General features: G+C 31.8%; 21 protein-coding genes across 31 annotated transcripts; 9 read left to right on the top strand and 12 right to left on the bottom strand.

Annotated features, from left to right (window-relative positions):
* The first annotated feature begins 2,189 nt into the window (after nucleotides 1-2,189).
* LOC101221536 (ethylene-responsive transcription factor ERF022) lies at nucleotides 2,190-2,681 on the top strand. Its single transcript, XM_004141563.1, has one exon. The coding sequence runs from the start codon at nucleotides 2,190-2,192 to the stop codon at nucleotides 2,679-2,681; it is 492 nt and encodes a 163-aa protein (XP_004141611.1).
* A 3,374-nt stretch (nucleotides 2,682-6,055) lies between these two features.
* On the top strand, nucleotides 6,056-9,800 carry LOC101218850 (probable beta-1,3-galactosyltransferase 8). Of its 2 annotated transcripts, XM_011657743.2 has the most exons (9): nucleotides 6,056-6,142; nucleotides 6,587-6,775; nucleotides 6,851-6,915; nucleotides 6,993-7,165; nucleotides 7,252-7,509; nucleotides 8,169-8,256; nucleotides 9,075-9,200; nucleotides 9,300-9,409; nucleotides 9,519-9,800. In XM_011657743.2, the coding sequence occupies exons 2-9, from the start codon at nucleotides 6,608-6,610 to the stop codon at nucleotides 9,665-9,667; spliced, it is 1,137 nt and encodes a 378-aa protein (XP_011656045.1). In that variant the 5' UTR covers nucleotides 6,056-6,142; nucleotides 6,587-6,607; the 3' UTR covers nucleotides 9,668-9,800. The 2 variants fall into 2 exon arrangements, with proteins under 2 accessions (XP_011656045.1, XP_004141519.1); XM_004141471.3 differs by lacking the exon at nucleotides 6,056-6,142 and having other exon boundaries at nucleotides 6,380-6,775.
* Nucleotides 9,801-15,711: 5,911 nt separating this feature from the next.
* On the top strand, nucleotides 15,712-19,367 carry LOC101221300 (protein BEARSKIN2). The gene is made up of 3 exons (XM_004141562.3): nucleotides 15,712-16,164; nucleotides 18,009-18,286; nucleotides 18,515-19,367. Exons 1-3 carry the CDS (start codon nucleotides 15,981-15,983, stop codon nucleotides 19,145-19,147), a joined length of 1,095 nt encoding a protein of 364 aa, XP_004141610.1. The 5' UTR covers nucleotides 15,712-15,980; the 3' UTR covers nucleotides 19,148-19,367.
* Nucleotides 19,368-19,495: 128 nt separating this feature from the next.
* Nucleotides 19,496-20,229, bottom strand: LOC101218610 (22.0 kDa class IV heat shock protein). Its single transcript, XM_004141470.3, has one exon. The coding sequence runs from the start codon at nucleotides 20,195-20,197 to the stop codon at nucleotides 19,628-19,630; it is 570 nt and encodes a 189-aa protein (XP_004141518.1). The 5' UTR covers nucleotides 20,198-20,229; the 3' UTR covers nucleotides 19,496-19,627.
* Nucleotides 20,230-21,133: 904 nt separating this feature from the next.
* Nucleotides 21,134-23,704, bottom strand: LOC101221062 (pentatricopeptide repeat-containing protein At1g33350). Its single transcript, XM_004141561.3, has one exon. The coding sequence runs from the start codon at nucleotides 23,559-23,561 to the stop codon at nucleotides 21,870-21,872; it is 1,692 nt and encodes a 563-aa protein (XP_004141609.3). The 5' UTR covers nucleotides 23,562-23,704; the 3' UTR covers nucleotides 21,134-21,869.
* A 119-nt stretch (nucleotides 23,705-23,823) lies between these two features.
* On the top strand, nucleotides 23,824-31,968 carry LOC101217900 (CLP protease regulatory subunit CLPX3, mitochondrial). Of its 3 annotated transcripts, XM_011657742.2 has the most exons (16): nucleotides 23,829-24,753; nucleotides 24,952-25,109; nucleotides 25,514-25,575; nucleotides 25,686-25,786; nucleotides 25,894-25,973; nucleotides 26,790-26,840; nucleotides 27,594-27,668; nucleotides 27,762-27,839; nucleotides 29,033-29,089; nucleotides 30,108-30,178; nucleotides 30,275-30,374; nucleotides 30,569-30,673; nucleotides 30,839-30,901; nucleotides 30,979-31,101; nucleotides 31,197-31,355; nucleotides 31,591-31,968. In XM_011657742.2, the coding sequence occupies exons 1-16, from the start codon at nucleotides 24,201-24,203 to the stop codon at nucleotides 31,657-31,659; spliced, it is 1,905 nt and encodes a 634-aa protein (XP_011656044.1). In that variant the 5' UTR covers nucleotides 23,829-24,200; the 3' UTR covers nucleotides 31,660-31,968. The 3 variants fall into 3 exon arrangements, with proteins under 3 accessions (XP_004141515.1, XP_011656043.1, XP_011656044.1); XM_004141467.3 differs by having other exon boundaries at nucleotides 23,824-25,109; nucleotides 25,689-25,786; XM_011657741.2 differs by having other exon boundaries at nucleotides 23,826-25,109.
* A 459-nt stretch (nucleotides 31,969-32,427) lies between these two features.
* On the bottom strand, nucleotides 32,428-34,233 carry LOC101218376. The gene is made up of 2 exons (XM_004141469.3): nucleotides 33,889-34,233; nucleotides 32,428-32,803 (listed from the first exon to the last, which is right to left on the bottom strand). The coding sequence occupies exons 1-2, from the start codon at nucleotides 34,098-34,100 to the stop codon at nucleotides 32,599-32,601; spliced, it is 417 nt and encodes a 138-aa protein (XP_004141517.1). The 5' UTR covers nucleotides 34,101-34,233; the 3' UTR covers nucleotides 32,428-32,598.
* A 917-nt stretch (nucleotides 34,234-35,150) lies between these two features.
* LOC101218137 (chlorophyll a-b binding protein CP26, chloroplastic) lies at nucleotides 35,151-37,145 on the bottom strand. Its single transcript, XM_004141468.3, has 6 exons — nucleotides 36,857-37,145; nucleotides 36,497-36,581; nucleotides 36,344-36,394; nucleotides 36,121-36,241; nucleotides 35,709-35,843; nucleotides 35,151-35,608 (listed from the first exon to the last, which is right to left on the bottom strand). The coding sequence occupies exons 1-6, from the start codon at nucleotides 37,068-37,070 to the stop codon at nucleotides 35,348-35,350; spliced, it is 867 nt and encodes a 288-aa protein (XP_004141516.1). The 5' UTR covers nucleotides 37,071-37,145; the 3' UTR covers nucleotides 35,151-35,347.
* A 1,182-nt stretch (nucleotides 37,146-38,327) lies between these two features.
* Nucleotides 38,328-41,470, bottom strand: LOC101217657 (glycine-rich cell wall structural protein 1). Its single transcript, XM_004141466.3, has 3 exons — nucleotides 41,259-41,470; nucleotides 39,630-39,804; nucleotides 38,328-38,728 (listed from the first exon to the last, which is right to left on the bottom strand). The coding sequence occupies exons 1-3, from the start codon at nucleotides 41,419-41,421 to the stop codon at nucleotides 38,632-38,634; spliced, it is 435 nt and encodes a 144-aa protein (XP_004141514.1). The 5' UTR covers nucleotides 41,422-41,470; the 3' UTR covers nucleotides 38,328-38,631.
* A 949-nt stretch (nucleotides 41,471-42,419) lies between these two features.
* On the bottom strand, nucleotides 42,420-45,284 carry LOC101217430. Of its 2 annotated transcripts, XM_031885090.1 has the most exons (7): nucleotides 45,176-45,273; nucleotides 44,917-45,094; nucleotides 44,748-44,823; nucleotides 44,527-44,657; nucleotides 44,087-44,157; nucleotides 43,109-43,190; nucleotides 42,420-42,961 (listed from the first exon to the last, which is right to left on the bottom strand). In XM_031885090.1, the coding sequence occupies exons 1-7, from the start codon at nucleotides 45,256-45,258 to the stop codon at nucleotides 42,941-42,943; spliced, it is 642 nt and encodes a 213-aa protein (XP_031740950.1). In that variant the 5' UTR covers nucleotides 45,259-45,273; the 3' UTR covers nucleotides 42,420-42,940. The 2 variants fall into 2 exon arrangements, with proteins under 2 accessions (XP_031740950.1, XP_004141513.1); XM_004141465.3 differs by having other exon boundaries at nucleotides 44,917-45,284.
* A 2,337-nt stretch (nucleotides 45,285-47,621) lies between these two features.
* LOC105435717 (exopolygalacturonase) lies at nucleotides 47,622-49,145 on the bottom strand. The gene is given in 6 exon segments (XM_031886153.1): nucleotides 47,622-47,928; nucleotides 47,930-48,064; nucleotides 48,066-48,098; nucleotides 48,205-48,639; nucleotides 48,641-48,724; nucleotides 48,897-49,145. Coding segments are annotated over 6 exon segments (966 nt in total). The 5' UTR covers nucleotides 49,074-49,145; the 3' UTR covers nucleotides 47,622-47,826.
* Nucleotides 49,146-53,915: 4,770 nt separating this feature from the next.
* On the top strand, nucleotides 53,916-55,873 carry LOC101220827 (exopolygalacturonase). Its single transcript, XM_031885357.1, is given in 5 exon segments — nucleotides 53,916-54,244; nucleotides 54,329-54,575; nucleotides 54,578-54,630; nucleotides 54,803-55,321; nucleotides 55,428-55,873. Coding segments are annotated over 5 exon segments (1,368 nt in total). The 5' UTR covers nucleotides 53,916-53,965; the 3' UTR covers nucleotides 55,698-55,873.
* A 9,071-nt stretch (nucleotides 55,874-64,944) lies between these two features.
* Nucleotides 64,945-68,121, bottom strand: LOC101220589 (protein NETWORKED 4A). The gene is made up of 3 exons (XM_031886019.1): nucleotides 67,940-68,121; nucleotides 67,147-67,301; nucleotides 64,945-66,695 (listed from the first exon to the last, which is right to left on the bottom strand). Exons 2-3 carry the CDS (start codon nucleotides 67,235-67,237, stop codon nucleotides 65,218-65,220), a joined length of 1,569 nt encoding a protein of 522 aa, XP_031741879.1. The 5' UTR covers nucleotides 67,238-67,301; nucleotides 67,940-68,121; the 3' UTR covers nucleotides 64,945-65,217.
* A 14,255-nt stretch (nucleotides 68,122-82,376) lies between these two features.
* Nucleotides 82,377-86,955, top strand: LOC101216725 (methylesterase 17). The gene is made up of 4 exons (XM_004141463.3): nucleotides 82,377-82,706; nucleotides 83,008-83,148; nucleotides 86,378-86,512; nucleotides 86,592-86,955. Exons 1-4 carry the CDS (start codon nucleotides 82,437-82,439, stop codon nucleotides 86,901-86,903), a joined length of 858 nt encoding a protein of 285 aa, XP_004141511.1. The 5' UTR covers nucleotides 82,377-82,436; the 3' UTR covers nucleotides 86,904-86,955.
* LOC101216956 (thioredoxin H-type) lies at nucleotides 84,275-91,603 on the bottom strand. Of its 2 annotated transcripts, XM_004141464.3 has the most exons (6): nucleotides 91,249-91,603; nucleotides 89,721-89,799; nucleotides 88,884-89,009; nucleotides 88,620-88,742; nucleotides 87,412-87,543; nucleotides 84,275-84,545 (listed from the first exon to the last, which is right to left on the bottom strand). In XM_004141464.3, the coding sequence occupies exons 2-6, from the start codon at nucleotides 89,739-89,741 to the stop codon at nucleotides 84,516-84,518; spliced, it is 432 nt and encodes a 143-aa protein (XP_004141512.2). In that variant the 5' UTR covers nucleotides 89,742-89,799; nucleotides 91,249-91,603; the 3' UTR covers nucleotides 84,275-84,515. The 2 variants fall into 2 exon arrangements, with proteins under 2 accessions (XP_004141512.2, XP_011656041.1); XM_011657739.2 differs by lacking the exons at nucleotides 89,721-89,799; nucleotides 91,249-91,603 and adding an exon at nucleotides 89,092-89,350.
* A 1,061-nt stretch (nucleotides 91,604-92,664) lies between these two features.
* LOC101215996 lies at nucleotides 92,665-96,505 on the bottom strand. The gene is made up of 3 exons (XM_004141460.3): nucleotides 95,781-96,505; nucleotides 94,263-94,535; nucleotides 92,665-93,157 (listed from the first exon to the last, which is right to left on the bottom strand). The coding sequence occupies exons 1-3, from the start codon at nucleotides 96,375-96,377 to the stop codon at nucleotides 92,894-92,896; spliced, it is 1,134 nt and encodes a 377-aa protein (XP_004141508.1). The 5' UTR covers nucleotides 96,378-96,505; the 3' UTR covers nucleotides 92,665-92,893.
* Nucleotides 96,506-97,208: 703 nt separating this feature from the next.
* On the bottom strand, nucleotides 97,209-99,809 carry LOC101216482 (60S ribosomal protein L10). The gene is made up of 4 exons (XM_004141462.3): nucleotides 99,668-99,809; nucleotides 98,120-98,621; nucleotides 97,878-97,959; nucleotides 97,209-97,452 (listed from the first exon to the last, which is right to left on the bottom strand). The coding sequence occupies exons 1-4, from the start codon at nucleotides 99,675-99,677 to the stop codon at nucleotides 97,387-97,389; spliced, it is 660 nt and encodes a 219-aa protein (XP_004141510.1). The 5' UTR covers nucleotides 99,678-99,809; the 3' UTR covers nucleotides 97,209-97,386.
* A 1,863-nt stretch (nucleotides 99,810-101,672) lies between these two features.
* Nucleotides 101,673-105,642, top strand: LOC101216233 (autophagy-related protein 18c). 3 transcript variants are annotated; one of them, XM_031885246.1, is made up of 6 exons: nucleotides 101,673-101,875; nucleotides 102,027-102,128; nucleotides 102,231-102,989; nucleotides 103,677-103,935; nucleotides 104,513-104,636; nucleotides 105,305-105,642. In XM_031885246.1, the coding sequence occupies exons 3-6, from the start codon at nucleotides 102,300-102,302 to the stop codon at nucleotides 105,408-105,410; spliced, it is 1,179 nt and encodes a 392-aa protein (XP_031741106.1). In that variant the 5' UTR covers nucleotides 101,673-101,875; nucleotides 102,027-102,128; nucleotides 102,231-102,299; the 3' UTR covers nucleotides 105,411-105,642. The 3 variants fall into 3 exon arrangements, with proteins under 3 accessions (XP_031741106.1, XP_031741105.1, XP_011656039.1); XM_031885245.1 differs by having other exon boundaries at nucleotides 102,027-102,989; XM_011657737.2 differs by having other exon boundaries at nucleotides 101,673-102,128.
* A 934-nt stretch (nucleotides 105,643-106,576) lies between these two features.
* LOC101215281 (quinone oxidoreductase-like protein 2 homolog) lies at nucleotides 106,577-110,173 on the bottom strand. The gene is made up of 6 exons (XM_004141457.3): nucleotides 109,755-110,173; nucleotides 109,532-109,640; nucleotides 108,183-108,274; nucleotides 107,431-107,689; nucleotides 107,191-107,334; nucleotides 106,577-106,914 (listed from the first exon to the last, which is right to left on the bottom strand). The coding sequence occupies exons 1-6, from the start codon at nucleotides 110,099-110,101 to the stop codon at nucleotides 106,822-106,824; spliced, it is 1,044 nt and encodes a 347-aa protein (XP_004141505.1). The 5' UTR covers nucleotides 110,102-110,173; the 3' UTR covers nucleotides 106,577-106,821.
* Nucleotides 110,174-110,237: 64 nt separating this feature from the next.
* Nucleotides 110,238-114,651, top strand: LOC101215521 (hypothetical protein). The gene is made up of 6 exons (XM_004141458.3): nucleotides 110,238-110,483; nucleotides 111,434-111,953; nucleotides 112,320-112,641; nucleotides 112,747-112,845; nucleotides 113,203-113,314; nucleotides 114,198-114,651. The coding sequence occupies exons 1-6, from the start codon at nucleotides 110,273-110,275 to the stop codon at nucleotides 114,392-114,394; spliced, it is 1,461 nt and encodes a 486-aa protein (XP_004141506.1). The 5' UTR covers nucleotides 110,238-110,272; the 3' UTR covers nucleotides 114,395-114,651.
* Nucleotides 114,652-116,599: 1,948 nt separating this feature from the next.
* Nucleotides 116,600-122,585, top strand: LOC101215754 (caffeoylshikimate esterase). Of its 4 annotated transcripts, none has more exons than XM_031886031.1 (10): nucleotides 116,600-116,705; nucleotides 116,786-116,892; nucleotides 116,995-117,191; nucleotides 117,360-117,389; nucleotides 118,313-118,439; nucleotides 118,534-118,680; nucleotides 119,071-119,201; nucleotides 119,278-119,415; nucleotides 119,834-119,932; nucleotides 122,110-122,585. In XM_031886031.1, the coding sequence occupies exons 3-10, from the start codon at nucleotides 117,048-117,050 to the stop codon at nucleotides 122,320-122,322; spliced, it is 1,029 nt and encodes a 342-aa protein (XP_031741891.1). In that variant the 5' UTR covers nucleotides 116,600-116,705; nucleotides 116,786-116,892; nucleotides 116,995-117,047; the 3' UTR covers nucleotides 122,323-122,585. The 4 variants fall into 4 exon arrangements, with proteins under 4 accessions (XP_031741891.1, XP_031741890.1, XP_011656037.1 ...); XM_031886030.1 differs by having other exon boundaries at nucleotides 116,974-117,191; XM_011657735.2 differs by having other exon boundaries at nucleotides 116,689-116,892; nucleotides 116,974-117,191.
* The last annotated feature ends 9,387 nt before the right edge of the window (nucleotides 122,586-131,972 follow it).

The following is a 131,972-nucleotide window of genomic DNA, read 5'->3' as shown; positions in this document are numbered from 1 at the left end:
GATTGTGTTTTGAGAGTGACTTCACAGCATATAGTGGAGTTTGGAAAGAGAAGGAACAGTTGAAGTACTTTTTAAATACAATTCTATAGTTTAGGTTGTAATTAAATTTAATCAACTCTATCAAATAATCTTTATAAAAAGATGAACTCAATCCAACCCAACCATGAAATATATGAGTTGAGTTGGTTCGAGTTACTCGAATCATTTAATTATAGTTTTATTCTAAAAATAAGTGAATTAAGATGATGAATTCAATCTCAAGTTATATAATGAAATTTTGCTCTCTAGAGTGGTAAAGTTGTTTTTAAGAATTTTTGGAGAATTATTATCTAGAAAAATGATGAAAATAAATAAGACTTAAAATAAATATCTTTACATATAATTACATCATTGATAAAAGACATACCTTATAAAAATAATAACAACCTCAAGTTTGTTCGGGTTGGATTTGGGTTATTTCGGGTGAACTCATGAAATTTGTTTATGATTGAGGTTGTTTATACTTTAGTATCAATATCCCTCGTAGTTCTCAAATGCAGTCAAATTAACCCTAAGATTTCCGCAATTGAATTATGTTTCCTTACCACATATTTAATCGTGAGTCCTACATTACATTGTGATAACATAACATAAGTAGACAAAAACAAATATAATCAAATCAAATGTGCCCACTTTTCATATTACCACTTATTAATTTTCAAGGAAATAAATCTTAATTTTCAGGAGGCTTGGGATCAGCCGTTTAAAGGATACAAATTTCGCTCTCCTCGGTAAATGGCTTTTTGGAGATTTGTAAATCAAAAATGACTTTTCAAAGCTGAGAATTAAGTTAGACAATGAGATGAACTTAAATCCTCCCTAACTGTTCCGAATCAAGGTTGTGGTCGGGATACTCCTTTATATTATAAAAAAAGGTGATCCACATCTATAAAAAAAAGGTGATCCACATCGGTTGAGGTATGAATATATACGAACCGGCCATTTACCAAAATTTATGGAGATCTTGCATTCCTAAAAAGTGTAAATTTTTTATATGGTCTCTTGTCCACGAAAGCATCAACACGGTTGAAAACTTACAAAAAAAGGCTCCCCAAATGATCTTAAATCCTAACTAGTGTGTGATGTGTAGAAGAAACAGAGAAGACAGAGAACATCTTTTTTTAACTTGTCCATTTGCCATATCTATACGGAAAAGATTGAAGCGGCTGCTAAACTGGAACAACCACCGTCAAAATGTCTCCTTATTATGTAAGCATGTGAGTAGGGCAAAACAAAAAAACAAAAAGGAGATCATATTATTCAACTCTCTTACTATCCCACTCTATGAAGCATTTGGCTTGAAAGAAACAATAAAACTTTCAGCGACAAATAGAAATCCCCTTCTGATATTTGGAAAGATATCAAAGCTCTTATCGCACAATAGCTTTAAATCTCAATGCTTTTGACTAGATTTGTATTTGTTGGGTTGTTTAGGCTTCTCTCTAGTCCTTTTTTGTTATTGCCCTTACTTCTTGTACTTTTTTCGATTATATTAATGAAATGGGGATGATGAGGGTGCTAAGTGAGTGTCCATCTAGTGGAGATGTCTGGATGCATCTTTTTCTATAAAAAAAAAAAACTTTCCTTCGACAAATTCAAAATCTAAACACAGTTTGATATTTTAACTAAAAAAATCATCATATACACAATTCGAATGAAGATAGAGAAAACATAACTTATAAACTAAAATTTATTTTTAAATATAGCAAAATATCATTGTTTATCTACATTGAATTATTTTATTAATTCATTTAAAACAATTTCCTTCCATATATATATAAATAATTGGTTCAAGTCTCTATAAGGAATGAAGAATGAGAGCAAAGTGAAGAAATTAAAGCAACCGTAATATAATCCTTAATTTGGCAACAAACTCACATAAAAGTTTTAATGTTTAATTAAAAAACGTTTCTCATTACCTAAGTTACCAAATAAGCAAATATATATCCTCAAAAATTAAATGTCAAAACATAAAATAACAAAAACAAACCCAAAATCTCATTCTCATTCCAAAAGTACTCACCATTTATATACATATTCTCACTCACTTCAAGTCACCATTTCTCAATATATTCAACTTTACAATGCAACAACTGATCCTAATTCACTTTCTTTGCTCCTTCTTCTTCCATCTCTAGTCATTACTCTCAATGACTCAAGCTCAACCGCGGCATCTCGGAGCTAGCGGTTCGATTACGAAGCCCTTTCGAGGGGTTCGCAAGCGGAGTTGGGGTCGCTATGTTTCCGAGATACGGCTACCGGGGAAGAAGACGCGAGTATGGCTTGGCTCCTTTGCCTCCCCCGAGATGGCGGCACGTGCCTATGACTCCGCAGCAGCATTCTTGAGAGGTACCTCTGCCATTCTCAACTTCCCTGACTCTGTGAGCTCGCTCCCACAACCGGAGTCGTGCTCGAGAGAACACATTCAATTGGCAGCAGCAAAGGCAGCGGCGCAAGTGAGGACGATGGAGACGATGGAGGGTGATGGAGATCAACAAGGGACGAGAAGCGGATGGAGTTCGACGATGTTCGAGCAAGTGAAGGAAGTACCATTGTTGAGTCCATTGAGGTTGGGTCTACTTGGCTTTGGACCAGCCTTGAATGAAGAAGACCCTTTGTTGTTGTTACCAACCTATTTCTAATTTTCTTTTAACTAAACATTTGAATCAATTGACAAAGATAGATTAATTGTGTATTTTCCTTTTGGGATATGAATGTGAAGAAAGAATTCGATTCATTCATAGAAAGGAAATAAATTGTTGACATATATTTTTTAACTCTCTCTGTTTTTGGCTTACCATATAGATGGTTGCTTGTTGCATTATTTTGATGATAATGATTGGATATATTGATGGTGACTACTTTTCCATAGATGGAAAAATCCATTATAATTTGCAAGTACAAATGTGCTTTTATCTTATTATATTATTTAATTAGGATTCAGGGTCACGAAGAACGGTCGGTATTAGACAACATGAAATGAAAACAACTTGACGACCCACGAGATTAAAAGCATAAAGACTCAAATATAATAAAACCTAAAACTTAAATAGTATTTATCATTGAACTAAAATTTATATATATATTAAATTACGAGATCGACATATATCAAAATTATAAAGTAAAGTAAAACTCGATTGCAAATTTCGACAATTAAAATTAGTAAGAAAGTTTCATTACGATTTTAACTCTCACAAGTGTCATTTTTATTCAAACGTAGAAGAATTGCTATAATGGAATGAAAACAACTAATGATTATTGTTCCATATCCTATAGAATGTTTCATAAATATACAAATTTGGAGCTCATAGAATTAATATCTATATGTATATAATGGTCCCAATTCTACCCTAATTAGGGTAGAGGATTAATTTTTCCTTTTTCATTTTGTTTATATATATAATTAACGTAGATAGTAATAAAGACTTAGGTACTATATAATTATATAATTATGGTTGTTTGTATTTACTCCAAAAGCCTTATTGTGATTAAAAAGGAGAAGAAGAGAGAAGACATGTTATGTATAAGAAAAAAAAAACTTTTGATCTGTATGAGTTTTGAGCTTCGTTTTAATTTAATCAGTTTTAAAATATCCTATTTTTAATCTTTAATCAAAGTTACAATTTTAATCTTGAGATTTAAATTTTGTTTCAATTTTCACTTATTTAGAGTAATCTATAAAATTAAATCAATTATAGTCAATCAAAATTAATTAAATTTAAAATTTATAGTTCGTACTTTATTTTGAAATACTTAAATTGATATTAATGAAAATGAGTATTGAAACTAAATATAAAAAATAAAAATATTAATTATTTTGAAACTAAAAGTAACAAGTTGGAACAAAACTCTATTATGTTAAGATAAAACGGTAACATTCTAAAACTTAAAAATACTTAATCAAAACATAACAAAAAGTAAAAGCATAGCGTTTTAAAGTTCGAGAGGTTCAACCGAACAACTAAGGGGAAAAAAAACAAAAGTAAATGGAGAAGCAAGCCAAGCATTTGCTACCCACTTTCTTGGCAAGTTTGTATGAGAAATTATTTTTATGTTATTTTTTAAATCTATTTTTCAAATTGTACCAAATATGAAAAAAAAACAAATATTTTTATATTTTTAGTATATATAAATTTTAAAATGTACATTTAAAAGCAAATCATTTTTATAGAAACGTTGCAAGAATAGAAGAAAAAAAATTAAGATATAAGACTCAATTAAATTAAAATGCATATTACATGATAAAAAAAACTATAGAATTTACAAAACAATAATCATGCATATTTTTTCAACAAAAAGATAGTAGTAGTCATTGTTGCTACCATCGCTCGTCGTTGTTGACTATAGTTGGCATTCAAATCTCGAACACATTGAGCTAATTCCTCGTGGGTGCTTTGGCCTAAAGTCTCTCTAGTCTAATTTGAGATGATCCGAATAAGAGATCCTTGCACCAATATGATAGCAAGTCTATTACTTCAAAAGGTGAGTAATTCAAGAAAAAACACAAAAAGAGTGTAGTTCGAGGATGCTCATCTTCCACTGCCCCTTGTTTCCTCATGGCTTTCTCCAACTTCTTGGAGTGGGGCTTCGGATCTACTCATCCTCGATAGTTGGGGGTAGTTAACCAGGCGATAGTGACGTGGGCATGCCATGAGGGCTCATCTCCCCTAACCAACCGTTGAGGGGTCATAGAGGGCTAAGCGACTCCCCAAGCTTGATAATCGGTTTAACATGTTCATTCATGAACGGTAGGAAATAACAAATAAAAAATTATTTTAATGTAGTTATAAGGGAGAAGAAAATAATTTTTTTACTAAAATAATTTGTACCCAAACACAAACTATTATAACAGACGAAATATAATAATCAACTCAGTGTCTCAAACATTCCTTTGATATTTGCTATTATTTTATCACCTAACCTAATAGTTATCCACCCAGTCCCGCTTGTCCCCAATGCAGGCCAAGGTACATATATTAGAGTCAAATAATTTCACTTTTAAACAATGTTTGTACATATAGGTCAAAATAGAATAATCCTAAAATTTTCATGTACCAAAATAAGATTTAAACCACGGCTAAGAATGTGTTCAATAATAGATTTGGAAAGGATAAGAATAGTTTTGGGCTCTAGCTATTAGATACATATCAAGTTAAAGCTCAACTATTTTTAAATAATGTATCAGCCTGTGTTTTTAGGCTATAAATTTTATTTGAGTAGTACTTTTTTTTATTTTCTTTTGGCAATTTTCTTTTGGCAATGCGTGATATGAGGGAATCAAGCCTATGACATCGACTTTGGTAGAACCAATTTAACTATGCTCGTATTTTTTAAAAAGAAATTATGATTATAATAAAATCAAATCCTATCAGTACCAACCTCCTGAAGGAGGATAAAGTTTCTCTTGTTAAACTTACAACTAGAAATCAACTAGAAACAGCAGAGAACGAGTGATTAAAAATGCTTGTGTTTGGCATATGAATTTTAATTTAGAAGGTCATATTATGTATACCATATTATATTATACATAATTTAATTTGACACGGATGAAATAGGTTTATAGTATGAAATATTGTATTCATCTAAGTTAACATCAAGATTTCAAATTCAAAATCCAGATATGAAAACGTTGTTTTCAAAATTTCTGCTATTTGGATCACTTAAACCAAAAACAAAAACAGTCTAAGAAACAAGTTTGTGAAATGAATAGTCATGGAATTCAATAATCTAAAGAGCATACAGCAAAATTCATATACCAAATCAAAGAACTCTAAAAGCTCTCCGAGTTTTCTTGACAGTCAAATAGTATAGGATTAGCGAAAATGTGAGCTAAGTTAGGAGAGAGTGTACATGTTGATGCTTCCCAAAAACAGAGCTTAAGAATTAGAATGTTAAGGTTTAGCAAACAGTTTGTTGGGCCACACACTACACATGAATTAACTACCTCTCTACACTTCATCCCTCTCTTCTTAGATCTTCCTTCCATCTTCTTCTCCTCTTATAATCTTCAATCATTCAATTCTAAAACTCAAAACTTCAAAATCCCTTCCTCTCTCTCTCTCTAATTAATTCCTCAATTCAATCCCCATCATTAATTTTCAAGGTACTTTACCTAACTACTTGTGTATTACACTTTTGATCATCTTTTTGGCCTATTTTCAACTCTTCAAAACTTTCCAAGCCTCCATTTGCCAACCTCTTCCTCCTCCTCTCCCTTTGCCTAATTGCATTTACTTCAACTTTAATTCAATTTTGAAGCATCCCCCCATTATTACCTAACAATAATTCATATAAAAACATCTCATCATTCCTATCTTAAAGATCCCCCATACGGTATGTTTAAGTCTCAAACGTCCCACTACAACCCAGAATTTATTTTTTATTACTTAATAAACCCATGAATCCACAAATGAAGACACAATCCCTAAACTCTACGATCTATATATCTGTCTATATGTATATGCATAAATGAATTATAAGTAACCATTTGCAGCAAAGCAATGAGAATGTTGTAGGTGAAGCTGAACAATTTTAGTTGCTAAAACAGGAAGCAGAAACGCAGAGAAAAATGAGGGGAAAGCCAATGAATGGTAAACTCACCTTGGTCCTATGCTTTGCAAGCTTTCTTGCAGGATCACTCTTCACTGGACGCAACAGAATTCAAACCAAAGATCCTCAGTTTCATAACCACTTTGAAAATCTTGAAGCAGCCACTCCAGATTGTGATCATAAACGAGTGAGTTTCACAAATTTTGAACTCCTGTTGATGTAAAACTGTAATGTTAACGTGATTCTTTTTATTTTTCTGCAGAAATTAGTGGAATCGAATGACCAGGATATTATGGTGGAAGTTACAAAAACACATCAAGCACTTCAGTAAGGAAAATCGATTATACCGAAACTTTTGTTGGATTCCGTTGTTGAATTCTCTTTTAAAAGCTTTGTTTGGTCAGATCTCTGGAGAAAACGTTCGGAAATTGGGAGATGGAAATGGCGTTATCTCGAACGAACGGGAGGAATTCGAGGCCGCTCCCGCCAGAGAAGGCGTTTGTGGTGATCGGAATCAATACGGCCTTCAGTAGCAAGAAACGCCGAGACTCGATTCGAGAAACGTGGATGCCTCGAGGTCCGTAAAACCGAAACCTTAACTCGTAAACAAAAAAAATACAGAAAGAAATGGGCGTGGAATTGAACAATTGATGATGGGCGCAGGAGAATCGTTGAAGAAAATGGAGAAAGAAAAGGGGATTGTAGTTCGATTCGTGATAGGAAAGAGTGGAAGGCCAGGTGGAGCATTAGATAGAGCGATAGATGAGGAGGAAGAGGAACATGGTGACTTTCTACGGCTGAGGCATGTGGAAGATTATCATCAATTGTCGACGAAGACACGGCTGTATTTCACAACGGCGGTGGCTCTTTGGGCGGCAGAGTTCTACGTGAAGGTTGACGACGATGTTCATGTCAATTTGGGTAAATTCAAACAAAGTTTTGAATTCCTTTGAATTTTATACGTTACGCATCAAAACATTCAATGTCACATTTCCCATTAAAAGCCTTTAACTTTCAAATTAAAAGCTAAGCCATCAAAGTAATGCAAAATTTAAAATTGGATTTTCAAATTGATTTTATAAGTTTTAAGATTCAATTTTTTTTTATTGTTTGTTGATTTAATTTTGTATTTTTTAAAAGTTTACAGATGTAATTGTTATTATTGAAAAGTTTATTTTTCTCAAAATATCTTTTTTTTTTAACTATGAAAATAACACTTTAAAAGTACATTTTAAAATAAATTGGTTTTATAAAGTTTTAATTTTTGGGTGACATTTTCAATTATTCAAATATAGTTTAATAAATCAAAATACTTATAAAATAAAGTAAAATTATCTATTTTAACGATTATAAATATTGATAGACTTTTATTAGTGTCTATTATCTATTGTTAAAAGAATATGATATTTTGCTATATTTACAACGGTTTTGGCATTTTCAATAATTTATCCTTTAAATTTTTGATTTTTTTTTAAAATTGAGTTTAAAAAAATTGTTAAACATAAAAATAACAAAATGTAAATATCTCTTTATAAAAATGGCAATTTTTGGAATATTAAAAATGAGAGGTTTGTGTGTAGGGGCGTTGGTGACAGCGCTAGAACGGCATCGGTCCAAGCCCAGGATTTACATGGGCTGCATGAAGTCAGGCCCAGTTCTCTCTCAAAAGTCAGTTCTCATTCCCCTTTCTCTCATATCATTTATATCAAATATTACTTATATTAATACTTTCAACACTAACATACATACATAAATACATATATATATATATATATATATATATATATATATATATGAATTAAAATCCACCTCATCCAAAAATTTTACTCTAGAAAAGAAAATTACCAATTTTTCACGATACACGTAAAATTTTCATATACATATATATTAGCATACATCGACCGATTTAGTATAGGTTCAAAGGAGCTCTAGTCCCCTTAATTTTATCGTCTTTATATAATATATATACATATATATATATATATATATATATATATATATATATATAAAACTATTTAATTTTTAATATATGTAGATAGTTTAGTCGTTACTTTGTTTGTCAGCTCCAGAAATAATAATTATACACTTCCTTACCTAATTTAAAGCTACTAGCTAGACTATTCAACTTCATTCATTTTACTATATTTTTATTTTTATAAAACTTCAACTTAATCATTTTAGCTTTTTAATTTCTTTTTACTTCTTCTTACCACTCACTTATAAATTATTTTGACTAAACTATAAAATCTTATCAACAAATTTTCTAGATCTGTCCTTGTTTGCATATGTAGATTTTTCATATATATATGCATGGGTGTATACATGCATGTTTAAAATAGTACTTAAGACGAAGACTTATTATAGAGTTAAAATTGTAACATAGCACTATAAATTTATAATAAATTTGATAAAATTGAAAGTTTAGAATCTAGAAGGATAGAATGGAACCTTTATTAATATGGAAAAAAATGGATGGATGGGGGCAGGGGATTAAAGTATCATGAGCCAGAGCATTGGAAATTTGGAGAAGAAGGGAATGAGTATTTTAGGCATGCCACTGGCCAAATCTATGCCATTTCTAAAGACCTTGCTGCCTACATTTCACTTAATTTGTAAGTAACATTCCAACTATTAACTAACCCTTTCCCTTTTCTTCTAATATTAACTAACTGCATCCAAACCTCATCCTTCTTTTCTTTCTCTTGGGTTAGTCCCATATTACATCGATATGCGAATGAAGACGTGTCGTTGGGAGCTTGGTTAATTGGCTTAGAAGTCGAACACGTCGATGATCGTTCCATGTGTTGTGGAACTCCTCCAGGTCGATCACTACTTTACTACTTTACATTAACCATCTATGCATGCGAACACAAAGATATATAAGTTTGTATCTAACGTTGATCTAATTGGTTTGATTTTGAAAATAATAGATTGTGAGGCAAAATCAAATGGAGGGAATGTGTGCGTGGCGACATTCGATTGGTCGTGCAGTGGGATTTGTGAATCTGTGGAGAGAATGAAGGAAGTTCATAAGTTATGTGGAGAGGACAATGGAGCTATTTGGAACGTCGCCGTTTAATGCCAAGAGATTGTTGAGTAAAAATAAAACAACGAACGAAGAATCCCCTGATTCATAAATGCAAAGGAAACTTACCTTCCGCTTTTCATCAATCATTTATATCAAATTATTTAAATCCAACTTTTGTTTCTTATTTCTTTCTCTCTTTTTTTCAAACAAAATCAAATTTAAATATATTTTTATATTGAAAAATGGTCAAAAATAGTAAATTTAACCAAATATTTACAACATAAAACAAAAAAAATTTAAATTTTTATTATCAATCAAAGTCTATATATTTCTATCACTCATAACATATAAAATTTTGTCATAATTGGTAGATATTTTAATTTATTTTGTTTAAAAAATTTACCTTTTATATCTATTAACTTATTAATTCAAATATATATATTTATATTAATTAACATCAATTACTTAGGAAATTTTATTTCTTTCATCTAAATTTTGGAGGTGATATCGTTTAAGTTTCAAGTTTAGTTTTAATTTAGTCCATCAATTTTAAAATATTATAATTTTACTTTTGAAATTTTATTTCAATAAGAACTTATACATTATCATTTCCATCAACTACTTGCTTATTCGACTTCAATATCTATTAATTAATTTTAAATAATTTTGAAGTGATAAAATTATTTAGTTTATTTAATTCTTTTAAATTGATTAAAGAAACATTAACACACTCCAAACAAATAGTAAATATTTAATAATAAAAAATTCATACTAAAAATCAAATTAAAATAAAACTCAAATCTAAATCTAATAAATAGAAAGAAAACTCTAAAACTTTGAAAATGTAACGTAATTGAAACCTAGAAATCCAAATATAAATGATACCGAGAGATTAGGTTAAAATATAATTGATGATAGTTAGGGAAGTAAAAGAAAGGAATTGGATGATACGTAGAAAATGGAGTATGGCTGACATTCTTTGCGTCAATTTTAATTTCATTACTCTCTCTATATCTTCCCTTTATTCTCTTCTTCTGTTCAACCTTTCATTTTTACGTAATTGATTTTTTCAACCTTTCTTCTCTCTTTTCCATTCAACTTATCATTCTCTAAAATTCCCAGAATTTAATTATGTGAAAACAAAGGAATTTATTCTCTTCTCTTTCAAGTTTTGTTTCTCATCATTACCATTGGAATACTTAATTCTCTCTTTCTTTTTATTGCAGAATAATACATTGTTACTGTTAACGACAACCTGTTTTGATAAGTATTTGAATAAGTCTCATTTCACAACCCACCTCCGTTTTTGTTCTTTCAATCTTCACAGAATAATAGATTCAAAATCCGAGAGAATATTTGAAAGTTAACATTTCAAAATTAGAGGGTTCAATTTTATGGTTTATTCACATAAAAGGGTTTCAACGAAGGAATACAATTACAGAGACAAATTTCATTAATTATATTTTATTTTAAATTAAATAACAACTTAGTTTAGTGAGGATTAGATTACTAATCTTTAGATATGGAGGTAATGTCAAAATTAATTATCGAGCCAAACACGCTCCAACAAATATGAAAGTTGGATCCAATGTGTGTGTGTATATATATCTTAATTTAAAGTTTTTTTTTAAAAATTATAAATAAACATCTAGGTAAAGACTAACTATAAATCATATTATAAACAAATTAAAACATTAATTGGCAAATTAAAACTCTAAAATTGCATTAATATACTAAAACAAATAGATATAAGCTAAGGTTAGAATGAGTATATATTTGGAATTACACATTGATAAGTTTAGGTTTAGTGTTTATTGGCAATTATAACTATAGGGAAAATTTAGTTTCAAATTTTAATTAATTTCATTAATCAAAACTTTAAAATAAAATATCAAAATTGAAACCAATTTTTTTTTAATGCAAACAGAGTGAATAATATATCTAGCAAATATATAGTATTTGAGTTTAATAAATTATATTTTTTTGAGTTTTTATAACATATTGACATAACCCTATAACCATAAGAAATAATTAAAAAAATTCGTTACCTTTGTGTGATCTATTTTAGATAGTCGGAGATAGGTTAAATACATTACTTAGAATTTTAACATTTATAGTTATATGATATGCTACATAACTCTTTTTCATTTCTAACATTTGTTACATGTGACCATTGTCGTTTTCTTCATCTAAGAATGACACATAATTTAGAAGAAAAAAAAAATTGTGCAACCTTAAGGTTAATGATTACAAAGAGATTAATTAATTAAACTCACAATTAGGGTTTATTTTTTACTCTTTCGTTTTAGTTGATGAGCACTACTTTTATATCTACAAATTTTTTGTTTCCTCGATAAATTGTTGGTTTTAATAATACTTATTGTTCTCAATCACACATAAAAAAAGTTCAAGAGAATGATGAGTTTCAAACACTACAAATTAAACGACGAAACCTACAAATTTTCTAATTTCAATCTCGTAAAAAGAAGAGAAGAACAAAGTGTGAATAGTACAACAAAATTAGCTTTTGAGAGAGTGATTCTCGAACGTTATAAAGATATCAAAGACAAAAGTGATTTCTCTTTGATTTTGGAGTTCAACAAGTAAATCATCATTTTCAATAGAATGGAAACATGAAAATCGTATAGTATAGTATTAAAAACAAAATCATTTTCAAACGAAGAAGGTTAAAGATATGGAGTCCAAATTCGTATGTAAACGCGTTATGTATGGAGAGTTGACAAAGGAAGAGAGGAAGAGGCAAAAGGAGAGAGAGAGGAGAGGACGGGGGAAGGACGGCCATGGAGATAAGGCGTAGAATTGAATCAACAAAAATGGCAAAATCGAGGTCATAAGATGATCAATATATGCTCTGTCACATGTGCAACCAATATATATACATACCATGCATCAGCCAATTGCCTAAATAACTAAACCCTAACCCAATTTATTATTTTTTTTAGTATAAACCGGGTCGAACATTTGAATCCGAGACTTTTCTTCCTATTTTTTTACTTTCCCTTCTCCATCGTAATATTAATAATTAAAATTTAAAATATCATTTTAGTCTCTATATTTTAGTTAGATTCAAAATAGTCTATGAGAATCATTTTAAACCCTTTGCTTTAATAAAAATGAGCTTTTTTAAAAACACTTTAAACTTTAATTAAACACTTTTGCTAATCAAAATATCATTTTAGTTTCTATACTTTCAATAAACCATAAATTTAATCTCTACTAATAGTTTATTGTTATCTATTGTACAACATCTTTTTCAATAATTTTTATTTTTTAAAATAATGTATTCACACATATTGTAATTTCCTTTCATGAAAATTATTATTATTATATAATCAATTTCGATAAAAATTAACTCTCAGATACGGAAATCAAAATGATATTTTGAAAAAAATGTAAACATTTTTTAGTTACTTCAAATTTTGAGAAAGTATATTCACCCATGGTATAATCTCACGAGAAATTATTATTAAACTAACTATAAGAAATTAAACTTAAGATGCATCAAAAGCAAAAGAATTAAAATAATGGAACAATACCAAAACGGTGCACGGAATAGTTGGTTGACACCATCTTAACACCTTCATCATCTTCCATCGTTCCGAACAATATCAAAATGATATTTTAACCATATGAAAATGGTAGTGAATATCCCAAGATCATATATTATATGTACGAATGATTAAATTAAAAAGTAAGATTGCTTTGGGAGCAAACTAATGCCTCTAATATCCCCTATTTTATTAGTCTCATTATTTTCCTCTCTCGGGATCGTTCATTGGTCTTTTTTATTATATTATTTCCATCTTCTTCGTTCTTCTTTCAAATTGCTAACCCTAATTAATATTATATCTAATAAACCCAATCAAACCCTAATTCCCATGCTGGCGCGTGTCTTTCACTCTCTCCCTCTTAGCCCTCACCTATTTTTACCCTATTTTGACTCTTATTTATTTATTAATTACTACTAATCCTCTTGTTAGTTTTGTTAATTATATGCTTAAATTTTCTCTTACTTTCGTCTTTTATGTGTTTTTTTTTAGTTTTTATTTAATTAATCTCTATGAATTAGGGTTTGGTTTTGTTGTTCAATCATTAGTTTTAATCTAGGTTGGATTTGGTAGTAATTTTGTTTGCGATTTTTTTTTTATTTTGGAAATTAAATCTATACACGACTCTCAACTTTCTTACTTTGTTATCTAGGAATGATTATGTATCGAAAAAAATGTTTTTCAATAATACATTTTTCTAGCACACTTTATATACATAATTTTGTTTGAAACCCATTTTCTCAAAATTTGGCTTTTAGCGTTTTCTTTAAAATGCATTATTTTTTCAATTTCATTTTTCTAAAATGCATTTTGAAACGTTACCAAACACCTCAATTTTATTTTAAATGATTTTTTTTTAAAATTTAAACATTTTAAAAGGTAATCTAAATTAAACCCACGTAATTTAAAAAGTTATTTTTGTTTTTGAAACTTTGTTAATTTTGCTTTTGAAACTTTGTTAAGAATCCAAACGTTTGTAATTGAGAAAGATACACTTAATTTTAAAATACAAAAACGAAATTGTCTAAGGACCGATTCAAAATGAAAAAGGATCAAATGGAAGCTATATATCCAAGGCTAAGTTGAATTTTCTTTTTTAATTTTAGTTTTTGCTAAAAAAAAGTTTTAATTTGATAATATAATTTTGTTTTATAGGAAAATTCAAATGTACCTTTTCTTTATAAATACTAATGTGAGAATGAAGTTATTGTAGAAATCATATATATAATGTTATTCGGCAAAAATCAGTTTTGAGATTCAAAATAATTTATGATCATCAACAAAATTTTACTAAAGGTGGTTTCTCACTTAATTTGAATAAATTAGGGATGTAAACAGGTCAGATCGGTCGAGTTTCTTTTCAAGTAATAATAAAAATCAAATCAAACTGACTCAACCGATCAAATTTATGTTCGGACTGTGCCATTGGTTGTGTTCGATTTTTTTACAACCCTAAATTGTAGATGGATTATTGATATTTAGTGAGGGAATTAATATGTTAATTAGGATATAATTGTTGGTGAGATTAAATTTACTAATGATTTCTTTGCTTCATATACTCTTCTCCATGATCAGTTTTCTTGTGTTACAGATTACGTAAGAATTTATGTCCCCCAACAAAATTAAAAGTAGTCCAATTGTAAATTTAAGGTTAAAGTCATGATTTTTAATTAATAATTTTTAAACCTCTTCTTCAATTTAATTACTATATGCTTTAACCAAAAGTTTCATTGTTATAATTCTCCTACTTGTTTTATCAAATTTACCAATCAGCTCTCTTTTCAAGGAAAATACACCATTGTTTCAAAAAGAAACTCCAAAATCCAAAATCCAAATATATATATGTGTATGTTTGTACTATGGTCAACCTCAAAATCGCTTTTAAACATGGTTAAATGAGGTAAATTTAATAATAGGTGTTTTTTTAATTAATCACCAACTAAAAATACATTTGTAACATTTTGATAGTACTAGCCTAAAAAGACGATAAAAATTAAATTTATTACTAAAAGAATTTATTTCTAGGTTCTCGAACTTTATAACGTTGTTTCTTCGTTCTCTAAATTCTTAAAGTTAAATTTAATCTATTACTTTTTAACGACATTTTTAAAAATCAAAATTTGGAACCTTAAAAGAAAAAACATGAAAATATTGTAAAAATGTGAGAGAAAATAAGTTTAATGTTAAAAATCCGAATAGATTAGATAAGTAACGCGTTTATATCGACGTTGAATCATCATCATGTAGATTATGTAGGAACACATTGAAATTCAAGTATTGTATCAATATTTATGCTCCAAAATTCAACTCTTTTATTTATCAGGAGTACTTCCATGCACACAGTCCGAAGAAGTATATAGTTACCAAATAGAGTCTTCTTCGATTAATCGATTTCATAAAAACTGCTTTGTGTTTTGATTGTATTGGAAGCACACGCTCCTAAAGCAGAGAGTCCATTTGTGTAGTAAACTACAGCTAGCAATTTGAGGAAAAACCATCCCCTCATTTTCCCTATTCCTTCTCTTTTACGATAGCTTTAACCATCTCCACCGCCGTAGTCTCCGCCGTCAACGCTTCCCCTTTTCAATTATAAACTCTCTCCTTTTCTCCTTTTGACTCTCATTTCATATTTATACCCCCTTCGTCTACAAAACTTAGGCTTCATTTTTCTTCATTACCCTAATATCTTTCCAGCTTTGGTGTGGATCAATATAATTCGACTTTGATCAGTCCAATTATTTGTTTTCTTACAGAGGATATATAATATAGTTGGGTGTTATCATTAGGGTATGTAAATGGGCTCCTCAGGTGGTGGTAGTGGCGGTGGCGGTGGCGGCGTTCCTCCTGGTTTTCGGTTCCATCCGACCGATGAAGAGCTCCTTCATTACTACTTGAAGAAGAAGGTATCGTTTCAAAAATTCGACATGGAAGTCGTTCGAGAGGTCGATTTGAACAAGATCGAACCTTGGGACTTGCAAGGTAAGCTCCCCTACTCCTTTTGAAAATTCTCATACTCTTACTACAAATCAAGTTAAATTAGGGTAAATTTCGTTCTTATGATGGAAAAAAAGTTAGTTCTTATACATTGGTAAAACCATATAAATTCATTCTCTATAATTGTGATTATTCATCAAAATTGTTTCATCAAACTATAATTTAACTTCTCAAATCCATACTACTACAATTGTAATTTAATTGTTTAATCAAATATTTGGTGAATATAAGTTGAAAAAAATTAGAATTAGTTCATATAATTTAGTTCATATGTTTAAATAATACCACAGAAATGCTTTCTATAGTTTCAATCCTTATCATAAAGATTCTTAAGAATAGGGTTTTATCAAATTATATATATGAACTAAATTCTAACATAAACTTTTAATTTGCTAACATAGTTGACTCTCTTCATTAAAATTTTACTACTAAATAATAATAAAATTGTCATTTCCTATAAAAATTATAATTATTTACATGTATGAAAAGGGTTAAGTTTTAGAAGAGAAAATTGTTAAATAAATAAAATAAAATGATTTTGGTGGTGAAGTGGAAACTCTTCTTCTTCTTCTTTTCTTAATTAACTAATATTTAATTTTTCTTCTTTTTGTAGTAAATTTATGATGAAATTAATTCTCAGCAGTAACGTAAAGAAACTGCTGCTTCTGCTGCTCATGAGAGTTTCATAATTTTTTTTGACTACTTGAGAATTAATATGAATAGTTTATATTTGGTTATATCCTAATACTTTTAATTTCTTGTAATTTGTGCAATCTCAAAATAAATCTTTCCCAATTATCCATGCATTATTATTATTATTATTTTTCATATTACTAGTTCTTGACTTTTTCCTAAAAAAACAAAAGAAAAAGAACTCTCCATGAAATTCGAGAATTGATGATTCACATTTAGCTAAAGTTTAATTTAGATATGATTAAGAATATATATTTTAAATTAACAATAGTTTTAAGTTGAAATTATTTGAATTGATTCAGTGGTCAAAGAGAAGTTGTGAATTCCAATGTGTTCTTTAATTTGTTGAGTTGAGAATGGAATTATATAAAATTTAATTTAATTTAATTCTCATGCATATCTCTTGTGTGTAAAATTTCAACTCCCTAATCTTTTATTCTAAAATATGATTATATTATTAATTAGATGAATCATGTGTTTAGAAGCTAACAAAAACATCTTTTGAGATGATTGCTTAATTAAACATTTACTCCTATTATAATTTCATATTATTAGGTTTGGATTTAGGTTAAAGAGTAAAAATTATTAATTTAATCTCTATAATTATTGATAGATTAATTTGATCTTTTAATCCATAAGTCAAAACTCAATTTATTTATAAGGGTAATTAATTTCAGGTAGTACTTTGTTTTTCTATACAGTAAAAATTAAACCTACCACACACATGACAAATTTTATGCAAACTACTGCTAATACTCTACATAAAAATTATTTCTCTAAGAAGGTGCACGTTGCCTTGCACCTATCTATGATGTAACCTTTGTTACTCGGACTTTAAAAATTGATACATTAAAATAAATATGAAATTTGATTAAATTATTTTTATATTATCTTAGTAGAAAATGGAAAGTATAAAACTAAATTGTTTTATTTATTATTATTATTTTTTGTATGGTTTAAAAAATAGAAGTATTATCAATTCATTAGTAATTCTTGTTATGCATTTCAATAAATTGTCTAATCATAACTTACCACGTGACATAGCCAGAACCATTTCTTGAATCCATCTGGTTGTATATATATATATCATGTGATTAACTTATGATTAATTAAACTCTTTGAATGAATAAAAACAGAGAAATGCAGAATAGGGTCGACACCACAAAACGAGTGGTACTTTTTCAGCCACAAGGATAGGAAGTACCCAACGGGGTCAAGAACCAACAGAGCCACCAACGCAGGGTTCTGGAAAGCCACCGGACGTGACAAATGCATTAGAAACTCATACAAGAAGATCGGAATGCGTAAGACATTGGTGTTCTACCGTGGGAGAGCTCCTCACGGCCAGAAAACTGATTGGATAATGCATGAATATCGCCTTGAGGATGCCGATGACCCTCTTTCCAATAATTCTGTGAGCACCCCGTCGTCACCATTTCTTTCAGTTATTTTTGCTGTCTCATCTCTCTTTTCAAATAATAATTAAATGGAACTTTCTTTGATAGCTTTATGTTTTTGAAGTAGTTGAAAATTCAGTCAAAAGCTAAATAAGTGCTTGTTGAACATTTGTTGTTTCTTAGCTTAATATTAATATTCACTTATTGACGACTGTTATACTAACTTATTCTTACATTTGTTACAGGAGGATGGGTGGGTTGTTTGTCGAGTTTTCAAGAAGAAGAATCTATTCAAAGTGACAAATGAAGGAATGGGAGGAGGAGGCGGTACATCAAGCGCGAACTCCGATCAACATCTTAACAATAATAACGCTCATTCCTCAGCCTCAATCGCCACACCACACACATTCCTGCATAGAGAATCTCAATACCAACTCCGCCAACCCCAACAAAACTACGCATCTCATCCTACATTTGAGCTCAACAAATCCGACCTAGCCCTCCACTACATCCCAACCCCACCTCAACCTTCACATTTCCCCCACCACCATCTCTTTCACCCTAACCTTTCCACCATCAAGCCCGGCCTCCCCACCTCGTCTTCCGCCTACGACTACCCAGCCCTCTCGTCCTTGCCACCCGACACCCCCCTCATGGCGAAACAACTCATGTCTAATAACCCTGAAACCAGCCAACCGACTGATGGTATAACTGAGCCCTGGGCCATGCTGGATCGACTGGTTACATCTCATCTTGGGAATGAAAATTCGAGTAAGGACGTGAGGTTCGACGATGAACATGGGTCGTCGTCGGTTAGCCAAATCAATCAGCTTTCGTTGAGGGGGGAGATAATGGACTTTTGGGGGTATGCTAAATAATTGAAGAAAGGAATAATAATGCTTGGTGTTAATTTTAAAATATGAACAGAAGATGGCTGATAAGAATTGGAGGCTGGATTCTGGATGTGTGACATTGCATGTGGATGTAGCTAAGGATGCATTTATTTGTTTTGCAATTTCATTTTGCTTCATTGGTTTGTGACACATTATTGTTGGTTCAATTCAACATTCATCTAAATAATATTTTCTTGCAGAGAAATAGAGTCATCTTGTGACACTATGAATTCTTTCTCATTTCTATATATTTATGACTTCTAATTTTGTTAAACAATTCTCAAACCCAATATCTTTTGAGTTCATCATTGCCAAAGATACTCTTGTTTTTCCTTTCACAAAAAGTAGTGTTATTCAATTCTTAGTCCGTCAACATAAACATAAACTACATTATTAATTCACATATAAAACTGCATTAAGATAACATTAACCATCACAACACATAACGACAAGAAAATTGATCTCTCACAACTCCTGCTTGGCCGCACCGGATTTGTTCATCTCTCCCGCCGGCGGTTGTTCATCCAAAATCCCCACCACTCTCGGACCCTTAATCTTCTCCTGCGAAAGCTTCAACAAACTGATCTTAAGAACCCCATTCTCAAGCTTTGCTTTAACGGACTCCAAATCCGCATTAACGGGCAACCGCAATTGCCTCCAGAATTTTCCATAGCTTCGTTCCAATCTATGCCAATGATCACTCTGTTTCTCCTCTTCTCTTTTCCTCTCTCCTATCACTTTCAGAACCCTGTTTTCTTCGTCTAATTCAATCTTCAGCTCCTCCTTGTTCATTCCCGGCACATCCACCATGATCTCGTGACTCTCCGCGGTCTCTTTCCAGTCAACTCTAGCCGGCGGGAGTGGTTGTTGTTGCAGAACATCTTTGTTTTCGTTTTCGAGTAATCCAAATGGGGTTTGTTCCAGAATCCCAAAAGGGTCGATGAATGGAAGAAGGGAAGGATGGGATGAGGTAAGTAGAAAAGCAAAGATGAAGATTGTGGAGAAGATGAGTTGTATTGCCTTTGATTCTGCCATTTTTTTGCGGTATTTGCGATTGGTAATGGGATTTATAGGCTCTTTTGTGGTAGTTTCTAGGGAATTCTAAGGAAGAAGAAGATGGAAGATTCGGGATTTAGTTGGAAAGTGGAACAGAGAGACTGAGTTCTCCGGTTGCTTCTCGACATTTCTGATGCTAAAAAACCATATCATTATCTTCAAATATCAAATAAGCAAATATGTTTGTTATTTAGATTAGTTACATATCAACATGGAAACATCGACACGTTAAATTTAATACTATGATATCATCATTTTGCATTCTTTCCACCACTTCATATGAAAGAAATTGATCCTCTTTTTTTCTTTTTTTGTAAGAAAAGACAAACTGTTTCGAATGGCAAATTATGAATGGATGAATTTGTTGAATGCTAAAAATAGGTGTCACTTAGGAGTTGAGAGGCACTTAAAAGAAATATTTTTTTTCACTTCACCTATCTTTTGCATCCTATCGAACTATTTTGTTCATAATTTAAGATGTGTTGAGAAAGTTTCATCTTATTATTGTTTGAATATCAATATTAGTTAGGACAAGAAAAGCTCAAAACTATGAATTTTATTATAGGTTTAGGGACTTTTCAGATTAACTTACAAAGAAAGTGTTTTCTAAAATGCCATTTTTAATCTAAAAATAAAATCAATATGTTTAGTTACATTTTCTTCAAATGATTTATATATATAAATTTATTTCAAAGTCTTCTCATGGTTTTTTTTTTAATTGTTCTTTCTTGTTTTAAGTTTGTTATTTTATCATTTGATTTACATATTTCATTTTTTTGTATTAGTCCATTTATTTTATTAATTTTTAAAATAATTTATGGATCTTAAGTATTTTTTCTTAATTGTGATGTACAAAAGTCAACCAAATTTTTTTTGATGAATTTGCTGAAATAAGAAAAAACATTTTCCATAAAATAAATACAAAATCTCTCCCTTTTCCCATAAAAAAAAATTGTGGGTTTCCCCTCCAAAGGACATCAAAGAAATATAATGGAGTCAAAAAATTCTGGGCCTTATTCTTTGTAACTTATCAAAAACATCTACAAAAAGCAATCTCCCAAATGGAAAATTTCACCGTTGAGATATCAATTCTTCAAACTTAGGAATTGATAGATGTTCGTTGTCCATGAACAACTTGGTGGTAGACATAACTAAAGCAGTCACATACCTTAGGACTTAGAGTCATTAATTTGTTCACAGAACTCCAGAAACCTTTCCCGGTTGGCCATTTTATTTATCATCATCAGCAATTGAATCATACTACTACCTTCATGTTGTTTCAGGGTCAACACAAGCATATAAATTGAAGACACAATTTGTTCAAAGTTGCTTGCAAAAATCTCTGAAGTCTAAACTATCACTTAATTGCCTCCAATTGCTGTTCTTCTGTTTTGCTCATGTTGTCAATTGTCATGTACTTAGAAAACAATACTCCAATTCAAGCTTAGAATAGATAATTCTTCTCTCATGGAGCTTTTTTTTTTTATAGACCTCAAAGAAGACTGTGCAACTGGAAGGAGAGAGAAGGTTGGTAGAGCTTCATGATCCTCTCGTGGTTCGACTTTCTCATCTGATAAATGGCGATCAGCCGATCAGCAATAGCATGGAATGTCGAAAATGCTTCAATTTGAAGCAAATCTTCATTTTCTTTTTACATAAAGCTGATCATACTTTCTAAAGTTTTGTATATTTCTTCTACACTGGGATGTGACATGTCAAAAGAATAGAACTGATAAACCTGATTATCTACCTCAATCCAACTGCAACCTGGTGTTTTATAAGCATTTTTCTCCTTCAAAAGCCTACGAACCTTCCGAACCTCATCCCACTTTCCAAACTCGGCATATATATTAGCTAGCATAATTCTATAACCGCCATTTTTTGGATCCATCTCGATCAACTTTTTCACCGAGTATTCAGCTAAATCTGAACGACCATGGATTTTGCATGCATTTAGTAAAGAACCCCATACAACCTCATCTGGTTCAATATTCATGCCGCGCACAACTTCCATTGCTTCCTCAAACCGCCCTGCACGGCCCAGAAGGTCTATCAAGCACCCAAAGTGTTCAATCTGAGGCTCGATATCGTAATCCCGCCTCATCATTTCAAAGTATGAGTAACCTTTTTCAACTAATCCTCCGTGAGTACAAGCATTCAACACACCCACAAAGGTAACCTCATTTGGTTTTACACCATCCCCACAATGAATCAACTCTGCAAACAAATCAATTGCACTTCCACTATGGCCATGGAGTGCAAGACAATTTATCAAGGAATTCCATGATGTCAAGTTTTTTAAAGTAATCATGTCAAAAACTCTCCTCGCAACTTTTAAATTGCCACATTTTCCATACATATCTAGCAAAGCATTTGAGATAAACGAATCCTGACCAGGATAAGTTTTGAAAACATAACCATGAATCCACTTACCAAGATGAAGCATCCCAGTATGTCCACAAGCTGATAGTGCAGATCCAAGTGTGGTCTTATTCGGCTTATTTTCACGATCATTATTATTACCCTCTAGTGCCAATAAAACCATTCTTTTGAACAACCAAATCGCTTCACAGAAGAATCCATTTTGAGCACAACCAGCAATAAGAGCATTCCAAGCAGGGACATCCCTCTCCGGCATACTTTCAAACAACTCAATTGCACTATCAAAGTTCCCAAGCCTCGCATACCCTGAAATCATGGCCGTCCAAGACACTACAGTTCTCTCTAGCATTTCATCGAACATCTGTCTTGCACTCCCAATATCCGAAGAGAACCGCGAATAGGAATCAACAATGGCCGTTTGAACAACTGGGTATCCACCAAATCCAGATTTCAGAACCTGGGTATGAACCATTTTCGTGGCATTGGACCCCAAAACATCAGGGCAAGATCTAAGGACATGGGGGTAGATAAAATTGTTCGGTCGAATGGCTCCACGGCGGACCATATTACGGTACAAAAGAAACGCGGCTTTAGGATCGGGATATGAGGCATAAGCTGTGATCATTGCAGTATAGAGAAAAACATTTGGGGAAGTTAGATTATCAAAAATGTAGCGAGCATAACATAAGTCAGCAAGAGTAAGGTTGCAAAAGCGAACAAGCTTGAAGGCGAAGAACTGCGTTTGTGAATGACCGTGTGAAATAAGAAATCCTTGAAGTTGCTTGAGATGATTGAGATTACTGCATTTTTCAAGCGCTGCTACAAACAATTGATTCAAATGGGGATGTATTGAAACCGACGACATGCTTCTTCCAATTGCCTTCGAAATAATTCTTAAACTCAACCAAACCCGGAGACGTTTTGAAGTTATGAATCGGTCAAATAGAAGAACCGAACCCATATCGGTCGGTTTGTTTTGAATTTAATCAATAGTGTAAGCAAACCGAAACGGTTCGGTCTGGTGGAACCGTTGGTACACTCGGGAGAAAAGAATAAGGTGAAGTGTAAGAAGAGAGAAGGTGCTTTGAGTTTTTTGGTACTTTGTTTTTTCTTTCATCATCCCCTTGAACATAATATAATATGTTTCTCAAATATTTGGGATTAATTGGATTAAGAGGAGAAATAAACTCAGATATAAATTAGAGAAAATCCACAATCTCATCCATTTGAAGAACTGAAAATTTGAGCGTGGATGATGAGTTGAATAAGATGAGGGTTTGTCCTTGAAATTCTCCCAATTTTATCTTCCTCCTTCACTCACTCCTCTCCCTGTTTTCTTTCCCAAATCCCACATTCCTTCTCATCCTCACAATCATAAAATATTCAATACCTTTCTCTCTCTCTTTCTTACTCAATAAATTAACAATTCCACAGCGAAATTTGTACTCTTTCTTTCATTTCAAACGCACTTTTTCCCCTCTTTTTGTCTCTCTATACCTCTTTCTCTAGATTTAGAGCTTGTATTGGATTGGATTTCATCTGGGTTCTTCACGAACTGTCTAAATTCTGTAGCTTTTTTGAATTCTTTACAAATTTACACATGTCTGGTAGTAGTGGAAGTGCGATCTTCAAATGGAAGAAGTTGAAAGCAATGAAGCTACTCTGTTTCTCAAATCATAATTTCCGTTTGACCCAGATTTCCCCCATTTCGACCCATCTCAATTATCTTCATGTTTCCGGTCATCGCCGGCGGGAATCGTTTATCGGCGTTCAGGAACGGTATAAATGGGACAACGGCGGGTCCGGTTCTGATGATTTCCATTCACAGTCCAACATTACAGGTACACCAATCCGTAAGATTCGGGCCGAGGCTAATTGCCCACGTTGTTCTAAGCATATGGATATTCTCTTCTCTAACCGCCATTTCCCAACCCTCAATCTTCCTTCTTCCTCTTCTGGTGATGCTCCTCCCAAGGCTGGAGGAGGAAGAGAAGCTTACGAGGCTGTTAATTTGTGCCCCAATTGCAAAACCGCTTACTATTTCCGTCCTTACAAGATCGCTCCTCTACAAGGTAGTTTCATCGAGATCGGCAATCTGAATTCCAAACCAAAGAATTCTTCAGAGAGAAGGATCACTACCAAAGATGGTAAAGGTAATGCCATCGCTGGTTTTTCAGATGAAAATTATGTGAATAATAGGCTGAGAGTTTCGTTTTTCGAAACTGCGAGATCTTTTGGTGGAGAACCGCCTGAGAATTGGCCTCCTGGACCGCCTCCCGTTAATGGGTTGGCGGTGCATTCTCCTCCAGGTCCGCCATTTGCTCCTGGTGTGAACTTCGTTCGTGCTACAGGTCCTAATGGAAGCACTTCGGGTTCTGGTGGAAATGGCGCTGGTGATGGGAAAAAGAACGAGTGGGGAGGATCGAATTTGGGGAAGGATCTGCCCACTCCAAAAGAGATTTGCAAGGGCTTGGACAAATTTGTTATTGGCCAAGAAAAAGCCAAGAAGGTTTGCATACCCGTTTTCAGTGATCTGATTGAATTATCATTAGTATGCATTTCATTGTGGCGTTTCTGCATAAAAATGGGCACATTTAGTTTAGAGGCTCTTTAATGATATTGCTTAAGTAAATCAGCCGTTACGCACTTAATTGTGTCTAGCTTGTCATGTTTTAATTTCTTTCTAAATTTCTCCATTCACTTGGTCTTTGAAGTTTGACCACCCTCTAGCACGTTGATAACTAGGAGTCAACGAGTGTAAGCTATGATGTGTATTGGTGAAGGATATATTTTTGTGAAATTTAGGTGATTGTTGTGGCAAGGAGAAATTATATCATCACGTGGTGATTTATTGCATTATTATTTTGTGAACTATTGTAAAATTTCAAAGTTGGCTTTCTCTATCTTTCTCAGGTACTTTCTGTGGCCGTACATAACCATTACAAACGAATATATCATGCTTCCTTGCAAAAAGGGTTGGTTTCTCCAGTAACTTTTGCATTTAAGATACACCATTTGCATCAAATTTGTTATTTCATAAGTACCTGAGACTTCCGTTCATTACTATTGTTGTGGATTTCTGTAGTAGGTCAGGAAATGAATCAGGTACCCAAGATACGGTTGATGATGATGATAGTGTGGAGTTGGAAAAGAGCAATGTTCTCTTGATGGGCCCAACAGGCTCTGGTATGACCTCTTATAGTTATCAAATTCCAATGTATTGACACTGATTGTCACTGGCATCGTATTATGCATCCTCGAACACCTGTTTTAATTTGCAAATTGTAATATAGGTAAGACACTCCTTGCAAAGACCTTGGCTCGATTTGTGAATGTGCCATTTGTCCTTGCTGATGCTACAACTTTAACACAGGTAAATTTCTTTCTTTCTTTCATTCTCTCTCTTAATTATTTGTAGGAAACCATCAAAAGATGTTAGTATGTTTACTATGAATTTCTGGCACATTCTAGTCAACTTACTGTGCCCTTCTTTCTTTGTGAATAATTCCACGGTCCTTATTAGTTACTTATGTTTATGATTTCTCAAACTTGGTAATTTCTTAATGAAGTCATGAACTTGAGCCTTGCCTCATTGATAAAAATTCTTAGTTTCTTGGGACCGGGATAGTATGCAACATTTTGCAGTTATTTATTTATTTATTTCAGATACAACATTTATTTTTCACTTTCTTTTGTTTTTTTTTTCTTGTCTGAAATTGCAGCACAAATTTTGGGATAATTTAGTTGTCTTTTGTTGAAACTCAACAAAATATGAGAATAGCAACCGAAGGGTAAAAAATGGGACAGAGTTTCTTTGTCGGATGGAGATATCCTAACTTTATGATATTAGTTCTTTCTTGTGATCCTACTTAATTATGAGCTGATTTAAGCAATATTTGAAGGTGGAAGATGTGATTTGAAAATGTTACAAAACTTGCCTCTTTTATCTCAAAATCCTAGCCAGATTTTCTTGTTCCAGAGTATGAAGTTTTGTTTCCCTAGAGAGGTTCTTGAGAGCCAGGATTGAAATGTTCTCCAATCTTTTGTTTATGACCATGTATTCTTTCATTTTTTTTCTTAAGAGAAACAATTGTTTCATAAAAATAATAATTTTTCGAAATGGTTTATAATAATAATAATAATGAGGGTTTGTTATTGAATTAAGGGAGGATGCTTTTACTTTTTGCAGGCTGGTTATGTTGGAGAAGACGTTGAATCAATTTTGTACAAGCTACTTGCTGTAAGCTTTGTGTTAATTTCTTTGACTTCGTGTTTAGCAATTTCCCTCATAGTTTGCTGATTTTATCAAGTTGTGGTTGAATTTTTATGTCATTCATCTCTGCCTTGTGCAATAGTTTTATTCATATCATATTTCTGCTATAGTGTCTGTTTTCCTCTTTTTATTTTCACTTTGTATTGAATTAAGAGTCTAGTTTCTAAGAAGGGTATTTATTAACTCAGATAAACTTTGAGCTCAAGAAATTGTTCTATTCCTATGAAGATGAAACAATTGAATATTTGAAAAATTGGCCAAACCCGCATTTCATCTTCTCATTCTTCTAGCAGAGAGCTGATGTGGTGTAGTAGTGACCGATAATTTAGCTCAACAAACCGAGAAAATGCTACTGTAGAGAAAAAGTTAATAACCAAATGACAACTCTATATCCGGTTATTGCGTTGTATTTTTTGTCAATGTTGCTTTATGATTGATGAGGTGTTTCTTGGCTCTTGAATTTAATGCTGGTTAGAACTGTCACTATATTTCTTTTACAAGATCATTTGCCTTTCCTTGTAGAGAGAAGTATATCTATGTTGTTTCCTCACCAATTTTGTTAAACTGTTTGGATGCTTGATGACAGTTCCAGTCAAAGACATCCTGGTTTTTACTATTTATTTTCTCTCCCCGTTGCACTGTCTGTGTACATAAATTATCCAGATCTGACCTCCTAATCTATGAGCAGCTAATATTGATGCATACTTCATATTGATTTAGGCAGCAGAATTCAATGTACAAGCAGCTCAACAGGGGATGATTTACATTGATGAAGTTGACAAGATAACAAAGAAGGTTTTTGTGTCTCTTCAATTAACCCTTTTTTTTTTCTGTATCAAGATCTACTATATCAACGTAAACCTTGTAACTGGTATTCTTCTTTTTCAGGCTGAGAGTCTAAATATTAGCAGAGATGTTTCTGGTGAGGGTGTTCAACAGGCATTATTGAAGATGCTAGAAGGAACCGTGAGTTGATTAAACTTTATCACTTGCAGTGCATTACTTTCCCAATTTAACTCGTTCCAGGAAAAATCATTATGCCATCTCAGATGTTTTTTTCTTTTAATCTTATTTGTATACAGCTTTTACTATTGTCATCAGTTAACTAATTTATTTTGTAACTGGAGATGTTTATCGTAGTAATATGTTGATTGACATGCCATTTCTTATTTTGTAGTGGGTTGGTTCAGATTTAGTGGTTTACATAGAGTGTAGTACATTATTTCTCATCATCTGCCTGCTTTTGGTGATTAAGAACAAGGAAGGCTGAGATTGTGGAAGAAGTTAGAAGCATGGATTGATTGGAGGAGGATAGGATTCTTGCTAAGGAGTTGAGAGAGGAGAGAGTTTTCTTGAAAACTGAGTTTGACAGCCTTATTAGGGAGGGAGAACGTAAGGTCTGAGACAACAAGGTCCGCATAGAGATGAAAATTCTTTCTTTCATAATGTGGTGAGTAGTAGAAGGTATAATCTATAAAAAGCATGGGCGATACAAATATGACAACACATCATTTTTTTAAAAAAAAAATGAGGTCACGTTTATTACAATATGCATTTTTATCTCTAGACCATTTGTGGAAGGTTTAGACAAGAAGATCCCCATCTAGGAAAGAGAGAATGAAGGTTTGGATGCCCTTTTTACTCAAGCTGAAATCCAGTGTTCTTTGGCTTTGCAATAATAAATCCATTGGAATGGATGGCTTCGCAATGACATTTTTACAAGATAATTGGGATTGTATTAAAGAGGACTTGTGGAAGGTTTTCACTAAATTTTTCATGAGGTGCATTATTGATTCCGGAATGTGCCAGTCATAGGTGTGCCTTATTCACGAGAAAGATAAAGCCATTTAGTCTGTTTTCATTTCATTCATGAAAAGTCTGTTTCTGGTTTTTAAAGAAGTACAAAAATAAAAAAAATCAATGGAGTTATGGAGTAACCAGTATATCTATAGGTTCATTAACTTTTCATATCTAGATGATTGTCATTTCTACCTTATTATTCTTCTTAATTCTGACCTTCACGATTCTATTATCTCTCAGTCTCCGGATGAATTGTAGTTTAATTTCTACAAAATGGGAAAAAGAATATTTATCTTATTGTACTATTTTTAGCCGTATATTCTCCCCATCCTAAATTCTGGATATGACTTATTGTCTAGATAGTAAATGTTCCTGAGAAGGGGTCACGGAAACATCCTCGTGGAGATAACATTCAGGTAACATATACAAAAATTCTCTCTCAAATTTCTTTTGTTCACCTATATGCAAGTGTTTCAGTTGTCTTGCAACATTCTTCATGACAACCTCTTTAAATGCTAAAGTTTAGTTTGGTAATGATTACATGCATGTGTGTATTCTTTTGGAACCATTGTTTTCCTTCAACAGATATTTCTGATGAAATTTATTTGTCTTTGCTTAGATAGAGCTGTACTTGTATTAAATGCATACATAATACACACATAAATGGAGTAATCAGGGAAAAATAGTGACCTGAAGAAGCAAATTTCCACTACGTAGGGAGCAAAGGTTGGGGTCATTCAAGACTTTATGTGCCTGCAAGTTGCGGGAATACATTTAAGTCTGAGTAAACGATGGGTAAAGAGACAGGCACCGTGTATGTTTGAGTGTAGGTGAATGTTTAAGTCGATCATTAAATCTGAGTGGGCATGCGTAAGCTATCGAAAAGGCAAAACCTCAACGTAAGTTTGTCAGTTTGAAAATCCCTCAGAAAAGAGTATTTGGAAGAGATGCCTTCTGGTTGGCCATGGTTAAAATGTTGGGACCATGATAAACAAGACTTCAATCTATCTCTTTTTGACATTTGGATTTACTGCTCTTTATTGTAATTGAGACAAGAGCTTAGATAAATGTTGGAAGTCCATATCATAAATAGAAAAAATCTGGTCGAAAACATTCATTAAAGAAATTCAGAGTTGAATTATAGTTTCTTTGTTTGGGGCTTTTTTCATTTTTCCCTCAACATGTAATTTTACATATAGGATAAACGACAGTTCTTTTAGGATTGCACAGCTAGGTCCATTCACTTTCTGCTGTATTTATATTTTCTTGCGGATGGGGATTACTTTTTTCCAGATATATTTTCATGAACTTTTTGCCCACCTTTAAACCTTTTAAACTTTTGGTGCATGTAATTCCTTTCTGGGGTTCAATGCTGGCTTTTGTTTTCGAGATATCATCTCTTAAGTATTAACCGAGTTGAAAAAAAATCTGCAGATAGATACAAAAGATATTTTGTTTATATGTGGTGGAGCATTCGTAGATCTAGAAAAGACAATCTCTGATAGGTAGGTTTTTTTTAATATTTTTTGCCACTAATTCTCATCCCTTTTCAGTGTTCAAGATGCTTTTTCAGTACTAAAATAGTTTGTGTTATTGATCAGACGACAAGATTCTTCTATTGGTTTCGGAGCACCTGTTCGTGCTAACATGAGAATTGGTGGGGCAACAAGCGCGGCGGTTACATCATCATTACTGGAATCTGTGAGAACGAAATCCCTTTGGATTTGTTGGCCTTTGGCATTAAAACTTTGCATTGATTTATTTGTTCCATGTTTTACATTTATAATCAATGCATATTACTTATTTTCCGCATGATGATTTGTATCCCCTTTAACGAAATGGTCAGAAAGAATCCCTTTGAAGTTCATCTAAACGTTCTATTTGGTGCTTTCCAGGTCGAGAGTTCTGATCTTATAGCATATGGTCTCATACCAGAGTTTATAGGCCGTTTTCCAATTCTTGTTAGTTTATTAGCCTTAACTGAGGACCAGCTTGTCCAGGTATCGATTCGTTGTTTATTTATTTTTATTGTTCATCTAAACTAACATTACATCTGAAAAGAAGAATTTTATTAGTGATTCCAACTACTACATCAAAAAACTTCAATATTTAGTTATGGATTCAGTTGATTCTCTTTGGCATTTTTGACCTGCTGTTGTTAACAGGTCCTCACTGAACCAAAGAACGCTCTTGGTAAGCAGTACAAGAAGTTGTTTGGCATGAATAAAGTGAGTATTTACTTTCGCATGCAACCGATTTCTACGTTTTCCCTTTACAAACCTGCTGATAATCGATCCACCATTAGGTAAAGCTACATTACACAGAAAAAGCACTAAGAATGATTGCCAAGAAAGCAATTGCCAAGAATACTGGTGCCAGAGGCTTACGAGCCATACTGGAAAGCATTCTTACAGAAGCGATGTATGAGGTATTGAGACTAAAAAAGTATCCATCTCAATATATCAATGAGATCTTTAAATGTTCATTAATGAGATTAACTTATTTTTATTCTCAAATATTTAGATTCCTGATGTTAAGACTGGAATCGAAAGAGTAGACGCCGTTGTCGTTGATGAAGAGTCCGTTGGCCCTCTAAACTCGAGAGGATGCGGAGGGAAAATCCTTCGTGGGGATGGAGCATTGGAACGCTATCTAGCTGAAACCAAGTTGAAAGAATCACAGGTACCATTCTTTTCAGATATGGATTTCATTTTTAGAGGCCAAATGATTTGCTATAAACTGAAGTCAAATAGCCTCTTGGGGTTTAGAATAGTTGAAAATTTGTTCGTTGTAGCATCTTATGAAACTTAATTGAGACAATTTTTGTGCTATACATTCATTTATTTTATCTTTGTGCTGTATATGCACTTATTTTTGGCTTTAAATGACATTTATGGAACTTGGCCTTTGTTTGTAGGAAAATTTGGAGGTGGTTGAGTTGCAAGAAGGCGAGACAGAACTGTCATCAAGAGCCATGAGTATATAGAAACCGTCAAGATAACCACTTTGATTCTCATGAAATACATTTTTCCCTTTTTTGGTTTATGTTTTTCTTTTTCTTGTGGGAAAAAAATAAATACATTCATAATATATGGTGTAATTATTTCATTGTAACACCAACATAGCTCAGGTTAAGGTCATTGTATTAGGGAAGATCAAAGGAAAAAAAAATGCATTCATCATTTAGGCTAACACGTCATCAATGTCGAAATAATGTGTAAAATGAAAAAGAAATAGCTGAGATGTCTTTTAATTAATTTTTGATTGAATTACAAAGTTAGTCATTGAGATTTGAGATTTGATGTTATGTATTTGCTTCGACACCATTACTTAAACGTTGAAAGTAAGATAGGTTGAATTAGGTTAGGTTTTCAAATATATAATAAGATCAAAAAAAAAAAAAAAAAACTTCAAAGAAGAAAGCTAAGACGAAAGAAGAATTCAAAGCAATGATCAATCTTGCTCGTGAATGTTTCGGAGCAATGATGTTCCATTCTTCAAGATATTTGAGAAATCAAAGCAATGATCAATCTTGCTTGTGGATGTTTCGGAGCAATGTTCCATTCTTCGAGATATTTGATCAAGGCAATTCAATTTTTCACTTCACAATGATTAATTTCGAATTGGTTTTGGAACTTTTTAAGATTTGAGTGTTATTTGAATCTTCTTGTTTATAAGCAAAACGTTACTGATTCAAATCATAGAGTTTCATAACATTCAAGAGAAAACTTAGATTCTAATTAGAGCATTAAAATCTCAACAACCAGCAATCTCAAACGTGATATTAGATTCATCATATTAGCTCAGTTTGTTCCAGAAGCAATTCAATAATAGAACCTAGAAATCTGGTTCAACAAGAAAAGCAGTCATGGAAGAAGAGTTCATCAACATTCAAAAAGGCATTAGTTCATACACACCACAAGTTCTATTCAAACTTATAGTGCTTATCCACAGCAACAGAGACATCCCAAGTGCAGCTCATTCCTTTTGGAAACACAACCAAATCCCCAGCGCCAATCTCAACAGATTCATTTGATCCAGCAGGAGTAACTTTTACCTTTCCTTCTAGCAGATAGCATGTCTCTTTGTCTGAATATGTCCATGGGAATTTGCTTGGTCCACAACCCCACCTATTGGATTTCCCAGTTTCAGTTTGACATTCAATTTTCACTCAAAATTTCACAACAAAACCAACCAAATATTCATTCATGTATGCTTCTATGAGAAACCTAAGTACCTCTCCATCTCAGGTTTTCAAGTTTCTGTTACATAATTTAAAATACTATTCATATATTTTAATATGCAAACAAAAATCACAGGTCTAGAAGGTATCACTTATGAATTTGGTAATTAATCCATTTTCTAACAATATACCCTTTGATATATATTCTTTCTAAAGTTAGAGACTGGTTATTATAATCCACTCCATGTTTGGACACCAACTATAAGAGTGGTGTGTACAACAACTTATAACCTACAACTAAGTAAACCTACTTTGTTAGCATATTTACTAATTCCTACTCAAACAAAAACTATAAACTTGGGGTTAGAACCTTTTTCTAAATCCATTGATTCTGATATTTGTGACTGCCAATGCTAGTTTGTGCAACCTTACTATAAATGGTTGTCAAGAAAACTCATCATACATTAAGGGTCTATTCCAATTGACTAATGAACTTTGAAAGTGTTTCAAAAACAGTTTCCAGCCGTTTTACCTTATTTCCAAAATAACTCATTTTCAAAATTAAACCCTTCAAAATTTAAACCAAACAAACCCCAAATGGTATCTAGTAACCCAGCTTTGAATCCATCAGCTCTATGCTGTTCATTATTTAAAATGGCTCTTCTTGACCACTAAACCAACGCACAGTGGTTCTTAGTTCGTAGCTACCCATCTAAGAGCCGAACGAGAAATGAACATATGCACAACTTACAACCCAGAAGCTGGAAGTGGTCATAGATCAAAACAACAACTCCTTCAGCATATCATCATCCATCTATTTATCAACATTCATTAACTCTTCAAACAGATCGAAACCCAACTCCAAAATCGCTAACATCGTTCATACCAAGGCTCAATGATTAAAAAGAAAAACTACATGGGCCATTAATATCAACCACTAGCAACAAATTGGGGGCAGAAACAAAGGCATTCAACAATTAAATAGAGAGAAAAAAAGAAGAAGCAAGAAACAAGATAGAGAAATCAAAATACTTAGGCCATTGACGAACGCCGAGTTCAGTAAGCTTAGATTCAGATGGATTCTTCTCAACTTTGATCCCCAGCCTCTCAGTAGCCATGGAATCTGCTCGAATTTGAAGAGACGGTGCCCTTTTCCCAAAGTACAAAGAAACGTTTGTAGGTTTGGTGAGGAGAGATTGTGGCTTTAAATTTAGTAATAAGAAGCCGTCCACAGCAGAAGCCATCCCAATTCCCAAGATCCCACCTTTTGATTTCCCTTACTTTTTGGGGTTCTCCTAGAGGAAAACCAACGGCCATATCAATTATCAACCTCATGTTCATAACTCTAATGGACTGCCACTTGGAATTGGTTCATCTACTCGTACCTTATCTTGTAAGTTGGGATTTTTTCTCTCTTTTTAAATAGTTTTGGGTTGAGTGAAAAAAATAATACTTATTTAGTTAAGTACGGATAGCAATTTAAAAAGGTGGTCATCAAGCCATATATTTATTTAGATGAATATGAAGGTCGACTTATTAGATCGATCATAAAGTTATAAGGTTACCAATCAAACCATAAGTTTACATGACTAAATATGGAGATAAAGATAAATTGCTAAAGTATAGTGGCTAACCTATAGGACAACCCGAGACGAAAATAAAGAGTATGCAAGTGTTAGTATTTTTGCACATGCTTAAGTCACTAATGAAATAAAGATCGAATAATGAGAAAAATGTTTTAACTAGATTGCACATTAGTAGTTGAGTGAGAGTTTATATGTTTAAGGTTTTAATACACAAAAAAAGAGTCCTTGAAAATGTAGATCCTAATTTTGAAAACAACTATTAGGAGTGAAAGAAAGAAAACATGTGTGTTTGTGATGATCAAATTAGTCCTTTTTATTTCTTATTTTAGTATGTGGTTAGCTCAAAAGGAGCTCGTTCACTAAGTTTTTATGTGAGATTAATTACAATTTCGAGTTTTTCAAGTTGGATTACAAGAAAACCTAATTAATATTCAAATCGATTCTCGAGTTCCATAACTTAGAATTTGGTTGATTTAAAACTCTCTGATTGTTATGATACTTTAGAAATATGTTTTAGACAAGATATACCTAACTCAACCTAAAGTTATGGATTAAGTTGGATTTGAATGAAACTTTAGTTCACTTAGACAAATCATTAGCTATCGACTCAAAAGTTTGTGTAAAGATATTACTGGTTAATCCAATCCAAGAGCACAAACTTTATGCTGGTAATCAGTGTGGATAGATACTATACTCAAGTCACAATAATTGATAGAAAAATTTGATCTTAACTCCTTTTTTCATATCTCTTTTAAATGCAAGAGTTGAGTAGTCAGGGGCTACAAAATAGTCTCAATACCAATTTACAAAAGCATTCAAGAATTTTTCATCCTTCAATACACAAACTTGTGATTGGGTTGTGGGTTTTAAAATGAATGCATTGATTGATTCATTCATTCATTGATTTAAAGAGTTGGAACTCTTTCAGCATTCCCTGAAATGACTGTGAGCAGATTGTTTCCAAAAGGATCACTCAAATGCTTTGCCAAATTCTCCACTGGCCCTTCTCCTGTCACATATGCTTGGAAGTAAAACCCTAGCATTGCAAACATTGCCAATCTTCCATTCTTGATCTCTTTCACCTTCAAGATTGCTGCCTGGTCTGGGTCGTCTGCTAACCCCAATGGGTCGAATGGCCCTCCTGGGTGAAGCTTGTCCTCAAAGTTCTACAATATTAACGTCCAAGAAAATATCGTTAGAAGAGTATGAATAGAAGAATCTCTTGATCTGATATCATGTAAAGTAATTATAGAATGTATGACGTACCAAGCCGTTGATGATTCTGTAGTATTCAGCGCCACCAACAAGAACAACCTCAGCAATGACGGCGACGATGAGGTTGATGGGAATGTTGTTTCCAAAGTAATTCAATGTGTTTCCATCAAGAAGTAGAGCTCCGGTCTGTATAGGCCAATAGTTCACATCCAAATCAGATGTATGATAACTATTTTTCGTTTTCTTTAGGTTTAAGTTAATTTCTTATATACATTTTGTTCGTCATCTCCCTTTTCTAGTCGAATTCTAAAAACAAAAATAAGTTAGATTATTATCCCAAACAGATTCTCATTTCTATATTTATTTGTTTGTTTGAAAAGACACTAAACTATTAAACGAGTTTTCATGAGATGAGAATCAACTATCATTATCAATCGGAGTCTAAATAGAGATGAAAATCGACCTTGAACCAGACAGCTTCGGGGCCACAGTTAGCGCCGAATTTGTTGAAGGCCTCAGGGATGATGAAACCAGCAGCTCCAAGCATAGCCCATCTTGCATGAATCAATTCAAATGCTTGGTATCTGCATGCCAAAAACACAAAAAGCACCATTTTTTCACTAAGCCTTCATATAACAATTGAACAAATTACTCTTCGTTTTGTAGATTAATAAAGATTTACTTACTTGGTGAAGTCTTCGGGCTTCTTGCTGAGTCCAAAGGGGTCATAACCATAGCTGTAACAAACCAAATAAAACAATGTGTTAGAGTTCAATTTCCATTGGAGCCTAAACATAGAACTACAATGATGAGGAGGATAAAAAAAAATTGAACCGTACTCGCCGGGGACTTCTCCGTTCAAGTACTCGGGGATCTCGGATCGGTCCAACAAACCATCTGGCAAGAAAATCCTTCTATCCGGCCCTAAATTAGTGTCGAAGAGCATAGTTAACATCAAGTTGAGAAAACATGTACAAACAAAAGATATGACCATTAGAGACTTGTTGTAAAAGAAATCATCCCATTTCTTGCTCTGGCAGTTATGTTGAACTTGAAAAAGAAGTAATTAAATTCAAACAAAATACTTAAAATAATTCAATATTACAAAAAGAAAACTCGATAAACTTGGTATATAATTAATTTCGAGCGAACCATTTTTATTGGAGTGGAAAGATGTAAATGGGTGGAAGTGGACTTACCATACCACTTGGCGAGCTCGTCGTTGACGGGAGAGGCAGCAGAGGGCTTTGGCTTGGCAGGTGCTGCGGGCTTCTTCCCGAAAAGCGCAACGGTTTTGAAGGTGGCGGGGGTAGAAGGGGAGGGAGCGGACCTGGAGGAGAAGCTAAGAGGGTTTCTTAGCATTTCAGAGACGCCGAGGGAGGCGGCGGCGGTGGAAGCAGCCAAAGAAGCCATGGTGGGGGGGATTGAAGGGAGGAAAGAAGAAAGAAGAATGAAGAATGTGTAAATGGTGAAGAAGAGATGAGGAGAAGGAAGAAGCTATATGGTTGGTGCTGGTGGATGTGGACATGCCACGTCGGATAGAGGTTTGTGATTGGTCTCATGAGCTCAGAAATCCAATGCTGTGTTGTGATTGGTGGAGAGTGGTGAGGTGGCAGATGTGGCCTTTAAGTTGGTGTCTCCGATTGAGTGATTTGGATAACGTGAGCTATCCTTAACAAAATTGTGCCATTTGGACATCAAGATTTTTGTTATGTGGTCATTCATTCGTAAATCGTAAATATACCTTTGCTTCTTTTCCAAAGGTCTATTTTAGACTTCTGTTTTTTTTATAGCTAATTTTGAAGTATTTAACAAATCTAATGTGTAGCTTTGGTTATGTGTATTGATGTGTAAACATAAATATAGCAAGTTTCTTTTAAAGTCATTTTTCACAAAGTTCTGTACTTGCTGTTCTAGACACGTATTATTGGTTGATTAAACAAGTTGATGAGTTATATTTGTTAGTAAAATTATAGCTAGCAATTATATAAAAAAAAATGGTGTGTTTTAAAAAATATAAAGAGAAAAAAGCCCACAATAAGAAATACAAAAAAAGTCGATAATTAATTGACACCAAGCATGCCCGTAAACATCTTCGTTTAGATTTGGTAGTAGAATTTGGTACACGTAATTGAATCATATCTTGATACACAATCATTTAGTAAAATTTAGCTATCTAATATGTCAATGATTTTTTTTTTTAAACGATAATAACCGTTTGAAAAAAATATTTTAAAAAATGAATATTTTATATTTGGTATATGATTGTCAACTAAATAACAATTTGAAAAACAATCGTATAAGTAGAGAAAGAAGGATGACGAAAAGAAATGACAAAGATGAAATATTTTTAAAAACATGACCAATCGTGGCTTTTTCATTTTGTTACACAACGGTAAATATTTGACTGGTTTGATATATTTATAAAAATTAATAAAAAAAATCCTAATTTTAAGTGTTATTTTTAAACTTTAGATATCAACATAAACATTTCAAAATATTAGAAAAAAAAAAAACCTAAGATTTTGAGGGTTAAATGAAATTTAATCCTATTGATATTTACCAGGTAACTTAAAAAACTATATGGAATACTTCTAACATATTGCAACTTTTAAACCTAACAAGATAAAGCACAACTTGACGTTTGTATAAGAACGACTAATGACCGAATTAGCAAAATTTCACCTTTTAACTACGGGCGCACGTAACCAATGCATACACACAATGATAAATCAGCCATCTAGGGACCTAAACTAATACATTAAGCATTTGGCATTTTAAGATTGCTCAAAACCCAATGCATATGAGATTTAGAGGTTAAATACATCTTTCTAAACAATTGTACATAAATTCTGCCTCTAAAAGCCGAAGTAATAACATACCATATGTCAGCCAGCACGTTTCTTTGTTCTTCAGTTTTGATTGTTGTTGTTCGTAATAGACTTGTACAATGTAATAACAAATGAGTAAAATTTCATCTTTTCCACTTGTCAATCTCCTTTGAAGTAGCTCGGATAAGTCTCTTTGTATTTAGGACAAGGTCGTCAACAAGCGCGCCGATATCGTCCTGACTGATGGATGACAAGTAAAAATGAAAGTCAAGAAATGTTTCATGAAGTCAGAGTACTGAAGTTCAATAGCTGCACAGATTATAAATGAAAATCGTGGAAATGTCATCAATCAGTTTCTAACTTTTCACTGTTAAGAAAGGCACTATTTAATCCTGTGCAAATTAGAGTATGATTTCAAAAGGAATTATTATTCTGACCATCCTATAAATGTAACCAAGATGGTAAAACGTAGGGTAGTTTAGTTTAACGATCTGGACAATCAACCGTTAGTTTCAATGATTTCACCCAGCCAACTGAGGTGGATAAGAAGATAGTGTCTCCCTAAGTCGAATGGGAACAAGAAAGAGAAGGATGTTAGTAATTTGAGCGACAAAAAAAACATTTCTCAAAGGTCAAGAGTGATATTCCTAACTTTTAAAAAGATATAGATATTTTAAAAACAAAATGGCAATTTTTCAAGATGAACGTCTAAGTTGACCCCAATTGATCTAGGTTATTGAAAGAAGATGAACTGAGTTGAAATGAAAAGATGGAAAGTGAATCACAACATAGAGTCCAAGCCACTGATAAGATTAATTGGGAAGAAGAGAGAATGCAGAGAGAAACTAAGCAAAAAGAGAGAAATGGGATAGAGAGTGGGAAGAGAGAGGAGAGAAAGAAGATAAAGAATGGGACTTTTCTTATTACAACATGTGGGGGGAAGGAATCTAACCTTGAGATTGATAGTACAATTAAAACTATTTTGAATCATCTATCATGGATTGCCACCTTAGTAAGTACATGTTATGTAAAAGCCAGGTCACCAAACCCACGAAAAAGTTAATTTTCCCTGACTTGTAATAATGCATAACTAAGAGAACATGGTAGTCACAAGTTGAAAACAGTTAGTTTTAGAACTTACTGAGGAAAAATACTTTGACGACCACGCAATACATCCCCAACGTTTGAGTATCTGCGTTTGTCATCTTGGGCAATACCCCTGCCAACACCATAGCCAAATCCTAAGCCAACTCCACATCCAGCACCAAGACCAAAGCCAAGCTGTAAGCCAGGAATTCCTGGACCAAATCCAGCACCTAGAGTGGAGAAATTTTTTAGCAAATTCATCTATTTAATTAGTTTCAATTAAACTAAACAAGGGTAGTTCACCACAGTATAAAGTGCAAAATAAAATTTCAACAATGAAAATATTTATTCATTGGCTGACACTCATGCCCTACCTTCTACCAAAACCTAAAATCCACAATAGCTTCTTCTTCTATGTGTTTATTTAAGTGTGCATGTGGGAGAACAAAGAATGCCTTATCATCCCAATTGCTACTGTTCCTTTTTTCTCATCCAGTTAATGTCTAGTGTCTACTATGAAAAAGAAAATCAATGGCGTTTCTTATAGACTAAAAGCCATACTATCACAAAGGATTGAGAGAATTTAATCCTCATCAACAATGGAGTGCTTTGTGAACTCCAATTTTTTAAGCCTAATACATTTCAAGCTTCTGGCACCTGAAAATCCTTCTAAACAGATAGATGGAACTTCAAATATGCAACCAAGTAACGCTTGTAGACTCCTAAATTGTGATAAATAAAATTCAACACCCACCCTCCGGACTAAAAGAAAAACCACCATAAAAGTTAACAAAACTGAATAATATATTTACAAGTACAAAAAAATGAAAAGACGAAGAGAAAAGGTGCTGGATGATAAACTTGTGAAAATGATTAAAGCTTTTCATATTTGATCACAATCATACAAACAAACATAAATACACAAATAAATGACACAACATCCGATTAAACTGCTTGAAGAAACTTAGTCCATAAATTTCACAAACTACAATACAGATTAGAATTCCTCTCGAGGTGTATCCATCAAAAGGCATGTCTGAAATTGTTGAATGATAAAGATGAAGCATGAAATACAATTTAAAAAAATATATATGTTAAAGATATACACTAACACCTGAATGAACTACATCCGGGCGCCATTTGGGGATTCATAATTGAGCTATTTTGTAGGAAAATTAGTTATTTTTCTTATTGATACACTTTATTCCTTTGAATGATTTTCAAACTATCCTAGAAAATAGCATTCCCTTTCTCAAGTCTAAACTCTAACACATTTGTGTTACCCATAGCATCTTTATAACGTTATTCTCGAAAAATACGTATGTCGTGATCTCGTATTGCGTCTCCTCCATCTTTGAGCTTCTTCAAAACAAAGTCAAATTATCCGTAAACTTGGGGAAAATATCACAGGGCTACAGAATTTCAGCAGCCAAACACTCATATTCTCTCAACCCAAATTCAGGAGACACGGACAACAGTCAAAGACAGTAGACGGCACAAATACAAATTAAAACGATAATCAGCCTAAACCAAACAAACATTTCAGACTAAATAACCCTCCAATTGAACAAGAAAACCTCCAAATAAAACAATCAGCAAGTTGCAGGGTGAAACAATCCATACGAAAAAACTTGAAATAACAAGTTAATTATGAGTAAAAGAAAAAAGGTGATGAAGAATTGACCTCCGACGAGGCCGATGCCAAAGCCGACGCCACAACCAACGCCGAGACCGAAGGCGGGGCCTAAATTTCCGAATCTGGAAGATTTAAGAACGGGAAGATTCCACAATAATCCCCTCTCATCTTCTCCGTCTTGGTTTCTGTTTCCGTTCATATTTCGTGGCATTTCTGATTTCTTTGTTCCTCTTCCTCCTCCTCCGAACGAATAAAGAATATGATATAAACAAATTAATTCAATATAACAATATAAAATAGTTATATACATAATTTTGTTTAAAAACCTTCTATTTTTATTTTTATTTTTTTTAAAGAATTTTATCTTTTCAATTTCATTTTAAAAAATACATTTCCAAATGTTACTAAACACTTCAATTTTTTAAAAATAATTTTCTAAAAATTTACATAACTCAATCATAAAATGTGGTTTTAGGTCAAATTACAATTTCTTCTTAAAAAACAATTAAAACTTTTAAAATAAAAAGTAATTAGAAACTTTTACGAGTAAAAGAAAATGTCAAACTATTTACGAAAAAAGAAAAAAAAATGTTAGATAGTGATAAGTTTCTATCAATCTAATTAGAAATAGTCTGACATATTTTTCTATGTTTAAATAACCTCGTAAAGTTTTTAATTTTATTCATGAATATATTTTCTAAAATTTAATAAAATAAACAATTTGTTTATGCAAATTCCCTCTAATTATGGAATTAGATTGCACTAATCGTGTTGATGCCTTTAATCACAAAGCTTGTGTTGTATGAGGTCGACGAGTGAGGTAGCTCATCATCTCGCTCATGCGATGGTGTCTTAGTGATAATTTTGAAATTAGTTTTGTACATCTCTCTTCCTCTTATCTAAATAAGTTGGTAGAAATTATTTTAATTTGGCCAGTTGATTCTCCTAGAAGCATGTTCCTCGAACTCCTGTTAGTTTTCGATACATATCCTTTTTGAAGGGAGAAAAAAATAAAATTGTTAGTCGTGTTGTAGTGAATTAGGAATGCATGACGAGATTAATGTAGCAAGACAATCGAGATTTATCTTTCTCCTTTGTCTTCGTGTTGGGAATCCGACTGCTCATTGAGTTGCCTGTTCTACTGGTATTTTTCTTTATTGAATGTGTGTGTGTATTTATACATATATTGAAAAAAGGAATATTAGAAACTGAACATTACAATGCATAATTCAATTTTAATATTTAAGATAAACATTACAATATTTTTCCAAGATTAAGATACAACAACATAAACCTCTTACATATAGGCTATAGTAAAAGTAAATCTTTTTCCTCTTTCCAGAACAAGACATGACATACAAGAGAATTGACAACAGTTGAGCGAACAAAGTAGAACTCTTTGTCGATAAAGCAGATTCAAATCGAAGCGTTTCTAGTTTAAAATCTGCAGTAATAGGGAAGAGTAACAAGAGAAAGTGTTTTCAACCTTCATGCATTAACAACGAGATTGGAGATACAAACCTCCGATCATCAAGAAAGATGTGAGTAATGCTCTGAGCGGTTGAGCTAAGCATGATAATAAGAAAGATAGTTGCTTGCGTAGTGTCTCTCTAGTTACAAGTTCATTGAGCTTCCCACTTTTTACTTAATGGTTATGAAGTTTTAAACTTGGGATCTTGAAAGAAGTAATACATGTCAATTGCTGCTGAAGTTATGCTCAGTTTGACAATCTACTTGAGCGGCTTCAGACCCTGTAAATTTCAAATTTTGGAAGACACGATCGATGGGTGTCAATTGACTTATGTTGAAAAATTAGTATGTGAGTGGTGCATATAAAATCTTTTGAAAAAAGATAATAAATGGTAACTATCATGATCTCATAAATAGTATGGTGTTACCTTGGACATCCTGATATCATTTACAGCCATTCTAAGAGCATCATCGGATAGGATTAACCTTGAAAGAGCACCGGTTGTTAACCTATATTTTTAAACGTTAAAATAACAATTAGAGTTTGCAACTAATATATATCACTGACATATTAAAAATGGGAAAGGTGAAGAATCGTTTTTGGACGATTGATCTAAATTGTAATTCAAGAGTTCTGATTGCATCAATTAATCCACCTCTCAATATTTAAGGTTATCTCATTTTGAGACATAATGGAAAAGAATAGACTAATATTTTAATGAACACCTTTTCTTCAAAAATTGAACTCCCTAACTAATGAGAAGAGAGACAAAGAGAGAGACAGCTTCTGTAGCTTCTCTCATGCCTTCCCCCACCTCGCAACAGACAAGATGGGAGAAGGAATGGAGATCAAAAGGAATGTCCTTCTGCAGAGCTAGTCATCAAACTAAGAAGCTCTCTCTAACCAAATTTGGTCTGCTTCCTTAGTAGGTGACCGATCAAATCCTTAAGTCTACTCTTCTTAATGAAAGCGATACCAACGTCCAAAGTAATAAAAGAAATGTAAAAGCTCCTTCCTCCTACTCATAGTGATCCCATGAAAGAAGCCTTCTTCAAGACACACAAGGCAAGGCTTCTGCCTTCAACTAGACACTTCCCGAGAAAATTATCCTCCAACATCTTCCAGAGGTCCAAACTCATTAGTCACTTCCCTCACGCCCTCGAAAAAATTGCCAATCTTCTTCATTCCCCAAAAACCATAAACCTACCAATGATACCCCTTCCACTAATCTCCATATCTCAACCATTATAACATCCACACATCAGCAGATTCAATTTCTTGATAAAAGCCCAATATTCTCACATAATTGAAACACTCCCATTCTCTGGATTTAACTGTGAATGCTAGCTCAGGTTGGAAACAAAGTAAAAAGAAACAAAGGATAACACATGAATAGCATACATACCCTAAAAGCTTAGCTGTGTCTGATACAGAACCATCAAGTGTGGAAATTAGATCCAGTAGAGCTTGCATGCCCTGGAAATTAAGCAATTCAGCTATCATTCATAATCTTCTCGTGTGTGTGTGTGTGTGTGTGTGTAAATATATATTCTATTTAAACACTTTGCTGATTGTTCAACTCAAGTTACTTGTTTAAAACTCGAATGTTTTTACTGCTTCATCAGAAGTTTAGTCTATGTTTTACATTATGGTTTGGTTTGGCAAGTTTGCAGTTTTTATTTTTGTTTCATCTCATGTAGTTTGAGCATTAGACTCATTCATTATTTCAATAAATCTTGTTTTCATTTCAAAAAAGAATTTTATGTATCTTAAAGAAAATCAAATCATAAACGCACACTCATATGCACATATAGACATATAGAAAGAACTAGAAAAGAGAGATACCGGCAGAAACTTAGAATTGTTAGGACCAATTTGAGGGCCACATTCCGGTGGCCTAACAGTGGACTTAAGAGGAAGAATCTGAAGAAGCTCTGGGGGAGGCGAATAATCTTCAAGATCCACAGGGTTCCTAACTGAATTCAATACATCAACACATGAAATGAGAAATGAGATAAAAAACAAACAAACAAACAAATAAACATCTAATAAATAATCCATCGCACCTTTTAGGGCCAAGAGAGCACGAAGACGAGCTAAGGCACTGGATCGATTCTTATGCTGGGATCGATCCTCAACAGCCTTGGCAATAAAGGGCCAAAGAATTTAACTTCAGAGCAAAAGAAACAGAAGTATATCAATGAAATTGATTGTATGTATGAAACAAATATGAACCTGAGCAATGATACCAGTGGGAATGTGCTTCAAACGAACAGCAGACTCGCGCTTGTTGCGGTGCTGACCGCCGGGACCCGACGCCTTGAACGTGCCCATTTCGCACTGTTTCATCAGCTCTTCGTCGGACAAAACTAAGTACTGTTTGCCATTACATACTGAATTTGCATTACTGGAGCTGCAATTGAAACGCAAGGAGTTGAAGAAGAAGAAAGAGCCCTCGAATGGACGATGCCGAAGCCGAAATGTATAATCGAACCTTGCCCATCGGACGTTGCTTGCTATCGGAGAAGGAAATCCAAGAATCTTAGCGGAACTCCATAGCATATTTGCGTTTGCCATTTTCTCAGTTCACAAAACCAATTTGGAAATTGCCTACTTTAAGGAACATTTTTAAAAAAAAAAAATCAGATAAAATTATTTAAAATATTTATAACATCGAAAACTGATAGATATTGGAATTAGATATTGATCGGAACAAATAAAATTATTCGATATATATGCAAACATGTAAGATCTACTTGCTTATTAGATTGAAAGTCGTCCTAACAAATGAACACAGAGTCCCTTGTCTTTACTTGTATACGAAAATTCATCGATCATCTAAAAAACAATAGTTCTCATTTAAGTACATTTAATTTGAGTTTCTATGATCGAGCCACTGAAAAGGAACGTGAAACGTTATTGGTATAGGTAGTAGCTTTTTAATTAAATCTTTCTTAACCTTACTTTTGATTACTTAAGATCACTAGTTCACATATTCATTCACGTCTCATTCCTAAATGCATGGCCTTACAAAAAAAAATGTTTTATAAATTTGCAAACTTTAATTGAAAATTTACAATGAAAAAATTAATAAGTACAATTAAATTACTAACGGTACAAAGAAAAATAATTTTCATAAATATAACCAAACTCCAACAAAATCAACAAACCCAGTAAGCCGACCATTTTTTTTTTAATATTAGAGGTTTGCACTCCCTTTCTATCTTCTTTCTACTTTTCCATTTGGTTTAAGATCGTGTACTAATTGAACAAAAATAGTAGGTTTAGCCAAATCCCAACCATATTAAAAAAACTGCTCAAATATAAACGATCATGTATAAAAAATGTTAAAAAATAGTTTAGATTTGGATATGTACCAAATATATATTACGAGCACAAGTGGTAAATTAATCGCATTTGACTATGCATTTTTTGTATTTTTCATTCTGGGTCTCTAGTTTTTTTCCGTTTTAAAAATTGTTTTGGTTCGTTATATTTTTCAAAACAAACCCCTTTTCTTGGGAAAAAATGTGTGTTTACTTTATATTTAAAAAACACACAAATCTCTAGTCATTTAACAAAAAAAATCCTTATCCTCTAAAAATCAAACTAAATTGATTTGAAAAAAAATAATGTATTAACAAAAGTGAAAGCTTGAGCGTACTTAAATATTAAAGAATTTAAGAAAACTTTATTTAAATGAAAAATATGAACACAAAATATTTTGTATTTGATATTTAATTCACTACGTATAGAATTATTAAATAACTCTAGATATTTAATTCACTGCGTAGTTCATTATTTAGATACGCTATACTTCCTGCCGCACTAGCTGATATAGACTAGTCAACAACCCAATTTAATGATTTCAACAAACTTCAACAAAAATGAGGTTTGAATTGTTGCAGTCATTTCAGTAAACTATCGAAATATACAAATAGATTGAAGTACGGAAAAAATTTACCTTGAATATATTCAACAAATTGTTGAAATGAAGATGCAAATGGAACATCCATCCCAATAATGCGATAATCGTGATATTGGAAAGTTTCAATCCATCTACCATAAAAAATAGTCTTTGCTCGTTGTAAAGCTATAACAAAAACTTATTCGTTATCGTTCTTTTATTGTCTTCTAGTTGTATAACTTACAAACTTTTTCAAATGCTAATATATGTATTACATAGAATATAATTAACATACAAATCATGTTAAACAAATAAGGTATAATCTAAAGATTAATTTAATACAACATTAAAATAATAAAAATGAATGAGATAAATATAAATATTTCGAAATCTTATTAAAAATACATATTTTTGAATAGTTATTAAAAATAAGTTTTTTTCTTCTTCCAAATCTAACCAAAAAAGATAGTAACAATATTTCAAAATTACCTTAATAAATAAATATATAAAAATTTATGAAAGATATATATAATTAATTTAATAAAAGTTTATCGGTAACTATCATGGATAGAATCTAAAATTTGATATATCTATTAAATATTTTAATTTATTTTACTATTTTTAAAATGTCCGACTATATTAATAGTAGGGTCTAAATCATAACGATTCTTAATATCTATTTAAGTAATTCATAATATCTTTTTGTGGTATGTTATAAATATTTTGTCAAATTTACTATTTTTTACAATTTTCTAATATATAGTTATACTTGAAAATGTTTTTTCTTGCTATATTCATGAGTAAACTTCTATCATTCATAAACTTGTATTATACATCCTATTACATATTAGAGTTTATCAACAATATAGCTATATTTGTAATTTGTTTTTGAAAATTATTATGCGTTAATAATTTGAATTTGATTGTTGTATATTTGCGAGTGCAAAAATTATGCTAAAAAAAAACAGAGAATGCATCACGTCTCGAGATTTTACCACAAAATTAAAGATGAAAGAGAAGATGATTTGTTATAATTAATATAAGCCAAAAGAATATTCATAATTAAGGAAGAAATGTATGTTTATATGCGTTCACTCCAAGTTTTTCCTACAAGAACTTCAACTTGAGTGCTAAAACAACGTTGCAATTACAAAATTATTTGAAGAATTTATGAAGACTAAAATTAAAAAAAAAAAAAAAATGTTCAAAATTTTGGTTATTCATGGGGTCATCGTCTTTCATGGAGTGGTTGCAGCAGGTGATTGAGCTTTGGGAGCAAGCGGAGAACAAATAGGAGGGTTTTGTTTTCCAGTAATAGTGGGCTTCACATTTGCGCATACAGAAGTAAATGGGACCTTCGTTCCCAGTGTATGTGAGGTCAATGTCAGCTAACTCCACACCTTCACATGGATTACTTGAACTACACACAAGAGTTACTGCCTGTGCATTTCCAGAAGTACCTCTGATATTCTTGAAAACTCACCTTGCTGATCTTCACTTTAGATGGTATCTGAAAGAAAAACCAAGAAACAAGGCATGAGTTTTGGTTGAAACAAATAAGGATCAAGTACTACTGTTGTTGCATAACCAGCCCTGATGATCATCACGATCAGTACCTGTTTATTGCATTTGTTATATGGACAATATTCTTGATCTATCATAATGGGATTCGAGACATTATTCATAACTATATCTTCATAATGCATGTCCGAAGCTACTCCAGCAGCAGGTGAAGCTGGCCATGTTTTAATTCTTAACCCACTTGTTGTACCAGTTATCGTACAATTCTTAACTTGAAGTCCCTCAACTGGTTCTTCAGCATTATACCTTCCTAGACTTCCTACGCTTATGCCATGTCCAGGCCCACATGTCACATTTGTGATTGTTACTTGTTTGCTTCCATCTCCAAGTGAGATGCAATCGTCTCCAGTACCGATGTTTGAGTTTAATATATTAATTCCAACACAACGCCCGAGGTGAATTCCATCAGTGTTAATGCTAGTTCCTGGTGCATTTACATTTACGTTTTGGAGGGTAAAGTTATTGGCACCCGAGTACTTGGATATGGAAGTTCTTGCTATCTTTAGAGGTTATGCCACTCACAACTGAATTCTTTATAAAGCTGAACTTCAAACTCTGTATATTTCAACAACAAAAAAAAGTCACTAGTTAACATACATACATACATTCATACGTATTATTTAGTCTTTGAAAAGATCAAGAACTATATATGAATCAAAATTAATTAGTAAGAAATTAGGCGTGGTTAAATTATTAAGTTGATCATTAAAGTACTACTGTGCTTTACCATGGGCATTGGTGCACATTTTGGGTTTTTATGACAATCGTTGCTTTCCCAAGTTTTTTTTCCTTGCCCATCAAAAACTCCACCTCCTGATACTGACAAATCATTGACATACTTGAAATGAACCCAATCTTCACCTTTTAGATCTGGTGGTGCTAGCAATGTTGCTTGTACTTGCATTTCGATGGGAGTACTTGTGCATTCACCTTTTAACTCAATTGCACCTAAGGTGTAAGTCCCGCTAGGAATAATTACTTTTACTTGGACCCGCTGATGCACAAGCTTCCTTCCATGCAGTTGCCAAAGCCTGTTTAAATTAAAATCTCAAACATAATCAGCCGCGCACGATCCATCATTGAACGATGATATATATATATCATTTGATTTTTACCTGAGTGATATCAGCATTGGGTTTAGCACCGTACTTTGTCACATCAAAAACACGCCACCAGCACCACCACTAGAATTGGCGGCGGCAGTAGGTTGGACGGTGGCACCACCACTAGAATTGGCGGCGGCAGTAGGTTGGACGGTGGCACCACCAGGCTGGGCAGCGGCACCACCAGGTTGGGTGGCGGCACCAGTACTAGATTGGGCAGTCGCGATGGAAACATATAATAGTAGGATGAAGGCGATGAGAGCAGTGATGATGTTGAAGTTGATTATACTCATCTTGTTGTTTGTTGTTGTTGTTTCTTCTTCTTCTTCTTAGATCCTTATATGATTCTTAATTTATATGATCTGTTGTGTTCTTGAGAAGTGGGTATTTATAAAGTAATTAGGGAGTAATCAAATACCATTCAAAATTAGTTTCTATTATTAGCTTTCTCCATTACCCCAATTATGCATAACTAATTTTGTGCTAACTTTTGTCAAAACTATACCAATCTATTTGGTGTCTAAGATTAATTGCCATTTCCCTTCACCAAAATTTACTCCATAAATTTCTCTTATATTATCACTCGTTCAAAAGTGTTTCTTTCATTGGTTGAAATTTATTAGTTCATTGCCTTAATCTTATATTTTTTAAACCTAATTAATCTCTAATCAGCCACTTGGTTTGAAGTAGGAATGGGGCCATGCATGATTTAAATAACTCGTATTCGAGTTCTATTTCTCTAGATAAAATAATTAGGTAGAAGACTAGAAGTAGTTTTGGATGATATGTAATACTCACACGAACATATGTTCAAAAACACTTTCATTATTTGTAAACGTAACATTAATTCATACCAAAATGAGACATTGAGAATCTACAAACTTATTACTGTCTACTAAAAAATCATACGGTGTATTTGAAAAGAAAATTATTGTATTTGTACATTTTGTTTTTAGCTTTATTTATTTTATATTTTTCCAAAAAATATTATTTACTTTTTTAGGATTAGTAATTTAATTTTACCTATTAATTTTTTCTTTTTATTGTAAATTTTCGATTAAAGTTTGCACACAATTTATAAAAAAAGAAAATTTTAGTCTACTCATCTCTTGTAAGGTCCTGAGTGTAAGAGAGGGATGTGAATGAACAAATATCAAATATGAATGAGAGGGATCCTGATGATTTAAAAGTAATATTAGTACAACAAAAATGGTATACGACCACAGTTATTTTCTGTTACGAATAATTCGTGACAGTTATTTACAGTTATAGTATTGGAAGTCATGGAAAGTCCTTCAATGACAGTTTTATCAAATATGAATGAGAGAGTTCTGAGTTGAAGGACTTTCCATGACAGTTTTAAAAAACTGTCACAACAAGTTTTTTCATGACAGAAAATAAATGTCGTTAATTACTATTTTATGCAACAAATAACTGTCATCATTTGCATTTAAAAAAATTATGGAGTGTAATGAATTAATATATTATGACATTTATTTTATGTTGCAAATTTCTCAATTACTACCGTTTTCCCTATTCTTTTTGTCACTCCGCCATTACACGAACCGTTTGAATGATAATAATGTTATAATACATAACACCCATGTAGAAAAAAATGGTCGACACTTTAATATATATACACTATAATACACTTTGCAACATTCGTACATTTTCAATCAAGTTTGAACAATTTACAAGTATGAAATTACAACCTTTAATCAAAACCAGTGTAAATACATCATAATACATATAACATGATTTTTTGTACAAGCATAAACAATTAACCGATAATCCTTCACCTCTGAAAATATTTTTTGTTGCTTGATCCATAGTCATGTAGTCATGAGTTTCAATCTGAAAAAAAGATGTACAATTGTATAGTTAACAGTTTTACATAATAACCAAATTTATACACATAATTTCCAGTATGTATGTCCATTATATATAATTTTGGAAGAAAAGCATTGCATCCTTGAAATAAATTTACATGTCTATTCTTCAAAGTCAAGGAAAAGCCACAAAGAAAGATGAGACTATACCGTGATGTGGTAGAGTAGCACCATAGCAATCCATAGTAACTAGTTGTTTCAACAATAATCTATGACAAAGATGACGAAAGAAGAGTATTCTGTTACCATGGACAAGTTTGAAGGCTCTGTGACTGCACCCATAAAGAGAGTGATGTTTGGACGTCATAGACATTTCATTATGGCAACCTAGAAATGCATAAAAGTGATTGGACCTACTGAATGGTTACTTGCAAGTAGAGCACATTGTTCCAAAATTGGCTTCAAAATATTATGGGGTTAAAAATTTGGACATGTACCTCCTAAGAAACTCATCAAACCGTTTTGCATGAAGATCTTCTTCCATCAGAATCTTCACAACAACATCCTAAAATTTTCAACGCACACATAATTAGTCCTAATCACGTATTAACAGATAATGTCATGAGAATAAAAGAGCAAGTATATTTTGAACATAGAAAAAGACTTCATACCCTTCTAGAAGCAAACGTTTTACTCAACCAAAAAAATGATGAAAATGACATATTTTGAATAAGAAAATCATACCTCTCAGCATCATTTCATTGATATATGCTCCGTCCAAATAAACTGTATAAAATACATGAGTAGACACTATCTTTTTTAAGATGATTAATATGTATGAGTGTAAAATGTTTACCTCCTATTTTTGAAGTGATGTCACTGCTGAAAGAACGAATTTTATATCGGATCGATATCTTGCTTCGTATTGGAGACATTTGGAAGCAAGATCGATCGACTGGATTGCATCATCATCTCCATATTGTCCTTCCAAGAGAGAGAAAGGAAGAAGGAACAGACGACTTACCGGCAGAGGAGGTTTCATCGTTCGTAGATGAGGTTGTGACGACGCTGGAGTGAAGAGACGGGCATGAGCGGACAGTGGCAAGATCAGGAGTCGTCTGGAGATGACCTTCTTTGCGTGAGGATTTTGAAAAATTTTAAGATTTTAGGCTTTTAGATTTGGAGATTTGTGTGAGGATTTGAGGGAAAAACTTTAATTAACTTTAATTTTTATTTAAAATTAATTTTATTTTAATAAATTATTTTATTTATCTTCTATGATATCAAATAACTGTCGCGAAAAGTATTATTAAAAAAATTCTGTCTTTTCCCGCCAAAAACACGTTTTTTACATTTTGTGACAGTTTTTTTCCTCCCTCCATTTTGTGATATAAATAACTGTCGTAGTAGATGATTTTTCTTGTAGTGTACGAAAGATTTAAAAGAATTGAAAAGTTAGGTATCACAAGGTTACATCTTTCTTTTTAGTGGCTTGATCATAGAAATTGATCCAAAGTTTAAGCGTACTTAACTTGAAACTATTGTATATTAGATGACCTATGGATTTTTTCCAAATGACCCATGTTGGTTTGTGGGAACACTTATACTCTAATAAGCCTTTAAGACAAGCAGGTGTTACATGTTTACAAAATCTAAATGATCGTGTACCAATATTCCAACAATTTTTTTCAATATATTTTATATTTGTTACACCAAATCTAAACCAATATTCAACTATTTTTGTTCCGATCTTGAACCAAATAACATTTTGAGAAAAAATACAAGATTTATAATTGATTGAAAACAAAGATAATGACTATTAAAAAATATAAAAGAAGAATAAATGGAGAAGAGGTGAAGAAAGTTGATAAAAAAGAAAGGACATACAAATGCCAAGTGTTCACATGAGATTTCCAAAGAAATATAATTCGTAGAATTGAATTTTTTATATTGATTTGTATGGTGGATACAATTTCTAATAAGGAAATTACAATTGATAACCATTTCAACAATAATAATTAAGGATATAACAAAATTTTAAAAAAATTGCAAATATAACAAAACTATCACTAGTAGACTTGTATCGTTGATAGATTTCGTATGATCTATCAGTGATAGACCAATATTTGCAACATGGTCTATCGGTGATAGACTTATATCATTGATATTATTTGACAAATTTTGCTATATTTGCAATTTTTAAAAAATGTTGCTATATACTTAATTATTTTGAATCTAATTGCTAAATTTGCTACTATCCATTTCTAATATTTACCCTTTAATGTTTTCTCTCTAATACAAATTTATATGTATGTACAGGTTTTCACAACATGCTGACAGCATGTGCCGACAAACATTTCCTTGTCGTTGATGTGATCTGCATTGGGGAAAGTATCCCCAACCTACCTAATTATTTTATCTAGAGAAATAGAACTCGAATACGAGTTATTTAAATCATGCATGGCCCCATTCCTACTTCAAACCAAGTGGCTGATTAGAGATTAATTAGGTTTAAAAAATATAAGATTAAGGCAATGAACTAATAATTTCAACCAATGAAAGAAACACTTTTGAACGAGTGATAATATAAGAGAAATTTATGGAGTAAATTTTGGTGAAGGGAAATGGCAATTAATCTTAGACACCAAATAGATTGGTATAGTTTTGACAAAGTTAGCACAAAATTAGTTATGCATAATTGGGGTAATGGAGAAAGCTAATAATAGAAACTAATTTTGAATGGTATTTGATTACTCCCTAATTACTTTATAAATACCCACTTCTCAAGAACACAACAGATCATATAATTAAGAATCATATAAGGATCTAAGAAGAAGAAGAAGAACAACAACAACAACAACAAGATGAGTATAATCAACTTCAACATCATCACTGCTCTCATCGCCTTCATCCTACTATTATATGTTTCCATCGCGACTGCCCAATCTAGTACTGGTGCCGCCACCCAACCTGGTGGTGCCGCTGCCCAGCCTGGTGGTGCCACCGTCCAACCTACTGCCGCCGCCAATTCTAGTGGTGGTGCCACCGTCCAACCTACTGCCGCCGCCAATTCTAGTGGTGGTGCTGGTGGCGTTTTTGATGTGACAAAGTACGGTGCTAAACCCAATGCTGATATCACTCAGGTAAAAATCAAATGATATATATATATCATCGTTCAATGATGGATCGTGCGCGGCTGATTATGTTTGAGATTTTAATTTAAACAGGCTTTGGCAACTGCATGGAAGGAAGCTTGTGCATCAGCGGGTCCAAGTAAAGTAATTATTCCTAGCGGGACTTACACCTTAGGTGCAATTGAGTTAAAAGGTGAATGCACAAGTACTCCCATCGAAATGCAAGTACAAGCAACATTGCTAGCACCACCAGATCTAAAAGGTGAAGATTGGGTTCATTTCAAGTATGTCAATGATTTGTCAGTATCAGGAGGTGGAGTTTTTGATGGGCAAGGAAAAAAACTTGGGAAAGCAACGATTGTCATAAAAACCCAAAATGTGCACCAATGCCCATGGTAAAGCACAGTAGTACTTTAATGATCAACTTAATAATTTAACCACGCCTAATTTCTTACTAATTAATTTTGATTCATATATAGTTCTTGATCTTTTCAAAGACTAAATAATACGTATGAATGTATGTATGTATGTTAACTAGTGACTTTTTTTTGTTGTTGAAATATACAGAGTTTGAAGTTCAGCTTTATAAAGAATTCAGTTGTGAGTGGCATAACCTCTAAAGATAGCAAGAACTTCCATATCCAAGTACTCGGGTGCAATAACTTTACCCTCCAAAACGTAAATGTAAATGCACCAGGAACTAGCATTAACACTGATGGAATTCACCTCGGGCGTTGTGTTGGAATTAATATATTAAACTCAAACATCGGTACTGGAGACGATTGCATCTCACTTGGAGATGGAAGCAAACAAGTAACAATCACAAATGTGACATGTGGGCCTGGACATGGCATAAGCGTAGGAAGTCTAGGAAGGTATAATGCTGAAGAACCAGTTGAGGGACTTCAAGTTAAGAATTGTACGATAACTGGTACAACAAGTGGGTTAAGAATTAAAACATGGCCAGCTTCACCTGCTGCTGGAGTAGCTTCGGACATGCATTATGAAGATATAGTTATGAATAATGTCTCGAATCCCATTATGATAGATCAAGAATATTGTCCATATAACAAATGCAATAAACAGGTACTGATCGTGATGATCATCAGGGCTGGTTATGCAACAACAGTAGTACTTGATCCTTATTTGTTTCAACCAAAACTCATGCCTTGTTTCTTGGTTTTTCTTTCAGATACCATCTAAAGTGAAGATCAGCAAGGTGAGTTTCAAGAATATCAGAGGTACTTCTGGAAATGCACAGGCAGTAACTCTTGTGTGTAGTTCAAGTAATCCATGTGAAGGTGTGGAGTTAGCTGACATTGACCTCACATACACTGGGAACGAAGGTCCCATTACTTCTGTATGCGCAAATGTGAAGCCCACTATTACTGGAAAACAAAACCCTCCTATTTGTTCTCCGCTTGCTCCCAAAGCTCAATCACCTGCTGCAACCACTTCATGAAAGACGATGACCCCATGAATAACCAAAATTTTGAACATTCTTTTTTTGTTTTTTTTTTTAGTCTTCATAAATTCTTCAAATAATTTTGTAATTGCAACGTTGTTTTAGCACTCAAGTTCAAGTTCTTGTAGGAAAAACTTGGAGTGAACGCATATAAACACACATTTCTTCCTTAATTATGAATATTCTTTGGGCTTATATTAATTATAACAAATCATCTTCTCTTTAATATCTTTAATTAAGATTGAGAGCATGTGTTGAGAGAGGTTGAAGAATCTATATAAGAAGTCGAATTTGTAAGTTTCCTATACATTTAATGGGTTGGTTCTTTGCCAATGCCTTTACATTTTATAGCATGGTTTTTGTTTATATAAAAATTGGAATGGGTCACAATTTATACCCTATATTTTGTAGGGTCGAAAAACTTAGGTGCATCGAACTACATTTACCTTTTGTGTTACCTGACTATATCATCCAATAGAAACATGCCATTTGACACTTTTTTTAAAAAAAAAGAAAATTACATTAATGACATAAAAATTAAAAAAAAAAGCAGCTGATAGCACGTTTTTTTTACATATTGAAAATATGAAAAATAAAACATGTAATTAAATATATATATCAGCTATTGGAAGGCTATAATCTTTTAAATTTTTTATTTTTGCAATTTAAAGAAGGAAAATTGCAATGAATGATTATTTTAGCAATAATAATTAAGGATACAGCAACATTTTAAAAAATTTGCAAATATAGCAAAACTATCACTGATAGACTTGTATCGCTGATACACTTCATATGGTATATCAGTGATATACCAATATTTGCAACATGATCTATAAGTGATAGACTTATATCATTGATAGAATTTGACAAATTTTGCTATATTAGCAAATTTTTTAAAATTGTGCTATATACTTAATTAATTTGAATTTAATTGCTAAATTTGCAACTATTCCTCTAAAAAATGTAGTGACATGGATCATATTATCATAATTTTTTTTTGCTATTTTTGCAAACGCCGTCCTTTTAAAAAAAAAAAATTCTTAAGATGGTTCATCCACGGGTGTTTTTTCAAGAATAATAAAAAATACAAATTATTTACATTTTATGGAAAAAAAGTCACTAGAGGACAAAAACTCTTTTTTTTAAAAAAAAAATACGATGGGTCAACAGGTGCACCCGGACATCTTCGTTAGGTGGACATCCTCTTAGCACCCTCATCTTACCCGCTTCATTAGAATAAGAAGCGGAAGAGTACAAGGGCCAGAGACAAACCCGGTAGTTATACAAAAGCATTTAAATTCAAAACAATAGTGCTAGCGTGATAATTTTTAAAGAAATAAGATCTACTAGCCCATAAACATGTGAGCTTTTTGACATCTTCCCAAATATTTTGAGTAGTCTATCCTTATTTTGGAATATCCTTTTATTTCTCTCCAGTCATATGATCCATAACGCAGCAGCAATTTTGAAAATGATGATGCCTTTTTTGCTTTTTCGATTTGTGCTGCATATGTTTTGGCACAATGAATATTAGTGAAATGGTTATGCCAATTGGTCAGATTTTTTATTTTTTCCCAAATCACCTTCGTGACATCACAATTGATGAATATATGATTGATGTCTTCTGAATGCTTTTTACAAAGGTAGCACCAATTTGGATTTAGGCAACAATTTGGAGCTTCTCAGCAGTATTGATACAATTATGCAAGATTGTCCATAAGCAAAACTTACACTTCTTCGGAATTCCAGTCTTCCATAAATTTTTAAAGGTGTTTGAGTTGATGTTATTTTCATCTCTTTGGTCCATAATGTGGATGACTTTTTTCTTTTGTGGAAGCAATTGTGAACTGCCCATCGTCATTCAACTTCCATTTTGGCATGTCAGTACCTTGAGATGAATTTAGAGAAGGAAGCAAGGATTTCAATTCCGACCATTGTTGTATTTCAATGCTCATTAGTGATCTTCCAGGGTGTATATCCCATTCATGAAGTTGTCGATTCCACATATCTTTCACATTTCCATTTTGGAGATTTGAGAGGTCGAAGAGACGAGGTTTGTATAGAGAGAGCGGGAAATTTTCATTCCAAGAGTCATTCTAGAAGGAAATTTTATCTCCATTGTTGAGTTGCCATTTGACATTTGCCGAGGACCAGTCAATCCCTTTGATAATGGATCTCCAAGGCGCCTTTAAGCTGCTGTATTTTCCTTTTGTATGAAATCCACTGATATTGTCCATTGTGTATTTGGCAGAGATTAGGTTTTTCCATAGAGGTTGATTTTCGGAGGTGAAACGCCAAAGTCATTTGCTTAGCAAAGCAAAATTTGTGTCAGTGATCTTGTTGATACCTAAACCCCCTTTGTCTTTTGGAGCTGTAACTTTTGTCCATTTTAAGAGATGATAATTATTGTCTTCTTTGGGATTTTTCCATGAGAAGTTCCTCCATATTTTCTCAATATTTTTACATACACCAATAGGAGCCTTAAAAGTAGATAACTGATATGTGGGAAGACTTTCGAGGGTTGTATTGATGAGGGTCAATTTGCCACCTTTGGAGATGTAAGAGTATTTCCAGTTGCTGAGGTTTTTGTTGATTTTTTCAGTGATATTATCCCAAAAAATTTTAGATGTGGGCTTGCCTCCCAAATGAACACCCAAGTGATTTGTTATATAGCACTATTATATTTTTTGTAATTTTTAAAAAATGTTGATATACGCACATAGTTTTTATCCCTAAAAGTGCTACCCATTGCACTTACTTAATATACGTAAATGGATAGCTTCATGTGGACTATTTTATTTATTTATCTATTATTATTATTTATATAAAGACAATAAAGTTGAGGGAGCTCCCTAGGCCTATACCAAATCCGCCGATGTTTCGAAGCGCAAAACTGTCATCGAAAAAGTATCTTATGCGTCAGAAGATATACATTTTTCTCTGTTTTTCGGTAGTATAGAACACCCAAACGATCTCTTATTGAATAAGATATATAAATGGATTGGATTACTATTCAAATAACCCTCATTTTAATTATTGATGATCTTCACATACATACAAGATACTAAATCATACCAAACATCTAAAACCTTGAAAGAGTCATGAAGTTGGAAAGTATATATGTTCAAAGCTATTAATTGACTTTTGATTCTTTTAGTACATATTGGACACAGAATCCAATGCCTTTGGAATCATAGCTTTTAAAATATTGATTATTCTCTAAAATTTTGCACTGCATTAACGTTTTTATTTCATAAATCACTTCTCAAACGATATTGATCCTAAACCCTAAACCCTAAATCAAACGTTAATGAATACATTTGTACTAATACATATTTATCATCCCATAAACATGGACAAACAGTAAAACTATGTTGACATCGAAGGTCCAAATTCTCATATTGAACGTATATTATTAAAAACTACATATAGTTAAAGAAGTTAATAAGAATTATAATACGATTGAAGTGAACTTCTTATTATTTCACAGATGAGAATAACATATAGGTTTAAACATAAAAACAATATGTCACATAAGGTAGTGTTCAATTAACAAAACAGAACCCCATGATCATCCCATATTGCAAAATAAATTAATAGGTCTACTGCTATTCAAAACTAAACGGTACTTAACACGACCTGACCTTCGTGGAGAGGTTAAAGTTTCGAATGTCCAATCTGGAAATGTTAGTATCTTATAACTATGGAATAAAGATATTAAATAAAATTTCTTTTCGTGCTTTCTTCTTCTTTACAAGCTAAGGACAGAGCATCTGATGCATTTGACATCATATCTTTAATTTTGAACTTGTGATATATGTCTGCTTTTGATGAACCATGGAATAAAGGTACTAAAGAAAATTTTCTTTCCCCTTTTTTCAACTCCCTCAAATTTCGAACTTTAACATTTATATTTCACTTTGGAACTTTAACATTTATATTTCACTAAGCAGTTCTAAGTGTCGCCTATCATTGATAGAAGTTTTTTTAAGTATATAAACGTGGATGAAGATTTGTGAACTCTTGACCTCTATGTTTTTAGGTACAACAGATGTTCGTTGAGTTAAAACCTTTGATCACTTTGATTTTGAATTTTGTGTCAAGAGAATATTTAAGTTCGTAGTATTTATCCAACTATCATCTTTCAAAACCTCAAAGATAATCGACGTGTATTTTTTTACTTGAGGTCGATGGTTCAAATTCTTATATCCACTTAGTTATACAAAAAACAATATGTCACTGTAAATATATACATTATCTTCAGAAGGAGTAAAGAACAAACAATACAAATACATCAACATTCAAAATGAGCATAATTCAATAGTAATTAACATGTATTTTTTATTTAAAATTAAAGTTTAATTTAAATTTAATCCCTAATTCCATTGTACAAAAGTTAATTTAACCTATTTTACTAAAAAAAAAAACAATGTGGTAAAGAAGTTAATATAGGACGTAGAATATAATAAAGAGAAATTGTAAAAATAGTAAATTTGACCAAATAATTACAATAAACTATAACAAAATTTTAGATTCTATCAATAACAAACATTTGATAGCAGTGACATTCTTCTATCAATAGCATTGATAATCTGTGATAAAAGTCTATCAATTTCTATCATTGATAGAATCCCAAAATTTTGCTATATAGCTTGTAAATATTTTAATTTATTTTGCTAAATCTATTGTTCCAAAGAAGAATCGCAACGATAAAAATTAGCTAGATTCAAAATATTGATATATATAACAACTTTTTTTAAAAAAAATTACAAATATAACAAAGTTTGTTAGAGTCACTCAACCACAGGAGTCTTCCATTGATCATAGATCATGTTAAGCGATACTATGCAAATTAGTTTATCTTAAAATTGTTGTCCATTATAATTACCATATATCTCATGTTGCAAAATAAATTAATTGGATTATCCAAATGGGTGTTTACTTTTTCTATCTGGATTGATGATGTCCACCTAAGGTACATTGTATCGAATAAGAATTTTGGAGATAATAATTAAAACTATAGCAACAAAAAAATTGTAAATATAACAAAATCTATAATTGATATAGTATGAATTTAATTACTTATATTCAACTATTCCTATGTTTATAGTTGAAATGACTATAAAATATCTTCAAACTATGAATGAAATGTATTAAGTAAAATTACTTTTGGTGGTGGTTTATAGTGAAACTATGGATCAAAGGTATTAGTTAGAATTACTTTTAGTGCTTTATAGTAAAGATGAAGGACTAAGCATCCAATACCTTTTGACATCTTAATTTTCTTTTTAACATGTGATTATGTCCTATGGGTACTTTTCTTCCTTTTTTTGTTAGTCTAAAGAGGGATAAAAGCACAGACTTGAGTTCGTAATTGTATTGTACGTTTAAAATTATTTTTATTTTTTTAGAAAATGGATAGAAATGGTAAAAAAAGAAAAAGATCTTAATAACTTTTTGTATGCTTTGACAAAATAGATTATTAAATTTGTTAAATTCACTTTTAAATAAACATGCTCATTTCACTTCTATTTTTAAAATGAAATTATACTAACTTTTAGATTCTCTCCTAAAATCATATAAAATTTTTAATTGACATGTAATTTTCAATTTTATCTTTCCAAAATAAGATTCGATCAAATTTGCTATTTTTGATAATTTTCCTAAATTTTTCATATATATAAACAAAATATATCATTCTAAACAACTATTTAGGGTTAGGAATGATGAAAAATAAAAAAAATAAAAAAAAATTATTTTAGTTATCATTATCTAAAGAAAGATGTTATGGTATTTATTTATCAAACACTATAACTTGCATGTACGCTAAAATTTATCAAACAATAATTTACTTCATTTCACGAACAACTTTTTTAAAAAAAACAATTGTCAATGATTATTTTAAAAGCTACGACAATCTCAAACTAAATTAAGTTTTATTTGATAACTATTTAAATCTAAAACTTTAAAAATAAATAAATAAATAATCATCCCTTTTAATAAATCGAGAAAATATTTAAATCATAAGGACAGTTCGATTTTGGTTAAAGCTATGACATGAGAAAAACTAAAATGGTAAACGGTAAAGTTGAATTAAAACATGTTATTTTCAAATATATAAAAAAAAAATGAACTAAAATATTTATAAAATATAGTAAAATTTAAAATTTATCAAGGGCAGACATTAATATATTTTGAGTCTACTAGTATCTATCATTAATAGACTCTAAAATTTTGCTATATTTAAAAAACTAAGAAAATTGTCAGAAATAGCAAATTTGACAAAATATTTACAACATATAGCAAAATTTTTAGATTCTATCAATAATAGACATTGATAGTCACTAGTAATAGGAGTCTATCGATGATTATCATTGATAGAATTCAAATTTTGCTATAGCTTGTAAATATTTTAATTTATTTTGTTATTTTTAAAAATTTCCCTTTAAATTACCTCGTAATAATATCAAAACCAAACCTAAGATGTAAACGAAAAAACAAAATTAAGAAAAAAATAAAAGAGGAGAAGATCAAAGTGCCAATTGAAGAAAAAAAAAAAAAAAAAACTCTACTCTCACCTACAGCCGTCAGTTCAATCAATATGTATGAACTAAGAAATTTGTGGTTAAAATCAAGTCGGCTCAAATGGTACTTTTTAAAAATCCGTACGTTTTTAAGGTCTAAAATACCCCTAAATGCAATATATAAAAGACATGGGAACTCTTTATTTCCACATTATCTCATTTAACACACAAACCCTTGAAGCAAACAAAGGGGCTTTCATATACCATTCCTTCTCATCCTCTTAATCCCAACTTGGTTTAAATGACAAACCAACAAGAGAAGGTATAGTGAAAGACACATTTTCTATAATTTTCTTTTTTCTTTTGAAAGAACTGCCATAATAACATGAAGTGAAGCTAATCGATATCGATACCGGTTATCTTTTCTTCATGTTATTGCGGGAGTTCTTGGAATTATTAGAAAAATGTTAAAGATGTATCGAAGCTTGTGGAAGTATTAAGGTAGAAGTATCTCCATTCTCGTCTTAATGCCAACATGGTCTAAAAACAATGAAGAACATGAAGTGAAGACACATTTTTTTCCTCTTTTTAAGAGCTGCCATAACAACATGAAGTGAAGCTAATCAATATCGGTTATCTTTTCTTCATGTTATTGTGGGAGCTCTTGGGAAATATTAGAAAACGTTTTGGAGATGGAACCTCGTTGAAGTATATTAAGGTAGACGTGTCTCTCCATTCTCTTGATCCAAACATAGTCTAAAAACAAAACCAACAAGAGAAGATAGTGAAGACACGTTTTCTTCTTCTTCTTCTTTTAAGAGCTTCGATAGTAACATGAACCGAAGCTAATTGATATGCCGATTATCTTATTTTCATGTTATTGTGGAAGTTCTTGAAAATATTAGAAAATGGAACCTCGTGGAGGAATTAAGGTATAGAATCTTAAACTCATATTTTATATATAATAATTTGTTCCCTAAAAAAGATTCTCTCATTTTCATCCAATGATTTGGTTTTGGTTGAGAAAAAGATAAATTATATGCTATATTCAATGTATGTATGGACATATCTTACATCGTGTTATAATACTATCCAATTAAATAAAATAGGCTAGTTTTAATGATAATTAAACTCATTCAAACTAAAACGTATGTAAGCGTTTACGTTTTAGTTGGAGTGATCAAGTTTATTTTTAATCCTAACATTTTGATCAACATGCAATGGTGAGAAAATAACCAATTAAGTTATTAAAATAACATTTTACACAAAGTCTTAAGTAATGATTTTAGAGTACATAAAACATACCTCAATTTATCAAACAATACATGGCCTACAAATAAAAAAAGAAAAAAAGTTACAGAACAAATTCCCTAGCTACCTTTTCTTTTTTATTTTTTGAAAGCAACTAAACACTCATTATTGAGTTACAATGAAGAGTATCATAGACTCAATAACGAGATACAACCAAAATATAGATTTCTATTGATATCTATTATGAAAATAATTTCTACAGTTTTGGTATTTACAATAATTATCCTTAGATTAAACTAAATATTAATATAAATAAATGTGGAATATAAACTAAATTATATCTATCTCTTCCTCAAATTATAAATTTATTGTTGTTGTCACGTGAAAGTCAGGTGTGTTTTTACTGTGTCTAATTTCAAGATCAACAATAGTCATGATGTAATTGTCATTAAATAGCACTTTTTTTTTTTTTTTGTCCGATTTCTTTAATAGCAATCTTGGTGCTATCTTTGTTGGGTTAGATATAAGACCAAAACAATGCTTTTAAAAAGTGAATATTAGAACTTGGTGAAAATTGCATCCAACGTAAGGACCAAGATCATGAGGACGAACATAAGAATTATAGAATATAAGCTTATAAAATTTTTATTGTTTTGATTTTGTAGGTGTAGAGATTTTAGGGTTTCTTTTCTTTTCAAAATTGACTAGAAACCTAAGACTAAGTCTCATCTCTCTTCAAGAAGAAAATTTGACCAGCTAGTATGGGCTATTGTTAACTCCATTGAAGTTGTTAAGTATGTTTAATGTGACACCCATCATAATTTATGCCCCAAATTATGTAATTTAGCAATTAGTCTAACTCGTGTATGAGTTCCTTTGTGAATCTATTTGTAGAGTATCAAAGAATATTATTCAGTAATGAGCTAATTGGTTTGTAACATTCAATTCCACCATAACCATACTTGGTTTTGGTTTTATTTCAACTCCTTTGTGATACAACACTCGTTAGGGTTAGTTCGGTTTTGTGTTAAACTAAAATCAAACCATATTACCTTCAAAAATATAAAAATTAAACCAAATCAAATCGTCATGAACACTTAACCGATGATTCAATCAATTGGGTTCAGCGATTTTACATTTGCCTTCATGGCAAAAATGGGTGAATTGGGTTGCACCTCCAAACATTGAAACAATTGGTTTGGTCATTGGGCTACAAAGTGAACGTGGACAATTCTACTACGTAAAACAAAACTTTGCATGTCCCCCAAACAACTATACATAGAGAGGTATAACATATTGAACAAAACCAAACCATTATGAACTCAAGACCGAACCACTTAACCAATGGTTTAGTCAGTTTTGGTTTGGTAGTTCGCTGTTCGTGCTAATGGAAATTATAGGCGAACTTGATTGAGCTTCATGTCCATTGAGATACGAGGCGAGGCTAGATAATTTTACCATGTATTGTATTTCCCGTAGCTAATGACCTCAAGTTTACTAGTTTAGTTCAATATATAGTATGCATAGCGTGCTTAGGAAGCAATTCATACCGATACGGCATCCATAAACAAAGGAAATAACTACGATAAATACATAGTAAAATATCGTCCTAACAATCTTAAACGAAAAAAAAAAAAGGTGATTTTAACGATGGTAAAAAATCACTCCCAAACAATATCGTCATAATAATACTTATAAAAGAGCACAAAAACAGACAAGGAGATTTTAACAAGCAAAAGGGACTATGCAGAGAGTACCGGACGTGGTTTGTGCGCAATGAATGCTTCACGAAGCTCTTGATAGCCATTCCTGTAGTGCTCCAACGAGAAACAGAGCTGCCTTATGGCTTCTCTTTTCCCTTCTGCCCCATCCTCTATCATAGTCTTTTGCATTTTCACTTCTTCTCCCAACTCTGAGAGTCTCAATTTCAAATCATCAATTTCTTTGTTCTGCCTTTCAGATCCTTCAATCAACCTCCTCTTGTCTACTTGTAAATGCTTCAATTGACCCTTCAATTCATTGACATGAGATTCTCTCGATTCTTTATCAGCTAAAAGTGAAAGAACCACGGCGCTCGCCTCATCTTTCTCAGCCATTACCATATCATACTTTAGTTTTAGCTCGTCGTGATTCCTATTCAAATCAGCTAAACTTTCGCTTCTTACGGAAAGTTCTTCCTTCAACTGACTAATCTCTCCTTGATACATTGTCAATTGAGAGTTGTGGAGAGCTTTTGTTTCTGTTTTCTCAGCTTCAACTTGTCTGAGAATGTCAGTCTCCATTTGTTCTTTCTCAGCATGAAATCGTTCTTGTGAAACTTGGAAAGCAGTTTCTAATTCCTTGATTTGTATATGGTGGTCAGATTTTGTGTTCTCCAGTTCATGTGTAAGCCTTGTGATCTTGTCGTTTGAACTTTTGAGCATTTCTTTGCTGATTTCTAAATCTTTAATCAATCTTTCAATCTTTGAATCAGATTGTGAAATCCGAGTTTCCAATTGCTCGATTTTCTTCTTTTTCACTTGAAGTTCAGTTTCCATTACTTGCTTGTCTTTTTCAACTGATTCAAGTTGGGCTTGCAATCCTTCTGATAGCAAAATTGCTGTTTCATTCTTCTCAACCTCACTCTTTAATCTTGTTACCTCATTTTCAGATGATTGAAGCTTTGCATTTGAAACTTTAAGTTCTTCCTCGATCTTAGCGATTTTGTCATGCAATTCATCATAATTTACCTTAACTTCCTCACCAACCCAAAATCCCCCTTTAATGTTTGGAAGCTCAGATTCAATTGCAAGAAGTTTTTTCTTCAGACCTTGTCCATCTCTTTCAGCACGTGAAACCACATAGTTATTGTCGACAGATGAGTTGAAAGATTCTGATTCAGAGTCCGATGAAGAAGAAGAAGAAGAAGATTCAGTTCCATCCTTGAGAGAAAGACTGGAGCTGCCACCACCTGAATCAAAAGAGATATCCAAACCTCTATTGCTCGACAAATTGAAACCCTGTTTTTGATCGGAACTTAACTCCGGTGTGCCTTGAGGAGATCCACAATCAGAATAAACAGGCACCTGCAATTGTAGCTCCGGTGATAACACATTTTCAACCAATGATTGATACAACCGGGAGAACTCCTCAACTTGTGAATCCATATCAACACTCTCGGGGAAACTATCACTATTTTCTTTGATCGTCTTCAGCATCTGCTCAACACTCCGATTCATATCTGTATGAGAAAAGGCTTTCTGATTAATTTCATAGAGATTTTTACGTCCTCAACCCTTAAATGATTGACGACCCATCCGAAAACACATAAAAATTTACCTCTGCTTATCAAAAAAGTATCAAGTGTGATAAAAATGAGGATTGGGAAATGCTAAGAATGTATTGAAAATGTATATCTTAATGAACCATGTAATCTATATGTTTGATTGACCTTTTATAATAGGCATGATCGATAGTGCATAAATAAAAAGTAGTGCACTTTGACAAAAACAGAATGTTAGAATTCATTTGATTTTTAGGCGGATCATTAATCCTTTAGAGACTGGGAATGAATCATCCAATCGAATTTCTCGAATTTCATAATTTTGGTAAGTTATGCGTGACCTAACTTCTTAGTTATTACGTTAGGGTTGAACAAGGAATCAGTAAACTCGATCATAAATATTACTTACCTTCAAGACTATTTGAAAGCCATTTAGATCTGTTCTGAATCCCAGCCTCATCCCAAAATGGTTTCAGCTTCTTCAATTCCGGACTTTCCATTACGAACACGAGCACCGATCCAAAAATCTGCTCCAACGATTTCTTTCTAGATGTATAGTACAAACTAATCAATACAGCTAGAAATTCAGAGGTACTACTACCACACATATGAAATGAGTTTCGACAAGAAGATCTAAACCAAAAGAAAACTTCGCAGCTTAAAGCAGACATCGAAGCATTTAGTCAAAACCAACACACGAGGCAAACCAATCCTTGAAGCAAAGTATAAAGAAGAAAGCACATCAACAAAATCACACGTCTGAAATGAATTTCATCAAGAATAACAAAACTAAAAACAATCTCCACAACTTAAAACAATCATCGAAGTATCTACTCGAAAATAACGCACAAGGCGAATCAATCCTCGGAAACAAATTATAAAGTAGAGAAGACAGTAGAATCAAATAAGTAGACCCATCAACAAGATCATACATCTGAAATGAATTCCATCAAGAAGATCCAAATAAAAAAAAACTTTCGCAGCTTAAAACAATTACAAAACCATTAACTCCAAAAACAACACAGAAGGCGAACCTCAACCAATCCTTGGAAGAAATTACAAAAAATAAAGCACATCAACAAAACCACAACCAGAAATGAATTTCATCAAGGAAATCTACACATCTCAAAACCAAAACAACACATAGAAACGAGCAAATCGTTAGAAGAAAATGGAAAAAGGGAAATGAGAGGATGGAGTACCTGATGAAGTTGGACGTGGATGGAGGAGGTTGAGAGAGATCTGGAGATGAATCGGAAGAGAGAAAGATTGAAAAGGGAGAGTGATTGATTGGAAGAGAGTGGGGGCAGATTGAGAGGGAAGAAACGTAGAGAGGACAATGAGAAAAGTTTTTGAAAGAGTAAGAAACAGTAAAGACAGAGAACTAAATGACACTTTTAATAATCAAAATGATGGAAATAACGATAACTACTAAGATTCCATTTTTCAAATTCTGCCTTCTTCTTATCTTGCCGCCCTTTTCCCTCTCTTCATATTCTCACCTCTATTCTACTCTTTGTTAAATTTAGTCCGAACATCGGTCGGTTTGGGTCGGTCTTTCCGATAAAAAAGTCAAGCTCAACTTCAACATTTTTTTTTAAATGTGTTGTTGGTTTGTGTGAATCTGACTAAAGTCTCACATTGGTTAGATAAGGAAACCATAAGGGTGTATACTCAAAGTGAACAATATCATACCATTGTAGAAATATACACGGTTGTTGTTCTAACATATTGGATTTTTGTAAATCGAACCTCTTCTTATCTTTGATCAACCATCTTATGATTACTTGTTTTTGGTTGGTTGGCTCGGTTTTTTGGTCTATCGTGTCCATCAAAATTATAAATTAGACAAATTTCACAAACTACTTCTAAAGTATGATGGTAGTTTCAATTACACATTCAACTTTTTAATTTAAAAAATTAAACTTTTAAATTTATAGAATCATTATAATTCTTACAATTTTAACATTTGTATAAGTTTGAGAGCTCGATTCTTACGATTTAAAGTTTGAAGATATATAACTGCAATTAACATTGTACTTTATGAATGATTTTTTGCAATTCAATTAACATAAAAGATTACCATCAACTTTGAGGTTAGAGTTTAATTAACTAATACAAATTAGATTTTTAAAGTTTAGACTATTACTTTTATGGTCAAATTGTTGTTAAACGAATATAAATTAGTTTTTCAAAGATTAGATGGTTACTTTTATAGTTAAAGTGAGATTAACTAAGTTATTTTGACATAACCTCGATCTTTAGAGACCATGAGTTTTTATTATTATGACGAGTCCAATAAATAGACATTTAAAAATAAATAATTAAACATTCAATCTTAGACAATTATACTTTTGTTCAACATAATTATAATTATAAAAGTGGAGGATTATTTTATCCATCAAGTTTTACAAAATGCATTGCACTTTGTTTAAAAGTAATTACAAATTTGACTTTGCATACTTTGTTTTCAGTACAAAAGCTTAATGACAAATATTCATAAGTAAACTTTTAAGACAAAATAATAATTCCATTTCTAAACGTCATAAATTCAATATTTCTAACTTTTATAATTGACTAAAAGAATAAATTAATTATAACAAAAAAAAAATGAACGGACTATTTACTATACATAACAAAATTTCATATCAATAATTTAAATAAGAAAAAAATAGACACTAACAAAAGTCTATATTTTATCGTATTTTGTACACCGACGGATTTACTAAAACGGATCAAGGGCATGTGTCCCTTACCTTTTCGATTTTTTATATTTTAATATCAGTTTTGAAATATTAAATTACAATACATATAATACATATTAAATAATGTTCTATTGTTGCTAAATTTTATCTCTAGTATAGTGGTTATGTTTCTTTAAAACTCAAGAGTTCTGAATTTAAATCTCGTCTACTACATCTATTTTTTTATATAGTGTCCCTACCTATAATTTTTGGATCCGCCGTTCATTTTGTAAATATTTTTAAACGATAAATTCTTATTTGTTTAATTTAAATTTGAAAATGAGAGGAATAGTAAAGGGGAACAAAAGTGGGCGGGAAAATGGGGTAGTTTTGAAAAAAGAGGGATATATGGGCCATTAATCCTCAATTATTTTACCTATTTTTTGGAAAACTGGGCCCACTCTACCATTTGGATTGGACCGTTTCTTCTCCTTCTTCTTCTTTTTTTTATTTGTGAAAATGGACCGTCGACTTTGTTCTTTGCGCTAAAGTATTTTCAATTTTAAAATTCCCTCAAACTTTACAAATATATCTTTTCATAATCTTTAGTTTTAGAGAAATGAAATTTGATAATATTTATGGCTTTGGTAGATCCAATATTCTTATTTACTATATCTAACACAAATAATAAGAATAATAATATATATTTTTGGACATTTTTTAAAATTTCAAAATAAATTAAAATATTTATCAGTTATATCAAAATTTTGGATAGACTTTTATCATTGGTCATCGATGTCACTGATAGAAGCAGAGGCTATTAATATCTATTATTGATAAAATTTTAAATATTTTGTTAAATTTGTTATTGTTGACAATTTTCCTATATTTTCATAATGGTAGTTAAAATTTGAGATTAAAACTATTGATCTTGCTATTTTTTGTTTTAAAAAAAATTATAAACATCAAAATTTGTCGACAATATGAATATAATATAAATAACAGACATATTTACTTATTTGAAAATAATAAAACGTTTATTTACTAATTAAATTTATTTTTCTAAATTTTTTATTTTTATAACTTTTTTATAAATATCAATCCAAATCGATATTTTCATTGAAATTTTCTTATAATCAAGGCCATTATATTTTCATCAACATCAATAATAAATATTGTTCTTATTTACTATCTAACAAAAAAGAAAACTTATTTTTCAATAAGGGTAGTTAAAATTTACCAATTTTTTAGAAATTTAGTCATTGGTGAGTTGTACAAAGATTTTATCAATTTAACTATAGATTAAGTGTTTGTAAAAACCTAAGCATTTCAAAACGTTGGAATAATGGTAAAATATCCATTCTTTTTTTTTCATCTAAACTTTCATTTGTTACGAATTCTCAAAAGCCTTATGTTGTCGTTGTACTACGGCATTCTTTTTTTACAAAAATCGACAACAATCTATCTCTTTGATTTCACAAAACCATATCATAACGATAAAATGTTCTATATATTATCTTCGAATAAATGATTAAAGATTAAAAGATTAAAAGATTAAATATCACACCTTCCCGAATTAAAACTGATTTGAACCTAGTAGTTCATTGGACCCTTTGCTAACCTCGACCTAGATGCAAAAGTTTATTGATCAATGTAATATAGAAAATTTCGTAGGGTAGGGAAGGAGGGTTAAATATAATACAAAGTTTTAATGAAATTAGTTTATTGTTAAAATTGAAGGAGCAAACTTGAACTTAAACCATTCAAATATTATTTTAATATAGCTTATATTGGAAATATATACAAAAGAAAAATAATATAAAAGACTAAATTTATTTGGTTTTCTATAGGTATTTATATGCTACTTTTTTTTTTAAAAAAAAATGTCTTATTAAGTACAATTTAGGGTGAGATGATTTGAACTTAAGACCGTACCATTTGTCTTCAGGAAGATACATATGTTGAGTTGAGCTCATGTTGGTCATATAATACCTCTATCAAGATTAAAAACTACAAAATTATATAGCCATGGTTGGGAGTGATTTGGTGTTTTGACTCGTATAACAAGTATTTTTTTATGGAAAAAAATAAAAATGTTTGTCTCACATCTAATCGACCCAATAGGTACGAATGATAAAAGTATAAGTGAGTTAGAGCATATCTAAGCATAATTATCCCTAATGAGCTCATCTCAACCGATTATAGCTAAAATCAGAAGCAAACTCATGCACGAATCCCTTTTCCATAATAAAAGTTTACAAATTGCTAGAGCTTATAAAATCATGCATTTAATGGCATGAATCACCACACCCACACTAAAGATTTTAAGTTGATAAAGTTGTTCGTATACAAACACTTGCATGTCAATTTAAAAAAGGATATAGAAACCTTTCCCACGAGTGTTGTCGTCCGTCAAGTTAGGACGGGCCAAGTTCAAGTATCCAAAGAATCATTTATCTCTTTCTATTAAAAAATCGATACTTTGAGAAAATATATAAATTTACATTCTTCTTTGTCACATCCTGTTATTCTATTTTTCAAGAAACAACATTTTTCTTACGATTTAACATTAAAGTTACACTATTTTTACTTCCAAGATAGTCGTTGGATTCATCCACGATGCAAATATCTATATTTGGTCCTGACATCTATATCTATTCATTTGCATTCCACTCTTTCAAAAACTTTCTTACATTATTCATCTTGATGTGTCTTGCCTAGTTTGTCCAATGAATGGGAATCCACTCCATGATGATTTTCCATTTACTCCTAACACCTACACACCCCTTCACTTGCATTTCACTTTTATAAAAAGTTTATAATTAACTCCTTCAAAACTTTCTTACACCATCTTCATGTCTCCCCCTAAATTGTCCAAAAATGGGTAAATCTTCAACTTTTAATCACCAAAACCACAAAACACCACCATTTTCTAGAGTGGATCACATTGTTTGGCTCACAATAATAACTATATATATACATCAACTAAAGTGTGGATGGTGTTTCCAAATTTGGTTCATCATTTTCCTCATCTATTTTTCTATTCTATCTGTTTTTGTTTTAACCAACTAGAGTTAGCTTGGATTACTATTAACCTCGAAGAGTGCAACAAACGATTAACAATTTCGTACTGAAATTGCACTGGAATTTTTACTTTCAAAACAGTGGATCTTTGTTAACAAAACAATGATCTACTTTGGAATTTAAACTCAACATATTTAATGTGGAAATATAACAAATAATTCATCTCTAAAATCAAACGTCACTTCAATAATTTGGTTACGTTGATAAAATTAGAAAAGTTTGTCGTTAGAAAGAGGAGACCCATTTATATTAAAAGTGGAAACTTTATTCTACCTTTAACATATTTTCTAAAAAGAGAGTAGAGGTTTGATGCATAGAATAGAATAAGGAACCCACGTAGAGAAAGATTCATGCATTATAAAGAAAGAAGTTTGAGTGAAAGGGAAAAGAAAGAAAGAATAACATCAAAGGGCAAGGATTCGCAGAACTTTTACGTAAAAGGAAATGATTTTTCTTTTTTAAATTATTGAAAAACATTTACAAAACATAGTGAATGTTCAGATTCTTTGACAGATACTGATAGACTTCTATCGTTGTCTATCGATATTTGCTAACAAAAAGTTTATTATAGTGATAACCTGGAATTTCGTTATATTTTGCAAATAATCGTCTTTTTTTACTTTCGTTGTTTGTTTTTTCTTTCTTTTGAAGGTAACAAGAAGAAGTGGGGGAAAAATGGTTAAGCAATGGCCATGTGTGGAATGCTACCCACTCATGGAGACAACCAAACGTGGTCTTGGCCATCTCTCTCTTCCCTCTATTTCTTTTCTATAAATATGACCCTAATTATTTCTCTATACTCTCATTTCCCTTTCTCCATAATCAATAATAACTAATCTCAATTTTAAGTAACGGTATTTAGTGAACAATAATAACAAATAGAACAAATTTTATCGGTGATTAAACTCTCACAGATAAACTTCATATGTTGCAGTATATTATATCTATCAATACTTTGTAATTATTCTTTAAGTAATAAATTTCTTGACAAAATTAGTTTCTTGGTTTTTTACTTTAAATAATAATTGCGTGTTTTTGTTCTTTTGAGTTTTTAAAATAGACTTTTTTTTCGTTTTGAAGTATTTAATTCAAAAGACGTACATTTGATCGCGAAGATTTCATAATGTAACTTTTAGTGGATATATCTTCAATTTTTTAAGAATGACGACTTTAGAAGGTTTATAAAGTAATTCTTATATTATTTTAAATTGTTGGAATTGTCGTCGTTATATAAATTATTTTTCAAAACGTCTAAATGTAACTTTTTATTCTCCGAATTTTTACGAATGTATTTTTCTTTTAAAATTAAGTTTTTAATTTAAAGTCGCACCATGTAATTGTTTAAATTAATTTAAAAGGTTAAATAATTAATCTCTTTCACAACAATCAAATATATTTGTATTCTTCAAATTTTAGAAAATAGAAAAAAGTAAATTTTTTGAAACTTTTGGTTGGCCAATACGAGACACCATCTTCTCTTTTAATTCAACCCAAACATTTTTTTTTTTTTTTTTGATGTGCTGTTGGTTTGGAATAATGATGTGTGGTATATATACTATATGGGTTGAGTTTATATTTCTTATAACTAGATTTTTAATGTAATTAATCATATCTAAATTAATAATATAAAAATTTTCATTTCATTTAAAAAGACTTTTATGTACCAAAATTATTTGCTCTACTTTTTCTTCTTTATCACAATTTATTTTCCTCTCCCTTTTTAAGTGAAGAATCACATAATAAAGGTTGCCTCGATGATCGTGGTTCGCACTACAAGCTAAAACTAACGTCTTAGCCACTCATTTATCCCACCCTCTCAAAGTATATATCGTGTCATGTATATCTTTACTTTGCTAACTTTTTTTTTGTTGGCAATAATGTAAACTTTGAAGTAGATAGGCCTAGTAATAGAAAAAGCACAAAAGTTGTAGACACGAGAACAAGCTTTAGGGAGGTTCATGAAAAATAGCGAAATAAGCTATATGGGTATATGAATATGCAATTGGATAGAGAGTTAAGCTAGCTAGAATTGCAAACTATATGGACTTTAAGCAAAGAGGTCAGGACGAATGATCCCTATGTAGCCAAACCACGCCTAGGGATAAATAATACAACCTAGGGACGAAGTTCTATAGCCACTTTTTGTATGCGTCATAGTTTAAGATCACTTTCCACGTTTGTTAGAGTTGGACACTACACAATCATATTATGCATGTGTTGTTTTGAATTTTATTTATCTTTTAAATGTAAAGCGCAACTTTTAGCTAGTCAATATTACCTTTCAAATTAAGCTTGTGGAATATTCATCTTTAAGCGTAATTAATCTCTTTCTATATTTCTTGGTCTATGTAAGAATCATTTGATTGATCGTACAAATGCTAGCTTTTGTTATCAATTACGTTTGCTACATTTAAGAACCTACAAAGTAATCAATACTTACAACAAACTAATCTTGTAGCATTGATCGTTAAAAACTTTCAAATATGAACCTCTTTGCCTACGTACACATATACCTAGGTATGTAGATGGCATTTATATTTTTTAATAAATAGGAAGGAAAAAGGGAATGGCAAAAGAGGGAAAGAATCTACTAAAAGTTAGGACAAAGTATGGTTTTCCTTTGAGGTAGCAAAAGGGGCTTAGTTCACTATTGATATATCCATGACTTTAAAAGCTCAAAGTCATGAGTAGCTATTGGGGAAAAAAAAGGCAAGCCCTACTTAATTGCATTATAATAATAATAATAGTCCAATTATTGACCCTCCTTGGTCCTTTATATCTTTGCCCAATCCACACATATCCACTCTACCCTTTTTTCTTTCTTCTCCTACCTTTATAATATCCATCCCTTTACTCTCTATTTCAAACACCAAAACAAATATACTCTCACTTCCATCACAAATATCCTTTCACTTTCTTTCCCTTTCACTAAATTATTCTATCATAATCTGCTATTTGATTAACAAACTTTCATCACTTTATCTATTATAGTATTGTACGAAAATACTTTGATTTATATCACGAACAGCATCTATCTTTCGTCAACCAACTTCAACTATTAACTCTAGCAACGACCATACCCTAGGCCTAGACGATCATGTTTTACGTTAAGAGTTTTAAATTATTAATTTATAAAGTAGTATAGTTGATCTTCATAGTAATTTGATAACGCACTTTTGGTATAACCAACCAAATAAATTTACATGTATAAAGAATTTGAATAAAAATGATTGATTTTTTAAAAAAAAATTAAGTTAGAACAGACTTAAATTTTGTATTTACTTTAATTTAAATTTGGTTTGTAACATTCTATTTACAATTACTAAAACTATGGCTTAGTTTTTACAAGCATTTATAGGTACCTAATGTTTAAAAAACTATAATTTAATATGTATTTATAGAGATTATCTAACTCATATTTAATGTTCATTTAAGATAACGTGAAAACAACTATTCCTATATATATTCTTCATATTCTATTTTTATATGTGAATTATAGAAGTTTTTATATTTTTAAATACAAATATAGAAATTAAGGTAAGTTTAAGTTAAACGATAATCAAGCTTTCTTTTCTTGATCACGATCATGTAATAAATTATTAACAATAATAGAGATACTTCATTTTCTTTTAATTATGTTTATAATTAACCTAAAACACATGAGGTTCAAATTTCTCGTTTAATGTTGAAAATATTATCTGATTGTAAAATTAACTCTCTCTCTTTTTTGTTGTGTTTTTATTGAATTGTGTGCTTATAGTATTTTGCAAATTAATTTTAGTATTTTTTTTCTAAAGAAACTTTAGCTTCAACTTAGGTTATCTATTTTAAAATATATCATATCGTGGTTGACATTCTTTTATAGAATATAGGATGCAAATCTTTTATATTGAAAAATGGTTATTAGTTGAGTTATATGTTTTGATCAAAATTTAATTATCTAAGGTTCGTGCGTGTCATTAGTAAGAACAGACACAACCCAATTTGCATACCTAGGTTAAGAGATGAAGGTGCTATGGATGTTTACGATTGAGTTTAAATTATATTGAGAATATATTTTAAAGAAATAATTTTTTAGCATGACAAAGTAATGATTTTAACATGCAAAAATCGAATAAATTTTCCGCTTATAAAATGAAAGTCTTTTTAATTATTGAAGTAAGCTCATTTTAGTTGGTAATCTCAATCAATAATCAATCTTTTGAAAATTTACATTTTTTAATAATTTAACTCATAAATTATGTAACGTGACATAATTTTCTATTGTGTATTTGTACTATACTTGTATTAGTCAAATATGAAAATCACTTGTAATATAATATATAGTATAATCCTTTTATTGCGGATTTCAACATTTTATCACAAACATTGATTTATAGGCAAATATATATATATATTATCATATTATGTGGGGTTGAAATATTATAAAGATATATTGTTTGAACAATAATCGAACTCACAAGAAGGCATCTTATGCTTTTCAGATAGTTAGAAATTATTTTTTTAAAAAAATATTATATTTAGAAAAATTTGTCAAAAATAGAACTTTTTTTACTAAAGTATTTAATAAATAGTTGGTTAATTTTTCTATTTAAAAAAAAAAACTCCTATTTATTATTATTATATAGGAAAAATGAAAAGTATAAAAAATTAAATAGTATTTGTTTTCATTTGTGTTCCACTGTTTTAAAAAATAATAAAAATTCTCGATGTCAAATTTTAATCGAAATTTAAATGGAGGTTATATTTTGTATTTTTCGAAAAAGTGAGTGTGTCTACGAAAGAATGAAAAACTACACATAGGTGTAGGATAGGTCATACAAGCTTCGATGTGTGTCAAAAAGAGTTCAAGGTTCTCATTCTAAGTTTTAGTCTCTCGATTAGCTTTTACCTTGCTTTTCTTTCTTCTCTTCTCGTACTTATCTTCTTTCTCTCTTGTCTTCTAATTACTCTTTTTCCTATTTTTTCTCGATTCGACATCGTATCAAATTTGTGTGGACACATTGCCTAACTCAAGCCCGTCCCACTCCAAGGTTTGTCTCGGCTTCTTTCCTTGCAACCTTAGTACTTCGAGCTTCCGGTAAATGGGTTGCCCTAAAGGCTCGACCTTGGTCTCGTGGCTTAATTAGACGAGGTTGACTAGGTTCATCTCGTTATCAACTCATATTTTTAATCTTTCCCTCTTCCTTAATTGACATTTTTATCCTTAGTTCTATAATTCACAAATGATGGTGGTCAATTCAATCCAAGAATCACACTAAATTAAGAATTATTCTCTCATAATTAATTGATTTTATAATAACCAAGAATGTCATTCTCATTCACTTATTTTACTTTTTCTATAATGTTTCGTGGTCTTTTCAAATATAATAAAAAATTACAAAATATTTACATAAATAGCATAATATCACTAAACTCCAAAATGGTTTATACGCAATTTATTTTGTTTGTGTACAAATGTTTTGTCATTTTCTTTTTCATTTTTGAAAATTTCCCTAACCTTTCATCATAAGTTCTTTTTTCCTTTATTATTGTTCTTATTGCTAAAAAAAAATAATTTTTTCAAAAAATAAATAATCCATATGAGGTTCCTCCTTTATGTTTTTAGCAAAATATTGAAACTATTTACGATATATAGCAAAATCAATCAAACTCTCTATAGCACTTTTAATTTCTTTGCTATATTTTATAAAATGACATTTTTAAAAATCCAAATAAATTAAAATATTTATAAGTTATAGCAAAATTTTGTATTCTATCAATAATAGAAATTGATAGACTTTTATTACTGTCTATCAATGTTACTAATAGAAACATATAATTATCTATCAATATCTATTATGAATAGAATATAAAATTTTGCTATATGTTGCAAATATTTTATCAAATTTTCTATTTTTGACAATTCTCCTTTTAATATTTATATATTTTGCAATTCATGACCATTTTCCTTAAAAAAGTTAAGATCATTTTGATGTTTCACACCATATTTCTCATTTTAATGGTTGATAAGTATTTAATTTTTAAAAATTAAGTTTTACTACTCTACTTATATATTCCAAGTGATTTTAATCTATTTTACAGTAACATTTTAAAATCAAGCTAAATTTTTAAAAACTAAAAAAGAAAAATAAATAGACATTTTAACATCAAAATTATTTTAGCATCTTTCTCATTGTAGTTTATTTTTTGTTTACCCATAAATTATAAGGACTAGAGAGGAAATAAATAAAAATTCCAAAAACCAAAATAAATAAAAAAATTAAGACAATAATATCGAAAATAACTTCACTTTTATTATTAAAACGAATAAATACCAACAAACGTTTTGATCTTTTCCTCTAACATAAAATATGGAAATAAATAGACGTTTTAACATCAAAATAAATAAATATATTGAGTGTTTAATATCCATTATTTAAATGTATTAAATTGGAATGAATGAATTAATAATATAAAATAAGAATATTATTATTAGGAAAGGGATTAGGTGAGTGAGATTTGGTTATTTTAATCCAAAATCCTTATCTTTAATACAAACAATAAATGAGACAAAGGAAAGGAAATCAATAGGGACGTTTTGTTGGGGCCTCCAAAGTGGACATAAACAAACAAAAACAAAACGAAAATTTTCTCAAAACATGGGATCCCAATTTTATTTATTTTCTTTCTTGAAAAAAAGTCTTTTGAGTAATTTTTGCATTTAATAATTAATATTATTCTGTTTGTTTTCTACTATTTTGCTGATGTGTCTTCCACGTTCAAAATGTCCATATTATCTTATTTGATGAGTAGTTCCAAGAAATGAATGAAAGTTGTTTAATTTGGAGTTATTTAGTGGGGGATGAACGACAAATGGAAAAACAGAGCCAATTCTACCAAAAACAAAAGAATCAAAAAGGAGGTTTCAATCCACGGTGTAAAGTTGGTTACAAAATACAAATTAACAACCGATGTTGTGAAGCCCGCGTTCTGAAGTAGAGTTGCGTGTCTTGAGCTAGGGAAAGAATAGTCTTACGAGAAAGGAAGTTGAGAATTAGGGAAGGTGGCAACGAGTACTTAACTAGTTATGAGGTGAGGAGGAGTTGATGAAGTGTTAAATCGGAATGATTGGTTAAGCTAAATAAGTGTTAAGCTTAGGTTAAGCATGGATTAAGAAGGATATTAAACTGCCCTGTGTAAGACACTAAGAAGGAGTTGACAACTAAGATAAGTTTTAGGTTGACTAATTCAATTTAGGATTAGTATAAATAGAGACCTCGTGTTAAAGCTCTACCAAGAAAATATCAAACGAGAAGTAGAGAACTTAGGTTAAGTTAGGCGTTAAAAAGGAATTAAAAGGTGACCCTTTTGAAGAAGATGAGTTTTATCTTAAATTTTTCTTTCAATGTCATGTTATGTTTAGTATAATATACATGGTGTAACTTTGTTTATGTTTTATATAAAAAAACATGGTCGTTTGAAAGTTTGTTTACAAGTTAAAGTATGAGTGGCGAGTAGGTGACTGTATGCATTGAGTGGTTCGCCTTTGAGCTAACCTCCAAGAGTAACTGAAATTGGGCGAGGGTCTGCAAAGATACAAATGATTAATTAAATAAAGGCTAACATGGTATTTAATTTATTGTTCTTAACGTGTGCTAAAGTGTTGAGTTGTTTTTGTAAAATAATATTATGCTTGTACTCGCATTCTCCAAAAGGTTTTTCCTAAAATGTCACTCACTAAGCATTAGGCTTACATTTTAAGTTTTCCTTCCTCGTAAGCAAAGCAATGAAGCCGCTAAGAGAAAACGAGTCAACTAACATAACACTTATACTATTAAAAAGATCATACAGAAATAAATGAATTTTGTTATATTTTATAAATAGTTTAACATAACACAATAAATGGAAGAATTTCATACTATTTAGGAATTGCAAATCCCAATATTAGAAATGGTTAAGTGAATATGGATCTAAGATTGGTTTATCCTTTCCTAAACAAAAAAGTTTATCCCAATTAAGTAATTCCATCTTTACACAACTTTTTCCAATGATGAAAATAAAATAATAAATATATTAATTGAATCCTTTTATTAAGAAAAGAAAGGATATTTTGTCGTCGTATTTAATTTATATTTATTCTATTTTCTTTTAGTTCGCCTTCAAAATATCGACAAGTGATCCGTTACACCAAAGCTAATAACTTAGTTTGGTGAAATCTACCTATGTTTAGGGATAGTATGTGCCTAAAAAAAAGATAATCCACTAATATTAAAAGTAAGTAGTTTACAACAGAGTACTTATCTCAATAACTCACATGTAGAGGTTAATTCACTGATCTGATCTAGACTTTCCTTAGATGTGAGACTCCTTAAAGGTACTTACACTCTATATATCTAAGTTTGATAATATTGGTGTTGTATACTTTGACTTTCGTCAGTGTGTGATGAGACTCCTCTAAACGTTGTTTTCTTCTCTTGGAAGTCGGCGAACTCCCTCGTTGATGAATCTTAGCAGTATCCCTTAAGATGGAGAACTCTTTAGCTTTCTCCATAACCGAGTCTTAGGTTCCCGACCTTAAGATTGCAATTATCTTCAGCATGTTGCACACTCAAGGGATAAAGAACTTGGACGGTAGATTATAGTAACCAAAGAGAAATAACATAATGATGAATAATTCGGTCACAAAGTAGAAAATGTCTTCTCAAATAACAAAAACAACAACCTTAAGAAATCACCATTATTCTCCTTTTAAAACCAAATTTAAGAAAGACAGAAAATCCTCATTTGAACAAGATAAGTCGCAACTCAATAAAGGAAAATATTGAACGAAATAAGAAAACCGACAAATTCAGAGAAGAAAAATAAAATATTCTAAAAAAATTAATGATAGTCTGAAACATATATCAAAACTATATTTAAAACAACCTCAAAACGATCACAAATGTTGATAGATAAATATAAAAAATTACAATCAAATCTCCAACACATCACACCATTTTTCTTTACCCAAACTAATTGAATTGATATGTACTACGTACTTCTCTTAAATTAAACGTTAGGTTTAAATTTCGTATCTTATTTGTTGTACTAGAAAGATCACACAACACACACTCTACCTATCTATATATACATAATATATGAATAATTTCAAATGTTCATTGATTGTTTATTTCAAAAATCAAATTTTGAATATTAAAAAAACAATTATTTAACTTTTTATATAAATTCATATACAAGTCAACCTTCAAAATATTAAAAATAATATAACTTTTATATTTTATATGGTAAAAATCAAAGATTCTATTTCTGGAACAACTCAATTTTTACATTTGCTAGTACATTTTCTAAATTACAAAAATAACAAATTTATAAGTGAATAATTATTTTATAGTTTTTTAAAAGTTATTTGATATTTCTAATTACTTTTTGTCATATATGTGTATGAACTATTTTTTTTCTAAATCTTTTTTTATCATTCTAACTAATTTCTATCCTGAAAAAGAACTAAGACCTTGGCAAAGAAATTCTTTAAAACAAAATTACATCATCAATGGGAAGAAATAACTCTCTCCTTTTTTAAAGGAAAAATTAATACAAATAATTCATCACTTCTCATAATTTTTTAACAACAGATTCTAGAATATTTTCCCCTGAAGCTGCACACACCGTAGGCTCAAATACAAGCGACAGTGATTGGTTTCGATGATTAAAATCTCAACCGTCCATTCCCTTCAAAGACTCTCTAGTTTTTTCAACCATAGTGGAACTGAATGTAAGAATAAAATATAAACAATTAAATCTTGTAAGGTCCGACTAAACAAAAAGAAAAAAGAAAAAAGAAAAAACATTATAATGATTTCAAGGACTACTTCAACTACACAGACTCTATATATATATAATACACATTTACAATCATTACTTCCAATTCGTAAATATTTGAAGAACCGCCATGGGAGAGAAAGAAAACCTGGCGCCAAGTTCAGTGAACTCTGTTTCAGTGCAGATTCCGCCGCACTTCGTTCTCGTTCATGGCATAAGTGGAGGAGGTTGGTGCTGGTACAAAATCAGATGTTTAATGGAGAATTCTGGCTTTAAAGTCACTTGTATTGATCTCAAAGGCGCTGGAATCGATCGCTCTGATCCGAATTCCGTCTTCAATTTCGACGATTACAATCAGCCTCTGCTCGATTTCATTTCTACTTTGCCGGAAAACGAACAGGTAATTAATGTTTTTATTATACGTTCGTCGTTTTCTTTTTTTTTTTGTTAATCTCTGTGTGGAATCCATCGTTCCGATCTGATTTCCGTCGTTAGATTAGACAATTACTATAAGCCTCTGCTCGATTTCATCTCTAGTTTAATAGAAAATGAGCAGGTAATTATATTATTATTATTATTATTATTATTATACATTCGTTGCTTCTTGTAATTTCATTTTCGTCTTCGGATGTGTCGTTCTTCAATCGATTGCGATCGAGTGAAGTTCTGTTTGATTTAGAGATCGTTGAAAACTTTTGCAGATCATTCTGGTTGGACATAGCGCTGGAGGATTAAGTGTTACTCAAGCGACGCTTAAGTTCGCGAAGAAAATCCGTTTGGCGGTGTATGTAGCGGCAACGATGCTGAGATTTGGATTCCAGAATGATCAAGATATTAAAGACGTAAGTAAATTCTCTTGTTCTCACTACTTTTAGTTCATGTTTGATTTTACGAATAGTAATTGAAGTAGAACTTGGAGTAGTAGTGCGGCGGCCGGACGACGAGATTGTTGTGAAGCTCGTCGCCGGCCAGCGGTGGTGGTGCTGTCGATTATATGCGAGTGAAAACGTGTGAATAGTTTTGGCCGTTAGTCGAACCGCTAAGCTCTCTTGCTCTCATCGCAGATGGCATGAGGCAGAGAAAACGCCCAGCCTGCTAATTCATTCGGTTAAATTAGAAATTTAGTTTATAAAATTTACAATTAGTCCCCATAATTTCAAATATTACAATATAGTCCTTAAAACGTAACAAGATTTTATAAACTATCTTTAAGAATCAATAAAATTCTCACTAATTAAATTTTAATTTTCTTTGAAACGAAATTTATAACTTATTATCATTAAAAAGCCATTAACTATTTATCGTTTTCTAGAAAGAAAAAAAAAAAGAAGTCATTACTCAGTTAATTAAACACTTTCGTTTTTGTCTTTTTAATTAGGAAATGAAATAGAGACAGCCACCAGCCAGCTGGTTCATGTAAACTAAACTTTTATTAACATTTTGATTAAGGATTCCATTATATTAACCAATATTCCATTATATTAACCAATCCAAATCCAGATTGTAAGACTTAAATCAGTTAAATGTTAATTGTGCAAGTGATAACTTCATTCTCTTTACTAAATTTTTCATAATTTTGAAGATTTTTTCTTAAGAAATACCATAAATTAAAAGACATTGAATCATAAAAAATTAAATCCTTCCTACATTTAACAAGCAAACAATACCATTCACGAGGTTGAAGTTTAATTTCTACTAATGACAAAAATGTATGAAGATCACATATCGGATTTTGATCGAAAACTTTCATATTAAATTGTAACATATTCTTGGTATTTAATATTTTTCTTGGACAAATATCTTTTTTTTAAAAAAAAATAGTTTAATTTTTATAAAAAGAATTTTACTAGAAAAGAACTTTATTGAACAATTCGTTCGACGGAAGCGACACAGGAAGGATTGCGTCCAAGCTCTTTCTAGGAAATAATTCAAAAGATTTTGTTGTCCAGAAAAGACTGAAGCATGAAGTTTAAAAAAGAAAGATAATTTGAGTTGGGCATAAACATAATTCAAAAGACTAATAACCAAAATTGTGTTAGATTTATGTTTAAAGGAAAAGAGAAAGTACATATAAGTGATAAGTTGTGGTAATGTAATGTAAAAGTGGAGGTCGCTTGAATGCGATTTTTATCCCGAAGTAGATTGGTACGGTGGAACCACAGCGGCAGCCAAGAACGTGTCCCCCTCTCTTTGGTGAAAATACCTTCCTTTAGCTGCTGTAATTTTTTTGTGCCACACCCTACGTTGCGGATAAAAAGCTTTCTATGTAATTTTTTACAAAATAAAATACATTTTACTCCAACACATTTTCATAAATAAATAAATTAAAATATTTGCATTAGGGTAGCTAAACTACCCTACCTATATTAATATATATATATATATATAGTTAAACATTGTAGAAAGTTAAATGATCGTATGAAAAGTTACCACATCCTATAAAAAGTAAAGCATATTTGAAGGTAAAAAGTTAAACGATCATATAAGAGGGTAAATATATATATAGTCTAACAACCCAATCCAACCCATATTTTAGAAAAATTAATCTTATTATTCGGAATGCCAAATCAATCATTCCGAAAATATGGGTTTGGGTCGAGAGTGTCTCCCAACTCAATCCATTCACACCTCTAATTTACCTAACATACTTCTTATGCATCAAATAATAGGTATTATAGGTAGATTTAAAGTTTTCTCTCTTTTTTTCTTTTTAAATTTTAACTTAGATAAATTTAATATCTAATTAAGATTAAAACATTCCTTTAGAAGAATATAGAGTATATTAAAATGAAAATTAAGAATGTAATAAATCATTATGTGTGTAATGTGTATAATGGTAGAGTGTGGATGGAATATCTTTTGGTATTATATTATTTTGAAGTAGGAGTCAAAATTAGGATATTAGGGGAGTTGGGGAGTGTTGAAAGTCCACAAAGTAATAGTGTTTAGTGTGCTGAATAGAAGGCGACAAGTTCACAGTTCTCACGTGTGCACTCAAATTGTATTCTATGGGTTTTATTATTATTATTCTTTTGATGATGAAGGGAAAATAATAATAATAATACAAAAGCCATTCTATTTCTAATTCCCTATTGATTGGGCACAGGAATTCCTCCTGCTCTGCCCATGTGGCCCAATCTGATATGGACATCTCTTGTTTATTCAACTCTATTTTCTTTCTTTTCCCTTTCCATTCCTACATTATTCAATATAATAGTGTCCCACCTTTTTATTCCTCTCCCTGCTCATCTGCTTCAAATCTGTTGATGTGATTTTTCCAACCTTGGGTTTGTTTGTATTAATTTGAAGTGTAAATTATTTTAATTTAAATAAAATAGAGAGATAAAGTAGAAAATTGTGTACACTAATTTAAAAAAATAATACTAATTTGATTACTTATAATATAGTGGGAGTTTCATATATGGAGTTAGTTATGGATTCCACCCAACGCTAGCCCAAATAAGTCTTCTAGTTTTTCCCTATCTCACTTCTCTCTAATCTCTACCTACCAATCCGGCTCGGGGAAACGCTTCGGAAGCTTTTGAGGCATAGAAAGGAAGAAAAAGAGGGAAGATTTTTTTTTACTAGATATGGCAAAATGAAAAGAAAATTGTTGACAACCACATTTCCTCACTTTATGGTGATTGATTGAAGTTGAGCTGTTGAAAGAGAGAGAGAGAGAGAATTGGGTTTTTCTTTTTCTATTTTTTTAATGTATAAAATCGATGCATTTTTAGATAGAGACACGTGTGTTGTAAGCAATAGGGGAGTAAAAAATTTCCGATGTCTTGGTACACACCCGTGTAACCTCCTCCCTAATCTCCATCTATAGACCTTACATAATTAGACATTTTCTAGACCTTTAAACAATTATTAATTTATGTGTTGACTTCATAATCAATTAATGTGATCACTAACAGTAGTGTGAAAAATAGGGGATTTATTCTTATCACGACACAGTAAACAATTTCACTCAGCAGTGGAGATGAAAGATAGAATCATATTCTAATGAAATGTTAGCTTAATTATCATTAAGCTAAACTTATTTTAATTATGATTTTTAATGTGTAGGGAGTGCCAGATTTTTCTGAATATGGAGATGTTTACAGCCTAGGATTTGGACTAGGATCCGAACAACCTCCCACCACTGCGGTCATCAAGAGGGAATTCCAACGTAAAATCGCCTATCACATGAGTCCCCAAGAGGTACCTAAACCCATTCTATAAAAAGAATGAATGAATTAAAGGACGTAGTGTTTGATGTTATTAATTAAATCTATGTTAGGATTCGACACTAGCAGCGATGCTACTGAGACCAGGGCCAATCCAGGCGTTAATGTCTGCAGAGTTCAGAGATGAGGAGCGCAGCAGCAGCGAGGAGGAGGGCGCAGAGAAGGTGAAACGAGTGTATATAAGAACAATGTACGATCGAGTAATAAAACCGGAGCAACAAGAAGCCATGATAAAGAAATGGCCACCAGAAATCGTATACGAAATGGATACCGATCATAGCCCTTTTTTCTCCAATCCATCTCTACTCTTTGGCTTGCTTGTAAAAAGCTCTACCCTAAATATGGGGGGATATGTAATTAATTAATTAATTAACTAAACATTTTTTTTTCTTTTTAAAATTTGATCTTTTCTTCCTACTAAAGTATTATTATTATTATAAGAACCAACATGTCATGCATATGTGATTTAATTTCAACAATAAATTAAAATTAACTGGTGATGATTTATAACTTTGGGTAATTGTTTAAAATTGCATTGCATTGCATTGGGGTAGAAGTACATGGTGTGTTCGCTTGCAAAGCAAGGAACCAATCATAAAAGAGTGATTTAATTTTATCCTCTTTTGAGTATGAATTAATGGGGATTAATTTTTCTTCACACTGAAGAAGTTGATATATAATTAATTAAGAAAGCAGAAAAGATTTTCTTCTCATGCAGTAGTACACCCTACTTTGTTTTGATCACTTTTTGAGAAATTTCTTTTGTGCTTTTTTTAGACTTTCTCTATGTATATGAATGATATTGAGGAAGGCAAAAAAACGATAGGGAAAAAAGAAGAAGAAGAAGAAGAATCAAGTCTGAGATTTGATTACCGATTCGTCCATTGCAGCAATCTTTTGTTGCAGATCTGACTTGTCAGCTCCTACTAATTTATCTACTTGGCGACCATCTTTAAAGAACACGAACGTTGGCGTGGCTTTGATATCCCACGATGTACTCAGTTCCTGCCAAAAATATATAACACACTCACCCCCACATCAGTCGTCTAACAAACTTCCATTAGTATATATTTCAACTCACCATCTTAATTCTCCTAAACACTAAAACTTTATAAAACTCCAATTAGGGACACAATACAACAAGCTAAAAACCATTCTCAGGTGTTATTTTTAATTTGGTAATCTTTTCAATTCTCTGTTTATCATTTTCTTAGACATACATACACAAGCATTTAGTGTGGCTTCATTTGTGGTAATCCTACATGTATTCTCAACCAAAGTTAGACCCCACACGTTATAAATAGAAAAAGGAACTTTGAAATTATATACGAATTTGAGAAATAAATATATTGAGGATGCTAAGGGGTCAACCTAGTTGACTTATTGATCCTCTTTCTCCCATTTTTAGGCTTCTTTGTTATTCTTATAGTATATTATTATTGATAAAGAAGTTTGTTTCCGTTTCAAAAAAAAAGAAATAGTAAAATGAAAAACGCAAATTTGACAAAATATTTACAATATATAACAAAATTTTCATATTCTATCAATAATAAACATTGATGAACATTGATATGCTTATAATCAGCAGCTTTGATAAACAGTTATATAAAAGTCTATCAGTTTCTATGATTGATAAAATTCAAAATTTTGCTATAATTGATGAGTATTTTAATTTATTTTACTATTTTTAAAAATAACTCTAATAAAATCTAGTTTGAGGTATTATCATAATTCATGTTTAATTCTAGTTTTTCCAACACATAATAAATTACCACTTGTTAAAAAAAAAATATGTTTAATCTATACAATTGAAAGAAAGAACTAATAGACATGATCTTTGTTTTTCCTTATTTTCAAAAACAAGAAACAAACAAAAACAAAACAAGGGATGAGAGTGAAATAAAATGTGAAATAAAAACCATACAAATGTTAAAATATAATGGAAGAGTTAAGCCATGGACAAGAACAGCATACCAATGGAGAGCTATAGATTCATCATATTAGTTATATATATGCCTCTAAAAACATCAAGTTAATTATATAAATAAACGAAGGATGACCAAAAGATAGGTTTTACTTACGGCTAGCTCATCGACGTCAATGGCTAAAAATACCATGGAAGTATACTTATCAGCAAGCTCACAATATGCTGGAGTCATGGATTTACAAGGTCTACACCAATGTGCACTGAAGTTTGCAATAACCTGTTAGGATAGTTAATTTTTATAAAGATAATTAAAACGTAACACTTTGTATGGTTTTCGTCTGAATTTGTTAAATTAATAATGTCAAACATGATGATGAATAATAAATGAACTAGAAATTTACTTGTCATCCTAACTTACAATCTTGCCATCTTCGGTTGCTTCCAAAAGCTTCGCCTCCCACTTCTCCATCGACGTAATGAGATGTACGTTTTTGCTATCAACATTCTGGACTTCAGCGTAGTCTTCTTGTCCACTATTGAAAAGCTGCAAAATGTCAAGTGTATTGGATGTAACTAACTTAGAAGATACAAAAATTAATTGAGCAGGTCGAAACTGCAAGATTTACCATTTTATCTCACATTGAAGATATGACGAAGTGTTCAAAAGCCATAAAAGGTATGGTTTAATTGTGCATCTTGAATACCACAACGTACGTGTTCATGTTCACTACGTCCAATAATTTTCAAACTATGGGTATCAAGGATGGAGACTTGAACACTAACACTCCAATGCGATTATCCAAGGGTCAAACGTTAACATCATGTAAATGAGGAAAGTGGAATAAATCAACACTGACCATTAGGAGACATGGACGAGTGGAGCTTCCAACAAAAACTTTCAGGTTAAATCTCTTTAAAGTCGTTTGATTTAGAAAAATCTATGTGAAAGAGAGAGTTCAGATATGATATTTAAAGAGTGAAAATTTGATCCTCTGACAATTTAGTGGACTTGCATGATTCTGAACAAGAATCCACAGAACAAAAGTGTGATATTTTTCAAACCTCCACTTGTTTATGTGGACCCAAGATGACAATGAACTTGATGAATAAATATAAAATGTACAAGAGACATGTCAGAGACTTGGGTGCTAGCAAACAAAATAAATCAGAAAGCACTATACCAGAAATTCAATACAAAACCCTGAATTTCTAAGCTGATCAGAGAGAGAAAATGAACTTCCAGAGAGAGGCCTACCTTAGTCCAGCAGTTTCCCATTGAAAATACAAGATCGAATCTCTGTCTGAAAAATTAAGATTGTTTCCAAACAGGACACCTGTTAAGTTGCATAATATGTGTATCAGTCAAGAGCAAATGTAGGATTAGATATTAATTCAATTTCCAATGGAGCCTACAATCAGTTGCACTGGAAACTTGAAGTAAAATGTCTCACACTTTGTTCAAGTTTTCACGAAACTCTATTTTGAACTTCTTTTTCCTTTTACTTTGTGCAATTGTCATTTTTGTTCTAACCCTATACGATAAAAATGCTTTAGATAAGACAAGAAGGGCATAGGTAGATTTCCATTCATAAGTGGAGTGATCTACTTTCGCATTAAGATCCCAACCAATTTCTCACTGGTAAATTGACCACGAAGGCAAGGTAACATATCTTCGAACTCAAAACATATTATCTTTTCCAAGCACAAGAAGAAAAAAAATAAAAATAAATAAAAAGATGTTCGAATCCGAAACGTGGAGGAAACATCGAGTTGCTAAGTCTTCATCCCATTCTTTATGCTCACCGGTTTTAAACCGATGAATGTTAAGCCAACTCAATATTCTTTTGGACCGTGACCTTAAGACGTGAAGTGAAAGTGAAAGCGAAAGGAGGAAAATGTCCTAACAGTTAATGCATCGATTGTTGTCATTATAATAATTACAATTACTATCATTATCATTTTGTGAGTTCAACAAAATCATGGAGTTCGATCTTCTTCTTTAGGGAAGTAACCAATTGAGCTAATCTTTCATAGGAGAAATGACATCTTTATATCATGTCTAATTTCAAATTTTGAACCTCATAGGAAATAATTTCAAGTCAACTCTCATGGAAACAAAAATATGAAACAGAGAATGGCAAATATAAATACCAATACAAATTTTTTCTCGTAAAAGATATTGAAAAATAAAGAAGTATCTTCTCTCTTATCAATAAGAAAATGGTGATAAGAAACCGAAACCAATTGAATAAGAAGAAAACCATCAAATAAACTTGTTCGTTTACTATTTCATAAAATAGTTTTTCTTCCACTAGTAAAGTGTGTTTTCAGAAACGATCGGTATTAAAAAAACAAATTAAAAGTTATCTTCTATAATCACGAACAGTGATTACAATGTCAATCAATTAGTTCCTATAAACCATTCAAAGATGACCAAAACGGTCTCTCTTCGAAATTTTTACAGAAATAACAGGTGAATCAAAATACAAATACAATCGCAGGCATTATTGCATCGAAGCAGAGGATTATCATTTCACGTCAAGAAGCAAATCTCAGATGCAGGTATTCAACAAGAAACAAAGAATCAGACACAAAAACAACATAAAATACCTCCTAAATATTAACCAATAAATACAAATAATAATTAAGCGCAAAAGAACGAACACATTCATGAATATTATGTCTAATGGAATCAATAATTTTCTATCATCTCCATATAAAGAAAACTGGACTACCAGAATGAAAAGACGTACAAGACATGGACAAGGACAGGTCATGTTTACCTCGGGATAACGTTGATTCAGCATCTTGTACAACTCGTCATTGAAGCCGATCCTGAAATTTTCAGGAGAATCAGCGCCAAGAGAAGGAAGAGGACGAAGAAGAAAACGAAAATTTGGAGGAAATGAGATCTCTAGTAATTAAGGATGAAATGCATGAATTGAAGGAGAAAGAGGAATGTTAGAGCAGAGAGAGAGAGGGAAATATCGAGAAGGAGAAGCCAATTTTTACGGCGAGGGGATCAAAATAGAGATCAACTTCCATTTGTCACGATCGGATCATCAAATCAAACCTAACTTCCATTGAATCCAAAATCTGTTAGAAAGATGATATTTGAAAATTGAGATTTAATGGATTTTGGGTAATGCAAAATTCTGTTTATATATTACCCATAAACTGGCGGGAGAGACCTTTTTCTTTTTTAAAATATGAAATCCTTTTCTTCCTTTTTCTGCCTCTTCTTTATTTTTATATATTTTTTTTGTTGGTTAGGTTTGTTTGATTTTAATCCAAATCTCTAATTTTAGGATGTCTTCCTCTTAACAAATTTTGAAACTAAATGGACCAAAATCATATTTCTACATCGGTTAGTACCCGTGATTTTAAAAATACATTTTATTCTTTTCAAATTTGTAAAATTAAAAATATAAGAGAAAGAAAACCGAGGGAAAAAGAGTTTTTTCAAAAATATAATAAAATATTTATATAGCACAATGTAAAATACTAAAATTATTCCCACTACACGATATGTACATATTATGCTCTGAGATGAAAGAATTCTTCCTTTAGTTATTGTATCACAAGTCTTAGTGACACTGAGATAGAATAATTTTGTCTTTATCTTATTTTATTTTATTTCGAGCATACATTGTCGCGAGATACGATGAAAGACTTGTATGTTTAATTATTCAATCTGACCTTAATTGGATCAAGATGGTCCAAAATTAATAAATAAATCATAAAGACATATATGAAATTTAAGAAAAAATAATCACTAGTTATGAACTTTTCTTATTTCGTTACAAGGACTCTAAATATTTTAGGTTTTTAAATTATTGTTTTTATTTTAAAATATGAAATTTTTTTACACCGTCAATTTATTCATAAAATGACAAAAAAATCGAACTAATCATTCCTTTCTATTTTACGATAAAAAATTCAATTAATTAAATCTAAACTAATCTAGGGATTAAATTACAAGTTTAGACTAAAATAGTCGACAAATACCTAATAACTCATCGATTTTTTTCTCATACGAAACAAAATAGTTCGTATTTCATCAAAATTTAAAATTGCCAATAAGGGAGGAGGAAGGTAGAGATGATGGATGTTTAAATTAATTGAACTATACTCACTTTGTCAATTTTATTTGAATCAAGTTAGTATCAAATATTCGAAAGCACACGTACACAAACATAACATAGTAATAACATTGCAAGCTTTATTCAACTTTACTTGCCGTAAATGATTCTTGTGAAAACTCTAAAATCCAAAGAAAATCTTGCACAAAGTCAAGTGAGCTTCCAAAAATACAATAAACATACAGATTTTGGGATTCTTAAAATCAAATTCATTTTTCTAAGATGAGGCTAGATTCTCAAAACAGGCTCCAAAGAACTACTACAAAGACAATGATATCACAAAAATTCATCGTTCTTTCTCGAGTTTTTCGATCTCTTCTCGGTTCTTTCTCTCTGCCTCTTGAAGTTCTCTCTCTGCATCTTCCTTTTCCTCAATTCGGTCAAGATCATCAAATTCCTTGACAGCAGCCATAGCTTTTACAACAGGGTCCCTTAGCTCAGATATCAGTCCACCACCTATTTTGTACTCTTCTTCGTTACCAATTAGGAATAGCCGCTGGTCGGGTCCCGATGCCATGGGAATGTCAACTGCCAGTAGCTTCATATCATACTGAAAAGAGAGAAAATACCATATAATATTCAGACGAAGGAGATTATTCTACTTATGTACACTGTAGAATATGCAATGGAATTTCTTTAGCAACTTCATAACTATTAAATATACTTGATCTTTGGTCTTTGGTTGTGTGTGGATTGGTGGTTATGCATTGGAGGATGTAAATAATTACAAATCGATCAGATATCCCATTTCTAGCTCAGTTTCAGATAACCATAATGGATTGGTCGATGGTAGATAAAGGATATTGAGTTTCATAAAAGGCAAAGAGGAAATGGATTCACTTAGAATTTAATATCCTACAAGTTTTCTTGGCACCCGGATGTTGCACTAGTTATCTCGTGAAGTTAATCGAGACCTGTGTAACCTAGCCGAGAAGCAGATTCTACAAAACACAAAACTTGGAATCACAGGATTCACAACTTCCCAATCAATTTCAGAACGATCACTTGTCAAATACAATGGCCACATAACTAAGTTAAATATATTACAAGACACCTTGTCAGCTAAATATACCTATCCCAATATTTTGTATTTTGTGTAGATTACGATACTACAAGGTCAATACTCGATAGTGTATTGAGAAGACTCTTTCTCACAATTCTATCCTTATATTTTGCATAATTGTCCCACAATACCCTTCATAACTTTCAGAACATGGCCAACAAACTCATTACACCATATTTCAACACTCTGATCAACATACTTTAGTAGTTAATCTATGTCAACTAATTCACATAGCTACTTCAGCTGTCTATCAAAGATCTAAAAGGAAATCCAATTACAACAAACGGCTATATGTTCTTCCAATGTGCGTTCGTATAACCTCTTTGATGCATTATGAATTAAGTAATTAACAGCCATTCGTTATAAGTTAACTAACTAAAACTTAAAGAGCTAGCTGTTGGAAAAATAATAAGGGAAAGCCAAAATAGAAATTTCTCCGTATGGAAAAGAAAATCATAAATCCAGAAATTCAGAAAAAGTCCATATATAGCTTCATGTCAAGAAATAATACCAAAATGATTTTTAGATTAAAAAGAAAAATATAATTTCGTGATAGTTAAACATAAAGAAAGTGGCAAGCAAAAAGACAAACCTGGCCCTTCTTCTTTTTTACTTCAACACTGACTAGACCCTTCCTTTCAGAACCTCTGATTGGAAAAATAAGAAAGCATCGCTTGCTCCTACGGTTTGGTGCGAAATTTTTCAGCGTGAACCCGCCTCCTGACATAACATAAGCTCTCAAGTCTGATCCTGTAAGAGGGGCACCCATAACCTCAAGAATTCCTGCTGACGTATTGAGCTTTCTCATGGCCATTCTATAAACTCTATCAGGATTGACTGTGAATCTCGAGCGCATATAGAGGCCCTTGAAATGGAAAAAGAGCAGATACCATTCAACATTGGCAATCCACAAAGTAGGCTATAATTTTTTTTTTCTTGCACCTAAGTAGGTTATAATTCTTCATAAAGAAAAAAATAACATTCAATTTTGACAAACAGGGTTGAGGAGAAGAGGTCATAACAAACAGGAAAGATAGGTCCCAACGGAAGCACAAATGGATTCAGGATTCATATAGAAATAAAAATTTTCTCTGCTTGTGTGTAGGTTTACCTTCAAATTCCTTGACTAGGAGCTTAAAACTAAAAATCACAAAAATCAAAGCTAAATAAATTTTGAGATAGCACGTATGTACCTTCATAAAAGCATTAAGTTGTGAGCCTGTCAGTGGACTAGCTAAGGCTAGTAGTGTATTTTAATAGGAAACGAGAAGGTGATGTCATCTCATTCCATACTGAAAAGCCAAGCAAAACAACCTAAGGGCATGTTGGGCCTACCAACTTCATTCGTTAGTTTTAAATAACTCAATTCCACTAACCTCAACAGTATTCATTTTTGAAGTTCATCGAGAAACTCAATCTCTCTCTCTCTCTCCCCTTCACTCTAAAGTCTAATGGTTCCTAACCACAGACTAAACAACGAACATAGGCTTCTTAACTCCAATTAAACAACTCTACACCCTAAACTCAGACTTTTTAACTCCAGAGACTTTAGAACTCAACCCAACGCCCCAAGCACCCCCAAAGAACAAAGAGAGCCAAACAAAAGTCCTCCAATCTAAACTGACCGCATAAGTAGAGTAGTTCACAGTACAACCTCACTTGAACAGGATTTATTCTATAGGTTTTATAACAGTGTCCTTTGAGCTCTCAAGTAGAGTAGTTCGTAGAAAACTTGTGTTCAACGCTCCATTTAGAGACGCTGAGCCGTACAAGGTCACAAACAGTACATTTTCTTTCCTTACTTATATTTCATAACAGTCCCAGAATATTTAAAAATCCAACAGAACCTAAGGGAAGAAAGGAAAAAAAAAAAAAAGAGAGAGAGTTGCTCCTAAGCCAGAATAATTTCTATACCAGTCGCATAATTTGTGATCTTAATCACATCTCTTCCGGGTACCCAAGGAACTTATCACCATATTTCCACTGATGACAAGTAAACAAACAAAAGCTATACACAAAACTATTAACAAGCCAAACAAAAGGATCAATAAATCCATTTTCTAAGAAAATGAAGGTAACACAGGGAAAAGAGATAATAGAGAAAACTCACAGTAAAAGCAACGATAGCTGAAGATAAAGCGAGAAATCCATACTTAGCCATGCCTTCAGAGAGCCCAACAAAGGTGTTGGCAATACCAAACATAATCTTCCAAAGCAATGCACAAATTAAAGCTGCTGCAAACCCCAATAGAACAAGATAATTTCTCTTGAAGAAAGCCTCAATCTGCAACCCAATGGCTTCCCGATACCTCGAAAATGCAGAACTAACAGCCGCAGCAGGCTTATCAATAACCTTCTTAGCGAAATTTCCATTGATTTGACCCCCAAAACGAGGAATTTTAACAGAGAAGAATCTAAACCTAGAAGCAGAATGATGGGCATTCAATTTAGTAACCAGAGAAGAATTTCCAGCAGTTAGCTTGGGAGAATAGAGGAATTGGGACAAACCAACATTGGAAGAGATGGGTTTTGAAGGGAATTTCGATTGGAAAGAGGGAGCTGAAGAGAAGGAATGTGCGATGAACGGATCTCGAAGAGGATTGGCATTGGAGTGGGTGATCGGATGATGAGTGAAATGGAGTCTGAGCCTGAGGGTAAGAAGACCCTCAAGAACCCTTTGAGAAGGTTTTGAGAATTTGGAAAGCATGAAGATTATGTAGAGAGATTCAGGCAAGGAGCATTTGAAGGAGAGTTTGTAGTGAACGGGTTCTTGAGTTCGGTCCAAGAAGAAGAAGAACTGGACACAGAGAAGAGAAGACGACCGCAGCGAATGCAAGAAAATGAAGAAAAGGAGATTCCTTTGCGGAGTCACCCAACCGGCCGGCTTTGAAATGGACCGACCGTTGCAACATGGTTCTCGGTTGGGTCGGATCAATTCCTAACTCGGAGCCATTTGTAAACCAACCGGACAAGAAGTGATCACTATTAAAACGTAGAAACCAACATAGTTATTTACACCAGTATATTGAATTCTACAACATAACTTATAACATGTGTTAAATTGTTTTCTACATTTCTTTCTTCTCTACCCTTCTCTTTTGTTTAGTTTAGTTTTTGTTTTATATTAATATTAGGAAAAGAGAACTATTGCCCCGGCTACGTGTCCTTTCTTCTAATTCGCGAGTCGACTCAATTCCTTATACTTCCTATATTCAATTGCCTCAAGTTAATTGATCAAGAAAGTCGTCACACCTCAAGTTAGTTGATCAAAATGTTAAGTACATACCACTAATTTTATTAGTCTCCATTAATAAATTACAATAGTTAGAATTGATTCACATCTCCGGTTACAATAGTTAGGTTGATTCACATCTCCTATTTTTAAGGTTAAGGGAATAGTTTTCAGATAGCAGCAGTGGAGTATATTGAAATCATTTTGGATATGATCGATGAAAGTAACATTAATGCAAAAGAATGGCCTATATTGGTACTGACATTAGAAATGAAACACTGATGTAATAAACTAATGGTTCGAAAATAGGAAGCCTTAAAAACCAAGATTCTTGATATATCCTCATCATAATAGATCGATAAAACTGCCAGAATTAGTTTGAGGTTTAATACAAACAAAATATGATAATAAAGACTTGTTCAAGTGTCAAAATCGACAAAAAGAAGAAAAAAACAACTGACAAAAACGAAAGAACTAGCTGATCTTAGGCTTGAGATAGAAATGCTCTTCCAGGTTGACGATTTGCTAAAGGTCCATGGCATCCAAGAAGCTGAAAAGTTCAGTTACCAACTCATTAGTTGAAAATATAGGAAGGTAAATATAAAATAGAGCAAATTAACCATCAAATCGTGCCTTAAGAACAGCTCTTCCACTGAGATATAAAAGATTATGAGCACCTCGACCATTCTCATGATATATTTACATACCGAAAGTACGAATAATTATGTTCTTATCAGTAATGAAGAACCAACAAATTTTGAACATGACCCTAAGCAACCCACCATTCAAACCAAATTCATCCAAGGACAGTCAATGCTCTTCACATGGTCTTTAACGAGTTTAAATTCATGTGATATAAAAGGAAAAGTAAAATCTCGTAGCCCAATATCTAACCCAACATCCATTCTTGTGCTTGTAAAATGAAAAAAGAAAAAGGAAATTCCAAGACATATGACTGAATGCGATATAGCCTACCTTGGCATTAACACCATCAGGAAGAATTTTGTTTTCTGCCTTGTAAGCTAGATAATCAGCCCGACTGAATTTAGTAAAACCCCTGAAAAAGAAATTTGAAGCAATAATCATTTAATCATAGGATTGGTAACATTTTAAGATTTAATTACTGTAAAATAAATTGAGGCACTAAAACAACATGAATGACCCACAAGGGCATTTAGCTGAAGAAGAAAAAAACTGAAAAATCTTTTGAGGCATACCACTTCCTGCTGACAATGATCTTCTGGCGACCAGGGAATTTGAACTTAGCACGACGGAGGGCCTCCTGTGCATGTTGGCTGTTACTATCCTTGCACCGAACTGAAAGAAGAACCTGACCGATAGCCACTCTTGCACAGGTTCCTTGTGGTTTTCCAAAAGCACCTCTCATACCGGTCTGGAGCCTATCAGCCCCAGCACATGAAAGCATCTTGTTAATTCGAAGAACATGGAAGGGGTGCACCCTGACTCTCAAATGGAATGCGTCCTTCCCAGCAAACTTTGCCATATACTTGTTGCAGGCAATCCTAGCAGCTTCCAAAGCTTCACTGGACACATTTTCTTTCTCCCAACTCACTAGGTGAACACAAAAAGGAAACTCATCCACACCCTTCTTTTTCATTCCAACATCATAGATCCTGATCTTGGGATCGGGGACACCACGACAAAATCTGGATTTTGGATAAGGCTTGTTTTTAATTTGCCTGTAACATCTTGCAGGTCCTACAATAAAGAATGTACGGGAAATGAATAACAAGCAACAGCCTTGCAGGTAAAGTAGAACCAACGTAGAATTATCAAGATCAAATCAAAACAACATAAACCGACAAAGGTTAAGCCAGAACTGTGGCTACCCATACAAGACAATCAGAATAAATATAGAGGTCTGCACAGATTATCAACTCAAAACAACATGATTAAAACCATCAATGGATTTAGTATAGACCCAAGGGCTCAAGCCCTATCAATTTTGTTCTATGCTCTTTATATAATATATATAAAAAACTGAAATAATACTAATAACAATGGCTAGCTCAGTTGTAAAACTGTCACTCAGCCTTTGTCGACCCAGGTTCAAGCCCCACACTTCACATTTTTATTTTTACTTAATTATAAAGCCCGTCAACTAAATTTATGGATTTACCACTTATAAAAACCTTGCTAACCACACATCTATTTTCATAACTTACAAAATTCTGACTATCAACCCCAAACATTCTCCAGCGAGCATATGCATCCTATTATTAAATCATAAGCGCTCGCAACTGAAGAACAATTAAAGCAAAACAGTAACAATATTCCTTCATATGAAGAGAGAAAAAATCCCAATCCGTTAATAGTAGAACGTGAAAACAAGGAAGTTGCAGGGTTTATTTCTTTAGAGCCTGACTTACATAGATTCTAACACTGCACAATAATTAACCAATTTCACACAAGATAACGCATGGATTACAACTTAATACTTATCAAATCATCGACACATGCACCAAATACCAATATACTATAGAAAAATCTCATAAATAACAGGAACACAATATTTTCCAACTGGAACAAGCGGAAACCCATCCATTTCCAACAATTGAATTTTCCGTCAATAAAAAACGAAGCTCGTCGCTTAATTTCAGCTTGCATCTAGAGAAACGACACACAATTTGTATCTAACATCGAAGGTGAGAAAAGACACAAAAATTGCAAGATACAAGTAGATTATTCTTCAGTTAGAAACATGGAAGAATGTATCAGATAAAGAATCGAAAAGATTTACGTACTTCTACCCATGGCGTGCGCTCGTTTACGTCGTCCCCGTCTTCTTCAACTTGACCTCGTCGGCTGCAGAAACCCTAATTCTTATCATATATATACGATAAGAGGACGAAGGGCCGAACCGCCAATTTGTAAAGGCCCAGGAGCATGTCCCACGATAAACAGCCCAGCCCAATTTATTAAAGAAAATAGTAAACAGTAATAGTAAAAGTTGTAGTAAATAACAAAACAGGTAACAGATTTAGTGATCTTTAAATATGATTATTATAATTATAGATAATATTTATAACAAATCAATTTTAAAATTTGAAATTTTAAAATGGGTCTTTTTTAGACTGTTTTTTAAAAGTTTAAAAAATATAAAATATTTATTTAATTAATTTTTAAAAAATTAATTGTGTCATAACTATTTAAAATAAATTGTTCTATTTTTATAAATTCGAAGGGGTAAGAAGGTATATTTCAAAATTTTAAAGACTAAACACGGATTCTTTAAACATTGGAACTAAAAAGTTTTTCATTTTTCTAAAAATATTCGTATTTATCATTCTAGCAATTTGTTGATTTCTTTTACGTGTTGAGTTGTCATTTTAAAATTAGCTTTTGAATACCGTTTTACAATTATATTTTAGTGAATTAGATTTGATTTTAAATTTTTCTTTAAAAAGGAAAAAATAGTTTATCAAGATTAATTTGAAGGGAAAAAAAATCCTAAAACCATTTTCATTTAATCGCGAATGTTTTTTTTTGTTATAAATTTGTTCGGTTTATTTATTATCAGAAATGTTTTTAACGTTGTTAAAATACTAAATAACAATTGTTGCTAAAGTTGATGCATGAGGTAATCAAAGTTGTTCAATAGGATGAAATGTGACGGTGTTTATTTGTGAAGTTGGTTTTCGGTGGTAATCATGACGACATAGTGAAAGTGAGTTAGATGACATTTGAAGTGTTATGTTGACAGTTTTAATAATCATACAAATTACTGAGATAGTAACGGTTAAACATTAACAAACATTTTTCTAAATATTGTTTGTAAGTATTTATTTTAGACAAAAGTTGTATTATAAAACAATCGCAACTATATGGAAGTCGAACACGGTTGTAACAACTTTTAATTGAAAATATCAATTACTAGTTCAATTGAGTTGTGATTAATAGAGTCCATAAAAAACCATAATGTATTGCATAAATACATAATATTTTTTTTATATTTAAGGGTATGTATAAGAAGCTAACACATAAATGACATTATCAAACCCGACGTAGAGAAATTATAAAAAATAAAATATTTGACAAAATATTTACCCTTCGTATAAAAATCAATTGTAATAAATTTTATTTAGCAATTTTGTTACATAAAGTGTAAGATACTGATAGATTTTTATAAATAAAATGTCATAGTATTCATATAACACTAATAGATGCGGATCTATTCTAAAATTTTAAAATTTGTAATTTTCTTGAGCAGTCTCGACTATTACAAAAATATATCAAATTTTGTCCCATTTGTGTTGAAATTTATTTTAAAATTTTAAAATAACTTTGTCTATAATTAAAGCTAAAAGAAAATGGAACTTTTGCAAAAGTAAAAAAAAAAATTATAACAACAGAGTCTATGTCACACCATATTTTAAATTTGCAAAAGTAACAAATTTAAAATGATGACCTTCTAATAGATGTGTGATCACCGTTTTACTTCTAATAGTCCTATGATTATCATTTGGGTTGTTTAATATCACTAATTTTGTTATATTTGTATTATAAAAAAATTGGTGTTACCATTTATTTTGTTATAATTTTTTTTTTATCAAATTTTATCATTAATTCACATTTAAAAATAAAAAAAAAAACTCAGATTTTCTAAATTTCTAAATTTTCCTTTTTTGAAAGGTTAAAGTTCAAAATTGTAATATAAGATTCTTGCAAAATACGTAATTTTCATCCTTTAAGAAAAAAAAAAGTGTATATATATATATATATTTGTCATTCTCATGACTTCTTGATGTATGAATTTCTCATATTTTTTATGAGCAAATGAGAAAATTGGTTGCTGCAATTTGTCTTCTTGGGCTGAGTTTTCAAAACTTTTCTTGCTGTGCAATGTCCATGGCATTTTCTTCCTAAACGTTTGGGCCTTCATGTGAGTATATCCAATCCACTGCCAATTTAGGGTTTAATCCGTGTTGTGTAATTCTTCTAAGACGAATCAGGTGATGATCCAATCCAATCAAATTCTTCTAATCGCGAACAATATTCTGTTATGAATATATGATTATCTATTTGTTTGATCGATATACCATTTTATACCACAACCTTCAAAACTATCTGCTCACACCTTTAATTTCTTTCCCAATTTCCAAGAATTCAAGATTCCGGATCGGAACCATCGAAAACATCCATCCTCGATCGAATTCTTGTAGGACTCTTCTTCCAACTCTTCGACTGTCTGTTGTTCTAAACCAGGTAATTGTTAAAGATTTTCCCATCGAATCGATCATCTACTTATCCCAATTTTCTTCTTGGATACCAATTTGATTGGATTCTTTATCAACTTGCATTAACAAGGCCAATTAGAAACTGCCACCATTCGCGTTTTTTTCCGTATTGGAGGTCTAACAAGTACTTAAACCAAGAATGCTGGGTGATCAGGAGGAATCCTCAGAAGTTGGAGTTGACCCAAATGGAAATAATGAACTAGAACTTCATTCAGTGTTTTGGAATCAAGACTATAGTTGTTTTGCTGCTGGTACAAGCTGCGGGTTTCGTATTTATAATTGTGACCCTTTCAAGGAAACATTTAGACGTGAGCTGGGAATTGGTGGATTCAAAATTGTTGAGATGTTGTTTCGTTGCAACATTTTAGCACTTGTGGGGACTGGAACTAATTCTCTATATCCACCAAACAAAGTTTTGATATGGGATGATTATAAAAGTGAATGCATTGGTGAATTTTCATTTAGGTCTGAGGTTCGAGCTGTAAAACTGAAACGTGAACACTTTATTGTTGTTCTTGAGCATAAAATTTATGTTTACACGCTGAAGGATGTCAAGCTTCTTGATCAGATTGAGACTGTTGCTAATCCAAGGGGCCTATGTTGTCTTTCCCACCACGTAAATACATTTGTGCTGGCATGTCCTGGCGTTCAACGTGGGCAGGTGCATATCGAACACTTTGGGCTAAATATGAAGAAGCTATTCAATGCACATGATTCTCATATTGCATGTATGACGCTGACAATGGATGGTCTACTTCTTGCAACTGCTAGCACTAAGGGTACTTTGATAAGAATTTTCAATACATTGGATGGAACGCTCTTGCAAGAGGTATTGTACTGTTAGACCCCAAATTTAAGTATTCTGATCTGACTTTGGTTTCCAGTTCTATCATTATGCACACTATAATCAGAATCATGACTTCAAATTGAGCTCACAATAACCATCTAAGAACTAGGATCACTTGGCTAACAAATAGTTGTTTATGGTTGGATATATTATTGATCGTGAGAAAAGGTAAAGGCTTAGTATATGCAATCACATAATTCTCTTTGTTTTATTTTCATTTTTGTTTTGTAAATGTTAATTACACGATGTAAACAGATTTAGAGTCTAAAGGACACTACGGGTCAGGTTTTTCTTTCCATTATGAAACAGAAAATTGATCATTAAGAATACCTTTCTTCTACCTTGTTTTTAAGTCTTATGTTTAAGTTCCGACTCCGTTCTGCTTTATTTTATTGCTCAAATCTTACAGCTTCTGTCTTTAGTGTCTTGTGGTTAGTTGTTTATGCTTTACTTATGTAGTATCATTTTGTGACTCCAAGCGCTATCTTGATTTCTTTAATGAAAAGTTTTGTATCCTTTTCCAAAAAAATGAATATTTTCTTCTATGCTTTACTTATGTAGTATCATTTTGCTTCATTTTCACTTTTTAGTGATACTTTTTTTTTGGATAGTTTCGAAGGGTTTCAGTGCACCTTTTCATGTTTCTGACTGCATTGTACTTCTGTTTAGGTACGAAGGGGAGTGGATAGAGCAGAAATCTTCAGTCTTGCTCTTTCCCCAAATGTCCAATGGTTGGCAGCAGCAAGTGATAAAGGGACTGTTCATGTTTTCAGCCTTAGAGTTAGAGTGGCTGGCCCGGATTCATCTTCTGATACAAATGTAATTCAGGGGCCAACACCCTTCCAGCAAAATTCTTCTAATTCCATTGACACTCTTGTTCCTTTGAATACTGGTTCCAACCCTAGTTCGTCATTGTCATTCATGAGAGGTAAGGTAGTTTATTTATCAGTTGTATTAAGGATTTTGAATGGTTATGATTAAACTCCCTGATATGGTTTGAAGCTTAATATTGTAGTTTAAGAGTAGTTTATGTAGTCTACGTGCGTATCTGATATTTCAAACAGAACAATAAGCTTAGGAAGTTCTAAATTTGTAATGTCAGAATGGTTAAAGACTCTAGGATGACTAATTGAGTGAATTAATTAAAATTTTAATTATCTGGAAAATGATGAAAGAAGAGACGATCTCTTTCAGGAGGCAATATCCTCTTTAATATCAGGGGTCATTTGGCCCACTGAGAGGAATTAATAAATTTGAAGTTAATATGCTGGATTTAGTTAGAGGTGTAGGATGGAAATCCTCGATAAATGTGAAAAGTTGAGAACTGGGAGATCAAATTACTTGATATATGTGCAAAACTTCAGCCTTGTTTACTATTGAAGTTAAGTTGATTAACACCAAATTAAGAAGATGGTGGGTCAAACGACCCCTAATAGTGTCTGAAGCCTTAGGAGGCTTTCTGATCCCATGGAATGTTTTTACTAATCTTTCACCACAACTTTCAGGGGTCCTACCAAGATACTTCAGTTCAGAATGGTCATTTGCTCAGTTCCATTTGCCGGAGGTGACTCAGTTTATTGCAGCATTCGGATCTCAAAACACTATTATTATTGCTGGCATGGATGGGAGGTAAGATTCAATTGAGAATATATCTGACCGTTTCACCTCCTTCCCTTGTTTCTCATACCATAGTGTAAAATGATAGAATCTTTACTTTGTTTCCCAGATGCATGTTGACAACTACTTGTTTAAACTAGTCAGGTTTAAATTTTTTAGATATATGAACTTTCATGTTTATTATTCTATTTTAATTCTCACATCCCAAACTTTGCATGAAAAGGATCAATTTATGACATGTTTGCGAGTGATTCTAAAATAGTTTAAATCACTTTTATCATTTTCAAAACCACTCTTGAAATGCTTATTAACCATCTAATATTATGTTTAATAGTATTAAGCATTGAATTGATTTTGAGTAATTAAAGGAGTGTTTCGATTTATTTTAAACCTGAAACAAGTGATTTTAAATACTTCAAAATCAATTCCAAACGCACCTTTCGTAGTTTTTTTAAAACTTTATAGTATTTGTCTCACGAAGTTTAAGAGGTTGATTTACATTATGAATATCCATGCATAGACTAGTTTAGAATTGAAAACAAATAGATTGTGTAGGTATATAAAAACAAGATTTATATCAAATAATTCTGATGATGTCCATGAAGAATCTAATGGTTCATGAAGATACTATTACTAATACTTTTATGATCAATAATACTTTTATTTATATTCTTTTTCAGTTTCTACAAGTGTAGTTTTGATCCAGTACGAGGAGGGCAAATGTTGCAGCAAGAATGCATCCAGTTCTTGAAAATGGAAATAGGTGCAGATCGAATTGATCTATAATAGGCTATAAGCCCTAATTGATTCTCATTCCCTTGTGAATACAAACACTTCGATGATACCTGTCAATAAGTTTAGGGTTTACTTAATTTTTGATGAATAATCACTTGGAGGTGCTGCATTTTTTTTTTCTTTTAATCTTCTTATTTGTTTACATAATTGTTCCCCCCTCTTGTAGAAATCTTGGTCATTTTGGAATTTGTGAATAAAAGTTTCTAATTCTTTTGCTGCTGCTTCTTTTTCATCCATGTTACTGCTAACTTGTACAGTTTCTAATATATCTTTCACAATGAGGTCTACATAGACAGACAGTAACAATGTTTAATTATAAAGATTATTAGTTGGGTAGCTGACCTTCTCTTGGAAGAATAAGGCCATAATATTTATGTTAAATAGGATTTCTTATGCTTAATAGATGAGGCTTTGTTACCTACGTGAACTTTTTCTTATTTATGATTGAAAGTCAAGATGACTGGACTGGATTTGCACTAGAACGATTTGATTCTTTTATTGATCTTTTTTATTTCTACTCTTTGGATTTTAGTGTGGTTGAAAAGAGTAATTTCTTAATTTGTATGCAAATTGTTTGGATAAATAAGCTTAAGAGTGCTTGACCCATTAGTGAACTTAATAGTTTCTTAAAGAGATGAAATTCTTCTATAAATGTAAAAAGATATAAAAAGATGAGAAGGTAAAATTATTCATTAAGTATGTAAATCTTCAATAATATCATCTCATGAGCGCCAAACTATTACAACTTATATATTCAAACGCATGCATGCTCGCTCGCAAGCGTGTTTTTATTTATTTTTTATTAAGAAGTGATTGAGGTAAGGTGAGTGAGTTATTATAGTTGTATTTATTTATTAATTTAGAAAGGGTTCAAGGCAAGGAGAGTGAGTTAGTTATTATAGTTGAGTAGAGTTATAACACGGAGAGTGAGTTAGTATAGTTGAGTAGAGTTATAATAATTAGTGTTTGAGATGTAAATTATTTTAGTTTGAGTTATAATATTCTGTAATTATGGAGTGGATTGTTTTAGTTTGAAAAGAATTTATGTATTGAAAAAGTCAAAGCTGCATCGTCCAACTTAGTGTATACCTTAATTGAACCTTCCAACTTAGTGTATACCTTAATTGAACCTTTTAGATGAAAACTGTGTACACAAGTAGAGATAACAAAACCTATCAAAGGGTACGAGAAGAGGAACTGCCTGCCATAAGAGCAAGACAAATATGATAGAACAGTATGTCCAATTTGAGGTAATAGTAGAAAGCCTTATTTATGAGTACAGAAGAAACTCCTTGTGAGCTTACAAATTTCAACTTATTGTTTAATAGGGACATGATTTAGCAATAATTGATATACACTCCAAGGTTTTGAATCTTCATCGTGGTTCGAATCCCCGACTAAGTTATAGCTTCGATTTCACAGCTTTGTCTTCAAAAACCAACACCACTTTTCCAACCGCTTCTCTGTTCTTTATGGCATGAAAGGCAAGATTGGCCTGCCAAAGTAAATCAAATGAATCTTTCAATTTAGATGCCTTGCATGAGATAATCCATCACTGAACACGAAAGCTAACGAATTCCACTATTCAGTTTACGAACGAGACACATCTCAAGCAACTTGAGGATCTTGACAATCAACAACATGACAAATACTGTATTCACTAGTACCTTACCAAGAGGATAAAAGCACACTTGATGATATTAATAAAAGATGATTAGTAAAAACACAATTCCACATGGAGAAATATGAACATGGATCAAGGCTTACTCACCTCTAATGGGCTATAAATGTGAGAAATGTGAACACGGATCAATCCAGTCGATAACCACGATAATAGCTGATTCATAGACTCTTCAAGAACTTGAGGTCTATGTATGCCATAGCTGCCCCAATAAAGTCCATGAACTGTCCAATTCTGTTCATATTGGATAAAAAAAGATTGAACACGGTAACGTAAATGGTAATAGAAGGAAAAACTAGTAACAAAAAAGCTTATTTACCAAAAGGTTACCTTAACAAGGGCGATATTCGTGGGAATAACAGGGATCTCCCCGCTGGCAAACCCGATCACAAGAATGTTTGCACTCCAGTTAAGAAGTTTCATTGAATCTTTGGTCAACTTTCCTCCAACTGGATCATACAAAACATCAACCCCTTTAAGTTTTCTTTCCTTGAGGAAGGCTTTCACATTTTCAATGACATTTTGATGATTCAAGTCTACTACATGGTCAACTCCCAAGGACTTGAGATACTCTACCTTTTTAGCTCCCCTGAAAGATAATGGAGGGGATACATCTCAATATATGCTCTCAAAACTTAAGTGTAATAAACATTGAACTGTATCAAATCTTGTTCAAGTAGAGGAAATGGAGTAGGGGGTGTTCACAGTTCTGTGCCGAACCAAATCAAGCAAATATTCAACTCGGTTTGGCTTTTAGCTATATATACACACACAAAATTCAGTTCGGTTTTGATTTTAAATAATACAAACAGTTCAGTTCAATTTTCAATCTTACATAAAGTATATAATAAACAGCCTCAGGTTTGAGTTTCAAATCTAAATTGAATGAGACTGAAAACTTCAATTTCCTTAAAATTTTAAAACAAGCTGAACCGAACATCAACACTTCAATAAAAACTGAATTTTTGGACCAATTCGGTCAGGCTTGGTCCGTTTTAGTGTTTGCCCCTAAAATAGAGGACCAGGAAATACAACAAACTTTTTGGCAGCGGGTATGGTTGATTTATGAAATAATTGATTACCTAGCAACGGCAATAACAACTGCACCGCAGACCTTCCCAATTTGAACGGCAGCTAGCCCAACACCTCCAGCTGCCCCAAGAATCAACAGTACCTAAAATTTCCATGTTAAAATCATGAATTATTGCATTGCTGAAGTTTACAGATGATACACAATCCACAAGTCCAGATATTCACGAACACAACAATCTGAGAATCAAATATCCACAAGAAAGATCTGCCTTCGTGAGCCCATGCAAAGGCTTTAGTTAAGATATACCAAATTCCACCAAGTATACAAATGGAAGATGTCCCGTAACTATATTTTCCAAATCGTCCACACTAAGAAATCCATCCTTATCCGCCAAGGCAGCTATAATGGAAGAAAGATCAAGCCCTTGGTCCAATTCTTAGATCACCCCCCAACTTTCATACTAGAAGACAGAGAAGTACATACCCAAAATCCTATTTCTTTTTTCCATGCACAACTGAAGAATGGAAAAGATTATTCAAGGGTCTTTGGGTACAAAAGGTTTTGAACGACCGATCCGGCAGAACAAGAAAAAAGAGAAAGAAGCTGAGTTATGAACACACACCTATTCATGAGATCAATCCGGTCAATCCAATCATATCTCTAATGTGAAAGCGCAACTAAGAAAGAAGTCACGAGTTCAATTCACGGTGGTCACTTACTTAGGTTTTAATATCTTATGAGTTTTTTTGACATGTGAATAATGTAGGATCAAGCAGGTTGTCCCGTAAGTTTAGTTGACGTGAGCATAAGGTGGTCTAAATACTCATGGATGCTAAAGTAAAAGGGAGTTCCAATCACTTCTCTTGTAGTATTCTATGCTCATACTTTTGGAGTTAAGTCTGATATTTATTTTCCAAACAAAAAGGCTACCATTCTCTACTTTTGCAACATATTCTCTTAGTCTTAATCTCTTCAATTTCTGAAAGTACTCATCTTTGTCCATATTATGAACAAACAAGCAATAGAGAATTTGTAAGAGATTAATCACAATCTGGGAGAAGAATAATAACGAATCTGGCACAGTAGAGACATACACTTCCGTGGTCCAATAAAAAAAATATGGTCAGTAATACCATAATCATTACAGTGTTTGCTTTAGAAGCAGAAAAATGGTGCAAAGAAATTTGTTCACTACATGGAATTTTGTCTTCCTACCAAGAATTTGAAGACTCCGTTACAAGTAGGTTGCTTTCTTCAATTTCTTATTTGATTCTTTTGTTTTAGTTAAGATTGCTGTAATAAATCCAATACACAAATACAAATTTGATTCCATTGTTATAGAGATGAATGTATCCATGTAAGATATCAACAAATCATCTCAACCAGAGAGAAGAGTACCTGTCCAGGAGCCAAATTGGCCCTATGTACAAGAGCAACATGCGAGGTCCCGAACGCAACCGGAAGTGCGCCGGCGGCCACCAGATCGCATCCATCAGGTACTCGGAATCTTCAGTTTGTTTGAGAAAATAAGTCAAAACAGAAAAGAGAGATGCTTCAGCGTAAATTCGTGGTTGTCGTAATGAACGAAATATTAGGAAACCAATGGCGGAAAGAAACATACAGTCGCGACTCATCGTCAACGATGAATTGAGCAAAAGAACCGTCGCCAGCAAAGGAACAAACCCGATCTCCGACTCTGAATTTGGAAACCTTAGAGCCAACAGCAACGACAATTCCAGAGTAATCAGAACCAGGGATGAATGGAAGAGGAGGTTTCTCTTGGTATTTTCCAAGAATCTGAAGGTAATTGGCGTAATTTAAACTTGTAGCTTTAATCTGAACTCTGACCGACGTTGGAGAATTCAACGGCGGAATCGGATGGTTTTTACTCAATACTACTGGTGAATTCTCATCGCTTGGCGACGATGTTGTTGGATCTCCGAGCTTCCTGCAAACCAGCGCTTCCATTTTTACTTAGCTCAAAATTTCGCTTCAAGCCCTAAGCTAATTCCTATGTGTTTGATAACGATTCGGTGCTTGTCGTTTTGAGAGAGATATAACGCGCCATTAGGCGATAAAAATTTATACGGCACGTATTTCAAGTATTTTGGCTGGATCGGGTCGAGCCATTTACGCTGGATGTTTGGGCACGTGCTTTCTCCTTCTCTTTCTCCTGCTCTGTTCTTCTTTGATTCAAGTGCAGGCAGCAATGGCGGTTCAAGGATTCAGAGTAACTATGGTTTTGCGCAACGAAGCTCCTCAATCTCTCGTGTTTCTCTTTCTGTTTCCACTGCTGCTGCTTCTTCTTCTTCATCCTCCTTCGTCGGTGGTTCCGGTGCTGAGTATTCTGGTAATTTACTTGCCTGCTTCCTTCCTTCTTGCATTCGATATTTGTAAATACGCATTCTACAAGTACACTCGTTAATTCAGTTTTCTTACTCTCTGTATTGTTCGTGAATCACCATGTTTGCAGAATTCTGGAGAATTTTGGGGTTTAGGGTTTATTGCTGAAGAAACCAAACTTTTACGATCTTTTCTGGGGAATTTCACAGACTTAACTTGAATAATTGGACAGTTGCCTCGTTTTCAGAACAAAATTTGTTAATCGTTATCAAAGAATTTCTATCATTATTAGCATTTCTTTCCCGTCTGTCGTTTCTCTCCCCTCTCCCCTCCCTCCGGCAATAGCTACTTTCTCCTGGTCTCCGGCGACCCTCCCACTGACGGCACCTTCCAATCTGAAATGAGTGGTGGAATCCCTACCTTTTCGATACCAGAACGGCTCCATCTTGTTTGGAGAAGAATTTTGCAGGGATAACCCATTCACGGATGTCTTTATTATTTATGACCTGCCTCTCACAGCAGTAGAAATATAATTTTCTGCTTTGGTCAGGGTTCACTACTGCAACTTTTATCCCTATATGTTATAGAAAAAAAATGTCATAGTGCATTAGTTGCTGGATTTCATATATTTGTGGAGGCAGGTCATCAACCATAAGGTCGCTTATGAAAGGTCGTCCTACAAAAATTTCGATAGGAAATGTGAAAATGAGAGAGAGAGTGAGGGGAAAAGTAGGGAGGCATAGGAACCAAAGTAAGAGCCAGAGTGGGAGTTTGAGCAAAACAACATTAAAAGGTTTTTTATGACATCTGCAAAAGAAACTGTCACATTTTTGTTTTCGAACTTGTTTTCTAGGTCATATGTATAAGAAACGATGTTTTTGTTCTTTTATGACTGGTAGATAGAGTAGGATTTTGGGTCTTGCTAATGTTCTATGGATGATTTCTTTGGATCTACAGAGCAAGTGTATGACTCCAAAGCTAAAAAGAGGAGGAAAATAGCTGGTATAGATCAAGAAGAATTGTTGGAGCCTATAAGTTTGGCTGATCCTGATAGCTGCTTCTGTAAGTTTAATGATTTGGAAGTACATTACAAAGTTTATGATCCAGAACTACAAGGGGACTCCTTATCTCAGACTCGAACTCCAACGTTGACGTCTGATCCACCATCTCTGCCAATAACTTCAACTCCTCATCGAACCAAGAAGATTGGTCTTCCTATGATTCTCTTGCATGGCTTTGGAGCTTCTGTTTTCTCATGGAATTTGGTGATGAAGCCTTTAGCTGATATCACTGGTTCCAAAGTTCTGGCATTTGATCGACCAGCCTTTGGATTGACATCAAGAGTGGATTATTTGTGGAATTCTTCTGCTGGTACGAAGGATAGAAAACCTCTAAATCCATACAGCATGGCGTTTTCAGTCCTCGCTACTCTGTATTTCATCGGTTTCTTAGGAGCTGAAAAGGCAATATTAGTTGGGTATGCATATATGATATATTTATCTTTACTTCTTTGGGATGCATCTGGTGGGAACCCATGAATTTCATTGATCTATCCTACCGATTCTCCATTTTTGGCATAGTACTAATGACACCTATTGGATAGTGGATTCCATCATATAACTCGATGCCTGCCTATTTAAGCTTTCAACTTTTTAAGATTTATTACTCTTAACCATAGGAGCTAATATAAATTATCTTGGATATCAGTTAGAATACTCTTGATGAAACCAAGCTGGAAGGAAGTTTTGAAACCTATTCGTGAATTACAAACTATGGAAGATTTGCATATCTTTCTGAATGTTGAGATCTTTGTAACCAATAATGGAAATTGTTATCATCCTAGGCACTCAGCAGGTTCGCTTGTGGCAGTAAATTCATATTTCCAAGATCCACAAAGTGTTGCTGCTTTAATCCTTGTTGCCCCAGCAATTGTAGCTCCTTTAGGAGGTAGATTGCCCCGGGACAATCTGGTCCAAGAGAAGAATGTCTCTGATTCAAATGTTGTAGGGAATCCAGTAATTCAGCTGTTCAACATTCTGTCAGCGGCAGCTAAGTTCATTGTGCAGTCAATAATGCAGATGATGAAAAGAATTTTCGAAGCTGTTGATTTCTTGTACATAAAAGTTCTGTCAGCTTTTCTTCGTTCAACCTTGATTCTAACGTTGGTAAAGTGTTTCTTATCGTTATTTGCTAAAGATTCTTCATGCTCAATTCCTTTTCTTTATTAGCATCTGGGCATATTAGTTTTATAAACATTCTGGTGTGTCCAGGTACGGATGATTATAGATAAAGCTGGTATTGTTGCTGTCAAGAAAGCTTGGTACGATGCTACTCGAGTAAATGAGCATGTTTTACATGGCTATACAAAGGTATGCATTTTGGGTAGATTTTCTTTGGTTCCATTCAATAACTATTGAACTTTTTAAAATTAAGCTTATAAGCACAAGATTTCTTTGTTTTGTTATTACTTTTAACGATGTTTTCATTTTTCAAAATCTAAGCCAAGCATTGTAAACTTTTAAAAAGAAAAAAAATTAAAAACTTTTTTTTGTTTTCTAAATTTGGCAATGAATTTCAGTGATTTGGATGAAAATTATTTAAAAGAAGTTGTAAGAAAACCAACACAACTTTCAAAAACAAAGAATCAAATGGTTATCGAATGAAGCTTTCACCTTTTTCGTTTTGTCGTTTTAATTTGATAAGGCTATCTCATGGTAATTTTGCAGCCATTGAGGACCAAAAACTGGGACAAGGCACTTGTGGAATTTGTTGCAGCAATGCTTACGGATAGGGCTTCCCCACCTCTTTCGAAAAGACTTCATGAAATTTCTTGTCCTGGTAAGTTTAAATAATACTATGAACTTTTTGTTCTCCCAACAGTAGGTTGCCTGAACTTGTTTTTGCATCATCAGCGATTCAAATATTTTGCAATCTTTCAATCTAGAACATGCTTCACATCATCCTTTATATTCTCTTCTTAACTGCTAGTGGATGATAATAATATTGATGAAGTAAACTTAAGAGGTGTTTGGGGGTATTGAGTTGATTTATGATATTTAGAGTTAATACGTTGGGGATGTACACAAAATAGAGAACAAGGGAAAGATAAAGTTCTTCAATGCACGTGCAAAATTGAGTCGATGAACAAATATATTAAGTTGTATCCAAGAGAAGGAGAATAATTTTTAATTGATCATACAAAACTCCCATCAAAATACACGCTTATATATGAATGAAAGATCCATAATCTCATAACTGAAAAACTAATGTGCTATATTAATTGCAAATGATTAAATTGGAGAGTTTTGAAACGTATAAACATAAAAGATTGAGAAAATTACTGTTTTGGTCTCTAACTTTTGAATCTAGTTTACTTGGTTCTTAGGTTTCCAAATGTTTCACTTTTAGTCCTTTAGTTTTGAGTTTGATTTCAATTTAGTCCCTAGACATCATTACAATTAAGGGAAAATTGCAATATTCAAACTCTATGCTTAAATGAGACACACCGTCTAGACACCACTCTTACAAAATTTCATTTTCACAAGTTATTAGAAGATTTTTCCTCTTCCTTTTTCCTTACCAGTGATCAACAGTTGAAAGTGAAACTCATTATCTTCATAAGCTTAACCTGTGCAGTAGTCTATACATTTGTAACTATAAGCTCTTAACTAAGAAGGCATCTTATACTAATGAAGCCTGTTGTTTTGGTAACCGGTCTCAGTTCTTATCATCACTGGCGATAGCGACAACCTCGTGCCTTCTTGGAATGCTGTGAAACTTTCTGAAGCCATACCAGGATCTCATTTGGAGGTGATCAAACATTGTGGTCACCTACCTCATGAAGAAAAGGTAGACGAGTTTGTATCAATTGTTCAGAAGTTCTTGTACAGAACTTTTGTTGATTCACATCAACAGTGATTTAAACAGTTCCAAGGCCCTCCATATTATTGTTAGATTTGTTTAAAACTTGGGAGTTTTGAGCATTTAATTTGAGAAAAAATTGCTTCTTAATTTGAATGATGGTCCTATTCTTATTATTATTGTGGTGGTGAAGAAATGGTTGAACCCTTTTGGTGAGTAAGTTGTTATTTTGAAGGGATTGTGTGAGAGAATAGATAGCCTTAAGAAAAAAGAGTGTTTCCTTATATTAAAGAAAAGAGTTTTGGTGTTGCTTATTTTCTTCTTGTTCTTATTTGATTTGTTCTTGGTTGTTTGCTCGATTGTTTGGGCAATTTGTTCTATTCGATATTTCTCAGGGTTTATTATTCAACACAAGTGGCGGATTTCCAATCCTGTCGAGAAGCAAAGGTTTGCGATTCCTTTCCTCAAACTTGGGGTGATTTCAGAGCAACTTTGCCTCGAGTTTCAAAATCTAAATCATTCTGTTTTTCATCTTGGAGCATCTCGGAGCAACTTTACATTGAGTTTTAAAACATTTTCCTTATGTTTTTTTTTTTTAAATTTCGGGGCACCTTGGGAAATTACTTTGCTGCGAGTTTGTCCCTCGATTATTGATTTATTTTTATACATTCTTAATATCATTTTCTTGCCCAACTAAACACAAACATTCTTAATTTCCAATAATCTTAATTTCATATTTATTAGTTTTAGGCATCATTAATTTTCATCAATGTTATTTCCATCACAATTTCCTCAATCCAAACGGTTTCTTTAAGTTTGTGGATGGACTTTGGGTATTTCAAAAAACATTAATTACTTATGTGTATTGCTTTCACATATTTGTTAGGGTTTTTTAGGGCACATCTTAAGGCTTTACATACATCGACGTTCCTTGTATTTAACTTCATACAAGCTCAAACACAATGGCACAATTAATAGAACTTTAAATTACAAATAACAAATAGCAATACAACTTGATGTAATAACCAAGCATATGGTACGACTAAGAAAAATTAGGCTTTAAGGTTACTTAAGATGATTAACATCTTGAACTAATATTTTGTGTCGTGGGTTTTTGAACGAGTATATAAATAAGTGTTTGGGTAATGAGTAAGAAGATCAAACATTTGCCTCATTGAAACCTATTTTAGTTGACAAGTGAGTTTAATTTTTTTTCTAAACAATAAGCTATTAGTTTAATTTCTAAACAATAAACTATATATTTTATTATCATGATTTATACTTACATTCTAAATTTTCAGATCATCTAAATTACTATCGACCTAATTTTTCTGGACTAATTTTGTAGGTTTTAACACCCTGCTCAACTCAACAATCAATCTCATTAATATGTGGTTTAGTCAAATATTTCATAATTGATCCAATACAAATGTTTAAATTTCAAAGGTTTGTTTAGCAATCCACTTAATTCACACATTAAGGTAGTTGCAAATATAATAATTATAGTTTATATTCAAAGTATTGCCAAATAAAACACATTACAAAATTTAGATTCAATCTATCCGAGTATATAAATGATGATGTACTACTTATTGTAGTGAAACATTTTTAAAAATTTAAATAGTTTAGAGTTCACAATAGAAATAAAAAACCATTTTAAATATAGATAGGATTGATGAAGATCTTGATATGAATGACTAGACTATCAATTCAAGATTTTTTATTTTTCAGTTTGGTGATAGGAAATATTTACATGTAATTTTGTATGATATGTGAGGAATTTTAAATTTAGATTTATTTGACTTAAACGATTAGATTTTTTTGTTGACACAAAAGATATTTATTTTTAAAGAGTTTTAAATTTAGATTTATTTGACTTAAGCGATTATGTTTTTTTGTTGACACAAAAGATTAGACATTTTTTAAAATAACAAAATAAATTAAAATATTTAAAAGTTATAACAAGATTTTAGATTCTATTACAGACAGTTTCATGCCACCGAGCATATCAACGACTATCACTTATAGAATTTACTATAAGTTATAAATATTTTGTAAAATCTAATATTTTTTAAATTTTTATTATTATTTATTAATAAAAAGAATGTAGAATATAATAATAAAAGTATAAAAATCACATCCTCCTTTGGTTGAATTTTTAACAAAATTCGAATGGAATGAACTAAAGTAAGTCTTTTTCTTTTTTTCTTTTTATTTGAAAAGAACAGAACTTATGGACGAAAAATTGATTTAAACCTGATATTTAAATAACTCGAAATTGAGAGCGAATATAAACGTATGGCGGAGAGGAAACTTCATGAAATAATAGAGAGTAAAGCAAAATCAAAATCAAAATCAACGGGTAAAAGTAAGATCTCTGACTTTATCTTTGATTATTGTTAAACATTTCTCCGAAAGCTAATCATGTCAACTCCACATGGCATTCAGATCCTCAGAACTTCTTAGATGCCGTTGCCACCATTTTCCCACTACTTTTCTCGCCACAAACAACCTACCCAAGATAGCTAGAACACCACTTTCCAATCCCCGCTCAGGTAGATTTCAAGACCATTTAGATGGTTTTATTTTTTTATTGGTTTTATTTTATTTCTGTAATGAATTTCGGATTTTGACAGGTTCTTTCTGAAATGGTGTAGAGTACATCGATAAGGGAGGTTTGAGAGGAAAGAGGAGCTTAAGGAAGGTGATAATGCCGCCGAGGAAGAAATTACAAGGTGTCGATGATGAGTTGCTGAAGTTGCTTGATGCTAATATGGATGGTGTGGCCGCTAGACGCCGTGCGCGGGAGGCGTTTAAAAGAATTCAGCTGGGAGTTGATCATATTCTGTTCAAGGTATTTGGGCTTTTTTTATTCTTTATTGGATTCGTGTTCGTGCACGTTACTAATGTGTTTGTCGATTTTGGATGATTTCATATGTTGTGTTATTTGTCTTCTTTTTTAGTTTATGGGAATTGCATTTTCGATTGGATTTCAATGACTTTTATCGTTTTTCGATTTCAGACACCAAGCGACGGATTTAAGACGGAAGAGGTAATATCTGAAAATTGAATGCTTCTTCTTTTTCTTGTTTAATTTGTTTATCATTTTGCACAATTTGCGAAATCTGAACTTGTCTAGATGATTGAAGTATTGATTTTCATGGAGAGAAAATCGGAAGAAAACAAGGGCATACAAAAAATCAAGCATAAAAAACAAGGAATCCCTATAGAGATAGAGACTCAAACTGTACAGAATAGAGGGTATTGAATAGAGAAATTATTTTAAATGACAAAACTTCTGAAAATATTTACAAATATAACAAAATATCACCATCTATCTAGATCAAGATAAACTACTATTTGTGTCTTGGTCTATTACGGTTCATCGTATATAAACGGCGATATCTTGCTATATTTTGGATCATTTTGCTATATTTGAAAATAGCCCCATAAGCCCGAGTGGAAATGTAGAATCCAACAAAGGACCAAACATCGCGAGAATCCCTCTTCATCTCTCTAAGCTTAAACCCTCTGGCTATTCCATTCTTCCCTAATCACCCACAATATAGCATCCACCCTAGCAAGTCATAAAAACTGTTCTTTCTTTTGAAGGGGTGGAGGGAGGAGGAACTCTCGTGTCAGATTGAAGGTTGAAAATGAAAGTCAGGTGTATCTGAATTAGATACGTTCTTGAGTAGTTAAAAGATTTCGAAATCTTAATTGTTGTGTCTTTTGGGGTGTTCTTCCAAATATATAAATAGATAGTTGTAATGCGATTCATTTGGCTGTGGAAGAGAAGTCAACTGCAATACCAAGAATTATGTGCTTTGCTAAGATACTAAACTCTTTTTCAAAGCTGCTCTGTTAAACGAGTTATGAATTTGAGAGTTTTAACACCCTTCTGTACTTCTTTGGAAGTCTATGCAATCTTGTTTTGATGTTTTCAACCTAAGACGATCAATCTTTTTGGAACAGACATATGAAGTCAACTCCAGAGGACTGAGTATATTCTCAAAATGTTGGATTCCAGAGACTGTCCGTCCTAAAGCAATGGTGTATTATTGTCATGGTTATGGAGACACCTGCACATTTTTCTTTGAAGGCATGTGGCTTCTGTCAAGTAGTAGAAATGGCCTAGTTTGAAATTTTGTATACCATAATAGATATTGATTTGTTTTTTCGGTGCTGTGTTTCAGGAATTGCAAGAAAGTTAGCATTGTCAGGATATGGTGTATTTTCTATGGATTATCCAGGATTTGGTCTTTCAGAAGGTCTCCATGGTTTTATACCAAGCTTTGACAGAATTGTAGATGACGTCATTGAACGTTACTCCAAAGTGAAAGGTGCGTTAGCGTACCAAATTTTGTTGTCGGCTAATCTGAAAATGTTTATAGTAGTTAGGAAGATGTGAAACTTCCTTGGGATGAATCTTAAAGGAATGATATTTTGCTTCATCCTTTAAGTCAAAATTATATTTGTTTCTCCTGCTGCCTAGATTTAAAAAAAGGATCCAACATATCCTCCAAGGTTTTTATTTTTATTTTTTTAAAAAAAGTTCTTAATTTTTAAAAATAACAAATTTGTTTTTGTGGAAAATACTTTTTTAAGGTATTGCCTCAGTAAAATATTTGTTTTATGTTACTTATGTCTCAACAGAATTCATTAAAGAAAATAAAAGAGTTTTTCAATGACAATCCTTTATTTGAAATCTATTTACTTGATTCCAAGGGCAGAGAACCCGGCGTTTAGTGCTCTCCCAAGCTTTCTCTTTGGGCAGTCTTTGGGGGGAGCTGTGTCTCTCAAGGTACATCTAAAACAACCTCGATCATGGAGTGGTGCAGTTCTTGTTGCGCCAATGTGCAAGGTACCTCTCTGAAAATACTTTTTAGAATACTTTCTTTGTTGGTTAGGACTCCAATGAACTCAAAAGTCCTTTCTAGATTGCAGATGATATGGTTCCACCATGGGCAGTTGCACAAGTATTGATCGGAGTCTCTAAATTCCTTCCAAAGTACAAGTTGGTTCCACAGAAAGATTTGGCTGAGGTAGCTTTTAGGGACTTGAAGTATAGAGAACTGGTATGCCACTTCAGCATAATGCTTATTTGAACAAAATGGTGCTATTAAAAATAACAAATGCATTTTTTTGTTGATGAGAAAACATTAATCAAATTTCATTTATGGAATGAAATGCATGTTTGTTCACTGGGGGATTTCTTTGGGGTGTTTGGTCTACCAACTTCATAAGTTGGTTTGAAATATCTCAACTTCAATTGTTAACAATATTGAAGCTTGCACGTTGATCGAGAAACCCATCTTTTTCTCCTCCTCTATTTTGCATATTTATCAATATATTAACTCTAAACTTCATAACATAACTCAGTCCCAAAAACCCCCTAGAAGTTCATATAGAGCTATTCGTTCCATTTTCTAAGTGAAATTTTTATTAGTAGATATATTTATTATTGTTTTTTTTGTCACATTTCTATGGATGCAGACAGCATATAATGTTATTGCATACAAAGATAAACCGCGCTTGCAGACTGCAGTAGAGATGTTAAAAACCACGCAAGAAATAGAGCGCAGATTGAAAGAAGTAAGCAATGCTCACAACCTTTTAATTATGATATGTTTTCTTGCTATCATATTTTGCACCACTGGTCTTCACCGCACATTTTGTTTTTCATTTTCTTGTTTAAACATAGATTTCAGATGCTCCTCATAATCTTTCTTCCTGTTTTCTATTGAAACTTTAAAATAGTAAACTCTAACTATTGACACATTCATTTCCTAAAAGTTATAATGATCAGGCATGTAATGCTGCAAGGCTTGTATTGGTGTGGGTTAATGGAAGGAAGGTGTATATATGTGTCTGCACGCAAGGCCAGTAAATATGCTTAAGCCTCATGATGGATCTTAACTGTTCCAACTCTTAATATAGAAGGATGAAATATATGCGATAGTATTAAGATGAAAATGGCAGAAAATAAGTAGTACAGAATGCTCTCAGTCGACGGCTCCCTCTCCCTCTCCTGCTATCCTATCTTTCAAGAATAAAACAGTAGGACTCTTGACAACTAAAAACCTACCTCTTCCTTTCCTTCTCTTCTTTATTTATATTCGCTCCCTCACTCCCCTCATCGTGGTCCCCTCTCAGCGAATCGTGCGTCGACGCTCCACTCACCTGTGGTCCCCACCTGCAGTTGGTTACATAACCAACTTCCCCTCCTTCTTCTCTTTCCTATTCCTTCTCCTACTATATTGGTGTATGATGGGTGGTCTAACACCTCAGTCATGCGATATAATTAAATTTGTACAGTATCTTGCAAGCTGGAAGCTGTTTTAGAATGGAAGTTACTATTTTAATATAATTCTATAAGGAGGGAGTTGATAAGATATAAAATCGATGGTTTTTACCCATGAACTCCACGAACTCCTTGAGTCAAAGTTCAAACAAAGAGTGGAGTTCACAATTCCACACTTCCTTATTCCCTCTCTTATAACTCCTTGGTCCGAACACCCCTAAATAATCTTCTAGAATTATGTAGTTTTCCACAAAAGATTATATGGATAAGATACAATGTTCATGAAACAGAATTACAAATGGAGGGGGTCCAAGGGATTCATTTATTTATTTTGATTAAAAAAATGAGGAATTTATTCATATAAATGAAATGATACAAGAGACTAACATTGGCCAGAAAAAAAGGGACCTAGAAACAAAGCAGCCCAAGAGGAACCAAATCAGGATTCTCCAATGAAGACTGTCGTCTTCTTGTTTGAAAAAAAAGAAAGAAAGAAAGACTAGAAACTCCAGATCAAATGGTCCTAGTCTTCAGATACCTCCCCGTTGGGAATACACCATTGAATCCTCCAAAAAGATGGAAGAATGCTTCTAAATCCAATCCATAACACCCCATGAAAGACCTTGCCACACAGAATTTAACCTTTCGCAAATTTATTCTTCCATAATGTGGAGAAATAACATGGAGGCAGAGTACCAAAGGTTACACAAGATATTAAAGAAAGCAGTACAACATAACCCTTTTTAAGGTGCAAGGATGTGCAATCTAGTGCATTAACCAAAGGAATGAATGGCCTAACATTCTAGAATAAAATTGATCAAATGACCTACCTGAAGGATGATGCAAAAGAACTTGAGAGTTCTCTGCTTAAGTTTATGCCCAATATCTTAAAAGTAGCGATTTCTGAAGTTTACTGCCTAATAGTTTTATGTAATCTTCATGGCATTCATTTTTTATCCGTATCTTCTTGATGTATGGGAGCTACAGATTTGGATTTTTTTTTTTTTTTTTTTGAACAAGAAACAAGCCTCTTCATTAAGATAAAGATATGAGACTAATAGCTCAAAGTAGAAACAACAATTAATGTAGTAGTGAAGTATCACTACTACAAATATAAACTTTGTATCACCTTAAGGAATGAAATATTCTTCTTTTGCTCCACCACAGTTCAGTAAAATCATCTCATATGATTTTATGGATGGTTTTGCTTGTTTATGACATGCCTCTTTTAACTTTTCGTGTCAAATAGAGAGACTTCCACTCTCTTCCACTCACTACTACAAATATAAACTTTGAATCACCTTAAGGAATGAAAATGTTGGTCTCTTGTTGGAAAAAGACTGTTCAATTACTGAATGCAACACAATTTCTTATTTTCATTTAAGAATCTAATTCTGGATTTTATTGCAAATTCAAGTATATAAAACACAATTTCGTGAACAATTCAGTTTATTGAGATGTCTTCTAGATTTCCCTACCATTATTGATCCTGCACGGGGAGGCTGATACCGTAACCGACCCATCTGTGAGCAAGGTGTTGTACGAGAAAGCAAGCAGTTCAGATAAGAAAATAAAACTTTACAAAGATGCATACCATTCTCTTTTAGAAGGTGAACCAGATGAAGTGATACTCGAGGTATTTAACGACATCATCACTTGGCTGGACGAGCGCTGCAAGTAACTGTTTTGTTAACCGACCTATTGTTGATTTTTGTGTATGATTTGGTGGGGAAAAGGAAAGGGAAAGGGAAAGGGAAGTGGCAGAAAATGCCATGAAAAAGAGTTTAGAAATTATGCTATGGGCTTTTCAGCGTCAGGAAACTGTTGAAGTAATGTATTATTAATAAACTATGAATTGAACAGGTAGATGCTTTGAAATTAGTCATTGTTTTTGTTTATGGCTTAATAAATCTCAATTCATTTGGGTGAAAGTTGGAGGGAAAATGAGTACAAGAACCATCCACAAGCTGTTGATTGCCTTTTTTCTTTTTGGTCTCCACATTTTTATTTGGATTCAGTAAGTCTCTTTCAAAAATGTTTTTGCAATCCGAGTACATGTTTGATAGCCATTTTGAGGTGTGAAAAGCTAAAGATCATGTTTAATAGCCATTTAGACCTCATTTGGTAAACATTTTATTTTTGAAAATAAACCGCATAAACACTACTTTAACTTTCAAATTTCTTTCTTGTTATCCATCTTTTATCTACGGGTTAAGAAATTGAGCCAAAATTTGAAAACTAATAAGAGTATTTTTAAAAGCTTGTTTTTTATTTTTGAAACTTGGCTAAGAATTAAACTTAATAAAGATGCAAATCATTCTAAAAAATAGAGTGAAAATATAAAATATGAAATGGTTACCATTAGATATTAGATTTCCTCCTATCTCTAAATTTCTTGATTTATTGTTATTATTATTTTATTAATATTATAAAAAACCTACCTAAATTTTTAAAACTAAAAAATTGTTTTAGGTTTTAGAATTTAACAAAGGATTTAGATATTTTATTTACCAAAGAATACAGAAATCGTGTAAACAATAATGTTTGGTCTAAGTTTTTAGGCTCAAACTTGACATGTAGCCCATTGGCATTGTATTAGTACTTTGAACCCAAACAAACAAGTTTGGCCTATGCAATTATTATTATTATTATTGTTTCCATCTTAACCTTTAATTGCCACCCACCTGACTTGAAATTAATACATCCAAAAAAAAAATATAAATGGCAAGAACATATATCAAAATTTATGAAAATAAATTTTACTTCTGCATTGTTTAGAGATTATCTTACCATCCTTACAAAAGAAAAAAATGTGCTTTCAAAACAAATTTTGAATGCTAGGATTATGAGGTCATCAATAAAATTATAATTTTTCCTCAAATGAATTTTTATTTTACTTCCTTTTGTGTCAATATTTTGTAGAAAGAAAACAAACTTATTGGTGAGGAAACTAGTAGTACATAGTTGCAAATATAGTAATCGAGCGTAAAACATAAGCCTATATAACACAATAAATAAAATTTGTAAATAGTCAAATTTGAATCCTATTCAAGTGCCTATCAAATATCAACTATAGACTATATTTCTTATAGAAGTTTATTAACAACAGAGACGGAGTTTATCATTAATAGGAATCTATGATTTATATGATAGAATCTATCACCGATATATTTTGTTATATTTAGAATTCTTTTAAAATGTTGATATACAATTAATTATTAGCTAATATAAAAGTGATTTACAGTGAAATTACTTTCAGTATAATTAAAACACTATTTCTAAATATTTCTTTTCTATATCATCTCAAGATAAGAGCTCTAATACAAATATATGTAAGTTTATGGTTAAGTTTGGATCTTTCTCCTAATGAGACTCATTCATATCGAAAAAATTAAACAATTTTAACGATTTGAATAGAATTTAAAATATGTGTTCACACAATCTCACTCTCACTCAAACAAGAACACATCGATTATTTCTTTTTACAACATGTGAGGTGAAAGAAATTGAATATCTCTAACTTTGAAGTTGATTGTCAAAACATTTACGCAATGACAATGCTTCATTTTGACAAAAGAAAATCACACCCGAGGTACTTGGTTTAGATAAATCCGTGATCCGCAAAAATTGACAAGCTAGCTAGTCATCTTGATACAATTATTTAAGTCTATATTTTATATGCAATGAACAACACATACTCAATTTTTATTTCACTTCATTACATAATAAGCTTCTCAAATTGAACTTTTTATATAGAATTTGAAGAGCCTTAGCTTTTATATATATATATATATATATATATATATATATAAATTCTATTCACGTGCAAATTTGATGTTATTGTTTAATTAATTAATCTCATTTCAAAGAAAAAGTTATAGATATAATATATACGAGAGTAGATTTGATTCAAATATTATTGGGTGATATGAAATAATGTAAAGTTCCCCAATTGTAGATAGCCATTAATTCTGAAATTTATGAATGAAATGAAGTGGTTCACCCACTTGGGTTATTTTGTGGTTGTGGCTATACAAAACATCTTTTTGACAAACTTTGGTTGTCTCCTTCTTCATTTCCATCTTTTATATATATATATATATATATATATATATATATATCAAAGTTCATATGATCAAATATGTTTTCTAAAGGTTGAAATAGAAAAAAAAAGAAAGAAAAAGATCTCTTTTCAACTCCAAAATCTATTCAAATCTTGCACAGTTCTTTTGATACACAAAGTTGAGGTTTTTAGATTTTCTTTTCCATGGATAATAAACTTTTAATTTACATTTTTAACCCTATAAAAGTAGACAAATATATATATATATATATGTATGTATGTATGTGTATATATATATATATATATATATATGTATATAATAAAGTCAACTCTACATTGTTTAAGTCAACTCATTTAGAAATCAAAATAAGAAAAAGGTATTAATTGAAAAATACATTGTTAATGTATTGCCAAACGATAATATATAAGATAAAAACGGTCTTAACCTCGTGTTTTGATTTGATTTTAATTTAAGTACAATAGGACACGTGCAAGAGATTCAAACCTCATACTTCGTAGTTTGTTAATACACAATATACTCGATCGTGTGCATGCCAATCAAACGACTACGGTTTACCTTTCACCTTTACTATGACATTTTTAGTTCTAATTATACATTAAAATGACTAATTATTAAAAGAAAATTTGTAAAGTTTAGATAGTACGATTTACGTGATTCACCAACAGTGTGTTAGTTACATTCTCGAGTAAAGAAAAAAAAAAGAGAACGATTTATTATTAGAAAGAAACGTTACAAAAGCGTCTCTAGCTATAGTTGGAGAATTTATATATAGTTGTATCTAGATTACATTAGAAAATTTCATACCTAACAAGATTTTTGTGCTTGGTCATTTTCTTATAGAATGGAATGTGCGGTAGTAGTGTTTGGGTCGTGTTGGCTTATCATGAACAGATATGTATATTGAAATTGAAAGAGAAACTAAGGAGAAAATAGGGTTTTGGTTTTGATTTGACAGTTAGAAATTTGTTTGGTAGGTCCATGCAAAACCCCACATTTCTCCACCTTTGCTTTCACCAAACTTCTCACCATTAATGATTTTTGGTATTTACACTCATATTTAGTCTTTAATATCACTAATCCAAAATATAATCAAAAAGTAATTTAGGGTTCCATTAACATGGGTGTGAAACGTACAATATTATATTCCTCGATTAGACTAATTTTCTTAAAAATTTTAAATTTATTGGTGACTTAGAGATCGTCAATTAGAAAATTTATTATCATTATTTTTATTTTTTTTAAAAAAAGTATTATAATAAATGTTGGGTGGAGATTTGAATACAAGTGTCAGTTGAGCTAAGTTCATGTTGACAAAGCTCATTATTTGGTAGGTTTCTTTTTCTAGAGGTACGATATTACTTGCTAGTAAGGCAAGAGGTCCAATGAGATTTTATAATTTAAATTATGAGACACTCGTAAAAATAATTATAACAAAAAAAATTATGATAATAAAGTAACAAATTTAAAAGTTGATAACACTTTGATAACCGTATGATATCATTAATTACTTGTCATATTTGTCATATTCACAATATGTAAAAAAGAAGTATTACGAACTGTTTTTCTCTAAATAATTTTGTCATCATCGTGCACGATGTAATTCTTTTAAAATTATTAGGATGCAATTTCAAAATTAAAATAATTAATTGGGACAAAATTTACATAAATGTATTGAAGTATGCATGAGTCCTAGAAGCATCCAAAGAAATATAATATATAAATATATATATTTATTGTATATTATTCTAACTTTCTTTTTGAAAGTTAGAATAAATAAAAATGTGATGAATGATTGGAATTAAAAAGATAGTGCAACGTATTGATATCATTTGACGATATACATATAGTTGCCGCATCACACCTCCCTTTCCACTATCAAATGCTACATTCCTTTTTTTTTTTTCAATTTTCTTTCTCTCTTTCTAAAATTATTATTTCAATCTTTGATAATGGTTAGAAGTTAGAAGTCTTTAGATATAATTAAATTTATTTTTATTTATTAGTTTAAGCTTCTCGTTGAATTGATTCTTCGTTTCAAAATCGTATTAGATCATCAATTAACCCAATTTTTTTTTATAAGCTAATATTTAAGAATTATTAGTCAATTAATACTAATTAATGAATCATGAAAACTGTATTAGATCATTATGTTTCTTGATTTTTCATTCTTGATCGTATCTTAACTTTGATTTTAATGGACTGGATATCCACTCATATTTTAATGAATCCTGATAACTCATATTAAATTAGATAGCATGATCAGATTCCTTGGTGAGATGTTGAGAATAATATTTAAAGCTCATATACACGTAGTCTTTAAAGCTCAAACAAGTGTTCTGTTCAATAAAATGTAATTGAGACATGTTAAAGATTGGTGAACAACCTAAAGAGATATCATCTTAACCGACCAAAACATGATGAAAAGTTAAAAATCTCTAAAAATATATCTCACGTTAAAAACCAAAGAGAGTAACACATCTATGCGATAAAAGACCTCGAGGTCTCTTGATTATTACTATTTATTTTAGATTTTAAATAATATGGCTTCCATATTCATAATTAGTATAAAATAATGGATGTGATGTCATTATTGGTGAAAAGGATTCTAGATGCCCTTTTCTTCTTTTCCTTTTTGATGGAAACCATGTTTGATTTGTATATACACACAGATATATATATACATGTTTGATCAACATCAGCAATCTATTATTAATTGAACATTTCTAATCTCTAGCCCCAAAAAAAAAAAAATCATATCTAATATATATTCTCTCTACCCTTTTGTATTTATGAAAATGGGAGCCAAATAAACAACAATCCAACCCAACCATTCCATATACCAAATCTTGTTGATTTCATTGACAAGCTAATGGGGTGCTTTGAAAGCTCAGTCTCTCTAAATTTCTTCAACACTTTATATATATATGTATGTATGTATATATTTTGTACAAATTCTAAAACAACCCTTCATTTTTATGTTTGCGCCCAAAACTTGAAGTTGAACAACACTTGGACTCCACATTATGAAATCCCCCTTTCTTTTCAACTTCCTCTTCCTCTTCTTCTTCTTCTTTAATAATGACATTTCTTTGTTACACCTTAATTAGAAATCATAAAAGTGCTTTTCATCAAATAGTCAATACACACAACAAAACATGTGTTTCACTAAATGGTGGTGTATGTGTTTGTGTGTTCTGTCTAAGGAAACTCTATTCATCAAATCAATCATGTTGCCTTTCTTCTCTTTTGTTTATTTCTCCATTTAGCTATCTTCTTTCTTTTGGGTCTCCAATTATATTCCATGTTTGAAAAGTCATTAGCAAAAGTGTTCATTCATCTCGTCCGTTCTTTTTTCATTGAGAGAAAACCAACGTTAAGTGTGTGTTCGTCATAACTTATATAATTACAATTTCACATTCAACTTATTTGTACTTTTTAATCAACGTTACTATTTCTTCTTTTAAAATTGAAATAACTATAATATAATGTAAATTAATACAATAATTAGATTAACTTGATTTTTTAAACTTATTATTTCCGATAATGACATTACGTGTTGAGGTTGTGTTGATTATTAAAGGCAAACATTATCAAAATCTATCCAAATAGATAAGTTTTCTACTTTTTCATTACCATATTTATATTTACATGATTTTTGAATTAGCCATCTATAGCATATCTAAATCTCATTATGATACTTCCCTATACCAATTGTTAAATTAGAAAGGTAAAAAGATGAAGATCAATAATAGAAACAAATGGATTTGGAAAAGTAAACAAGCCCACAATATAATCCACTTTTGGCCAAAGTTTTAATAATATCATTTCATGGGTTTCTACATAATATAGGAAAAAAAATATATTAATATATGTATTTTTCTTTCCATCAACCATAATTATCTCTAAAAATTCTTTATTAAAAAATTCCAAATTTAAAGACATTTTTAAATATAGAACCCGAAGAAGACTTTTCACATAAAATTCTTAAATATTTCACTCTTTTCATATCAATTTAAGAAACTTAATTTACTCTATATATTTTCAAAACATTTTGTTTTTACTTACAAAAAGTTTAGGACTATTTTTAAATATAATCAAATAAACCAAAATATAATAAAATATCACAAAATTTATCGAAAATTGACCAAAGTAGACTACGATTATGTCTATATTTGACCAATGTAGACTACGATTATGTCTATATATAAATATTAATCTCTAGTGATATATATATAAAAAATTATGATATTTTATTATATTTGTAAATATTTTTTAAAAATTTATTATTTAAAATAATTTTTTTTACCAATAATTCGTAGTCGCCTTTCAAAGTCTATAAATAAAAATAAATATTTGAACATATACAAACGCAAAATAGAAAAAAAATTTGAAATGATACAAACAAACTGGAATCTTGAAATCTTGAAATCATAGACAAAACTAAACTAAAATCGAAAATACAAACAGCAAAGTAGAACTTGTTTATGTGTCGGTGTATATTAATTTGGATTAGGAAAGTAAAATGGAGCACGTAATGTAATGTATTGGCTAGCTCATTGAAAAAAATAATGAATGAACTATCCATTTCCTAATCTAGCTCTAGGCTACACTTTTGAAATTATTTCCCTATAAAAGAACAAAAGAGAAAAAAAAAATAAATAAAAAGGAAGAAATTGTAATTAATTTCACTTGTAAAAGCCAAAAAAAGGGGTGGAAGATACTATATATGGAAATTGGAAAATGGGAAGATAATGGACCATATCTTATCCTTAATTTTGTTTTTTTTCATTTGATTGATTAGCCATGAATAATGCAACTAAATAGCCTTATGCACTCACTATATATGTATCCATCCAATATACTTAGCATGTATATCATTTCATTTACATATATATATATGGGGAAAATCCAAAATGTGTTAACCAAAAAAAGAAATAATAATTAAACCCTAACCCTAACTTTTTAATATTGGATTTCCTATGATATTGAAGCAAGTAAACACTGAGTTATTAGTAAAATATTTCTTAGTATATATATATAAGTCATAACAAACACAAGAGATTAGTTTGCGATGAGAGATCTCTTATTATTACTGCTTTATTGCGAGAGATTTCTTCTTTTTATGGAAAGCTTTGAGATATCATTAAAGAAAAGGCTTTGGACCTCGTTAATGACCCCAAGTTTAGGAGGATATATGTTCAAATGAGTGATGTACATCTTAAGGATATGAAAGCATGATCAAGAAAGACTCGAAAAAATTGAAAGTTACGTACTAACTTATATCGACCATGCACCTTCCTTTATTAGTGTATATGACATAGCTAGCCTCCATAGAAGATGAAAAATTCAAAATAAGAATAATAAAAGAGAAGCTAGAAGATATACCTAAAATCATAGGTACATACGTATGTGTGTGTATACATAGATATCCATGATGGGTTCAATCTACAATGGTTTGCTGCTAGATTTTGGATTTTTGTGGGCGTTGGTGACAAACCAATATGTAATAAACGGGTCAAACAAATATTACCCTTAAATTCTTAGTCAAAAAGTCCCATCATTGAATCTATGAATATATACTATTCTTTTGCTTTAATTTAGACATTATTTACTTTTCACATAGAAAAAAATATAGGGTTCTTTTTTTGATAAGATTATCCTCGAGTTAGTTTATGTCTCGAATTGAAACAAATTATGGTAAGTAATCATCTCTAGCTATGGACCAGACAACATTTTTCATAAATTTTCTTAATGAAAGTCTTTATTTTCATATTTTTCATTCTTTACTTTAATTCTAAATCTACTTACTAGAAGAAAATAATTAAGTTTTTTGAAATTTTATATTTTGAATTATGTTTTTACATAAAAAGAATATTGCACGGAAAGAATTTGAATCCTAAATATTGTGACTATTAGTACATTCAAATGTTTGAGCTAGCTAAGCTCTTGTTGACACGTGGAGATCTAGTTAATGTAAGTGGATTAATCATCAGAAATTTTAATATCTTTGGTGGTCGAAGAGAAAGAAAACCCGAAAAATAAAAAATAAAAAATAAAAAATAATAGTTTATTCCAAAAATAAAAATTAAATTCATTTAAATAGAACATGTGGAGGAAACTAAACAATAAAGATTTTAATTATTAGTATTATATTACTATACATTTTTTACTAGGAAGTGTGAGCAATGAAAAAGATCTTTTGAGGTTTGTGAGTCCATAAATAAAAGATTATGATGTGAACTTTTGTTTCAAAGCAAAACCATCGACTAATTTTTTGATTAATTTATATCACATTAATGATTTAAAAGACACATGCCATTATTTTCAACCATGATTGATTAATTAAACCTTCAAGCTTTTTATTGTCAAAGTGTCTAAGATTACATTTTATTAATTTCTATTTTTTTAATGAATTGTCAATGGGTGTTGATTGTCTTGTAGATTAATTAAAAATTCTCATAAATCTAGTTCTAAAAATTATTAAATTGTTATTATTATTATTATTATATATAAAGACATGAAAAGAACTATTTAATATAATTATTGTATACATTTTTTTACTAAATACATTTTTTTTAATTGTGTGTTGTTTTCGGTCTTATACTTTTTTATTTTTAAAATTTTATTGTTGTACTTTAGTTGAGTGTCAAAAAAGAAAAAAAAAAATTGTGTTGAGAGGTTGCCAACTACATATCAAATTAATTAATGCTATGTTAATTATTATTTCTTAATTATATATATACATGTATATATTAGTTTCTATCTTAAATTAATTTGACTGAAGTTGTCAGTAACTTTTAAAGTAATGGTTATACATATACGGTATTAAATATTCATCGATGTATTCAGATAATCAGAACGATGATAATATTAGAAATGAAAAAAAGAATAAAAACTTTTAAAATAATTTAGAATATGTGAAGGAAGGAATTTTGAGTTTTTTATTTTTAATTTAAGTTTAATAGAATATTTTTACATTTTTATCTGAGTTAATATTTTATATAGTTTAATTATGAAATTAATTTTAAATTATAAAAGAATTGATAGTAAATATTTTCATTTATTCAGTTATACTAAATATTCTTCAACCTTTATTCCTTTTGAAAAATTAGTTCTTAAGTTTACTCATTTTTTTCAAAAAAACCATTTTAAATTGTATAAATGATTTTAAAATAGAAAATGTAAATGGGTATTGTTTATATAATCTCATTTTTCAAAAATAGTAAATATAAAATAAAATAATGGT

Source organism: Cucumis sativus, chromosome 5, assembly GCF_000004075.3.
Source record: "Cucumis sativus cultivar 9930 chromosome 5, Cucumber_9930_V3, whole genome shotgun sequence".
Lineage (NCBI taxonomy): Eukaryota > Viridiplantae > Streptophyta > Magnoliopsida > Cucurbitales > Cucurbitaceae > Cucumis > Cucumis sativus.
This window is presented reverse-complemented; position numbering and strand designations above follow the sequence as displayed.

What these genes read in the sequence shown, in the direction of transcription:
- LOC101221536 (XM_004141563.1), top strand. Translation starts at nt 2,190, where the DNA reads ATGACTCAAGCTCAACCGCGGCATCTCGGAGCTAGCGGTTCGATTACG.
- LOC101218850 (XM_011657743.2), top strand. Translation starts at nt 6,608, where the DNA reads ATGAGGGGAAAGCCAATGAATGGTAAACTCACCTTGGTCCTATGCTTT. An exon ending in CAGATTGTGATCATAAACGA is followed by an intron (nt 6,776 to 6,850) that starts GTGAGTTTCACA and finishes ATTTTTCTGCAG; the next exon opens with AAATTAGTGGAATCGAATGA. An exon ending in AGAAACGTGGATGCCTCGAG is followed by an intron (nt 7,166 to 7,251) that starts GTCCGTAAAACC and finishes TGATGGGCGCAG; the next exon opens with GAGAATCGTTGAAGAAAATG.
- LOC101221300 (XM_004141562.3), top strand. Translation starts at nt 15,981, where the DNA reads ATGGGCTCCTCAGGTGGTGGTAGTGGCGGTGGCGGTGGCGGCGTTCCT. An exon ending in CGAACCTTGGGACTTGCAAG is followed by an intron (nt 16,165 to 18,008) that starts GTAAGCTCCCCT and finishes GAATAAAAACAG; the next exon opens with AGAAATGCAGAATAGGGTCG. An exon ending in ACCCTCTTTCCAATAATTCT is followed by an intron (nt 18,287 to 18,514) that starts GTGAGCACCCCG and finishes CATTTGTTACAG; the next exon opens with GAGGATGGGTGGGTTGTTTG.
- LOC101218610 (XM_004141470.3), bottom strand. Translation starts at nt 20,197, where the DNA reads ATGGCAGAATCAAAGGCAATACAACTCATCTTCTCCACAATCTTCATC.
- LOC101221062 (XM_004141561.3), bottom strand. Translation starts at nt 23,561, where the DNA reads ATGGGTTCGGTTCTTCTATTTGACCGATTCATAACTTCAAAACGTCTC.
- LOC101217900 (XM_011657741.2), top strand. Translation starts at nt 24,201, where the DNA reads ATGTCTGGTAGTAGTGGAAGTGCGATCTTCAAATGGAAGAAGTTGAAA. An exon ending in CTCGTGGAGATAACATTCAG is followed by an intron (nt 29,090 to 30,107) that starts GTAACATATACA and finishes AAAAATCTGCAG; the next exon opens with ATAGATACAAAAGATATTTT. An exon ending in CATCATCATTACTGGAATCT is followed by an intron (nt 30,375 to 30,568) that starts GTGAGAACGAAA and finishes GGTGCTTTCCAG; the next exon opens with GTCGAGAGTTCTGATCTTAT.
- LOC101218376 (XM_004141469.3), bottom strand. Translation starts at nt 34,100, where the DNA reads ATGGCTTCTGCTGTGGACGGCTTCTTATTACTAAATTTAAAGCCACAA. An exon ending in GGCGTTCGTCAATGGCCTAA is followed by an intron (nt 32,804 to 33,888) that starts GTATTTTGATTT and finishes GAAATCCAATAG; the next exon opens with GTGGGGTTGTGGACCAAGCA.
- LOC101218137 (XM_004141468.3), bottom strand. Translation starts at nt 37,070, where the DNA reads ATGGCTTCTTTGGCTGCTTCCACCGCCGCCGCCTCCCTCGGCGTCTCT. An exon ending in AACGGAGAAGTCCCCGGCGA is followed by an intron (nt 36,395 to 36,496) that starts GTACGGTTCAAT and finishes GGTTTGTTACAG; the next exon opens with CTATGGTTATGACCCCTTTG. An exon ending in AAGCCCGAAGACTTCACCAA is followed by an intron (nt 36,242 to 36,343) that starts GTAAGTAAATCT and finishes TTTGGCATGCAG; the next exon opens with ATACCAAGCATTTGAATTGA.
- LOC101217657 (XM_004141466.3), bottom strand. Translation starts at nt 41,421, where the DNA reads ATGCCACGAAATATGAACGGAAACAGAAACCAAGACGGAGAAGATGAG. An exon ending in TGGCATCGGCCTCGTCGGAG is followed by an intron (nt 39,805 to 41,258) that starts GTCAATTCTTCA and finishes TCTCCACTCTAG; the next exon opens with GTGCTGGATTTGGTCCAGGA. An exon ending in CGTCAAAGTATTTTTCCTCA is followed by an intron (nt 38,729 to 39,629) that starts GTAAGTTCTAAA and finishes GTCATCCATCAG; the next exon opens with TCAGGACGATATCGGCGCGC.
- LOC101217430 (XM_004141465.3), bottom strand. Translation starts at nt 45,258, where the DNA reads ATGGCAAACGCAAATATGCTATGGAGTTCCGCTAAGATTCTTGGATTT. An exon ending in CCACTGGTATCATTGCTCAG is followed by an intron (nt 44,824 to 44,916) that starts GTTCATATTTGT and finishes TTTATTGCCAAG; the next exon opens with GCTGTTGAGGATCGATCCCA. An exon ending in ATGATATCAGGATGTCCAAG is followed by an intron (nt 42,962 to 43,108) that starts GTAACACCATAC and finishes TGAAATTTACAG; the next exon opens with GGTCTGAAGCCGCTCAAGTA.
- LOC101220589 (XM_031886019.1), bottom strand. Translation starts at nt 67,237, where the DNA reads ATGGAAAGTCCGGAATTGAAGAAGCTGAAACCATTTTGGGATGAGGCT. An exon ending in GCTTTCAAATAGTCTTGAAG is followed by an intron (nt 66,696 to 67,146) that starts GTAAGTAATATT and finishes TTTCTCATACAG; the next exon opens with ATATGAATCGGAGTGTTGAG.
- LOC101216725 (XM_004141463.3), top strand. Translation starts at nt 82,437, where the DNA reads ATGGGAGAGAAAGAAAACCTGGCGCCAAGTTCAGTGAACTCTGTTTCA. An exon ending in CTTTGCCGGAAAACGAACAG is followed by an intron (nt 82,707 to 83,007) that starts GTAATTAATGTT and finishes AAACTTTTGCAG; the next exon opens with ATCATTCTGGTTGGACATAG. An exon ending in ATCACATGAGTCCCCAAGAG is followed by an intron (nt 86,513 to 86,591) that starts GTACCTAAACCC and finishes AATCTATGTTAG; the next exon opens with GATTCGACACTAGCAGCGAT.
- LOC101216956 (XM_004141464.3), bottom strand. Translation starts at nt 89,741, where the DNA reads ATGGGAAACTGCTGGACTAAG. An exon ending in TGGGAAACTGCTGGACTAAG is followed by an intron (nt 89,010 to 89,720) that starts GTAGGCCTCTCT and finishes GACATTTTGCAG; the next exon opens with CTTTTCAATAGTGGACAAGA. An exon ending in TTGACGTCGATGAGCTAGCC is followed by an intron (nt 87,544 to 88,619) that starts GTAAGTAAAACC and finishes TATTTTTGGCAG; the next exon opens with GAACTGAGTACATCGTGGGA.
- LOC101215996 (XM_004141460.3), bottom strand. Translation starts at nt 96,377, where the DNA reads ATGCTTTCCAAATTCTCAAAACCTTCTCAAAGGGTTCTTGAGGGTCTT. An exon ending in CAGCTATCGTTGCTTTTACT is followed by an intron (nt 94,536 to 95,780) that starts GTGAGTTTTCTC and finishes TTCCATTTCAAG; the next exon opens with GGCCTCTATATGCGCTCGAG. An exon ending in TAAAAAAGAAGAAGGGCCAG is followed by an intron (nt 93,158 to 94,262) that starts GTTTGTCTTTTT and finishes CTCTCTTTTCAG; the next exon opens with TATGATATGAAGCTACTGGC.
- LOC101216482 (XM_004141462.3), bottom strand. An exon ending in ATCATTGTCAGCAGGAAGTG is followed by an intron (nt 97,960 to 98,119) that starts GTATGCCTCAAA and finishes TTTCTTTTTCAG; the next exon opens with GGGTTTTACTAAATTCAGTC. An exon ending in CTGATGGTGTTAATGCCAAG is followed by an intron (nt 97,453 to 97,877) that starts GTAGGCTATATC and finishes TGAACTTTTCAG; the next exon opens with CTTCTTGGATGCCATGGACC.
- LOC101216233 (XM_031885246.1), top strand. Translation starts at nt 102,300, where the DNA reads ATGCTGGGTGATCAGGAGGAATCCTCAGAAGTTGGAGTTGACCCAAAT. An exon ending in GTCATTGTCATTCATGAGAG is followed by an intron (nt 103,936 to 104,512) that starts GTAAGGTAGTTT and finishes CACAACTTTCAG; the next exon opens with GGGTCCTACCAAGATACTTC. An exon ending in ATTGCTGGCATGGATGGGAG is followed by an intron (nt 104,637 to 105,304) that starts GTAAGATTCAAT and finishes ATTCTTTTTCAG; the next exon opens with TTTCTACAAGTGTAGTTTTG.
- LOC101215281 (XM_004141457.3), bottom strand. Translation starts at nt 110,101, where the DNA reads ATGGAAGCGCTGGTTTGCAGGAAGCTCGGAGATCCAACAACATCGTCG. An exon ending in GTTGACGATGAGTCGCGACT is followed by an intron (nt 109,641 to 109,754) that starts GTATGTTTCTTT and finishes AACAAACTGAAG; the next exon opens with ATTCCGAGTACCTGATGGAT. An exon ending in CGAATATCGCCCTTGTTAAG is followed by an intron (nt 107,335 to 107,430) that starts GTAACCTTTTGG and finishes CAATATGAACAG; the next exon opens with AATTGGACAGTTCATGGACT.
- LOC101215521 (XM_004141458.3), top strand. Translation starts at nt 110,273, where the DNA reads ATGTTTGGGCACGTGCTTTCTCCTTCTCTTTCTCCTGCTCTGTTCTTC. An exon ending in TTCCGGTGCTGAGTATTCTG is followed by an intron (nt 110,484 to 111,433) that starts GTAATTTACTTG and finishes TTGGATCTACAG; the next exon opens with AGCAAGTGTATGACTCCAAA. An exon ending in TTTTACATGGCTATACAAAG is followed by an intron (nt 112,846 to 113,202) that starts GTATGCATTTTG and finishes GTAATTTTGCAG; the next exon opens with CCATTGAGGACCAAAAACTG.
- LOC101215754 (XM_004141459.3), top strand. Translation starts at nt 116,775, where the DNA reads ATGGCATTCAGATCCTCAGAACTTCTTAGATGCCGTTGCCACCATTTT. An exon ending in ACTTGAAGTATAGAGAACTG is followed by an intron (nt 119,416 to 119,833) that starts GTATGCCACTTC and finishes CTATGGATGCAG; the next exon opens with ACAGCATATAATGTTATTGC. An exon ending in TAGAGCGCAGATTGAAAGAA is followed by an intron (nt 119,933 to 122,109) that starts GTAAGCAATGCT and finishes GATGTCTTCTAG; the next exon opens with ATTTCCCTACCATTATTGAT.